The 144179-nt window shown below is 43.1% G+C and overlaps 1 protein-coding gene and 1 pseudogene across 2 annotated transcripts; both read left to right on the top strand.

Moving 5' to 3' along the window:
- Nucleotides 1–57334: 57334 nt before the first annotated feature.
- LOC144326245 (proteasome subunit beta type-7-like) lies at nt 57335–95003 on the top strand. 2 transcript variants are annotated; one of them, XM_077922796.1, is made up of 8 exons: nt 57370–57529; nt 59243–59336; nt 59484–59581; nt 59930–60070; nt 70547–70662; nt 81712–81770; nt 89590–89741; nt 94774–95003. In XM_077922796.1, exons 1-8 carry the CDS (start codon nt 57456–57458, stop codon nt 94883–94885), a joined length of 846 nt encoding a protein of 281 aa, XP_077778922.1. In that variant the 5' UTR covers nt 57370–57455; the 3' UTR covers nt 94886–95003. The 2 variants fall into 2 exon arrangements, with proteins under 2 accessions (XP_077778923.1, XP_077778922.1); XM_077922797.1 differs by lacking the exons at nt 81712–81770; nt 89590–89741; nt 94774–95003 and adding an exon at nt 75746–78547 and having other exon boundaries at nt 57335–57529.
- Nucleotides 95004–106795: 11792 nt separating this feature from the next.
- LOC144326358 (uncharacterized) lies at nt 106796–115603 on the top strand (annotated as a pseudogene).
- The last annotated feature ends 28576 nt before the right edge of the window (nt 115604–144179 follow it).

The following is a 144179-nucleotide window of genomic DNA, read 5'->3' on the forward strand; positions in this document are numbered from 1 at the left end:
GACTGATAATAAGGGAATGATTTAAAGTTATAATATATTTAAGATTAAAGATTAGGATAAAAATAAAGAGGGAAAGGATTTGCTGAACCAACCAATTGAACTGGATACAAAAAAGGGAGGTGTGAGGAGGTCTGGGAAACAAGCGAATGAAAGATAAGACATGAAAAGATTGAATTGTTTTTAACTGTTTTTATTTTGTATTTTTTCTTTTTCTTTTTTCTTTTTGTAATACTTTGAAAATCTTAATAAAAATCTTTTTTTAAAAAAATGTTTTGCTGGACACGAAGGCAAGCAGTCATGTTTTCCTTTGTTCCTGAACTATGCTGAATAAATGCTGTAAATATGCTTGCACATCTCTCTCTACCCGCCTCTTCCGTTGTGGAGATTTACACACTCTGCTGACAGAGCGTGCACGAGTCTCTAAACGTATCTGAGGCTTGTGTCACTGGCTGACTGATGCTGTTCCATGGGAGAAGTCTGAGCCAAGTAATTAGGCCAGAGAGAAGCAGGCCTCTTAATTTACGACCTGCCTACTGTTTCCTGGCTTGAGTAAAGAGCTGGAATGGATCTTTTACAAGCCTCAGATGGGGTTCCATGCGCAAAGCTTAATGGCCACAATTATCAGACCTGGGCAAGGTACTGCAAGGGCCAGATGAGAAGGCTTGGTGTGTGGAATACTATTTCTGAGAACCCCCCAGCGCCTCTGACGGATGCATAAGTTTCAAGAGCCATGGGAATAATTTTGCTCTCAGTAGCACCAGAAGAGTTAATTACCCTGGCTGGCAAGACCAGCTCCCGTGAGATGTGGGAGGGGCTCCAGGCCTGTCATCTCCGACAAGAGGCTGGGTCTGTGTTGCTTTACTTCAGAAAGCTGCACAGGAAACCTTAGAGCCCATGTCTTGCATTTGCAGCATCTCAGACAGGAATTGACTCAAAGAGGTTTTAATATGCCTGAGTCTCTGTTTGCCATCATTATCTTGAATAATAATAATAATAATAATAATAATAATAATAATTTATTTATATCCCCGCCCATCTGGCTGTGTCCCCCCAGCCACTCTGGGCAGCTTCCAACAAAACACTAAAATACAACAACCTATTAAACATTAAAAGCTTCCCTAAACAGGGCTGCCTTTAGATGTCTTCTGAAAGCTTGGTAGTTATTTTTCTCTTTGACATCTGGTGGGAGGGCATTCCACAGGGCGGGCGCCACTACTGAGAAGGCCCTCTGCCTGGTTCCCTGTACCTTTTTTTTTATTTTATTTTATTAAATTTCCAATTAACAAAGATGCTCTTCCTGTTTCAAGCCCTCCCAATTATAGATAATGTGAAATGCTTTAAAGAATGGCATAAAGCACTCTCTAGATTTATCTGGCAGGGGAGGAAACCCAGAATTAAATATAAATTACTTACGGATTCTAAAGAAAGAGGGGGATTCTCCCTGCCAGATTTAAAAATCTGTTTTGAAGCTGCTGCACTTTGTTGGATTAAAGAATGGGTGCAATTAGAAGATACAGATTTATTAGATTTGGAGGGATTTGATAACGAGTTTGGTTGGCATGTATATTTATGGTATGACAAGGTAAAAGCCCATAAAGCATTTAAAAACCATGTAATTAGGAAATTGTTGTATAATGTTTGGATAAAATACAAATATCTTTTAGAAAGAAAGATGCCCAGATGGCTCTCACCAATGGAGGCAAAGGCCCAGAAAAAATTAAATATGGATACCAAATGGTTGAGATATTATTATTTATCAATAGAGGAAGAGGAAGGTTACAAATTAAAACCATTTGAGCAAGTTAAAGATAAGCTAAATTGGCTACATTACCACCAAATTAACGAATTGTATAAATTGGATAAGAAAAATGGTTTTGCTTTTGAAAAATCCAAGTTGGAGACGGAGTTGTTGGATACTAAAAGTAAAAAATTATCTAAAATGTACAAGCTTTTGTTGGAGTGGCATACAAAAGATGAACAAGTTAAATCTGTGGTGATAGATTGGGCAAGAGACGTAGGACATAATATAATGTTAGCTTTTCTAAAAAAAAAAATTATTAAAAGTTTAAGATTACAGAAAGAAGTAAAAAAGAAAGAGAAAAAGTAAACAATACAAATCAATACATATATAAAAAAACAAAAGACACAATACATCAAAACAAAAACAAAAGCAAAAACAATTAAAAACACATCCAATATTTCCATATCTTTGTCTTTCATTAACTTATTTCATCGACCTCCTCACACCTCCCTTTTTTGTATTCTAGTTATTAATTATTTCAGCAAATCCTTTCCATCTTTCACTGTTTTCTGTCATTTAATTGTCTTAATTTATTTTAACCTTATCTTACCATAAAAAACCCTAAAACTTATTTATACTTAACTCCTTATAACATTTCTACTAAAGCCGTATAATTTCATTCCAACATTTTTCTAACACTCATTAATTTTACAATATTTCTCTAAATAAATTTTTTATTTTTTTAACTTTCTTCCAATCTTCATCCACCGTCTCTTCTCCCTGGTCTCGGATTCTGTCAGTCCTTTCTATCAATTCCATATGGTCCATCAACCTGGTGATCTTCTGTCCGAGGCTCTTAACTCTTTTCCATGTCCCTTCTGCAGATCTTCTTCATATTTGTACCTGCACTTTACTTTATCTTCTGCTGATCTTGTTCTCATAATATAATGTTTGAAGACTGGGAAAGATTGTGGAAGAAAGGGGTCAAGTTCACCGCATGTACTTTGTTAAAGGAAAATATAACGAAGATGATGTATAGATGGTATTTGACTCCTGTAAAATTAGCAAAGATATATCATAATTGTGACAATATATGTTGGAAATGTAAAGAAAAGGAAAGAACATTTTATCATATGTGGTGGACCTGTCCCAAGGTGAAAGACTTCTGGGAAAAGATTTATAATGAATTGAAAAAAATGTTGAAATATACATTTATAAAGAAACCAGAGGCCTTTCTTCTTGGAATAACAGGCTTGGAATTGCCAAAGAAAGATGTTAAATTATTTTTGTATGCCACAACTGCTGCTCGTATTTTGTTAGCTAAAAAGTGGAAAACCCAAGAATTACCAACAGTAGAAGAATGGCAGATGAAGATGATGGATTTTTCGGAGCTAGCCGACCTAACTGGAAGAGTCCGCGACCAGAAGGTGGAGGAATATCAGGAAGAATGGAATAAATTTAATGATTATTTAGTTAAATTTGTTAAGTTAAACTAACTGGAAATAGCTTGCAGATACTTAATGGGTTTAGGATTTTATTTATGTTAAGTGATAAATTAATATGTTTAACTCTATAAGGAGAAGATTTAAGGATGTTAATGTTTAAGTTAAATTTCAAAAAAATTGGGATTTGGAAAACCGTTACAAGGACATGCAATGAAATTCAACCAAGGGGAAGCGAGGAAGTCATTTAACAAAGTTAATAACTGTAATTTTCAATAAGGCTATGATTTATGTTTGTTATTTTTGTTTGTCTTGTGTGCTTGTTTGTTTGTTTGTTTGTTTATAATATTGTAAAAACCAATAATTTTTTTGGGGGGGGGATTCCAATTAACAAACCAATCATATCACATTAATTCCAAATTATACCAATACACAATAAATTCCAAATATTTAGCCGAATTTTTAATTTTTGTTGGGGGTACCCATGCTTTGAGTTCAGAAAGGGTCCAATCATCTCATATTTCTGCTGCTTTGGTGTTCACAAGTCCCATCTTCCCATCTCTTTGTTGTTATCCTTTTTCTTCTTAATAACTCCGAGTATTTCCACAGGCAAGTTGAATCAAACATTATTTATGTTTCTGTGTGAACTTTGTAATGCTCTCCCATAATTCATCCACGCTGATCCAAAAGTCCTGTTCCAGCAGCCGGCGCCATTTTCGACAATTCCAATGAAATACAGTCTACCCGTCTGCTACTTAATTTTCCCAGATCAGTTGCACCATAAATCAGTCTTTTCAGGGGAGTTTTTGCCCATTCAAATCTATAATCCACACATGAAAGCAAAACGGTGGCTCACCTCCCCCTTTAACTGTTAATCTCGCAACAAAGTCTGTCTCATAATGGCGGATCCCAGTAATAACTGCGTAGCTGGAAAGCCTTTCTCTTTCCAGGTCTTCCACAAAACAAAGCCTTTAGTTAATATTTTTGTTTCCACACAGTTTATTTTCCAATCTCACTTGCTATCAATCAATCATGTGACGGTTCTTCTAGGGGAGGAGTTGTTAGGTAAAACATATTGAAAAAGAAAGAAGTTTTTCCCCCTCCCCCTTCCGTTCCGTTTCAACATACCGACATAGCTGTGATTCTTTGCTGTAGTCTTCTGTTCAATCCATCCCATCACTCTTGACTTCTCAGAGGTAGATTTGATTAGCAGATAAAACACCCTTCCTTCGCTCGAAACATGTGCATTTACTTCTTAATCCAATTATTTTATCTTAAGCAATGCAACTAGGTCGCACTTAGAAGTAGTGTGCGGGAGATCCAGAATCTCACTCGAGGGCTTTCCACCCAGTGCCCTCACCCCCTCCTTCTTTCGAACTCGGGGGTGATTTATTGGCAACTGCGGACGAGGCAGCGTCTCCCCATCCCCTGGGGAGATCCAGGGAGGCTGATTTACTCCCATCGTCAGCCTCTTAAGTACCTCGTGTGAGCCGGAGAGATGGTATTGTCGGCCATCTTCCAAGGCGCCCCTAGCGGCCCCCTGGTTGGTTCCCTGTAACTTGGCTGCTCGCAGCGAGGGAACCGCCAGAAGGCGCTCGGCGCTGGACCTCAGTGTCCGGGCAGAACGATGGAGGTGGAGATGCTCCTTCAGGTATACTGGACTGAGGCCGTTGAGGGCTTTAAAGGTCAGCACCAACACTTTGAATTGTGCTCGGAAACATACTGGGAGCCAGTGTAGGTCTTTCAAGACCGGTGTTATATGGTCTCGGCGGCCACTCCCAGTCACCAGTCTAGCTGCCGCATTCTGGATTAATTGCAGTTTCCGGGTCACCTTCAAAGGTAGCCCCACATAGAGCGCATTGCAGTAGTCCAAGCGAGAGATAACCAGAGCATGCACCACTCCGGCGAGACAGTCCGCGGGCAGGTAGGGTCTCAGCCTGCGTACCAGATGGAGCTGGTAAACAGCTGCCCTGGACACAGAATTGACCTGCGCCTCCATGGACAGCTGTGAGTCCAGAATGACTCCCAGGCTGTGCACCTGGTCCTTCAGGGGCACAGTTACCCCATTCAGGACCAGGGAGTCCTCCACACCTGCCCGTCTCCTGTCCCCCCAAAACAGTACTTCTGTTTTCTCAGGATTCAACCTCAATCTGTTTGCCGCCATCCATCCTCCAACTGCCTCCAGACACTCACAAAGGACCTTCACCACCTTCACTGGTTCCGATTCGAAAGAGAGGTAGAGCTGGGTATCATCCGCATACTGATGAACACCCAGCCCAAACCCCCTGATGATCTCTCCCAGCGGCTGCATGTAGATGTTGAAAAGCATGGGGGAGAGGACAGAACCCTCAGGCACCCCACGAGTGAGAGCCCAGGGGTCTGAACACTCATCCCCCCCCACCACTTTCTGAACACGGCCCAGGAGGAAGGAGCAGAACCACTGTATAACAGTGCCCCCAGCTCCCAGCCCCTCTAGATGGTCCAGAAGGATGTTATGGTCGATGGTATCAAACACCGCTGAGAGATCCAGCAGAACTAGGAAACAGCTCTCACCTTTGTCCCTAGCCCGCTGGAGATCATCGACCAGTGCGACCAAGGCAGTTTCAGTCCCATGATGAGGCCTGAATCCCGGCATGGAAGGGATCCAAATGGTCCACTTCTTCCAGGCGTGCCTGGAGTTGTTCAGCAACCACGCGCTCAATCACCTTGCCGAAGAATGGAAGATTTGAGACTGGGCGATAGTTGGCCATATTGGCAGCATCTAAAGATGTTTTTTTAAGAAGCGGTTTGATAACCGCCTCTTTCAGTGGGTCTGGGAAGGCTCCCTCACAGAGAGAAGCATTCACCACCCCGTGAAGCCCATCGCCCAGCCCTTCCCCCCAAAAAACATTTAAAAAAACTTTTAAAAAAACACCACAATAAAACAATACAAACAAAAAACTGTAAAAATTACAAACCCATCAAAATCAAAACAAATTCCCGAACCCAACCAAACATCCACCCCCCACCCCCACCCCACACAAAAAAACCAAAAGGGGAAAAAAGAGAATTTTAAAACATTTTTAAAAGAACACTGCCCTGCTCCGAGTCCTCCTGGCCAGCAACAGCAGCAGCAGCAACCATCCTTATGAGGCCTGTTAGGCCCCACTCTGGGCCAGGTGGTGAGTGGCAGGAGCGGGGCCCTCAGGCACTCACACAGGGGAGTCCTCCTGGGCAGCAGCAGCAACTGTCCTTATGAGGCCTGTCAGGCCCCGCCCAGAAATGAGACTGGTTGGCAGCAAATGGGTCTTTAAGGCCAAGATAGACCAGACTGGCAAGGTTGTCAGGAACAAAGCCAGATTGGTCGCCAGAGGTTTTTCACAGGTACCAGGACAGGATTGCCATGAGACATTGCTTTCTCTAGGTTTTCATGAAGGAAAAGCTGGTGCATGTGTGTTTGTCAAGGAGGAGGGGCAAAACAAACTGTATTGTTTATGTTTTCTTGATGATCTTCTTTTGTTTTGGAAGAATTAGGCTTTGCACGAAAGCACCCTAGCTCAACTGAAGGAGCACTTTGACATGAAGGATCTTGGTGAGGTATCCAACTATATTTCTCTGCAGGTGGAGAAGGACCAAGCAGGTAATTTTCTGGTACACCAAACACAGAAAATTGCTGATGTATTAACCAGACTGAATTTGGTTGATGCAAACCCATCAGACACACCGATGGTCACAGGTTACCAGGTAGATAGTGCTGCTGAAGCATTTTCTGACACCACACTGTACAGATGCATTCTAGGCAAGCTGAATTTCATTGTTAGATGTTAAAAACCTGACATAGCTGTAAGCACTAATGTCAGCTTCGTTCCGGACACTGGAATGCGGACTGGAATGTGAGAGGGAGGAGGGGCAGCCCAGTGGCAGAGTTTCAGAGAGCAGACAAGCAGAAGATAGCAAAGCCCTAAACACCAATCTTAGCTCAGAGACAGAAGGGGAGAGGCCAGGAATAGCTAGCCCAAAGACTTGAAGGAAGGAAAAGGTCAGTGAGAGGAGGGAAAAAGAACGGAAGCGAAAGGGTTTTTTCCACTGTTGGAAGAAGAGGAAGGGGCGGAGTTTAGACTCGGCAACTGCGAACTTGGAGTCAGACATGGAGTGAAGGAGCTCCGGAGTGATTTAGGTGTTTCAGCAATAAAGCTGAGATAATTACTGCCGGTGTCTCGCTTCTGTGGGAGAGCCAAGCCATTACAGATTCCCGAGTCTCATCTTACTTCCACGCCAGAGGACATCAAAGACCGTGATGGATGGGCAAGTACCGGACGTGGGAAGTGCGGCTGGGGGAGCAACGGAAGGGGCAGCAGAGCCCACAGACCCCATAATAGAATTAAGAAGCTACACGTGGCAGCTCAAAAGCCAACTAGATATTTTGGCAGGAGCGTTGCAGGAACAGAGGTTAACTTCAGAACAGAAAAGGAACCTCAGAGCCAGCAGGGGGCCTGGACTGAACCCTGCTAAATACAATGGAGATACAGGACGTTATGCAGCTTTTAGAACTGAAGCCAGATACATTTTGGAGTTGAGATCAGCTGAATTCAGCTCAGATAAGCAGCGTGTTGCATGTCTGATCAGTTGGCTGGAGGGAACAGCTAAGGACTGGGCTATCACTTTTATGGAGACCCAACACAATGCTCTAGGGAACCTGCAGGAGTTCTGGAGACTGATGGATGACATGTTGAAGAGCCCACTAGAGCACGCCTCTGCAGAGCAGCAACTACTGAACTTGCGACAAGGGGGTGACTCTGTGGCCTCTTACTGGACTACCTTCAATTCACTAGTGCACAAGGTTGGCTGGGGGCAGAACACAGGGCCCCTTGCAGCCATGTATCATGCAGGGCTGAGTCCTTCGATCCTGGATGAGATGGCAAAGATGCAACCCATGCAGTCATTGGAAGAGATAGTTCAAGCGTCCTTACAGCTAGGGCTACGCCAACAGCAGAGGAAGCTAGAGAATAGGGGGGCCCTTGGGGGTAAGGGCCTACACTCCCAAGCTTCCAGAACAGGCGGTTGGCAGCACACCTAGTAAGGGAGAAGCTGTTGAACTGATGCAGATTGGATCGGTGGAAGGGGAGAAAACCAGGAAGGCATGGAAGGAAGGGAGTCAGCGGCGTCGGGAGACACGCACTTGCTTCGTGTGTGCTAGGCAGGGGCATTTGGCTAAACAGTGTCCTGATAGGAAGACAGGGGGATCCCTTTCAGGGACCAGAGTGGAGGAAAAGCCCAAACCCCAAGCAGAACAGTCGGGAAACGGCCAATCCCAGCCCTTAAGAGAGGCCAGGGGCTGGGAGACAAGTCAGTAGAGGGGCCTCAAATTGAACCAGCCATTCCTGGGATAGCTCTGCCCTTGACTCTACAACTCCAAGATGGTTGCAGGATGCAAGGGCAAGCGTTGGTGGATTCGGGGGCGTCGCTAGACTTTGTAGATGCAGATTTCGCGAAGCAACACAACCTTGGGACACAGCAACTAGACTCCCCAATAGAGGTACAGACAATAGATGGTTGACCCTTAATAGGGGGGGAGGTGGTTCAAGCCACTCAACCATTAGGGGTGGAGGTGGTGGGGCACAAGGAGACAATGAGGTTCCATATCACTAAGTTAGTGACACACCCCACAGTCCTAGGAATGACATGGCTCACAAAACACAATCCTGTCATGGCCTGGGGTCAACGCTCCTTAACGTTTGCGTCAGCCTTCTGCCAAGCAAACTGCTTGAGGCTTGAAGTACCTAGAGAGGTGGGAGCAAAGGGGGCGGAGGTAGGAGGGAAACTCACGGGAGAAGCGAGTTCCATACCCCCACAGTATAAGGCCTTCAGAGACGTGTTCTGCGAGAAGGAGACAGACCAGTTACCCCCACACCGCCCTTATGACTGCAAAATAGAGTTGGTGCCAGGGGCCCAGATACCCACCAGTCGCCTCTATTCCATGTCAGAGACGGAGCTAGCCGAGCTGAGGGACTTCTTGCAAAAGAATTTGGCAAGGGGTTTTATCCAACCAACAAAGGCACCAGTGGGAGCCCCAGTTTTCTTCATAAGCAAGAGGGACACCCCGGAAAAAAGGCTCTTTGTGGACTGTAGGAGGACCAACAAGCTCATGATTCCCAGCCGATACCCCTTGCCATGTGTTGGGGATCTGCTGGAGAGGTTGAGATCAGCGAAAATTTTCACTAAGTTGGACCTGAGGGGGGCCTACAACCTGATACGGGTGGCACTTCCGGTCGGCGCCAGCGTTTAATGGCGGTCCTTGCCTCGAGCTCCGAGGGAGGACTGCTCCGCGAGTTCGGGTCTGACCCGCTACGGCGAGCGGGGGACCCCTAAAATCACAGGCGCTGAAGCCTGTGAACAAGGAAACTCGGCGGGCACCTTTCGCGCCCCTCGGTACTGCAAAAGAGCCTTTTTAAAGGCTCCGGAGCGGCATCGGGTGTGAGCGCGGTGCTGAGAGTCGTAACCCAGCCTGCGGAGTGAAGCCGCGTCGCCATTGAACGGAGAGCGCCGATTCCTTCCTGAAACTACAATTCGATCGTAAAACCCGTGAGTAAGATTGACAGACGGGAACGGGACATTTAAATTGAATTTTGAAAATTTGGCTGAAAACGGGAAAGGCATAAAGTAAGGAAGTCTGCCTCCCCGGACTGCATGGTAACTAAAGCAACGAAAGAGCAAGCTGCACTTAAATGAAAGTTAACTTTTTGGCTGTCAAAACCTGACATCTGACTTAAACTTCCCCCCAACAAGCAGGAGAAGGGGGGAAGGAAATTTGGACATTGCAAACCTGCTGGAAATAAATAGAGGAAAAAGATCTTCCACTGCCAAAACCCTGAGACGGGCTGCCGAAGTAAGGCACCGGGAAAGTGAACTGTCAATTTAAACTGGATACAAAGTTGGGGTTTTGGCTGAAACAAAGTTATGAGACTTTAATGGAGTTATTTTGTTGAACTTTTGAGGATACTGAAACTGTAATAAGAACTTTAACTGTGGACTTTTGGACTCTTTGTTTTGGTTTTTTTTTGGGCTCTTTGTTCTCTGCCTCATGTTTTTCTGACTTTTCTTAACTGGATACAATTAAATGCTCCCTCTAGAGGATTTAAAGAGAACCTGTCACAGTGAGAGAAAAAGAGTGGATTTTTCCACTTGTAAACTTTTCCTGTGAGAATTGACCTTGAGGATATGAGTGGCCAACCAGAAGAGATAACAACTAGAGCAAAAGCAAAACAAATTCAGCAAGCACAAAAGAAAAGGGGTTCGATGCAAGGCATACCACCAGCTGGACAGGAAAAGGTAGCAACTGCATCTATGGAGTCAATGACACAGGCATTGCTCAAAATAAATCAGTCTTTGGAAGCATTGACAAAGCAGTCAGCAGAGAATACAAAAAAATTGAATGATTTGACAACAAGATTGGACTTGAATACGGCAAGTGTAGCTTCTAATACAGAATCTATAAATAAATTGATCCAAGAAAATTCTGAAACAAGAAAAATTGCTCAAAGTGCAAAAGATACTGCAGATGAGACAAAGAGGGAGCTTGCACCGATTGCAAAAAAGGTGAATGAACATGATGCAACTTTAGCTTTGTGGGAACTTCAGAGAAAGGAGAAGAATTTGAAATTAAGATTGGTTCCAGAGAGCGAGAAAGACAATCTTGCGGAATTCCTCACAGAAAATATTTTGGAATTTTGGCAGGACGAGTTACAGGAGGAAGAACTTGAAATAACAACGGCCTTCCGGTTGGGCAGAAGGCAAGGCAAGAAGCCTAGGGATTGTCTGATTACACTGAGATCTAAAGAAGAAAGGGACAAAATACTGGATTTACATTACCATAAGGCTCTTGAAATTCAGAATTGTCAAGTTCAGATCTTTAAAGACATCCCTAAATATATCTTGGAGGTGAGGGCCTTCTACAAAGACTTGGTTTACCTGTTGAAGAAGAATAATATACTTTTCAGGTGGGAGTTCCCACAAGGATTATCTTTCAACTACACAGGAAAGAAGATCAAAATAAAAACAGTCCAAGATAAAGAGCTGTTTTTGGAAAGATACCAGGAGGGTCTGCAGAAAGGAGTAGTAGAAACAACAGGAGACAAAGAATCGACAGATATTGCAAATCTCTCATTTGGACTCCTACCACCATCGGAGGAGGAACAAAAACTTGGAGCAGTTGGAGGAATAGGCACATAGCAGTACAATGTCTCTGCAACTTCTTAGCTGGAATTGTAATGGTTTGAACCTTCCCAGAAAAAGACGCCAAGTTTTTCATATTTTGAAGAGAGAGCAATTGGATTTAATATGTCTACAGGAAACGCATGTGACCAGGATACACAGGAAATTACTTGTAAACAAGAGACTTGGACAAGAATTTATCTCATCAGACAAGGTCAAAAAAAGAGGCGTCGTGATTTATGCAAAAGAAAAATTGGCCCCTAAAATGATATTTAAAGATGAACAAGGAAGATATCTGGCAATAGAAATACAAGTTCAAGGAGAAAAAATTATGATATTGGGAATATATGCACCTAATGAAGGGAAGGCGGAATTTTTCAAGAAGTTGCATGAGACTTTAATGGACTATTTGGACTTTAAAATTATAATGATGGGAGACATGAATGGCGTTGTCTCCACTAATATGGACAAGGCACAGAGACAAATAATTTCAAAGGATGGAAGATTACCAAAGACTTTTTTTGAAATGACTGATACACTGGACTTGATTGATATTTGGAGAGTAAGGAACCCTCTGGAGAGAGAGGGAACTTTTTTCTCTGAAGCCAAAATGACATGGACAAGGATTGACCAAATCTGGGTAACTAGTAGTATGGCACCGAAGATAAAAAAAGTGGAAATCTGCCCAAAGACCTGCTCCGACCATAATGCTGTGAAGATGGAGATGAAACTAACAACAACGGGAACCTTTAGATGGAGGATGAATGACACCCTATTTAGAGATGAAGAGATTTATAAGAAGGCCCAAAAAACACTGAAAGACTATTTTGAGATAAATTTGAGAACTGAGGTGGAGAAAAGAATAGTTTGGGATGCTAGTAAGGCCGTGATGCGAGGTTTCCTAATACAACAAAATTCCATAAAGAGGAAAAAGCAGAATGAGAGGAAAGAAAAACTTTTGGAAAAGGTAAAGGAAGCTGAAAAGAAATTGAGGTCCAAACCAAAGTCCTATGAGATTTTGAGAGAAATAAAGTATTATCAGACGCAATATATGGAATTGATGAATCAAGAGATAGAATGGAAGATAAAGCAAATGAGACAAAGGACATTTGAATCAGCAGACAAATGTGGAAAACTTCTGTCATGGCAACTGAAAAAGAGACAAAAACTGAACACCGTGACAAGCTTGGAAATGGAAGGTAAAATTATCCACAAACCAAATGAGATAAATAATTGTTTTCAAAGTTTCTTCAGGAAACTATATGCACAAGGGCCAGTGAATGAGCAGGAAATAGAAGAATTTATTAAGAAATATGGATTACCAAAGATCTCAGATCAAAGTAAAACGATTTTGAATGAGAAAATAACAGGACAAGAAATAGAGGATGCCATTCAGAATATGAAACTGGGAAAATCCCCAGGACCAGATGGTTTGACTGCTAGATACTACAAGGCACTGAAGGAATGGATAATACAACCACTGAAGGAGGTCTGTAATGAAATTTTGGAAGGGAAAAAGGCACCCGAATCGTGGCAAGAAGCTTTTATTTCACTTATACCGAAAACAGAGACTGAAAAGAACCAGGTCAAAAACTACCGCCCTATATCATTACTTAATGTGGATTATAAAATATTTGCAGACATTTTAGCAAAAAGATTGAAGAGAGTTTTGGTAGAGGAGATTCATAAGGACCAAACAGGCTTTCTCCCAGGGAGACATATGTCGGACAATGTGAGGAACATTATAGACATTTTGGAGTTGTTGGAAGTGAACATTAATAGAAAGGCGGTGCTAATCTTTGTGGATGCGGAGAAAGCCTTTGATAACATTTGTTGGACCTTTATGAAGAAGAATCTCCAAGGGATGGGGGTAGGCCAAGGTTTTGAAAATGGTATAGGTGCTATATACTCTAAGCAAAAAGCAAAGTTGATTGTGAACAATGTGGTTACGGAAGAAATACCTATAGAAAAAGGTACACGACAGGGATGTCCAATATCCCCTTTACTTTTTATATCAGTCCTGGAGGTTTTGTTAAACATGATCAGAGGGGACCAGTTGGTTAAAGGAGTTCAGGTCGGAGCCAGAAACTACAAACTAAGGGCATTTGCAGATGACTTAGTACTGACTTTGCAACAGCCAGATACTAGTACTAAAAGAGTATTAGAATTAATTGAGATATTTGGTCAAGTAGCAGGATTTAAACTGAACAAGCAAAAAACTAAAGTGTTGGAGAAAAATCTAACAATGGCAGAAAAAGAGAAGTTTCAGAGTGAAACAGGTTTAGTAATAACAAAAAAGGTGAAGTACCTGGGTGTGAACTTGACTTCAAAAAATGTGAATTTATTTAAAGACAACTATGACAAATGTTGGACAGAGGTGAAGAAAGATCTAGAAATATGGTCAAGGTTGAGACTTTCCTTGTTAGGCCGAATTGCTGTTATAAAGATGAATGTATTGCCTAGAATGTTGTTTTTATTTCAGACACTCCAGATCCTGGACAAGATGGACTGTTTCAAGAGGTGGCAAAAAGACATATCAAAATTTGTCTGGCAGGGCAAAAAGCCCAGAATTAACTTTAAGATCTTAACTGATGCAAAAGACAGAGGGGGGTTTGCCCTGAGACTTTACTATGAATCGGCAGCGTTTTGCTGGTTGAAACAATAGCTGCTTCTTGAGAATACAGACATTTGGATCTGGAAGGGTATGACAATAGATTTGGTTGGCATGCATATATATGGTATGACAAGGTAAAAATGCATAAAGGTTTTAAAAACCATATTGTCAGGAAAGCATTGTACAATGTCTGGATAAGATATAAGGATTTACTCGAAAGTAAAACTCCCAGGTGGTTATCACCAATGGAGGCTAAAGAGACTAAAAAACTTAATATGGAGTCCAAATGGCCAAAATATTGTGAAATTTTAGAACAAGACGGTGAAAGAGTTAAATTACAAAGCTATGACAAATTAAAGTCTAAAGTACGAGATTGGTTGCATTACCTTCAGATAAACGAGGTATTCAAACAGGACAGGAAAATAGGTTTTCAGATGGAGAGGTCGAAATTAGAAACAGAATTGTTAGAACCCAATACTAAGAACTTGTCAAGAATGTACAATTTGCTGCTGAAATGGAATACACAAGATGAAACAGTAAAATCAGCTATGATCAAATGGGCACAAGACATAGGTCATGACATTATGTTTGATGATTGGGAACAGTTATGGAACACAGGTGTTAAGTTTACGGCTTGTAATGCTTTGAGAGAAAACATAATGAAAATGATCTATAGGTGGTACATGACCCCAGTCAAACTTGCAAAAATTTATCATTTGCCCAATAATAAATGTTGGAAATGTAATGAGACTGAAGGTACCTTCTACCACCTTTGGTGGACCTGCCCGAGGGTTAAGGCCTACTGGGAAATGATCTATAATGAAATTAAAAAGGTCCTTAAATGGACATTTTCTAAAAAACCAGAGGCTTTTCTCCTGGGCATGGTGGGCCAATTGGTGCCAAGGAAGGACAGAACTTTTTTTATGTATGCTACTACAGCGGCAAGAATTCTTCTGGCAAAGTATTGGAAGACGCAGCAGCTACCCACTCTGGAAGAATGGCAAGCGAAGGTGATTGACTATATGGGAATGGCAGAGATGACCGGCAGAATCCGTGATCAGGGGAGTGAGACAGTGGAAGAAGATTGGAAGAAATTTAAAATATATCTCAAAAACTGTTGTAAAATTGATGATTGCTGAGATGTTATGGTGTTAAGAAACAGAGAATTACAGCTGTAAATCATAAGTTTAAGGAAACTATAATGAAAATCAGTTAATTAATTGAATGGAGGGTTGCTGAGAAAGGGTAAATATAAGGATGCAGAAAAAGGGAGGTATGGGGAAGTCCGGGAAGTAAGGTGAAAGAAAACAAGTTTAAGATATTATTTATGTTTATCCGTGTGTATGTTTTGTTTTGTCATATTGTTTGTTTTTATTATATGTCTGGAAAATTAATAAAAATTATTAAAAAAAAATAAATACAACCTGATACAGGTGAGGCAAGGCGACGAGTGGAAGACGGCCTTTAATACAAGATATGGGACCTTTGAGTACCTAGTGATGCCGTTTGGGTTGCAATCGGGCACAGCCACCTTCCAGGCCTTCATCAATCATGTTTTCGGCTGACTTGCTAGACAGGAACGTGGTATCTTACCTTGATGATCTTTTGATATACTCAGAAAGTCCTGAAGAGCATGTGCGACATGTAAGGGAGGTGTTGCAATGGCTGCGGGCGCATAGACTCTACACCAAGTTGGAGAAGTGCCAGTTCCACGTGACAGAGGTGGAATTTTTGGGGTATTGCATGTCTCCTGAAGGGGTGCATATGGATTCGGCGAAGGTGAAGGTGGTGTTGGAGTGGCAGAAGCCTAAGTGTGCTGTTCCCAGGGGGAGGTTACCATGAAGCGTGGTCAGAGTCCGGTCCTGGGTCGAGGGTCTGGAGACTGTCCACCAAGGGCGAAGCGGGGTCCAAAGCGAGGAGCCAGGCAAGGTCGGGAACTCTGGAAGAACAGGTCTGGGTGCTGGCAGAAACAGGTTTCCAACGACGTTGCTCCCGCAACGTGGGACCGGGCTGACTGGCCTTTATCTTCTCTGAGGCCAGGGGTGGTCCCGGCCCACAGGTGACCCGCCTCTCCTGGCCTTAAGGCGAGCACTCCTCCTGAGAGAACCCAGTTCCCTCCGCCTCTCTGCCCTGAGCCTCTGCAGCTCAGGAGAGGCTGGAGGGTTACTGGACCCAGGGGGAGGCTCACCTTCCCCTGACAGGGCTGGGAGAGGCGCACCTGTAGGCAATGGGTCCTCAATCACCTCCGGAGCCAGAGTGGATTCATCTGGTGTCTGCTCCTGAGGATCCGGCACAGGTGAAGGCGCTTCAGATTCAAGGCCCTGCCCCGGCTCAGCCGACCCTGGAGGCGGGGACTCCTGTGCATGCTGGGATTCCTCCGGTTCAGCCTCTGAATCAGATACCCAGGCCATCACACTAAGACCAAGAAGGACTTGCAGAGGTTACTGGGCTTCACCAACTACTACAGGAAGCTCGTGCCTAACTACTCACAACTCACCACACCCCTCACTGACTGCTTGAGGGGCAAGAAGCCGTTCGTCTGGACGGAGGAGGTGCAGTGCACGTTTGAGAGGCTCAAGGAGATGTTTGCCACGGAGGAGTACCTGCACCACGGAGATCTGTACAGACCGATGGTAGTGGAGATGGATGCTTCTGAAAGGGCAGTAGGAGCAGTGCTGCTGCAGGAAGACAGCCACGAGGACTTACGGCCATGTGCATTCCAGTTGCAGAAGATTAACACCTCGGAACAGAGCTACACCATTTGGGAAAGGGAGCTGCTGGCTATAAAAGAGGCCTTGGAGACATGGAGGCATTTCCTAGAAGGTGCACGAAACCAAGTGGAAGTGCACACAGATCACAAGAACTTGGAATATTGGCAGACAACTGAACCAGAGACAGATCAGGTGGTCGCAGTTCTTTGCCCGCTTCAACTTCTGCATACAATATGTACCGGGGCGCCTGAACCAGAGGGTGGACGCCTTGTCCCGGAAACCGGAATACATGAGGGGAGAACAGAAGCAAGAATTGAAACACATTCTGAAGCCAGAACAGTTGCAACTAGCGGCAACGTCGATTGTAGGAGTAGAGGAGTTCAAGCGCCAAACACAAGGAGATGAATTTGCGCAGCAGAAACTGGCAGCGATACGTAGCAGGGAGAACAGGGCTGAAGGATTCACTGAAAGGGAAGGCCTCTTGTTTAAGGGTGAGGTGCTCTACGTGCCAGAAGGGGATTTGCAAGCACGAGTCATGCAGCAGTGCCATGACAACCCGACGGCGGGTCACTTTGGGCAGAACAAGACCGTAGATCAACTATTGATTGATTTTAATACATAGGAAATGTTTACTTTAATATACATCTACATCTATACCTTTAGATAGACATCTTATTAGAGGGCATTTGAAAGATAGATCTGATTGCTTCTAATATTAATGGTTGTTTGGTGATTTGTTGTTTTAATGGATTGTGTTTACTAAAATAAAAATCTGGGGCGGGGGGACAATAAGACATACCATTATAAAACAATTACAACCATAAAACAAGAAAAATGTAAAAGCAGTTCCACATATAAATCAATTCCATGTATCAAAGCAAAACAAACATTTAAAAATAAGTCCATATATAAAAGCAATTAAAAATATTTCCTAATAACAGGTGTGTTTTTTTCCTTTTTCAGGGAATAATAAGTTCTTTTGGCTCAGATCTCTTATAAACATTTGGACCTGATTAAAGGTGTAAGAACTAGAAAAGAAGGAATGAAAAGATATAGGAAGCATGTTTTCCAACAACTAATAACTGCAGTGCTGCAATTTTTAATTTTAAAAGATTTATTAACACCACAACACCACATTGCAAAAAGTCTAAGGCTGTGCCTGATCTTCTGATGCTACTCCTAGAAGTTTTTTGTAATTTATTTTTCTTACAGCTAAAGGATCCCCTCTCTTGTGCTCCACAGGAACGTAGGAAGCTCAGTGCATCTCATTCAGTGTTGCCTACATACTGATGGCAACACTTCCAGGATTTCAGAGTCTCCCAGTCTGAACCTGGGACCTTCCATGTGCAAAGTTTTGTGGTTTGTTTTTTTTTTTGGTCGTTTAGTCGTGTCCGACTCTTTGTGACCCCATGGACCAGAGCACGCCAGGCACTCCTGTCTTCCACTGCCTCCCGCAGTTTGGTCATACGCATGCTGGTAGCTTCGAGAACACTGTCCAACCATCTTGTTCTCTGTTGTCCCCTTCTCCTTGTGCCCTCCAGCTTTCCCAACATCAGGGTCTTTTCCAGGGAGTCTTCTCTTCTCATGAGGTGGCCAAAGTATTGGAGCCTCGGCTTCAGGATCTGTCCTTCCAGTGAGCACTCAGGGCTGATTTCCTTCAGAATGGATAGGTTTGATCCTCTTGCAGTCCATGGGACTCTCAAGAGTCTCCTCCAGCACCATAATTCAAAAGCATCAATTCTTCGGTGATCAGCCTTCTTTATGGTCCACCTCTCACTTCCATACATCACTGCTGGGAAAACCATAGCTTTAACTATACGGATCTTTGTCGGCAAGGTGGTGTCTCTGCTTTTTAAGATGCTGTCTAGGTTTTTCATTGCTTTTCTCCCAAGAAGCAGGGGTCTTTTAATTTTGTGACTGCTGTCACCATCTGCAGTGATCATGGCGCCCAAGGATGTGAAATCTCTCACTGCCTCCATTTCTTCCCCTTCTATTTGCCAGGAGGTGATGGGACCAGTGGCCATGATCTTCGTTTTTTTGATGTTGAGCTTCAGACCATATTTTGCACTCTCCACTTTCACCCTCATTAAGAGGTTCTTTAATTCCGCCTCACTTTCTGCCATCAAAGTTGTGTCATCTGCATATCTGAGGTTGTTGATATTTCTTCCGGCAATCTTAATTCAATCTATGTCAGAATCTTGGATCCCATTTTAAGACCACCTTTACCTCCAACAATTTGTCACTTTCCTCAAAGCAAAGGGGGGGGGGGATAAAAAAATAAAAATAAAGACCTGTACCTTTTAAACCTTTATTCTCAACTGTCTTCATCACAAATTGCCCCCTATCTTTTTCTCTACCTGTAAACTACATTATTCTACATTATTCTACATTATTCCTCTACATTATTCTCAACTGTCTTCATCACAAATTGCCCCCTATCTTTTTCTCTACCTGTATTCCAGTTGGGTTAAAGAATCCAGCTTCTCCCTTCTGGACCACCAACAGCACCTGAAATTCAGCAGATGGTGCACCGGATGAGCAATTGCAAATGTGCCAAAGTTAATTACTTAAAAGTCTCTAGGGCTGATCATAGCAAAAACCTTTTGCACTTGTGTAGCTCCTGAGAATGTGTGCAGCTGAACAGGTTTCAATTATAGCAACAGCGCAGGCTAAGAAATGAGCACAGATGGGAAGAGACAGAAGTAATAACAAAACAATACAAACCACGTGTGCAAGGAGTGTAACTAGGATGGGCCGTTGCCCCGGCACTTCTGTAACTTGTGTGAAAAGACAGAGGAGGGGGTAGTCAAAGGAGTATTGACCCAGACCCTTGGAAGCTGGCAATGACCTGTAATGGACATGACTTCCCACAGTCAAGACGAGCAGGATGTGGGGGGCAGTCAGTCAGAAGAGGAAGAAAGAGACTTGTCTTTTTCTCAGCTAGTAGAAGGCAATGGGCTAAACAAAACAGATCTGAGGTTAATTACTGTGTATAATAAATCTTCTTGAAAATACAACCACTGCTTGCTGATTACCTAATATGGCAGCCTGCCAATTCCTGACACTACCTGTTAAAGGAATTGAACTCCAAAGCGAAAGGATGGCCATCCTGCCTACGGGCAGTAGCAGCCACTGGTGAGGTTGGTGAGTTTAAGAAAGGATGAAAACATGTCCCTGTAAGATCACAGTGGAAGGAAAAGAAATAGATAATCCAAAAGAAATTAGGAAAGAATTTGTGAAATTTTATAGGCAACTATATAAAACAGCTGGGGAAAATGATGGAAAGAAGATAGAGGACTTCTTGAGACAGAAAGGGGTGCAACAAATTCCGACAGAAAAGAAAGACCGACTGAATGACCCAATTGAAACAGAGGAAATTAAAGCTGCCATAAAAGAATTGAAAAGCGGGAAAACACCGGGACCGGTTGGATTTACAGCAAAATACTATAAAGAAATGAAACAAACCCTACTTATACCGTTGAAAGAAGTTATGAATAATATATTAAGAAAAGGAGAATTACCAGAAACATGGAAAGAGGCATATATTACATTAATACCAAAACAAGATAATAATAATAATAATAATAATAATAATAATAATAATAATAATAATAATAATAATAATAATAATAATTTATTATTTATACCCCGCCCATCTGGCTGGGTTTCCCCAGCCACTCTGGGCGGCTTCCAAAAGAATATTAAAATACTGTGATACATCAAACATTAAAAGCTTCCCTAAACAGGGCTGCCTTCAGATGTCTTCTAAAAGTCTGGTAGTTGTTGTTCTCTTTGACATCTGGTGGGAGGGCGTTCCACAGGGAGGGCGCCACTACCGAGAAGGCCCTCTGCCTGGTTCCCTGTAACTTGGCTTCTCGCAGCGAGGGAACCGCCAGAAGGCCCTCGGTGCTGGACCTCAGTGTCCGGGTAGAACGATGGGGGTGGAGACGCTCCTTCAGGTATACTGGACCGAGGCCGTTTAGGGCTTTAAAGGTCAGCACCAACACTTTGAATTGTGCTCGGAAACGTACTGGGAGCCAATGTAGGTCTTTCAAGACCGGTGTTATATGGTCTCGGCGGCCGTTCCCAGTCACCAGTCTGGCTGCTGCATTCTGGATTAGTTGTAGTTTCCGGGTCACCTTCAAAGGTAGCCCCACGTAGAGCGCATTGCAGTAGTCCAAGCGGGAGATAACCAGAGCATGCACCACTCCGGCGAGGCAGTCCGCGGGCAGATAGGGTCTCAGCCTACGTACCAGATGGAGCTGGTACACAGCTGCCCTGGACACGGATTTAACCTGTGCCTCCATGGACAGCTGTGAGTCCAAAATGACTCCCAGGCTGCGCACCTGGTCCTTCAGGGGCACGGTTACCCCATTCAGGACCAGGGAATCCTCCACACCTGCCCGCCTCCTGTCCCCCAGAAACAGTACTTCTGTCTTGTCAGGATTCAATCTCAATCTGTTTGCCGCCATCCATCCTCCAACCGCCTCCAGACACTCACACAGGACCGTCACCGCCTTCACTGGTTCTGATTTGAAAGAAAGGTAGAGCTGGGTATCATCTGCATACTGATGAACACCCAGCCCAAACCCCCTGATGATCTCTCCCAGCGGCTGCATGTAGATGTTGAAAAGCATAGGGGAGAGGACAGAACCCTGAGGCACCCCACAAGTGAGAGCCCAGGGGTCTGAACACTCATCCCCCACCACCACTTTCTGAACACGGCCCAGGAGGAAGGAGCGGAACCACTGTATGACAGTACCCCCAGCTCCCAGCCCCTCAAGACGGTCCAGAAGGATGTTATGGTCGATGGTATCAAATGCCGCTGAGAGATCCAGCAGAACTAGGAAACAGCTCTCACCTTTGTCCCTAGCCCGCCGGAGATCATCAACCAGTGTGACCAAGGCAGTTTCAGTCCCGTGATGAGGCCTGAATCCCGATTGGAAGGGATCCAAATGGTCCGCTTCTTCCAGGCGTGCCTGGAGTTGTTCAGCAACCACTCGCTCAATCACCTTGCCCAAGAATGGAAGATTTGAGACTGGGCGATAGTTGGCCATCGTGGCCGCATCTAAAGATGGTTTTTTAAGAAGCGGTTTAATAACCGCCTCTTTCAACGGGTCTGGGAAGGTTCCCTCACGGAGGGAAGCATTCACCACCCCACGAAGCCCATCGCCCAGCCCTTCCCGGCTAGCTTTTATAAGCCAGGATGGGCAAGGATCCAGGAGACAGGTGGTTGGTTTCACTCGTCCAAGCAGCCTGTCCACATCCTCGGAGGTAACAGATTGGAATTGATCCCACGCAATTTGACTAGACAGGACTCTAGCACTCTCCCGCCCTGGCCCTGCTCCCACGGTGGCGTCTACCTCTTCCCGAATCTGAGCGACTTTATCTGCAAAAAACTTTGCGAAATCATTGCAGGAGATCATGTGGCCCGTACTGGGCCCCGATGTAGCAGGTGGTTCCGCTAAATTGCGGACCACCTGAAAAAGTCTCCTGCTGCTGTTTTCTGTAGATGCAATAGAGGCGGCGAAGAAGGCCTTCTTCGCCGTCGCTACCGCCACTTGGTAGGCTCGACACTGAGCTCTAACCTGTGTCCGGTCAGCTTCAGAATGGGTCATCCGCCACCGGCGCTCTAGCCGTCTCAACGATTGTTTCATTGCCCTCAGATCCGTGGAAAACCACGGGGCTGTCCGGGCTCCATGCAATCGGAGAGGGCGCTTCGGAGCCAAACAGTCAATAGCCCTGGTTAACTCCACATTCCAGCGGGCCACCAGGGAATCAGCTGAAAGGCCATCGACATGGGATAAAGCATCCCCTACCACTCTCTGGAAGCCATTTGGATCCATTAAGTGGCGGGGGCGGACCATCCGAATCGGTCCCACCTCCCTGCAGAGGGGAAGGGTCGCGGAGAAGTCAAGTTGCACCAGGAAGTGGTCTGACCATGGCACTTCTTTTGTTTCGCTTTTATTTAGTGTCAGAACACCAACATCCATGGAGGTAAACACCAGGTCCAAGGCATGTCCGCGGCTATGGGTTGGGCCAAAGTTATTCAGGGACAGCCCCATGGAGGCCATGCTTTCCACGAAGTCCCGAGCGGCCCCTTGTAAGGTCATGTCGGCATGGATATTAAAATCCCCTAGGACAACCAAACTAGGTGTCTCCAGGAGAACATCCGCCACGACCTGAAGCAGCTCGGGCAGGGAATCCTTGGTGCAGCGGGGAGGTCGGTACACCAAAAGGAATCCTGTACTGCCCCTATTGCCCAACTTCCAGAACATGCACTCAGAGAACTGGGTCTTCCTAACAGGACGCCTGGTGCAAACTAATGACTTCCTAAAAATCACTGCAACCCCCCCTCCCCGCCCACAAGGCCTGGGTTGCTGTGCGTAAGAGAAACCCGGTGGACAAGCAGCGGCAAGAACAGGCCCATCTGCTTCATCCAACCAAGTCTCTGTTACACAAGCCAGGTCAAATCCTCCATCCATGATCAAGTCATGGATGGCAGTGGTCTTATGAATCATTGACCTGGCATTGCACAGCAGCACCTTCAGGCTATGTGGGTATCCCTTGCTGATTCTAGTATCCGTCCGGACAGGACCAGACCCGGAGGCAGGGATAGTCCTCAGACAACAACTAAACCTGCCTCCTCTGTAATGACATGGTCTGGTCTTAGCGTAACTCCTCCTCCTACCCTTGATCACTGAGATCGGTTGTCCCAGCGCATCCCCCTCTGTGGAACATACCCCAGCCATTTTGTTGGCTGGGACCCACTCCCCGGCAGCCCTGACCCTTCCCCTTAAGAACAAAATAAGACCTTAAAACAATAAAAACAAAAACAAACAAACAAACAAACAAAATTCAGAAAACAAAAAGCAATACAAATGAAAAACTATAAAAATTACAAATCCATTAAAATCAAACAAATTCCCAACTAAACATCCATCCCACCCCCATCCCCGTCCCCACATATACAAAAAAATAAAAGGAAAAGGAAAAGGAAAATTTTAAAACATTTTAAAAGGAACTCTGCGCCCCACCGGATCCCCCTGGGCCGCAGCAGCAGTGACAGCAACCGTCCCTGTGAGTCCTGTCAGGCCCTGCCCTGGGCCAGATGGTGAGTGGCAGAAAGGAGCAGGGCCCTCAGACACTCACACAGGAGAGTCCTCCTGGGCAGCAGAACGCAGCAGTCCCTGTGAGTCCTTCAGGCCCCGCCCTGGGCCAGATGGTGAGTGGCAGGAAGGAGCAGGGCCCTCAGACACTCACACAGGAGAGTCCTCCTGGGCAGCAGAACGCAGCAGTCCTTATGAGGCCTCAGGCCCCGCCCTGGGCCAGATGGTGAGTGGCAGGAAGGAGCAGGGCCCTCAGACACTCACACAGGAGAGTCCTCCTGGGCAGCAGAATGCAGCAGTCCCTGTGAGTCCTTCAGGCCCCGCCCTGGGCCAGATGGTGAGTGGCAGGAAGGAGCAGGGCCCTCAGACACTCACACAGGAGAGTCCTCCTGGGCAGCAGAACGCAGCAGTCCCTGTGAGTCCTTCAGGCCCCGCCCTGGGCCAGATGGTGAGTGGCAGGAAGGAGCAGGGCCCTCAGACACTCACACAGGAGAGTCCTCCTGGGCAGCAGAACGCAGCAGTCCCTGTGAGTCCTTCAGGCCCCGCCCTGGGCCAGATGGTGAGTGGCAGGAAGGAGCAGGGCCCTCAGACACTCACACAGGAGAGTCCTCCTGGGCAGCAGAACGCAGCAGTCCTTATGAGGCCTCAGGCCCCGCCCTGGGCCAGATGGTGAGTGGCAGGAAGGAGCAGGGCCCTCAGACACTCACACAGGAGAGTCCTCCTGGGCAGCAGAACGCAGCAGTCCCTGTGAGTCCTTCAGGCCCCGCCCTGGGCCAGATGGTGAGTGGCAGGAAGGAGCAGGGCCCTCAGACACTCACACAGGAGAGTCCTCCTGGGCAGCAGAACGCAGCAGTCCCTGTGAGTCCTTCAGGCCCCGCCCTGGGCCAGATGGTGAGTGGCAGGAAGGAGCAGGGCCCTCAGACACTCACACAGGAGAGTCCTCCTGGGCAGCAGAACGCAGCAGTCCCTGTGAGTCCTTCAGGCCCCGCCCTGGGCCAGATGGTGAGTGGCAGGAAGGAGCAGGGCCCTCAGACACTCACACAGGAGAGTCCTCCTGGGCAGCAGAACGCAGCAGTCCCTGTGAGTCCTTCAGGCCCCGCCCTGGGCCAGATGGTGAGTGGCAGGAAGGAGCAGGGCCCTCAGACACTCACACAGGAGAGTCCTCCTGGGCAGCAGAACGCAGCAGTCCCTGTGAGTCCTTCAGGCCCCGCCCTGGGCCAGATGGTGAGTGGCAGGAAGGAGCAGGGCCCTCAGACACTCACACAGGAGAGTCCTCCTGGGCAGCAGAACACAGTAGTCCTTATGAGGCCTCAGGCCCCGCCCTGGGCCAGATGGTGAGTGGCAGGAAGGAGCAGGGCCCTCAGACACTCACACAGGAGAGTCCTCCTGGGCAGCAGAACGCAGCAGTCCCTGTGAGTCCTTCAGGCCCCGCCCTGGGCCAAGATTCAGACTTAATGCAAGTAAAGAATTATAGACCGATTTCGCTGTTAAATCATAGAATCATAGAGTTGGAAGAGACCACAAGGGCCATCGAGTCCAACCCCCTGTCTATGATTCTATGATTCTATGTTGAAAATTTTAGAATTAATGAATACTGGACGATCCTTCTTAAAAGGAATTAAAGCTATATATTCAGAACAAAGAGCAAAATTGATTGTGAACAATATAGTAACAGAGAGTATTGAGATTACGAAAGGTACAAAACAAGGGTGTCAATTACCGCCACTGTTATTCATATCGGTACTGGAAGTTTTTCTAAGGACAATAAGGAAAAATGAGACAATAAAGGGAATTTCAGTTGGTCGGAATGAGTATAAAGTGAAAGCCTTTGCCAATGACTTGGTACTAACAATAGAAAATCCAGCTACAAGTGCTAAAGAAGTATTAGAAGAGATAGAACAGTTTGGGCAAGTGGCAGGTTTTAAATTGAACAAAAAGAAAACTAATATGATTGTTAAAATTATGAAACAGGACCTGGTGGAAGCGTTGCAGCAACAAATTGGTATAGAAGCGGTTAAAAAAAGTTAAATATTTAGGAATTTGGTTAACTACTAAAAACATTGATCTTTTCCAAAATAATTATATACCAGTTTGGAATGGAATTAAAAGAGATCTGGAAATATGGGGAAGGATGAAATTGTCATTTTGGGGAAGGATTTCTGCTATCAAAATGAATGTGCTACCAAAGATGTTATTTTTGTTTCAGTCAATTCCAATAATCAAAGGGGCAACAATTTTTAAAGAATGGCAAAAACCAATTTCAAGATATATCTGGCAGGGGAAGAAGCCGAGAATACAGTATAAGTTATTAACAGATGCTAAAGAAAGAGGAGGCTTTGCCCTGCCAGATTTGAAATTGTATTATGAAGCATCTTGTCTCTGTTGGTTAAAGGAATGGATGGTATTAGAAGATACAGACTTGTTAGACTTAGAAGGTTATGATAATAGATTTGGTTGGCACGCATATTTATGGCATAATAAAGCAAAAGTCCATAAAGGATTTGGAAACCACATATTTCGAAGATCTCTAATAGAAATATGGGATAGGTATAAAAACCTATTGGAACAAAAAACACCACACTGGTTATCTCCATTAGAAGCAATGAGTGTGAAAAAGATCAATATGCAGGGAAACTGGATAACTTATGGGAGATTAATACAAAAAGAAGGAAGTAAATGGAAGATGAAACCATATGAAGAAGTTAAAGAATATGTAAGAGATTGGCTACACTATCATCAGGTCAATGAAATGTTTAAACAGGATTTCAAAGAAAAGGGATTTGATGAAAGTCAAAGTTAGAAGTTGAGATATTAAGTAATAAGTATAAAATTTTGTCTAAAATGTATAAATTGCTGCTTGAATGGCATTTGAAGGATGAGGAGGTAAAGTTGGTTATGATTCATTGGGCTAAAGACTTTGGGTAAAATTATGGAAGGAAGGTTTAAAATTCACTGCATGCAATGCCTTAAAAGAAAATGTGATGAAAATGTTTTATAGATGGTATATTACACCTGTCAAACTGGCTAAAATGTACAGTGGTGCCCCGCAAGACGAAATTAATTCGTTCCGCAATTTTTGTCGTCTAGCGAATTTTTCGTCTTGCGAAGCACGAAATCCCATAGGAATGCATTGAAAATCAATTAATGCGTTCCTATGGTCAAAAAAAGTCCAAACAAAGCCAAATTTGGTACAACAACAGTTTATTAACTGCTCTTTAAAGTCACACATACTGTAAAGAGCAGTTCAAAAATTGAAGGGAAAATAAATTAACTTTATAAACATGACAGAAAAACATTTAAAAATCAACAAAGTGCACAGTAGTACATACATTTTCTAAGACTCTGGGGGACCACTCGAAGAAGGCTCCTCTTCCACTCTTTGCTTCTTGGTCAAGAACCTGTCCATAGTCTGCTGCTTTATCCGCCTTTTCAGCAGCTCCCTGAAAGACGACATGACCCTCGTATCATAAAAGTTCCCAGCGTCATGTGCCACGTGCTTCTCATGGTGGTGTAGATCTGCAAAAGTCTGCACCTCCTTCCACTTCTGGCAAATGTCCCTCAGTCTTTCGGAGGACAGCCGTTCCTCAGTTGCTTCCTCCTCTTCCAGTGAGGCCTGCTCCTGCGCAGCCTCTGCCTGCAGTTCGACCAGCTCCACGGTGGTCAGCTCGTCGTCGTGCCCCTCCACCAGCTCGCAGACGTCCTCCTCCGTGACCTCCAGGCCCATGGTCCTCCCCAAGGCAACAATGTCCTGCACCACTGTTGACTCTGGTGCTTCAGAGTCACTTGGTGCCACACAGTCCGGCCACAGGCTGCGCCAAGCGCAATTCAAATTTCTCTGGCTGATCCCTTTCCAGGCCGTGTTGACCATCTTCAAGCAGGTGACGATGTCGAAGTGGTCCTTCCAGAATTCCCGCAGGGTGATGGTGGTGCAGTCAGTCACCTCGAAGCATCGCCTGAAAAGCTCCTTGGTGTAGAGTTTTTTGAAATTGGCGATGACCTGCTGATCCATCGGCTGCAGCAGTGGTGTGGTGTTAGGCGGCAGGAACATGATGTTGATGAAGCTGAACTCCTCCAACAAGTCCACCTCAAGGCCTTTAGGATGGGCAGGAGCATTGTCCATCAGAAGCAAAGCCTTCAGCGGCAGGTCGTTGTCCAGCAGGTACTGCTTGACAGCAGGGCCAAAAGCAAGATTGACCCAGTCCACAAACAGCACACATGTGACCCAAGCCTTGCTGTTGGATCGCCACATGACACTCAGCCGCTCCTTGTCGATCTTGTGTCTCTTGAAGGCCCGTGGGTTCTCCGAGTGGTACACCAGCAGGGGCTTGATCTTCAGGTCGCCGCTTGCGTTGGCACAGAAGAGCAGGGTCAGACGGTCCTTCATGGGCTTGTGGCCAGGCAGCCTGGACTCCTCCTGAGTGATGAAAGTCCTTTTGGGCATCCTCTTCCAAAACAGCCCGGTCTCGTCGCAGTTGAAGACCTGCTGCGGAACGTAGCCCTCCGTCTTCACAAGCTCCAGGAACTCCGCTGCAAAGTCTTCAGCCGCAGGAACATCAGAACTGGCAGCCTCTCCATGCCTGACCACGCTGTGGATGCCAGATCTTGTCTTGAACCGGTCAAACCAACCTCTGCTAGCCTTGAAGACTTCTGGCTCGGCTGAGGTTCCTGGCTGTTCACGGATGAGGTCAGCGTGCAAGGCCTTGGCCTTCTCACAAATGACGGCCTCAGACACTGTGTCCCCTGCACGCTGCTTCTCTTCTATCCAGATGAGCAGCAACTTCTCGACCTCCTCCAGGACAGCTGGGCGGTTCTTCACGATCCTGGTGACTCCCTTGGCTGCATCAGTCGCCAGGATCTTCTCCCTCATCTTCAGGATGGTCCCAATGGTCGATGGGTTCCTGCCGTACTCCCTGGCGATGTCCGTCACACGCATTCCGCCGTCGTGCTTCCAGATGATCTCCTTCTTCATTTCCAGCGTCACCTTCTCCTTCTTCCTATCGCCGGCCACCGCAGCAGCAGTCTTCTTGGGTCCCATGGCAGCACAGCTCCTACCTTCGTAAACTCAGAAACAGAAAAAAAAATCAGTGATGTGCTTCAAACCCAAAAAATACAAAAGCAGCCAGCCACCCACCACACAGAAATTAAAACCCAGAACCAAGGCCTTGAATCCCAAGCACCCCAACCCCAAATCCAAAATCCAAAAACCCCCAAAAAAGTTTTAAAAGTTTAGCTTACCAAATGGATGAAAGAGAAGTTCTGGAAAAGCTTCAACAATCAACCACCGAAGTCCTCAGAAACCTCAAATGGCTGCAAAATAAGTTTAGGAAAAGCTTCAAAAATCACCAATGTCTTCAAAAACCTCAACTGCTCCCACAGACACGCACCAACCCACCCACAACACAGAAATTGCAAACCCCTCCCCAACTGCTCCCCCAGCCCCTCCCCAACTGCTGCAAACCCCTCCCCAACTGCTTCCCCACCCAGACAAAAAAAAATTTCAAAAAATAACAACATGGCCAGCACTCAGAAATTCAAACTCAGAAAAAAAAATTTGAAAAAAAACAACCATGCCTAGTGGTCACAGAAAATCATAAAAATTCCCCAAAAAGCCCCACATGGTCCCAGATTTCTGCAGAAACCTCTCCAACTGTTCCCCTAGCCAGCCAGCACTCAGAAATTCAAACTCAGAAAAAAAAATTTGAAAAAAAACAACCATGCCTAGTGGTCACAGAAAATCATAAAAATTCCCCAAAAAGCCCCACATGGTCCCAGATTTCTGCAGAAACCTCTCCAACTGTTCCCCTAGCCAGCCAGCACTCAGAAATTCAAACTCAGAAAAAAAAATTTGAAAAAAAACAACCATGCCTAGTGGTCACAGAAAATCATAAAAATTCCCCAAAAAGCCCCACATGGTCCCAGATTTCTGCAGAAACCTCTCCAACTGTTCCCCTAGCCAGCCAGCACTCAGAAATTCAAACTCAGAAAAAAAAATTGAAAAAAAAAACAACCATGCCTAGTGGTCACAGAAAATCATAAAAATTCCCCAAAAAGCCCCACATGGTCCCAGATTTCTGCAGAAACCTCCCCAACTGTTCCCCCAGCCAGCCAGCACTCAGAAATTCAAACTCAGAAAAATTTTCAAAAAAAAAAACAACCTGGCCCAATGGTCACAGAAATTCATAAAAATTCCCCAAAAAGCCCCACATGGTCCCAGATTTCTGCAGAAACCTCCCCAACTGTTCCCCCAGCCAGCCAGCACTCAGAAATTCAAACTCAGAAAAATTTTCAAAAAAAAACAACCTGGCCCAATGGTCACAGAAAATCATAAAAATTCCCCAAAAAACCCCACATGGTCCCAGATTTCTGCAGAGACCTCCCCAACTGTTCCCCTAGCCAGCCAGCACTCAGAAATTCAAACTCAGAAAAATTTTCAAAAAAAAACAACCTGGCCCAATGGTCACAGAAAATCATAAAAATTCCCCAAAAAACCCCACATGGTCCCAGATTTCTGCAGAGACCTCCCCAACTGTTCCCCTAGCCAGCCAGCACTCAGAAATTCAAACTCAGAAAAATTTTCCAAAAAAAACAACCTGGCCCAATGGTCACAGAAAATCATAAAAATTCCCCAAAAAACCCCACATGGTCCCAGATTTCTGCAGAAACCTCCCCAACAGTTCCCCTAGCCAGCCAGCACTCAGAAATTCAAACTCAGAAAAAATTTCAAAAAAAAACAACCTGGCCCAGTAGTCACAGAAAATCATAAAAATTCCCAAAAAAGGCCCACAAGCCCCCAGATTATCGCAAACCCCTTCCCAACACCAAGTCCTTGAATCCCAAACACCCCAACCCAAAATCCAAAACCCCCCAAAAAAGTTTTAAAAGTTTAACTTACCAAATGGATGAAAGAGAAGTTCTGGAAAAGTTCTGGAAAAGTTTTGGAAAATCTTCAAAAGTGAGCAAAGTCTGAGAAAAGGCTACCAAACCACGTGCTAACAGTTGCTCCTCGAAGTCAAGTCGCAACTGCAGCTGCTCAAGCTAAGCACCCTTGGTTTTAACGGTTTTTACACAAAGGAAACAAAGTCGCGAGACGTTTTCGTTTTGCGAAGCAAGCCCATAGGGGAATTCGTCTTGCGAGGCAAATCGCGGACGAAAAAACCTTTCGTCTAGCGAGTTTTTTGTCTTGCGAGGCATTCGTCTTGCGGGGCACTACTGTATAAGGTAAGCAATAAATGTTGGAAATGTAAAGAAAAAGAAGGAACTTTTTATCACATGTGGTGGGAATGTAAAAAGGTGAAAAACTTCTGGGAAATGATATATAATGAGATGAAAAAAAATGTTGAAATATACGTACATTAAAAAACCAGAAGCATTTTTACTAGGCGTTGTAGGGGATGATATAAATAGAAATGATTGTAAGCTGTTTTTGTATGTAATGACGGCAACAAGAATATTATTGGCACAAAAATGGAAGCAAGAAGAATTACCAACGAAAGAAGATTGGAGGATGAAATTGATGGACTATGCAGAATTAGACAAACTAACGGGAAGAATTCGAAACCGGCGGGACCAGAGATTCACAGAAGATTGGCGTAAATTTACGGACTAATTGAAAAGTAATTGTGGTGACCAGATTACATTTGTAGGTTTGCAGGAAGTTTTGTAAGGGGGATAATTTGAATTATTGCATTATTGAACGAAAAGGATGACGTTAGTTATGATAATTAAAGGCAATATGAATTTAAGAAATGCAGAAGAAATTATAAAAATGGGAGATCACCAGAGGTGCTGATGGAAGTCCAAAAAGATTGTATAAGAGGTAAAATTTTGTGGAGTGTATGATAATTATTATGTTTTAAAATTAATTAAAAAATTTTTTTTTAAAAAAAGAAAACATGTCCCTGTTATATACACCCATAACGTATTAAGGGAGATCAATGACACCAATTGCTGGGTGGGACAACACGCAGTGACACACACTGCTTAAGGACTTCTTTACATAGCACTCCTGCTAAGCCTAACTGAGCTCAACTCCACAAGAGTCCCATTATCTTGTCCCCAAATTACTTCCACATTTCCCAGCCAAAAGCACCTATAATTGGATTGCAGACAGAAATTAACTCACTGGGGAAAATGATCCTACAGCAACAAATGGCATTAGACCTCCCCTTGGCCCGGGAGGGAGGCCTCTGCACCCTATATTAACCAGTCCTGCATTTATTATGTAAACCAGAGTGGTAGCTGTAATCCTGATAATTGCTATTGTATTGGTAAAGGTAAAGGGACCCCTGACCGTTAGGTCCAGTCACGGACGACTCTGGGGTTGCAGCACTCATCTCGCTTTATTGGCCAAGGGAGCCGGCGTTCATCTCGCCGATAAAGCGAGATGAGCGCCACAACCCCAGAGTTGGTCACAACTGGACCTAATGGTCAGGGGTCCCTTTACCTTTACTTCCTTCCCTGATATATTCTTCCGGTCGGCGCCAGCGTTTAATGGCGGTCCTCTCTTCGAGCTCCGGAGGAGGACTGCTCCACGAGTTCGGGTCTGACCGCTACGGCAAGCGGGAGACCCCTAAAAATCACAGGCGCGGAAGCCTGTGAGCAAGGAGACTCGGTGGCCACCTTTGCGCCCCCCGTTACTGCGAAAGAGCCTTTTTAAAGGCTCCGGAGCGGCATCGGGAGTGAGCGTGGTGCTGAGAGTCGCTACCCAGCCCGTGGAGTGAAGCCGCGTCGCCATGAACGGAGAGCGCCGATTCCTTCCTGAAAACTGAAATTGGATCGCAACACCCGTGAGTAGGATTGAAAGATTGAACGGGACTTTTAAATTCTAAATTTGAGATTCGGCCGAAAACGGGAAAGGCATAAATTAAGGAAGTCTGCCTGATAACTAAAGCAACGAAAGCGCAAAGCTGCATTTGAAGGAAAAACAACTCTTAAACTGTTTAAGCCTGACATTGGACTTGAATTTCCCCCCCAGCAGGCAGGAGCAGGGGGGGAGAAAAGTGGACCTTTTTAACCTGCTTGAAAATAGTGAGGGAAAAGTTCTCCGCTGCCTCAATCTCCTGGGACGGACTGTCAGAACAAGGCACTGGGAAAGTGAACTGTCATTTGAAATTGGATACAAAGTGGGAACTTTATTTGATACAAAGTTTTGGGACTTTATTGAAACTATTTAGCTGAAGCTCTGGCAGTGGAATTATGTTGAAAAACTGTTGCAGTAATTTCTATTGAGGACTTTTGGCTTCTTTGTTCTTTGTTTCTTTCACCTGGATACTTTTGACTGCTCCCTCTAGAGGGTTGAAGGGTAACAGTTGCAGACTAAAAGAAGAAGACAGTGGGATTTTCCATTAGTAAGCTGTTCCTGTGGGAACGTCCTTGGGATATGAGTGGCCCAGCAGATGAGATAACAACCAGAGCTAAAGCAAAATTAGCACAAAAGAAAAGGGGCTCAATATCAAGTCCAACACCAGCACCAGCAGGAGCAGCTGCACAGGGAAAAGTGGCAACTGCATCTATGGAATCAATGACACAGGCACTATTTAAAATAAATGAATCTCTAGAAGCCTTGACAAAGCAGTCTACAGAAAATTCTAAAAAACTGACAGATCTGACAACAAGGCTGGACTTTAATACTAAAAGTGTAACGTCTAATACAGAATCTATAAATAAACTGATTGAGGAGAGCTCTGCAACTCGAAAAATTGCGGAAGATGCCAGAAATATTGCGGAAGAGACACAGGAAAAACTTGCACCGATTTCCAAAAAAGTGAATGAGCATGAAGCGGCCCTATCTTTGTTGGAACTACAGAGGAAGGAGAGGAATTTGAAATTGAGACTAGTCCCCGAGAGTGAAGGGGACAGTCTTGTGGACTTTCTCACACAGGAGTTTTCGGAATTTTGGCAAGAAAATTTGGAGGAAGAAGAATTTAAGATAACAACAGCTTTCCGACTGGGCAGGAGACAAAACAGAAAGCCAAGGGATTGCCTGATTACTCTAAGATCCAAAGAAGAAAGAGACAAAATATTAAATCTACATTACCAAAAAGCTTTGGAGATAGAAAATTCTCAAATACAAATCTTTAAGGACATCCCTAAATATATCCTGGAGGTGAGAGCCTTCTACAAGGACTTGGTCTACCTGCTGAAGAAGAACATCATACCTTTCAGGTGGGAGTTTCCACAAGGACTGTCCTTTAACTACAAATGAAAGAAGGTCAAAATAAAAACAATACAAGACAAAGAGCAGTTTCTGGAGAGAAACCAGGAGGATTTGCAGAAAGGAACAGTAGATCCAACCTCAGAAGAAAAAGCGACAGATATCTTGAACCTAACATTTGGACTTAAACCACCGACTGAAGTGGAACAACAGCTTGGAGCAGTTGGAGGAACAGATACCTAATAACAAAATGTCTCTGCAATTCTTAAGTTGGAATTGTAATGGTTTGAACCTTCCCAGGAAAAGAAGCCAGGTTTTTCATATTTTGAAAAAAGAACAATTGGACCTGATTTGTTTACAAGAAACCCACGTGACTAGGACACATAGAAAACTACTGTCAGGGAACTGCCATCGGAAGGACAGGAGGTGGAAGGGCTCACGGAGGTTGGGAGAGACTTAGCAGCTGAAGAGGGAACCAGCAGGGGGAGAGAAGGAGCTCCGAGGGAAAGTGAGTCGGAGGGATGGCTCAGAGACACTTCCAGCGAAAACAGTGGGGAGGTGTCAGGACCTCCTATAGGGACACCCACTCCTCGCCGGAAACTGTCGCGCCGAGAGTCCAGAAGACGCGTTTCCGTTAAGGAGCTTTTATGCTGGAAGAGATTCCGTAAGCGCCCACTGTCGAATTCTGCTAGCGACTGACGGAGCCATGCTTAAGGGGCTCCGTTATGGACAGAGGTTTGCGGACTTAACCAAACTCTGAGGGACTAGGATTTTACGCACAAGCAGCTAATCATCCCATCACAGCAATCCGACAGTCCCTGAAAGCAGCTTGTGCAGGGAGAGGCATCATGAGCAACCCAGCCGAAACCGGAGAAGCAGGAGGAGCTGGAGCGGGTCCAAGCCTGGAAGAAAGGTACAGGGTGTTGGAAGTCCAGCTAGCGCTGCAGACGGCGAGGCTCGAGGAGAGGAGGGCTCAGGATGCAGAAAAGGGAAAAACCACCCCGCTCGCAAGAAAGGTGCCAGGATTGGTGCAGAAGTTTGGGGGGGATCCCAGGAACTATCAAGCCTTTAGGACAGAGATGCAATATGCCCTCAATCTGCAGTTTGATGACTTTCCCGACGAGGAATCGCGAGTGGCTTTTGTGATTGGCCATCTCGAAGGGGGGGCGAAGGACTGGGTTAGGCCCCTGATGGCAGTGAATAATGACGTCCTAAAGGACACGAGGAAGTTTTTTCGCGCCATGGACCTGATGTTTTCCAGCGACATTGAGCAGGGAGTGGTGCGCAGACAGTTAATGGCTTGTAAACAGGGGAGCCGATCTGTCCGTGAGTACTGGACTGAGTTTACCATGTTGATCCATAAATTGGGGTGGGATCTATCAGCGGAACCCATACAAATGCTTTTCGAAGAAGGTCTTTCTTCAGCGGTGAAAGATGAACTTTCTCGGGCGCCCAGGGCGGAGTCTATGGATCAGCTGACCAAATCCGCGCTGACCATAGGAGCACGCCAGGAGGCGAGAGCTTTGGAGAGGCGGGAAGGGAAAGGGGAACGTTGGAGGGATTTCCGCATTCCAGAGATTCCAGAGCCACCTTTCCCGCCAGGAGAGCCGATGGAAATTGGAACAGCGCGCGCGCAGTTTCAAATCCCAGTGAAGGGCGGAAGAAGGAGGGGAAGAGCGCCAAGAAATGTTATCTCTGCCAACAGCCAGGTCACTTTGCCAGAGTCTGCCCACAAAGAAAGGAATGGCAAGGGATGGCGGGAGCTGTTGGGGGAAAGGAGGAGGATGGCAAGGAGCAAGTAAAAGCCAACGCCTGGCTGCCACCGTCGGGGCACAGCAGCCAGGCCAAAGAGCAGTGAAAGTGCCCACGCCGGAACCTCCAAGACCAGCCCTAGTGATAGAGGTGTTGCTAGAGCTGCCAAACGGACACCCACTAAAGATAAAGGCGCTATTGGACTCAGGCAGCTCCTGTAATTTCATGAGTAAGGAGTTTGCAGCTGAACACCAGATACAGACTATCCCTTTAAGTAACCCCTTGCAGGTGACCACGATTGACGGCAGAGAGCTGTTGGGAGGAGAAGTTAGCCAACAGACCGTCCCAATGATAATGAGGGTGGCAAGGCACACCGAACGGATAGCGTTTAATGTGGCTACCTTGGGAGGAGCTCCCATTATTTTGGGGATGAGCTGGCTAGTGCTACATGATCCGCTAGTGGGCTGGCATCAGAGAGTGGTCTCCTTTGGGTCAGCACATTGCCTAGAACACTGCAAAGAGGGGAAGGCTCCGGAAAGGGCCAGAGCCACTCTAGCAGGGACGGAAGTAACGGACAAAGGGAAGGTGGCCCGGCAATACGCCGATCTGAGCAACGTCTTCAGCGAAAGGGAAGCAGACAAACTGCCGCCGCATAGACCCTTTGACTGTCAAATCAATCTACTCCCTGGGGCCCAGCTCCCAGTGGGCAAGCTGTACGCCATGTCAGACAGGGAAATGCAGGAGTTAAGGGAGTTCATTGACAAAAACCTGAAGCGAGGTTTCATCAGAGAGTCCAGAGCGGTGGGGGGCAGCCCAGTGTTTTTACAGCTTCCAGGTCATGTGGCCAGCATGACTAAGCCGCTTCTGGCGAACCAGAGCAGCTGTGATGGCCTGGGATTCCGATTCGGAGGATGAAACAGAGGAATCCCAGCCTGCACAGGAGTCCCCGCCTCCAGGGCCGGCTGAACTGGGGCAAGGCCTAGATGCTGAAGAGCCTGCACCTGTGGCAGTGCATCAGGAGCTGGCCCCAGGTGAAGCCCTTCTGGCCCCAGAGGGGCTTGACGACTCAGTGGCCACAGGTGAGCCTCCTCCAGGGCCCAGTAACCCTTCGGCCTCTCCTGATCTGCAGAGGCTTAGGGCAGAGAGGCGAAGGGAACTGGTTGCCCCCAGGAGGAGTGCTCGCCTTAAGGCCAGAGGAGGCGGGGCTCCTGGGGGCCGGGACCGCCCCTGGCCTTAGAAGAGGATAAAAGCCCAGTCAGCCCAGCCCCAGGTTGCGGGAGCAACGTCGTTGTTGGCTTCGGACCTTCCTGTGTTCCTGATCCCTGCTCGGCCTCCTGTTCCTGACTATCCGGTACTCCTGTTTCCTGCTCGGCTTCCTGTTCCTGACTATCCGGTACTCCTGTTCCCTGCTCGGCCTCCTGTTCCCGACCATCCGGTGCTCCTGTTCCCTGCTCAGCCTCCTGTTCCAGCGTTCCTGTTCCCCGCCCGGCTCTCCGCCTCGGACCTCACCCCTCTTCGTGTGGACTCTGCTACACCCACGGTACCTTACCCCCGGGACCAGCACAGCAGCGCACGGAAACGCTGTTTACCTTCCCACCAGAGCGGTACCTATTTATCTACTTGCACTTTGACGTGCTTTTGAACTGCTAGGTTGGCAGGAGCAGGGACTGAGCAACGGGAGCTCACCCCGTCGCGGGGATTCAAATTGCCAACCTTCTGGTCGACAAGCCCTAGGCTCTGTGGTTTAACCCACAACACCACCCACGTCCCACAGCGCCACCCATGTCCCATTGTATTGGTACTTGGGGTGTATTTGCTTTCCTTTCCTGAATCAATGCTGTTCTAGGTTTGCTCCCCAGCCCCCTCAGCTGTCACCAGTGCCATTTATGTTTTAGAAGTGTGGTACCATCTGTTGAGCATAGGGGGCATATGCCATGATTTATTGGTCCATAGATGGTCTTTGTGGCTTTTAAGAAACTCTGTGCATCATGAGTGTCAGCTAAATGCTGGATCTCTTTTTATTATTTATTTAATTTCTATTAGTTTTCCAAATTTTAACAAATCAATCCAAATTATTTAAATTTTATTTTATTTTTTAAAGAAAAGGTTTCCCGCACCTGTTGCAAATATATGTCCAATTCTCCATGATGTTGCTAAATTCCTTATTCTTTTCACCACCTTCTCATCCTGCTAGTTTTAATCAGTTGTCATGGCTGGACTTGATTATTTCCATACAGTCAGCACCATTGTAATTTTCCAAACATGTAAAAATCCATTTTGCTTATGCAGCCCTTCTGGCATTCTGTCCTCAGACCTGGTGTGTGGGAGATTAACTGCCCTGGTTGTCTATCCATTTACAGTCCACTCCTTTGAAAACATTCCTTCCATTGTTCAAGGACATGCTGAGCTAAAAATAACGTCCCAACAAGACATCCATTCCGCCATTAAAACTCAAGGATCATTTTCCACAGCTCGCAGTCAAAGTTCAAAGTCACATGTATAAACTTCTGCTGAATGTAATTAGCAGTCCTTCATCTCAGCAAATCACTCTCTTCTCCACTCCCGGTCCACTAATTTTTTTTTTAATCCATTCGTTTGAGAGGGGAGGGTGTAAAAAAGCTTTATAAAACCCTTTGCAAAGCATAAATTGTTAGATCCCCTCTCTCCCTTGATATCAGATAACATCATAACACCTGCACATGGTTCATTCATTTCGCAGAGGAGGTCAAGAAGAGAAAAGACCATTTAAGAACCATAAAAACAAACACTGGCTTGCCTCCCCCTTCCTTTCTGGCTGCTGTAAGGTTTTTTACACTCGAGGCACACATTGCTACGCTGTCAGCCTGACTGGAGGAGAGGCGGGCACAGGATGGTCAGGTCAGAGCCACCCTGATCGGATGGAAGGTCCCAGGGCTAGTGAATAAGTTTGGAGGGAAGCCCCAAGATTACAACGCGTTCCGGACAGAGGTACAATACGCTTTGGAATTACAAGAAGGGGAATTTGCTAGCGGAGGAGAAGAAGGGAGAGAAGGCTCAGGTGCAAGGAAACGAAAAAGCCTGGCTGTAGACCAACAGGGGCAGCAGCCAGGCAGGCGACCAGTAGAAGAGCGCCAACCAGACCCTCCCAAGGCAGCCATAGCAGTTGAAGTGGTGTTAGAACTCCCTAATGGGCACCCAGTAGAAGTGAACGCTCTTCTGGATTCGGGGTCTTCTTGCAATTTTTTCAGCAGAGACTTCGCTCTGGAGCACCAACTACACCTGTTGCCACTAGATTTCCCCTTGCAAGTGACCACCATTGATGGCAGGGAGCTACTGGGGGGGAGGAGTGACACACCAAACACCCCCGATGAGGATGAGGGTTTCTAGGCACGCGGAAACCATTGCCTTTGCGGAAACCATTGCCTTTGCGGAAACCAAACCATTGCGGAAACATGGCCACACTGGCGGGACCCCCCATTATACTGGGAATGAGTTGGTTGGCACTCCATGACCCAGTGGTGTCATGGCATCAGTGTTCCCTCACCTTTGGGTCGGCACACTGCTTGGAACACTGCCTGGGGGGGGGGGGAGGAACCAAGAATGACTATGGCCAGGGTTGCGGGGGTGACTCTGGAGGAGAAGGGGTGCGTGCCACCGCAATATGCAGATTTGAAGGAGGTGTTCAGCAAGAGAGAGGCTGACAAGCTGCCCCCCCCCCTCACAGACCCCATGACTGCCAAATCAACCTGCTTCCGGGGGCCAAGCTGTATTCCATGTCCAACCAGGAGATGCAAGAGTTGAGGCAGTTTACTGACAAGAAATTGAAGAGGGGTTTCATAAGGGAATCGAAGGCCGTAGGGGGGAGCCCAGTGTTCTTTGTGGACAAGAAAAAGATGAATCTGCATAGGCTTGTAGTGGACTACCGCTTCTTGAACAAGGTAACTGAACTCGTAGCCTTCCCCATGCCCAGAATTGACGATGTTTTGACGCGTGTGAGGCAGGGGAATTTTTTTACCAAACTGGACCTAAGAGGAGCGTACAATCTGATCAGAGTGAGAGGGATGAATGGAAGACAACCACGTTCACCCCCCCGGGGGGGGGGGCTTTTGAGCATCTCGTCATGCCGTTTGGATTGCAATCGGGATCCGCCTGCTTTCAAGCCTTTATGCACCACGTGTTGGGCCCCCTGCTGTACAAGAATTGTGTGGCTTTTTTGGATGACATTTTAATCTTCTCTGAAAATGAAGCACAGCACGTGAAAGACATCAGGCAGGTGCTAGAGAGATTGAAGAAGCATCAGTTGTGGGTTAAGCTGGAGAAATGCCAATTCCATGCTCGAGAGGTGAAGTTCCTGGGGTACCGACTGTCGGACAAGGGGCTGGCCATGGACCCAGAGAAGGTGAAAGCAGTGCTGGAATGGAAGAGCCCCCAAACAAAGAAGTATGTGCAGAGGTTCCTAGGGTTCAGCAACTTCTACAGGAAGTTCATCAAGAACTTTGCTCACTTGACAGCACCCATAACGGATTGTCTCAGCAGCAAGAAGAAGTTTGCGTGGACCAAGGAAGCGCAGCAGTCCTTTGAAAGGTTAAAGAAGGCTTTCGCCTCTGAGGAGCAGCTCCTGCACATGGATCCGGGGAAGCCACTTAGGGTGGAGACGGACGCTTCAGACCAGGCCATTGGAGCAGTACTGTTGCAACAAGGGTCAGGGAAGGACTGGAGACCTTGTGCGTTTTTCTCCAGGAAACTGAGCAAGTCAGAGCAAAAATACACTGTTTATGACAAAGAACTGCTGGCCTTTCAGCAGTGGAGACACTTTTTGATTGGGGCGCAGCACCAGATCCAGGTCCGAACGGACCACAAGAACCTGGAATACTGGCGGACAGCGCGCGTGCTCAACCAGAGACAGGTCCGATGGTCGCAGATGTTCTCACAGTATCACTTCGAGATACAATACGTACCTGGGGGGGGGGATGTGAGGGCGGATGCACTTTCCAGAAAACCTGAGTACATGGAAGGGGAAGAACCTCCTATAGCCAGGCACATGTTCCCAGAAGACCGATGGTCGTGTGGGGGAGCACTGGTAGGGGAGCAAGAACTGGTTGGGCTCACCAGACACGATGAGTTTGCTCAGACTAAAATCAGGGAGCTCAGATGGAAAGGGGGAAAATGGGGGGTTTGATGAAAAAGGAGGGCTCTTGTACTATAAAGGGGCACTGTATGCTCCGGGAGAGATATTGAGGGCCAAAATACTTAGGCAGCTCCATGACAACCCCACAGCCGGGCATTTTGGGCAGCATAAGACCATGCTACTAGTCACCAGACAGTTCTGGTGGCCCAAGGTAAGGGAGGGTGTACGAGAATATGTCCAGGGGTGCGACAGGTGCCAGAGGGCCAAAGGGGAAAGAACCGCACCAGCTGGAACTCTTACCGACACCGGAGAGGCCCTGGGAGGTGGTGTCCATTGGTTTTATGACAGATCTGCCCAAGTAAAGGGGGAAAACAGCGGTGATGTTGGTGGTCGATCTACTGACCAAAATGTGTCATTTTGTGGCCTGCTCTCATGCGGTGTCAGCAGAGGAGACAGCCAGGCTGTTTGTGGACCACATTTTTAGGCTGCATGGGACGCCACTGAGGGTTGTATCCGATCGAGGAAGACAATTTACCTCGCGGTTCTGGCGGAAACTTATGAGCTTGCTGCAGGTAGAGGTGAGCTTCTCGACGGCAAGGCACCCAGAAACCAATGACCAGGCCGAAAGAGCGAATGGAATATTGCAGCAGTACCTACGCTGCTATGTCAGTGAGAGGCAGAACGACTGGGTAGAGAAATTGGCGCTAGCTGAGTTTGCATATAATAATGCTGAACTTGTGTCCACGGGGATGAGCCCCTTCATGGCCAACTACGGGTGCCACCCCAGGGCCTTCCCAGGGCGCGGAGAGGAGGAATGGAGTGTGCCAGAGGCAGAGCAATTTGCAGAAGAGATGGAGGCTTTGCACCAACAACTCTGGCTAAATTTGGAAAGGGCTAAAGAAGTCTACAAAAGGCAGGCAGACAGGCACCGCAGGCCAGGGGGGGGTTATATGGTTGGGGGACAGGGTGTGATTGTCGCCCCAGGGTTTGCCCTTAAAGGGAGGTTGCAAAAAATTGCAGCCTAGACGGCTGGGGCCATTTGAGGTAATACAGCAGGTTAACCCAGTGACCTTCAGACTGAAATTGCCGGACAGCATGAGGATACATCTGGTGTTTCATAGGGCGTCAAGAAACTACTCTGCTGGGGAAGCTTTAAGGACTGCCCACTCTCAGATTCTGCCAGTGAATGAGCAAGCCACAGAAGAGTGGCGCTCTGCATGGTGAAGGTTTTTTTGGCACCAATAACAAGGCTTTACCAGCCAACCAGGGAGGAATTTGCCTGATTGCTCTTGAGCAACCCCCTGATACCATTACAAATGCATCCAATCTCTCTGTCATTCTCATCAAACCAGTCCTGGTGTTTCTTGGTTTAGTATCCAATCGTTTGTTCATAGGCTGCAGTAATGGATGTTTTTAGCTTGGTCCAGTGTTTTTAGCTTGATCCTCAATGTTATCAGGGAATTCCGAAAGCAGATGGTCCTTAACAGTCCCGCTTAATAGGGTCTTGAAGGGCTTGAGTGTTCATTTTGCACCTTGGTTTCCTTCCCTGAGGGACGTGGGTGGCGCTGTGGGTTAAACCACAGAGCCTAGGACTTGCCGATCAGAAGGTCGGCGGTTCGAATCCCCACGACGGGGTGAGCTCCCGTTGCTCGGTCCCAGCTCCTGCCCACCTAGCAGTTCAAAAGCACGTCAAAGTGCAAGTAGATAAATAGGTACCGCTCTGGCGGGAAGGTAAACAGCGTTTCCGTGCGCTGCTCTGGTTCACCAGAAGCGTCTTAGTCATGCTGGCCACATGACCCGGAAGCTGTACGCCAGCTCCCTTGGCCGATAAAGCGAGGTGAGCGCCGCAACCCCAGAGTTGGTCACGACTGGACCTAATGGTCAGGGGTCCCTTTACCTTTACTTCCTTCCCTGAAGCCTGCGTTGAGGTATAATATTGATAGCCATTGTGGAGTGTATTAATTGGTGATCTGTTGTCAGGATTGAAGAACCTACAACTCATAATCTACCACTGTCCGAAGAGCAAATTACAGCAGAAGTTGGAGACAGGAAGAGAATGGTATGCAGGTTGCTAGGAAAACAAGCAGCCAGGAATTAGGTGAAGATTCAAGTGACAGAGTGAGAGAAAACACAGTGACAGCCTGTCAGAGAGAGTGCCTGAACCAATAAGCTACAGACTTTGCCAGAGAGGTGGGTTAGGAAGAGGACGTACTTCCGTTGTTTTTTCTGTAGGAAGAGAAAGGGAAACCAGGCCCCAGGTGAGTCATCGTAGGCTGTGATGGAGGCTGCTCGGGAGCAAGCTGCTGGACTTTCTGTTTATTCTTGTCAATAAACCTTCCTTTTTAATTACCGTATTTTTCGCTCTATAATACGCACCTGACCATAACACGCACATTGTTTTTAGAGGAGGAAAACAAGGGAAAAAACATTCTGAATGAAACAGTGGATGTATCATTTTTGTGCTTCATGCTGTGGCCACAGACATGTGATCTGATGGTGAATTTGGGGTGACCCAATGCAAAAATCCTGAGAATTCCTGTGGATCCATGCTTTGTAACCACGTTTTTGCACCATTGCAGCCCCAGGCAACAGTGGGTGCATGATTTTTTTGGTGCAGGCTGTAGCCATGGATATGCTATGTGATCTGATGGTGAATTTGGGGTGACCCAATGCAAAGATCCTGAGAATCCCTGTGGATCCATGCTTTGTAACCACATTTTTGCACCATTGCAGCCCCAGGCAACAGTGGGTGCGTGATTTTTTTTGGTGCAGGCTGTAGCCATGGACATGCTATGTGATCTGATGGTGAATTTGGGGTGACCCAATGCAAAGATCCTGAGGATCCATGTGGATCCATGCTTTTTAACCACGTTTTTGCACCATTGCAGCCCCAGGCAACAGTGGGTGTGTGATTTGGGGGGGGGGCAGGCTGTAGCCATGGACATGCTATGTGATCTGATGGTGAATTTGGGGTGACCCAATGCAAAGATCCTGAGGATCCATGTGGATCTATGCTTTGTAACCACATTTTAAGTGGGGAGTGAAGGAAAAACAAAGAAGGGACATGAGAGGGGTGTGCAGAGAAGCAGCTGGCTAAGAATGCAGGAGAGGAATTTAACGGGAGGGAGGAAAGAAAGGCAAAAGTTTCCCGCCACCCAAGCCAGCCAGCTCTCTCTCTCTCTCTCTCTCTCTCTCTCTCTCTCTCTCTCTCTCTCTCTCAAACCTGCATGTTTTCAGCAGCACTGGAGCACAGAGAGGAAGGAACTACACTCTGCTTTCCCCTCTGCTTGCCTGGAGGGGAGGGGCTTTCCCTGCTCTTTGTTCCGTTTCAGCAAACACAGCAACGAAACAGAGAAGGGTGGGCAGTAAGACCCTTAGGCAGAATGCAGGAAAGCAGCCGCTTCCTCTTTTCAGGTTTCCCTTCTCCGTGACTCGCGATTTGATTTTTGCCTGATTTTTCGGCTCCAGGGACCACACATTCGCTCAATAACACGCAGAGACATTTCCCCTTCCTTTTTAGGAGAAAAAATCTGCGTGTTATAGAGGGAAAAATACGGTAGCTGGACTTGTGTGTTTTAAGTGCCTCTGACATCTGTCCAGCAGTTGTTGGCACTCGTCATAGCTCTGGTAAGGAGCACATCACAGCGATCTTCTGCTCAGACAATTACATAGTTTAAGAGGTTCCAGTGGTTTGACAGAGGGTGCCTTCAAGATGTTTTAAATTTATTTTTTTGTTGAAAGTGTGTGTTGGTTATAAGAAGGTTGTGCGCTGCACATATAGTCAAAAGTAAGATTCCATTCTGGTTGCTGTTGCCAATTTCTTCTTTCCCAATAGTCCCAGGTCACAGATCGAAATCTTGCCTAATTCTTGCATTAAAATCACCCAGGAGGATAATTTTACCCTGCTTAGGCATCTTTGGTAGGATGGTATCCAGCTGAGAGTAAAAAATTCCGGTCGAGTTGCGAGCCCAGCGCAAGCGGGAATTTTCCAGGAGGGAAATTCTGAGCTTTCGAGAGGAAAAAGGCGGTGCTACAGGGCGCCGTAGCCCCCCAAAACCCCTCTGGAGGGAAATCAGAGGGGCAGGTTCCCAGCAAAGCCAAATTGCAGACCACCCGGCCGTCAGGTAGCTCTGTAAAAGGAGTGAGGAGTACGGCGGAGTGAGGAAGCTGGCAACGGGAAGCCATTATCTCTCCTCCGAAAGCGCAGCCCCAGGCTTGCAGGGTGAGCGACCGATTCTCAAACAGCAAGAAATTCGATCTTAAAATGGATACAAATTGGCTTTAAAAGATTTGGATAAGATGAAGTAAAAGCGGAGGTCAGCTTCATCTGAAATTGAACTTAGACGCAAGAATATCGGCGGAACTGCGGAAAGTGGATTGTGAGTACTGCAAGCGGCTTTTGAATCTTTCTCATGCTAAACAACTTGCTAGGGAGTTAAATCGAAACAATAAAACTAAGGACAAAAGAGGAAGCAGAGGGTTACTATCTTGCAAATTTTGAAGGGTCTTTGAAGGAACGGCTGGAGTTTAAGGAAGGATTGGAAAGGCTCCCCTTTTAGTTTCACTTTTAAAAAAACTGCGTAACGAAAATAGAACTTTTGCGTCTCCATTTTTTGCTTTAAAGAAAGAAAAAAACCTTTTTAGCAGCAATCGAGGGAAGATTGGACGATCTGTCAAAATATATTTTGGCTGTTTTATATTGTTTTATGATCTTACCAGAATAGGTACTATTTGAAAGCTGCTGAGAATTTAAGTTATAGAACTGCAAGACTACCCCACCCACCTCCAGTTCAAAGCTCTTTGTGGAGGCAAAGGAAGTGTTTTACAGCTTTACAGCACTGCTTCTTTGTTGCGGTTGGGAAATATTTGGCTGCTTTTTAAGGGAGTATCTGGCTCGGATCTTTGGACATAACTACTTTTATTCATGATATAATTTGGCTAATTTTTTTTTATATACATATATATCTCCTTTACCTGTGGCTCAGTAGTTGGTTTTAAAAACTTAATATTTGGAGTTAAAAATACAATTTGATCATGGAATAAATTTATTTTATACATCTGTCGGAACGGTGGAGTAGCCTAATTGGTGGCAAGAAGATAATTTTTTATTTTTTATTTCTACATTGTCGAAAATTGGGAATCTTTAGCCATCCAAGAGGCAAGAAGATCTGCTCTTTGGTTATTTTTTTTCTATTCTGGTTTTGTGGGTTATAAGTGGAATATTATAAGTTATAAGTGGAATATATAATTCTAAAACTTTAAATATATAATTTTAAAGTCTGGGATATTGTTGGAATCGGAAGTCAGTGGCTACGAAAGTGTCAAGAAGAATATATCCACTGTTTTGAGAGGTGTTGGATCCTTCCTCTCTCTACGTGCTGGTGTAACTGTTTTCTTATTGTTGGTCATTTGGGAAGGATTAGGAAGGGTTTTGGGGAGTGCTTAATTAAAATGACACATTTACAGAAGAAAGTGAGCGAGGGGGGAACACCAATGGAAAGGAGAGGCTCTGTTGTGGTTTCTAAGGGGTTGCTCATGCACAAGCAGGCAACTATCTCCCTGGCTGGGTGCAAACACCTGGCTGGGCTGCCAAAGTAAACTTTATCTGTCCGGACGCCACTCGCCTGTGGCTGACTCAGTCGCTGGCAGAATCCGTGAGTGGGCGTTTCTTAAACTTCTTCCAGCAAAGAAGCTCTTTGACGCCTAGTCTCCTCCTACCCTCTCTGCACGAAAGCCTTCTGCGCAAGGAGGGCGTGGGCAACGGAGGACCCCTACTCTCCCTGCTGGTCCCAGGCAAGGAGTCATGGGACCGCCTCACCGCTTCCCCCATCTGCCCCCCTTCTCCACTGGTGCTAAGCTGATTCTCTTCCCCAGAAGATGGGCTGCTTCTCCCGATCCCTGGACGCTCTCTGGAATCCCTCTGGCTTTTGCTCTCTCCCTCCGGTACTGATGGCAGTTCCCTGACAGGCTCTAAACAGGAATCAGATTTTAAAGGGGAGATATTGAAAATGTTTGCAGAAATTAAAAATGATATAAAACAGAGTGAAAAGAATATAGAGACTAAATTAGAACAAGTAGATAAAAGGATTGGACAGATGGATAAAAAAGTCGATGTAGCAGTGAATGAACTGAAAGGACAGTTAAAGGAAGTTACTAAGAGAACACAAACTTTAGAAGAGGGGATGAAAAGGACAAAGTTGGAGATGAAAGAAGTGAGAAAAGAGGAGGAAAAAATTAAAACTGGGATGTCGGAAATTAACAAAGCACAGGAGGATGTATGGGATGCGATTGCCATGAACGAACTTAGGCAACGAGAAGTTAATTTAAGACTAAGATCTGTGCCGGAGACGCAAGGTGAAAATATTAAAGAGAAACTAATAGCAGAAATAGCACAATGGTTAGAGCTTCAGACAGAAGAGGTGGCAAAAACAGTGCAAAACGCATTCCGAATGAAAGTAAGAACAACTAAGGCAAGGAAATTTCCAGGTGATTGTCTAATTACATTCAAAGACAGAGAAATGAGAAATATGATACTACAAAAGAACAGAGAGAAGAGATTGAATATTGAAGGAAATTACATAAGTATCTTTAAAGACATCCCAATTAGGCTTTTGAAACGGAGAGACCCATATAAACCAATGGTGCAAATTCTTAAGAGAAACAAGATAGAATTCAAATGGGAATTTCCGGAAGGGATTTCCTTCTTTTACAAAAGTAAGAAACATAGACACACAAGCCCAGAGGAAACAAATAAATTTCTGAGAAGATATAAGGAGTTAAGAGCAGATGAAGAAGAAGCAAGAGGTGCAGAAGCAGTAGCAGAGGCCACAGGTGGCACGGAACTGGAGGAGGGAGAAGAAGAAGATAAGAGAAAGACGGATGAAGAAGAAGAAGAAGAAGAAGAAGAGGAACAAAGATTATTAAATTTGTAAATAAATTAAAATTTTAATAAGTTAAAATGGCGTTAAAATTATGGTCTTGGAATATTAATGGGATTAACGAGGAAAAAAACGGAATAAAATTGAACAATATTTAAAAAGGAAAAATTTGGACATTATATGTTTACAAGAAACTCATGTGGCAAGAAGACATAGAAAAGTGTTGATTAATAAAAGATTAGGAAATGAATTCATATCCTGGGACAAAAATAAAAAGAGAGGGGTGGTATTGTATATTAAAAATAAAATCGAAACTCAGCAGATTTTCAAAGATGAAGAAGGAAGAATCATTGCAGTCCAGATCAAATGGCAAGGCGAAAAACTAATAATAGTCGGGATCTATGCACCCAATGGTAATAAGACTGATATTTACAAAAATCTAGAAGAAAAATTGTTTGAATATATGGACCAAAAGATTATAATAATGGGAGACATGAATGGAGTTGTGTCAATGGAAATGGATAGGCTGAGAGCAACAGGGACGAGTAAGGATGGAAAATTACCTAAGACTTTTTTCTCAATGACAAAGAATTGTAATTTGATAGACATCTGGAGGCTTAGACATCCGTTAGGAAAAGAGTTCACATTCCATTCTGAACCAAATCAGTCAATGTCAAGAATAGTTCAAGTATGGGTCTCTAATGAATTGACTCCAAGAATATTAGATATAGAAATTCAACCAAGAGTCATTTCAGACCATAGTGCAATAAAATTTGAAATAAAAGGATATGAGAAAAAAACTTTTAGATGGAGAATTCAGGATTACCTTCTTGATGATCAAAAAATTATTGACAGAGCACAAAAATATTTGATGGACTATTTTGTTAATAACTGCAATAAGGGTACGAAAATGAATACAGTATGGGACGCCAGCAAAGCTGTGATGAGAGGATTTTTTATCCAGCAGAATTCATTGAAAAATAAAAGTAGAGAGAAAGGGAAAAAGGAAATTTTAAAGCAAATAATGGACAATGAGCAAAAATTAATAAAAAAAACTAACAATTTGAAAATAAGACAGAATATAAAAGTTTTGCAAACACAATTTGCAATGATAATAAATAAAGAAGTGGAATGGAATATAAAAAGGATGAGACAAAGGAACTTTGAATCTGCTAATAAATCAGGAAAATAGCTGGCATGGCAGATTAAGAAAAGGAAGGAAGAGAATACCATTAACAAAATCATCATTGAAAGTTCAGAAATAGAAGATCCGAAAGGGATTAGAAAGGGATTCTTGGATTTTTGCAGACATTTGTATAAAAGCAAAGAGAAGAATAATATGAGGAAAATAGAAAGATTTTTAAAAGAAAAAGAGGTGCAGAAGATCCCGACAGAAAGAAAAGACAGACTGAATGCCCCAATAGAAATTGAAGAGATAAAGAGGCAATAAAAGAATTGGAAAAAGGGAAGGCTCCAGGACCAGGTGGATTTACGGCAAATTACTATAAGGAAATGAGACACATCCTACTTGCACCACTAAAATAAGTTATGAACAATATTTTGAAAGAAAAAGAAATTCCAGAAACCTGGAAGGAAGCCTTCATCACATTTATCCCAAAACAAGACTCAGATTTAACACAAGTCAAAAACTATAGGCCTATTTCATTGCTAAATACGGATTATAAAATTTTTGCAAGCATATTAGCAAAGAGGATTAAAGAGTTACTACAAGAAATTATCAATAAAGATCAAGCGGATTTCCTTCCTGGCGGACAGATGAAAGATAATATAAGGAATATAATTAATATTTTGGAATATCTGACCGCCAGGAATGAGAAACAAGCTATGCTAATATTTGTGGATGCAGAAAAGGCCTTCGATAATATATCATGGCAATTTATGTTAAAGAACTTGGAATTGATGGATGTGGGAAAGGAATTTTTCAATGGAATAAAGGCTATATATACAGAACAGAGAGCAAAGTTGATAGTTAATAACATCACTACAGAATATATAAAAATAACTCCATTAGAAGTGATGAGTGTTAAAAAGATCAATATGAGGGGGAGATGGATAACATATGAGAGCTAATAATAAAAGAAGGAGGGAAGTGGAAAATGAAACCATATGAAGAGGTAAAAGAGTATGTGTATGATTGGTTGCATTACTATCAGGTTAATGAAATGTTTAAAAAGGATTTTAAAGAGTATGGCTATGTGGAAAGAGATTCAAAATTTCAAATAGAAATATTAAGTAATGATTACAAAATATTATCAAAAATGTATAAACTGCTGCTGGAATGGTATACAAAAGACGAAGAAGTTAAATCGGTGTTGGTGCATTGGGCTAGGGATTTTGGATATAATATACAATTTGAGGAGTGGACAAAATTATGGAATGATAGATTAAGATTTACGGCATGTACTGCGTTAAAGGAAAATGTTATGAAAATGGTTTATAGATGGTATATTACACCAGTAAAACTTGCAAAAATGTATAAAACATGTAATAAGTGTTGGAAGTGTAAAGAAAAGGAAGGGACATTCTATCACATGTGGTGGGAATGTAAGAAAGTGAAAGGATTCTAGGAAATGATTTATAATGAGTTGAAAAAAATGTTGAAATATACATTTATTAAAAAACCGGAAGCTTTTCTTTTAGGAATGGTAGGAAGTGAAGTAAATAAAAAAGACTGTAAACTTTTCCAATACGCAGTAACAGCGGCGAGAATACTTCTAGCCCAAAAATGGAAACAGGAAGAATTACCGACGATCGAGGAATGGAGACTGAAATTGACGGACTTTGCAGAATTGGATAAATTAACAGGGAAGATTCGATATTTGCGAGACCAGAAGTTCATCGAGGACTGGGGAAAATTTACATATTATCTGAAAAGTATATGTGATGAGCAGACAACGCTTGTAGGTTTTCAAAATGTTCTGTGAAAGTATAAGAAATATTGTAAAAAAGGGAATAAGATTAGGGAGGTTATAATTTAAAGGCAATAGAAAAATTAGAAATGTGTAAACAAAAGAAAAGATTAAAACGGAAGATTGGCAGAGAAACTGAGGGAAGTCAAAAAAGAAGACTATGTAATAAATTTCAAAAATGGTTGTATAAATTTGTATTTGAAAATGAATAAAAATATTTTTTTTAAAAAAAGAAAAGAAAGTGTGTGTTGGTTATAAGAAGGTTGTGCGCTGCACATATAGTCAAAAGTAAGATTCCGTTCTGGTTGCTGTTGCCAATAAAGAACTTATGTATGCTACAACAGCGGCAAGAGTCTTGATAGCACAAGGATGGAAGAATGAGGAAACCCGGAAAAAGGTAAAAGGCGGATCTAGACGGATCCTCGTGAATTCATATGATTTTTTCATTCAAATTAAATTAAACCACCATGATACTGTAGACCATGTCTTACTCTGTAGACAGGATCAAAAAAATCATGCATCCACTATTTCGTGGGGCCGCAGGGGCGCAAAAACATGGTTAAAAAACACGGATCCTCATGGATCCTCATGATTTTTGCACAAGACCAGCCCAAAATCACCATCAGATCAAACATCATGGCCAGGGGCACAGCATCCACCACAAAAATCACGGATCCACGGCTTCCTGGCCATACCGTGGCCCAAAAACGTGGTTTTGAAGCACGGATCCTCATGGATCCTCACGCTTTTTGCATTGGGCCAACCCAAACCCACTGTCAAATCACATATCATAGCCAGGGGCACAGCCTACACCACAAAAAAATCGGATCCACGCCTGCCTGGCCATACCGTGGCCCAAAAACGTGGTTCCAAAGCATGGATCCTCATGATTTTTGCACAAGACCAGCCCAAAGTCACCATCAGATCAAACATCATGGCCAGGGGCACAGCATCCACCACAAAAATCACGGATCCACGGCTTCCTGGCCATACCGTGGCCCAAAAACGTGGTTCCGAACCACGGATCCTCATGGATCCTCATGATTTTTGCACAAGACCAGCCCAAAGTCATCATCAGATCAAACATCATGGCCAGGGGCACAGCATCCACCACAAAAATCACGGATCCACGGCTTCCTGGCCATACCGTGGCCCAAAAACGTGGTTTTGAAGCATGGATCCTCATGGATCATCACACTTTTTGCGTTGGGGAACCCCAAATTCACCCTTTATTCACATATCTTGTACATAACCACAGATCTGACCACAAACATCATGGATCTACTGCTTCATGGCCCTGGCCAGATGCTACCCTGGATATATTGGCCAATTTTTAGGTGGGTGTGCTAGGATGGAGGAAACGGAGTCGGCTGAATCTCTATCCTTTAAGGATGGGCGTCCAATGGCTGGGCCAGAATAATTTCAGTTTGGTTTGCCAGCTCCCAGCTCTTCATGGGGCGCAATAGTCACCTGTAGCTGCCATCAGGAGTCCTGGTGTGATCCTGGATGCTTCTGTCTCTATGGAGGCATTGGTCACAAATGTAGCCAAACTGGAATTTTTGAATCTATGTCAGGTTAGGCAATTGGCACTGTACCTGTCCCTTTCCAACCTAGCCATGGTGATCCATGCAGTAGTCACCTGCATACAATGGTACCTCGCAAGACGAATGCCTCGCAAGACGGAAAACTCGGAAGACGAAAGGGTTTTTGGTTTTTTGAGCTGCTTCGCAAGACGATTTTCCCTATGGGCTTGCTTCGCAAGACGGAAACGTCTTGCAAGTTTGTTTCCTTTTTCTTAACACCGTTAATACAGTTGCAACTTGACTTCGAGGAGCAACTCATAGCACGCGGTGTGGTAGCCTTTTTTGAGGTTTTTGAAGACTTTGGTGATTTTTGAAGCTTTCCCAAAACTTTTCCGACACCGTGCTTCGCAAGACGAAAAAAATCGCAAGACGACAAAACTCGCGGAACGAATTAATTTCGTCTTGCGAGGCACCACTGTACTAGACTACTTTAACTTGCTGTACACCTGAGCTGGGGAGTGCAGGGTATAAATGTGATAGAGAGAGAGTGAGAGAGAGTGAGAGAGAGAGATGCAGGGCTACCCTTGAGACTGCTCCAGAAACTCCAAATGGTCTAAAATGCAGATGCATGAGTTCTTACTTGGACTTTGTGGAGAGCCCACATTCAGTTGGTTGTTCATCAGCTGGATTGGCTCCAGGTGGAGTATCAAATCAGGTTCAATGTTTTGTGCTAATCTTTAAAGCCCTAAACAGTCTGTGACCTTTCTTATCTGTGGGAATTATCTTCCAATACACCCCCATGAGTGTGACGCTCATCTAACAGCAACCTACTGGTGGTCCCTGGCCCAAAACATATCCAGCTGTCCTCAACCAGAGCCAGAGCCATTTTGGTGGAACACTTTGTCTAATGAGACCAGGGCTCAGTGCAATCTATCTCAGTTCTCTCACTTGTCATGGTGAGTGGGCTTGCACATTCCTATGACCCTTGTGAGCGAAGCCGTTGGGAATCTCGTACTCCCAGCAGGGTCACCCAAGGTGGTAAGGTCAAAGAAAATTAAATATGCTCAGAGTCCTGTAGTGATTTCATGCTCTGTATTGCAGCTTGTAAAACAGTGACTGAATTTCCCCCAAAAACTAAGGCTTTTATATACATTATTTACACAATGAGTCCCGTCTGACTGGCTGATTCTGCTTCCCTCCTGGAGCCTGATTGGTCTTTTCCTGCAAGCCAATCAGTTCTTGCATTCTAGGATCCTACTTGCCTATTGTTCTAGGATCCAAGCTTAGTACATAACAGGGAAGGAGCTAGACAAAGAATGATCCAAGAAGTCCTTAACGGCAGAACAGGCGGGTGATAACAAACAGTGTGTTACAACGGCTGTGAAGGCAGATGAAGGCTGCAGCAGATAGGGTCCACCAGTTCGTCGTGACTACTCTTGCCATCAGAACAGAGCCCTACTGCGAAGACTGTGCGTTGGTCAGTGTGCACTGATCTACACACATAAAACAAATTCACGCACAGGCATCTTCCAAAAACCCAACCCAACCCCCCCCAAACCCTCCCCCCATGGCGATCACTAAATGGCTACGGGGGCAGGAATGTGAAGCCCCTAGTCATGAACCGACACATGGGCGTTCAGTCGTTCTGACTCAAGGAATGAGGCAGTTGAGCAGCTCAGCAGCTGTATCCATGACTGAGCAGCCCTTTTTAGGATCCACTATGCTCACCCCGAAAAGGGGAAGGGGCTGGAAACAGTGCCCTAAACATAGTATGCCTCCCTTTTTCCCTGACTGGATTACCATGCCCAGGTGGAATCTCTTTTCCCATAGTTTGAATCCATTATTCTGCATCCTAGTCTCTAGAACAGCAGAAAACAAGCTTGCTCCCTCTTCAACATGACATCCCTTCAAATATTTAAACATGGCTATCATGTCACTCCTTAATCTTCTCTTCTCTAGATTAAACAAATCCAGCTCCCTAAGTCTCTCCTCATAGGGCTTGGATTCCAGACCTTTTACATTTTGGTCACTGTCAGGGAACTGACATCAGAGACACGGGAGAAGGAGAGGGTCTCAGATTCTGCAGGTGAAGGTCCCAGCACAAGGGGGAGACTCAGCTTGGTGGAAGGGGAAGGAAATACGCGTGACACCAAGAGTCCAGGAGAGCAATGGGAAGAGGAGGTGGAAGGGCTCCGGGATTCTTCCCTGGAAGTCAGTGAAGAGAGCCCAGGCACTCCGCTACCCACGCCCACCCTGCGCAGGAGACTCCCGCGCAATGAGAGGCGGAGACGATTAGGTGTCAAACAGCTTTTATGCTGGCAGAGGTTTAAGAAACGCCCACAGACAGATTCTGCCAGTGACTGAGGCAGTCAAGCGGAGATGGGCTGTGCAGTCCGAAGGGTTTAACCAGGCAACCAAGCACCCAAACGGGGTCGGCTTACGCACAAGTAACTCCAAACCACTACACCTGCCCATCTGGCTGGGTTTCCCCAGCCACTCTGGGCGGCTTCCAAAAAAAATATGAAATAAAAATACATTAAAAAGTCACACATTAAAAACGTCCCTAAACAGGGCTGCCGTCAGATGTCTTCTAAATGTCAGGTAGTTGTTTATCTCTTTGACATCTAATGGGAGGACATTCCACAGGGCGGGTGCCACTACCAAGAAGGCCCTCTGCCTGGTTCCTTGTCGCTTTGCTTCTCACAGTGAGGGAACCACCAAAAGGCCCTTGGTGCTGGACATCAGTGTCTGGGCAGAACAATGGGCGTGGAGATGCTCCAAAAAGCATGAGGATCCATGAGGATCCGTTCTTCAAAACCATGTTTTTGGGCTATGGAGTTGCCAGGAAGCCGTGGATCCGAGTTTTTTGTGGTGCACGGTGTGCCCCTGGCCATGATGTGTGATTTGACGATGAGTTTGGCCTGGCCCAATGCGAAAAGCGTGAGGATCCATGAGGATCCGTGCTTCAAAACCACGTTTTTGGGCCACGGTATGGCCAGGAAGCCGTGGATCTCAGTTTTTTGTGGTCCGGGCTGTGCCCCTGGCCATGATGTTTGATCTGATAGTGACTTTGGGCTGGTCTTGTGCAAAAATCATGAGGATCCATGAGGATCCATGCTTCGGAACCACGTTTTTGGGCCACGGTATGGCCAGGCAGGCGTGGATACGAGTTTTTTGTGGTGTAGGCTGTGCCCCTGGCTATGATATGTGATTTGACAGTGAGTTTGGGTTGGCCCAATGCAAAAAGCGTGAGGATCCATGAAGATCCGTGCTTTAAAACCACGTTTTTGGGCCACGGTATGGCCAGGAAGCCGTGGATCCATGATTTTTGTGGTGCAGGCTGTGCCCCTGGACATGATGTGTGATTTGACAGTGAGTTTGGGTTGGCCCAATGCAAAAAGCGTGAGGATCCATGAGGATCCGTGCTTTAAAACCACGTTTTTGGGCCATGGAGTGGCCAGGAAGCCATGGATCCGAGTTTTTTGTGGTGCAGGCAGTGCCCCTGGACATGATGTGTGATTTGACAGTGAGTTTGGGTTGGCCCAATGCAAAAAGCGTGAGGATCCATGAGGATCCGTGCTTCAAAACCACGTTTCTGGGCCATGGAGTGGCCAGGAAGCCGTGGATCCGAGTTTTTTGTGGTGTAAGCTGTGCCCCTGGACATGATGTGTGATTTGACAGTGAGTTTGGGTTGGCCCAATGCAAAAAGCGTGAGGATCCATGAGGATCCGTGCTTCGAAACCACGTTTTTGGGCCTTGGAGTGGCCAGGAAGCCGTGGATCTGAGTTTTTTGTGGTGCAGGCTGTGCCCCTGGACATGATGTTTGATCTGATGATGACTTTCGGCTGATCTAGTGCAAAAATCATGAGGATCCATTAGGATCTGTGCTTCGGAACCACGTTTTTGGGCCACAGTATGGCAAGGCAGGAGTGGATCCGAGTTTTCTGTGGTGTAGGCTGTGCCCCTGGCTATGATGTGTGATTTGACAGTGAGTTTGGGGTGGCCCAATGCAAAAAGTGTGAGGATCCATGAGGATCCGTTCTTGAAAACCACGTTTCTGGGCCATGGAGTGGCCAGGAAGCCGTGGATCCGTGATTTCTGTTGTGGATGCTGTGCCCCTGGACATGATGTGTAATTTGACAGTGAGTTTGGGCTGATCTAGTGCAAAAATCATGAGGATTCATGAGGATCCGTGTTTTTTAACCATGTTTTTGCGCCATTGCGGCACCACGAAACAGTGGATGCGTGATTTTTTTGGTTCCTCCTACCGACTAAGATGTGGTCTACAGTAGCATGGTGTTTTTATTTTGTTTCAATATAAAAATCATATGAATTCATGAGGATCCGTGCCTCGGATCCATGTTTTTGTGGTGCTGTAGCGCGGCAAAGTGTTGGATCCACGTTTTTTATAGTCCAGTTTGTAGGCGTGCCTTCTAGGTGTGATTTGACACTGCATTTGTTGGAGTTATTTTTTAAAAAGTGGAGGATCCATGAGGATCCGTCTAGATCCGCCTTTTATGCAGACCCGGGTACCCCAACAAAAGAACAGTGGCAAGAAAAATTGATGAACTATGCAGAACTGGCTAAACTGACATACAAACTGCGAGACAAGGACAACTGTGCCTTCAAAGAAGAATGGAAACTTTTTACAAATTACTTAAAATACAACAAAATGAATTGGACTCCTTGGCAGGTTTTGAATAAACATACACAAATTTATTGACTGTTAACATAGTAGACAGATAATATAAAGAATTGTACAATTTTACAGTATGCAGAGAATATGTGGTGAGAAATCAGAGAGAGGAGCTCAGGGAAGTCTGGAGGGGGTGAGGAAGGGAGGGTTTGATGGGGAGATGGGGGGAATAATGAATACATGTTTTGATATTTTCTTATGTTGAAATTGTTAATAAAAAAATCCTTTTTTTATTAAAAAAAGGAAACCTTTGCTCCTCTTTAACCAATCAATGAAAACAAAACGGAATGAAGGATCATCGAAAGCCCCGCGCAGAGTTTTAAATGAGAAAGAGAGACCTTTTTATTTGGACGGGTGGGTGGTTTAAACGCGACGAATGAAGCAGGGCCTTAAGTCCCTTTTCAGCAGCACAGAGAGGAAGGCGAGCGCAGAGGCTCCTCCGCCTCCCTCAGGTTTTGGCGGGAAAGCTGGCGGGGCCCTCCGCGTGACTCATCGACAGAAGCGGCGGGGGCGGCGACCTCCCCCCTTCTCTCTCCTCGCCTCCTCCCTCAATCCCGCCGAGGCCGCTTCCGCCGCCGCCTGAGGGGAAACCCATCAAGCCCGAGCAAGATGGCGACGCTCTCCGTCTTGCAGGCTTCGCTGGCCGACGCTGCCGGAGGATTCAGCTTCCACAACTGCGCCCGGTCAGTGGCGGCCGCGGGGGGAGAGCGGGGGAAGCGGCGTGGGGGCCCGGCGGGGCGGCTCCGAGGCCTAGCGAGGCCCTCACGCGGGTGGGAGAGAAAGGGCTCTTCTGAAACAACAACGGTAATAAGTAACGCGCGCGCCGGTGCTGCTGCGGTTTCCCCATGGATCTTCCTTAGCGGCCTTCTTATTCGCCTGATCGCTTAAGCCGCCTTGGGATCCGCGGATGCTTCGTTCTTTCCCGGGAGGGGGGGTCGGGGCCGAAGGGGGGAGGAGGAGCCCCCCCTCGGAAGTGGCTGAGCCAGACCCCCAAGGGCCGCCCATGGGGTGAGCGGGCTGGGGGGGACCTTGCCTCTCCCCGCCCTTTATCTCAAAGAGAGAAGGAAGGGCTGTCGCTTCGTCACTATCCACCTCTTGGAAAGCTTAAACCTGCGGGTTTCTTAACCTCGAATGGATTTCTTTCCTCCTCAGTAACTAGGTTAGTAACTAGCTGCCAGAGGGTGAAAATAGCGCTCAGGTTCTTTGCTTGGGGGGCGGGGGGCGGGGAAACGGGAATAATAAAAATAAAAATAATTTTTATTTAAACCCCACCCTCTCCAGCCAAAACTGGGCTCAGAGCAGCCAACATCAACATAAAATCAATCAATTAAAATACATCCTCAAATCAGATCAAGATCAGAATAAAATCCAATCAGATGGCAACCCGCAGATTAGGGTTGGGGACCTTAAATGCTCACCAGGCCCAACTATTTGTGCTGTTTGTGTTTGTATGGGCCTGTGAGAAAAATTGGGAAGCCGCTTTCATGCAAGTGCTTATGATAGGGGAGGGGGAGTCAGGCTGAACCCTGACCAAAGGCCTGGCTGAACAGCTCCATCTTACGGGCCCTGCGGAAATATGTCAGATCCACCTTTTTATCCTGCTGGGCGGCTCAGTTGCTTAGAGCCTGATGTTGATAATCCCACGTTTGCCCAGTTGCAGGTTCGATCCCTGCATGGGACGGCTTCGTATTCCTGCCTTGCAGGGAGCTGGACTAGGACTAGGTGATTCTTCGGGTCCCTTCCAACACTGCAGTGCTATGAATCCCATTTTTGCCAAATCGTAGCTCCTCCCATAGGAGCAAACGGTTGCTAGTTCCCCCACCCCCAATTATAGCGGGGTGGTGGTGGTGGTAGAAGAGAATTGCAGGGGTGGGGGGTGCGTGAGGGTTGTTGTTTTTGCTCCAAACTGCTTGTGTGTGCGCTGAAATGCCAAGGGAAAACACACTTGCCTGCTCCCCAATAGGGCGGGTGGAGCATGCAAAAGCGATCCACTGTTGTAGCCAACAGCCCTTGGGCAGGCTTACTGAGAAGGTAAGTAAGGTTGGATTTCATTCTAGCGGGATCTACTTATAACCTTCAATTTCTAAGAGTTAAATTTTAAATGCATGACCAGCTTCCGGGGTGTGTGTGTCCTATAATGAACTAGTCAGGGGGCCAGATTCAGGGAGCGATGGGGGTAGGTTGTTACCTTCCTGACAGGGCTGTCTTTCTTTCATTAAATCTGGAGGAGTGGGGTGTTGGTGGGCTTGGTGCTTGCATTGGTTCCTTTTGCTGTATTCACTTCTTTCTCATCCTCTGGCAGTTAGAGTAGTCAGGATCTCCTTACACTATTTATGGAGCAGACTTTTTAATTTTTAGCACCAGTGCCTCGTTTTCATGATTACCTCCTGTTGTAGGAATTCTCAGCTTGAGGCGGAGGGGACCAAGAAGGGCCTGCGTCTTCCCACAGCCCACAAGACTGGCACCACCATTGCTGGGGTAGTGTTTAAGGTGAGGCCCCAATGCTTGTGGCAGTAAAATCAGCTCTTTCAGTGTTCGTCCTATGCATGTCTACTCAGAAGTAAGTCCCACTAAGCTTAGTGACACTTGCTTCCAGGAAAGTGGGCATAGGATTGCCATCTCCCTTTCTCTCTCTAGGATGGGGTAGTACTTGGAGCAGATACAAGAGCCACTGAAGGGATGGTTGTTGCTGACAAGAACTGTTCAAAAATACACTATATATCTCCAAACATTTAGTAAGTATATATATTACTAACCTTTTTCTAGGCCTGCTTATGACCACAGATTTTCTGGAAGTGGAAAGTTGCAAAGTATTTGTTTCTAATGGAGGGAACGAGGGAAAAGTAGGAAGAAAAAGCATGGGTATTTAATTGTTCATGTTTCACAAAGGGATTTCTCTGTCCTCTCCTGAAAATGACCAGCTGCTTTAATGGACTAAGACTGTCTAGTTAGCTCTTGATTCCTATAGAGTGGCAAATGTGTTCCAGGGGTTTGTGGGGCGGCTGCCAACCAAGTGTGGCCATGGCTTCTAGATAATTATTCAGAAGCTGCTTGTTTACTAAATGAAGTAAATATGTTTGCAGTTGTTGCGGGGCTGGAACGGCTGCAGACACAGAAATGACAACTCAGTTGATCTCTTCTAACATCGAACTCCACTCGCTCTCAACTGGACGGCTTCCAAGGGTGGTCACAGCCAACCGGATGCTCAAGCAGATGCTCTTCAGGTAACTGGCTTGTGGACTGAGCAGTGCTGTTGCCACTGTTTGCCTCCTCCCCTTTCTCTCTTCATTCGGTTAAGCAGTATACAGACACATGTAGTTGGGAAAGTTCAGCAGCTGAGTGGCATGTTCTAAAATATGTGTGTGTTTAAACAATTTTACAAGCAGAAGCTTCCATTTTTTTATAAGATATTTATTGGCATTTTCACAAATTTATATAACATAAAAATCACAAAAAACAAAAAATACAAAAATACATACAAAAAACAAAAAACCACATGTATAACTTCATTCCCTTATGCTCATGAAACTTACTTTCCCGACCTCCTCATACCTCCCCTTACTGCATTCCAATCTCTAATTAATTCTCTTCAACAAATCCTTCCCCTAATTTCTATTAAAATTTTAACTTTTCTTTTCATATTCACATGATGGTTACAGCTAACAACCACTTAATTTCAGAATCAACATCGTCTTAACATTCAGCAATTTTGCAATATTTCTTAAGATAGTCTTTAAATTTCTTCCAATCTTCTTCCGCCGTCTCTTTTCCCTGGTCTCGGATTCTGCCGGTCATCTCTGCCAGTCCCATATAGTCTATAACTTTCATCTGCCATTCTTCCACGGTGGGTAGTTCTTCTGTCTTCCAATACTTTGCGATGAGTATTCTTGCTGCTGTTGTAGCATACATAAAAAATGTTCTATCCTTCTTTGACACCAATTGGCCGACAATACCCAGGAGGAAGGCCTCTGGTTTCTTCAGGAAGGTATATTTAAATACCTTTTTCATTTCATTATAAATCATCTCCCAGAAAGCCTTAATCCTTGGGCACGTCCACCAAAGGTGAAAGAATGTACCTTCAGTCTCTTTACATTTCCAACACTTATTATCAGACAAGTGGTAAATTTTTGCAAGCTTGACTGGGGTCATGTACCACCTATAAATCATTTTCATAATATTTTCTTTTAAGGCATTACATGCCGTAAATTTCATACCGGTGGTCCACAACCGTTCCCAGTCCTCAAACATGATGTTATGACCAATATCTTGTGCCCACTTGATCATAGCTGATTTAACTGTTTCATCCTGTGCATTCCATTCCAACAGCAAGTTATACATTTTTGACAAGTTCTTAGTTTTGGACTCTAACAGCTCTGTCTCCAATTTCGATTTTTCCACCTGGAAACCATTTTTCCTATCTGACTTAAAAACTTCCATTATTTGATAATAGTGAAGCCAGTCTCGCACTTTATCTTTCAATTTCTCATAACTCTGCAATTTCAATTTATCCCCCTCTTGTTCCACAATTTCCCAATATTTCGGCCATTTTGACTCCATATTAAGTTTTTTCACGGCCTTCGCCTCCATTGGGGATAACCACCTGGGAGTTTTATTTTCCAGCAAATCTTTATACCTAATCCAAACATTGTACAATGCTTTCCTGACAATATGATTTTTAAAAGCTTTGTGAGCTTTAACCTTGTCGTACCACAGATATGCATGCCACCCAAAAGTATTGTTAAATCCTTCTAAATCCAAGATATCTGTATTCTCAAGAAGTAACCAGTCTTTCAACCAACAGAAAGCTGCTGATTCATAGTAAAGTTTGAAGTCTGGCAGGGCAAATCCCCCCCTTTCTTTTGCATCTGTTAATATCTTAAATTTTATTCTGGGCTTTTTGCCCTGCCAAACAAATTTAGAAATGTCTTTTTGCCACTTCTTGAAACAGTCCATCTTGTCCACAATTTGCAATGTTTGAAACAAAAATAACATTCTAGGCAACACATTCATCTTTATAACTGCAATTCGACCCAACAAGGAAAGCTTCAACTTCGACCAAATTTCTAAATCTTTTTTCACTTCTATCCAACATTTTTCATAATTGTCTTTAAACAAATTCACATTCTTAGCTATTAATCTTAGCTATTAATCCCCAGGTATTTCACTTTCTTAACCACGGTTAACCCTGTCTCATTCTGAAACCTCTCCCTTTCCATAGGTGTTAAATTTTTCTCCAAAACCTTAGTTTTAGTTTTGTTCAGTTTAAATCCTGCTATTTGTCCAAACTCTTGAATTAGTTCTAAAGCCCTTTTTGTACTAGATTCTGGCTCTTGTAGAGTAAGTACCAGATCATCTGCAAATGCTCTCAGTTTGTATTGTTTAGCTCCGACCTGAACCCCTTTAACCAACTGGTCCCTTCTAATCATATTTAGCAAAACCTCCAGGACTGATATAAAAAGTAATGGAGAGATTGGGCACCCCTGACGTGTTCCTTTTTCTATCTTAAACTCTTCTGTAACCACATTATTCACAATTAGTTTTGCTTTCTGTTCTGAGTATATTGCACCAATACCATTTTCAAATCCTTGGCCTACCCCCATCCCCTGAAGATTCTTCTTCATAAAACTCCAAGAAATATTGTCAAATGCTTTCTCCGCATCAATAAATATCAAAGCTGCTTTAGTATTTATGTTCGCTTCCAACGTTTCCAAAATATCAATTATATTCCTTACATTGTCTGACATATGTCTTCTCGGGAGGAAGCCCGCTTGGTCCCCATGAATCTCCTCCATCAAAACTTTCTTCAGTCTCTTAGCCAAAATGTCAGCAAATATTTTGTAATCCACATTTAATAACGAGATAGGATGGTAGTTCTTAAGTTGAGTATTTTCTGTCTCTGTCTTCGGTATTAGTGTAATATAGGCCTCTTTCCACGAATCCGGTGCCTTTTTCCCCTCCGAAATTTCGTTGTAGACTTCCTTCATTGGTTGTACAATCCACTCCTTCAACATCTTATAATACTTGGAAGTAAGTCCATCTGGTCCCGGGGATTTGCCCAGTTGCATATTTTGAATGGCGCCTTCTATTTCCTGTTCAGTTATTTTCTGATTCAACATTATTTGATTTTCCTGAGAGATTTTTTGTAATCCATATGTCTTGAGAAATTGGTCTATATCCTTTTCTTTCTGCGACCCTTGTGAATATAATTGTTTAAAATATTTCTATATCCTTTTCTTTCTGCGGCCCTTGTGAATATAATTGTTTAAAATATTTCTGGAAGCAGTTTCTAATCTCATTTGGCTTATAAATGTTCTTTCCCTCCACTTCTAGGCTTGTAACCGTGTTTAGTTTTTGTCTTTTCCGCATTTGCCAAGCCAGAAGTTTACCGCATTTATCTGCTGATTCGAATGTCTTTTGTCTCATTTGTTTAATTTTCCATTCTATTTCCTGATTCATCAATTCCATGTATTGTGTTTGATATAGCTTGATTTCTCTCAAAATCTCTTGGGACTTTGGTTTTGATCTTAGTTTCCTTTCCCCGTCTTTTATCTTCTCCAAAACCTTGTCTTTTTTCTCATTTTGGGTTCTCTTTTTAATTGCATTTTGTTGTATCAAAAGTCCTCTCATAACGGCTTTACTTGCGTCCCAAATTACTCTTTTTTCAACATTAGTATTTATGTTTATTTCAAAATAGTCTCTCAAAGTTTTTTGGGCCTTTTTGTAAACTTCTTCATCTCTAAACAAAGTGTCATTCATCCTCCATCTGAAGGTGCCAGTAGTTGTTTGCTTCATCTCCATTTTTACTGGATTATGGTCGGAGCAGGTTTTGGGGCAGATTTCCACTTTTTTTATCTTTGATGCCATTCCTCTAGTAACCCAAATTTGTTCGATTCTGGTCCATGTCATTTTGGCTTCAGAAAAGAAGGTTCCCTCTCTTTCAAGAGGATTCTTTGTTCTCCATATATCAATCAGGTCCATATTGTCAGTCATTTCAAAAAAGGTTTTTGGAAGTCTTCCATCTTTAGTAAGTGTCTGTCGTTGTGCTTTGTCCATATTCATAGAAACTACTCCATTCATGTCTCCCATCAATATTAAATTGTAATCCAAATAGTCCAACAAAATCTCATGCAACTTCTTAAAAAATTCCGATTTCCCCTCATTAGGTGCATACACTCCAGCAATCAAGAATTTCTCTCCTTGGGTTTGAATTTCAATTGCCAAAATTCTTCCTTGTTCATCTTTAAACATAAATTTTGGTAGCAATTTTTCTTTTGCATATATCACAACTCCTCTTTTTTTAACTCTATCAGATGAGATGAATTCTTGTCCCAATCTTTTGTTCACCAATAATTTCCTGTGCAGCCTTGTCACATGTGTTTCTTGTAAACAAATCAAGTCCAATTGCTCTTTCTTCAATATATGGAAAACAGCTTTCCTCTTTCGGGGCATGTTCAAACCATTGCAGTTCCAACTTTGAAGTTGCAGAGCCATGGTGAGACTATTTAGTTCCTCCAACTGCTCCAAGACGTTGTTCTTCCTCTGTCGGTGGTAGCAACCCGAATGATAGGTTGGATATGTCCAGTGATCCTTTTCCTAGTGGTGCTGGTTCCCCTCCAGATTCCACCTCCTTTTGGAGATCTTCTTCGTGGTCTCTCAAGAATTTATCTTTATCACTCAGTGTTCTTACTCTTATCTTCTTTCCTTTATATCTAAAAGATAGGCCTTGTGGGAATTCCCACCTGAAGAATATCTTATTTTTTTTCAGTAAAATGACCAGGTCTTTGTAATCTGCTCTTACATCCAAGATGTGCTTCGGGATGTCTTTATAGATTTCCACATAAGAATTTTCAATCTCCAAGGTTCTTTGGTAGTGCAAATTCAGAATTTTATCTCTTTCTTCTTTTGTTCTTAATGTTATCAAACAATCTCTTACTTTGTTTTTCCTTTGTCTTGTACCGAGCCTAAATGCACTCACTATCTTAAATTCTTCCTCCTCCAAATCCTGTTGCCAGAAGTCCGAAAATTCTTTTGTTAGGAAGTCCACCAGATTATCTTTCTCACTTTCCGGGACTGACCTCAACCTTAAATTTCTCTCTTTCCTTTGAAGTTCGATCATAGACAAGGTCAGGTCATGGTCCTCCAATTTCTTGATGACCGGTGGTATCCTCTCCTGAGTGGCAACAGCAATTTCCTTCGCTTCCTTGGCAATCTTTTGGGTTGTAGCTGAATCTTCCAAAAGCCTTACAATAGTCTCTGTATTAGAATTCACCTTCCTTCCCAGGTCATCGATGCTTTTTGTATTCAAATCAAATTTTTTTTTAGACCTCAGCCACTTGTTTGTTAGTTTCCACAACTTGTTTCAGTACCCTGCTTTGTTAAATTTTCCAAAGATGCATTAATTTTACTAAGTGCCTGTGCCAGAGTATCTTCAGTAGACATTGCTCTTGCTTTTACTTGAGATGCAGCAGCTGTTCCTATGCCGCCGGACGTTGAGGCTCTACGCTGGTGGGAACTGTCAGTTTTGTATTGTCTACCGGATCTTAAACTTGTTTTTTCTTCAAATTTCCCCTTCTCTTTATCCATAACACTCTCATTCAGAGCCAAGGTCACGTCCCACACTTGCGCTTTTGTTTCCCAAAGGAAAATTCCACTAGGTCTTGTTACAGTGACTTAGTTATTTATGTTGCCACAAAGTCTCCACTAGGGGGGTGAAACACCAACCTCCTTTTAAAAAATCAGTATTTGTCTAATATCCCCCTTCCATTTAGCCACAGTATCAGGTTTAGCAGTGCTATTTTGTAGTAAAGTCCCTCCAGAAGCAATGTAACTTATACAGAGTTAATGCAACAATTGTTTCCAATGTGCTGACAGTTCACTGTTCACAGTTCAATTCCCTTATCCAGGCAGTCCAACTCCAGAGATCAAGGCAGCGGATATCTTTTTTCCCTTTCAAATCAAACCTTTCTTGCAGGCAAAGAAAGTTCAATTTCCACCCCCCTCCGCTCCTGCACAACGGGGGGAGCTACTCTTCAAACGATCGATTCTTAACTTTAAAAGTTTTTGTCTTTGGTTGCCGCTTACAGTCACTTTGTTTTAGACAACTGCAGCTCGGAAAGGCAGACTTCCTTTTTGTACCTTTCCCGTGATAGTTCAGATTCTTAAAAATTTTCCCCAAATTCAATCTGTTATTCCTACTCACGAGTAGTTGCTTTAAATCCGAATTCTTTAGAAGGAATCAGCGCTCTCTGATCATGGCGGTGCGGCTTCACTCCACAGGCTGTATACGACCCTCAGCACCGCGCCGCTCACCCGCTACCGCTCCGAAGCCTTTAAAAAAGCTCCTTTGCGGTTTAGGGGGGGCGCAAAAGGTGCCCACCGGATCTTCTTGTTCACAGGATTCTGCTCCTGTGATTTTTAAGGGTCCCCGCTTCGCCGTAGCGGCAGGACCCGAACCCGCAGAGCAGACTTCCCCCGGAGCTCCAAGGCAAGTCCACCATTAATCGCTGGCGCTGACCGGAAGCAGAAGCTTCCAGGGGCAGCATTTAAAAATGGAATTTTTTGTGTTTGTCATCAGTATTCAAAATTAACCAGTCTCCAATCTCTTTTTCGACTCAGTAGCACCACCTAGCAACCAAAATGAGATTTCCAGCTATGTGATTTGTGACCAAGATCTCTGGCTGCGCAGGAGAGCCAAGGGCAGTGTCCTAGGACTGAAGCGTTCCCTTTCTGCTTGCTCCCCAGGGAACTATTTGATGGGCTAAAGGAATGTCTCCCTGGGGCCCAAAGCAGCCTTAATTGTGGTTCTTTCTCACTGCTGTTTTTGTTACCACCCCAAAATACAAGTGTTGAAATACCTCCCATCTAGCCATCTATCTACTGCAGAGTAAAGGGCTGCTTCCTGCCTGCTGAATTTGCAAGGCCAGAGAGATGCAGCTCTGTGAGCCTGCCTCCACCCGCCAACACCATGTGTCTACGTCTCTCTGGCTGGGTCTCTCTGTCCTGCAAGCCAGAGACTTTGGGCAATGCACAGCTGACAGGTGGGCAGACAGGCAACACTTCCTCCCCACCCCTCTTTCTTTGGGAAAGCTTCAAGTCCCTGTGAATCAAACCAGTGGTGAAGGCTGCCTGGTGCGCGGCCACCATGTTTCTTCTTTGCTCAACTTCTGTTTGCGCAGCATAAGCTGGGCGGGGGGCGGGGAGTGCAGGTTTTGGGGCAGCTGCTTTTTACTCTCTGGGCAGCCCATCTGTTTTATGAGAGGAGTCTTGACGTTTCAACACTCTTAAGGAACCCCCTTGTTTTCCCGCTCCCTTTTATTGGTTTAAATAGTTTCTGCTAGGAAGGGTGAGGGGAGTGCCCCTGTCTTTAAACTGCCACCACCACTGGTGTTTGTGTGCATTTTGAGAGGGAGAGAAAACTGCACAGAACTGCATGGCTTGCCCTGCTCCTGCCCCTGCTTTGGCAAGTTGGCTGTGGTTGTGCTCTTTTGGTGCTGCGCTGCTTGCAGATCCCCCACAATCTTTTTTCCCAATGAAAAGGCACCTAGGCATTCTTGTAGTGCCTGGAATGCAGGTTTAAGATGTCATTAGGCTCTTAGCTTTTATACCCCAGTTTCTAACACTGGAATGCATTTCTGGTGTTCACACACTCTTATGCTAAACACAAGGATTACTCACCTCCGTCACTGGTGTTGTGCAATGCCAGGTCTATAGGCAACAAAACCGCCACCCTGCGAGATTTCTTCATCTCGCAGCGGGCCGACCTGGCTTGTGTGACGGAGACCTGGGTGCGCGAAGGGGATACTGTTACCTTACGAGAGATGGCGCCCCCGGGTTTCTCTGTCCTCCACCAGTCGCGGACTGTGGGCCGGGGGGGAGGGGTGGCATTATTAATCCGAGAAGACTGTTCTTTCAGGGCTCTACCATCGCCATCGATCCCCGGCATTGAATGTGTTGGCCTAGTGTGGGGCTCCGAGGTGAGCTTGGCTGTCTGGCTGGTGTACCGGCCACCTAGCACACCAGCAGCCACCCTGTCAGGCCTGCTGGAGGCGGTGGCCGGCTGGGCCTTGGAGTTCCCTAACCTATTGGTATTGGGGGACTTCAACATCCATGCTGATGCCATTCCCTCCTCACAGGCACTGGACCTGGTGTCTTCCATGGCGACACTAGGGCTCTCCCAGTTTGTGTCGGGCCCCACACATCAAGCAGGCCACACGCTGGATTTGATCTTTGGCGCCGGTATAGATGTGATCATGTCTCCTGCAATGAAGGTGCCATGGTCTGATCACTACGCACTGAAAGCCAGGATTGATTTTCCACCCCCACCCTGCTTAGGTGGTGAGCCAATTTGGGCTTGCCCGCAGAGGCTGATGGACCCTGATAGATTCCGTCAGGCCTTGCGGGACCTTGCTCCCCCTGGCGACTCATTTACTGAGCTTGTTGAGGGCTGGAATACCCAGCTCCTAGCAGCCATCGATGAGATCGCACCTAGGCGCCCTCTGCGACCCCGCAGAAACCGGGCTCCCTGGTTTACCGAGGAGCTTCGGAAAATGAAGCGGGACCTCAGACGGCTAGAGCGAGTATGGCGGGGTGCCCGTGACGGAGCCTCAAGAACATCTTACAGGGTTTTTATGAAAACCTACGAGATGGCAGTGAAGGCCGCTAAGAAGTCCTACTTCTCGGCCTCCATTGCCTCAACTAGCTCTCGCCCGGCGCAATTATTTAGTATAATTAGGTCTTTAACGTCCCTTGAAGGACAGCCAAACTTAAATAACAATTCGACACACAGCTGTGAGGCATTTGCGAGCTTTTTTGCGGAGAAGGTCCTGTTGCTCCGCCATGACCTCCCTGCCAATTTGGATACAATAAAGGAACTGGAGGCCCCTCGACTGTCCTCGGGTCCAGTATTGGACCACTTTGACCGGATATCCCCAGCCGATGTGGACAGACTCCTCCAAGCTGGAAAGCCCACCACCTGTCCTCTGGACCCGTGCCCGTCTTGGCTGATTAGAGCGTGTCCAGACGAGGTGCGGGCCCCCCTGGGTGATATCATCAATTTGTCCCTTGGCACCGGGATATTCCCAGGGGAACTGAAGGAGGCAGTGGTGCGTCCACTCTTAAAGAAAACATCATTAGATCCTCTAGATCTATCCAATTACCGCCCGGTTTCAAATCTTCCATTCCTGGGTAAGGTGATTGAGAGAGCGGTTGCTGAACAGCTTGGTAGGTTTCTGGATGAAACATCGGCTCTCAATCCATTCCAGTCCGGCTTCTGCGCTGGTCATGGGACCGAGACGGCTCTGGTCGCCCTAACAGATGATCTCCGTAGGCAGCTGGATCGAGGTGGGTTGGGGCTGCTGATTCTTCTAGACCTGTCAGCAGCCTTCGACATGGTCGATCACGAACTCCTGGACCACCGCCTTGCCGACGTGGGGATCCAGGGCACAGTCTTTCAATGGCTGTGCTCGTTTCTCTCTGGTCGGGGACAGAGGGTGGCGCTTGGGGGGGAATTGTCATCGCGCCACTCCTTGGTGTGTGGAGTGCCTCAGGGTGCGATTCTCTCCCCGATGCTTTTTAACATCTTTATGCGCCCCCTCGCCCAGCTTGTCTGGAGTTTGGGGCTGGGCTGCCATCAGTATGCCGATGACACCCAACTCTATCTGTTGATGGACGGCCACCCTGACTCGGCCCCAGATACACTGACCAGATGTCTGGAAGCTGTGGCTGGATGGTTACGTGGGAGCCGGTTGAAGTTAAATCCTTCGAAGACAGAGGTCCTTTGGCTGGGACGGAGCGATATGGGATTGAGGGGGCAACTCCCATCTCTTGCGGGGGTGCAATTAGTGCCAACATCATCCGTTAAGAGTTTGGGTGTAATCTTCGATACCTCCCTCTCTATGGAGGCGCAGATTACAGCTATAACAAAGGCGGCATTTTTTCATCTCCGCCAAGCTAAGCAGTTGGCTCCTTATCTCTCGCGCCCTGACCTAGCCACTGTGATTCACGCGACGGTCACCTCCAGACTGGATTATTGTAACTCGCTCTACATGGGGCTGCCCTTGAGACCGACCCAGAAAGTCCAGCGGGTACAGAATGCCGCGGCGAGACTCATTATGGGGTGTTCGCTGCGAGATCATATCCATCCGGTATTATACCAGCTGCACTGGCTCCCGGTGGAGTACAGGATCAGGTTTAAGGTGCTGGTTTTAACCTTTAAAGCCCTATACGGCCTAGGACCCTCGTACCTACGGGACCGCCTCTCCTGGTATGTCCCACAGAGAAATCTACGGTCTGCAAATAAAAACATCCTAAAGATCCCAGGCCACAAAGAGGTTAGGCTGGCCTCAACTAGAGCCAGGGCCTTCTCGGTCGCGGCTCCAATCTGGTGGAACACTCTGTCACAAGAGACTAGGGCCCTGCAGGACCTGACATCTTTCCGCAGGGCCTGCAAGACAGAGCTGTTCCACCAGGCCTTTGGTCAGGGCGCAGCCTGACTCCCTCCTCTGGCAATCGGCAATCTGCACAGAATTTGGCTTGATGGTTGCCATTAATTTGATTTTAATTTGATTTAATTAATTTTATAATGAATGTTTTAGAATGTCGGATTATTTTGATTGTTGTTAGCCGCCCTGAGCCCAGCTTCGGCTGGGGAGGGCGGGATATAAATAAAATTTATTATTATTATTATTATTTATGTCTTCCAGGTATCAAGGTTACATTGGTGCAGCCCTGGTTCTGGGTGGGGTAGATGTCACTGGAGCCCATCTTTACAGCATCTATCCTCATGGATCTACTGACAAATTGCCTTATGTCACAATGGGTGAGTCTTTCCCTGTTACAATTTAGGTAACTGCACTGCCCACTAGTGGAAATCTGTCGTAATTAGTTTTTCTTTCCTCATCTTTACTCGTGTGTGTGATTCTGAAATGTCATTAGCGTTGTAGAAAGTGAAAGTAAAACAGGGATCTCATACTCTGCGTGATCATATCTCTTGATGCCTAATAATAATAATTTAAATAATTGGCAAATTGTAAATGGCTTGGTGGGGAGATGGGAAATACAGCTTGTGCACATTTGCCAGAGAAGTGACTCCCAGAGTGTAGCTTCAATGCTGAATGACAAATGGTTTGCTAATTCAAATCCCAAGGTAGTGGTTCTTCATCAGAACATTAAAACAAACACACACAAAGTTTCTGAAATGCCATCAGAACCACTAGAGAAATTACACTGTAAGGGTGATTGCAGATTTTTTAAAGCAGCCCTGTAGCTTATATAGGGGCTGTCAGCAGCAAAAATAATGTTAGCTGACTGAAAATACAGGCGTGTAGCACTTGTCAGTGGAGAGTGTGAGAGCTTCTAATTTAATGTTTTGTTCTTGAAATGGATGCAGTAGTTAATAGGCAAATGCAAGACACAGAGCTGTTCCACCAGGCCTTTGGCCAGGGCACAGCCTGACTCCCTCCTTTGGCAATCTTCACAGAACTCTAGCCCAATGGTTGCCATTAATTTGATTTGAATTAATTTTATAATGAAATGATTTTAGAATGTTGTATTATTTTATTGTTGTTAGCCGCCCAGAGCCCAGCTTCGGCTGGGGAGGGTGGGATATAAATAAATTATTATTATTATTATTATTATTATTATTATTATTATTATTATTATTATTACTACTATGGATGTTTGATGGAGTTTGTTCACATAGATTCAGTTCATTCTGACCCCAATTTCACTTTGCTTTAATGCTTTGCCTGCCTATATGTACAAAAAAAAAAGAACATCTCTGTGTTTACTAGGGTCAAACATTTTTCTTAAATTACTTGAAGAGACACACACACACACACACACACACACACACAAATCATAGAAGCATCTCTATTACAGATAGCCCTAGTTAGATTATGGAAGAGGTGTACTCCAAAATTACTACATCTGTTTGGTTGATTTTGATGTTCTTTCATGCCAGTGTTAGGGAAAATTGGGCATAGTCCTGGGCATAGACAAGCAGAGTTGTACAAAATGCTTAGAACAGAGTGTAGCTTTTTTACACCAATAGATGGTGCCATGGTACCCTACAAAGTAGTAAATTATTTATTCTGTGCATGAAATCTATTTTTGAAAGAATGCTATTATAGGATTTATGGTGTATTATTCTATTCAGACCCTTATATGAATTAACATAAAATATGAAATTGGATTAATATTTACAAATGTGTCCTGAAACTTATAAATTATTAAACTGCTGAACAATAAACCTTGCTGCATTTGTATAGTGAATGATTAGTGACCCAAAACTACAGGATTCATGTCTGCCTTGCACCAGGAATCCTTTGACCCTGTTTTGTTTGAAGCTGTAGAGCATGGCTATCCTATGAATATTGTTCGCTGCACCCAGTGAAAGAAATCTGACTGGTAAGGACTGCTGTCATTAAATGGGAATAGGCTTCTAAGCCTATGAAGCCTGACAGTATTAATCTGTCTGTTTTATCTACCATGCTGCTATTCCTTTAAAAAGAGAAGAAGAAGAAGGCGGCTGCAATTCCAGCATGTTTAAAAGCAAACCACACTGAACTCCACAGCACTTGTTTCCAAGTAAACGTGCTTAGGGTTGGGCTATTGCATACCTGACAATGCTTCATTACAGGAATGACATGGGGTATATTGTGCAAAACTCTGGTCTGGTAAATATCAATAATAGTAGTAGTAGTAATAATAATAATAAATAATAAAAATAATTTATTATTTATACCCTGCCCATCTGGCTGAGTTTCCCCAGCCACTCTGGGCGGCTCCCAATCAAGTGTTAAAAACAGTACAGCATTAAATATTAAAAACTTCCCTAAACAGGGCTGCCTTCAGTATAGACAACTTCAATCTACTGTTTAAATAATTTGTCCAAATGTAGGGCCATGTTTTAAATGTGATATGGCAAACTGAGAGACTGAAGAATGAATTTCTTGCTGCAGTGTGCAGCATACCTAAGGCTTAGGGATTACAATCTTAAAATGATCATAAAACCAGACATCAAAATTCATGCCCTCAAGCTCTGTTCTTGGGATGGATAACTGGCACAGACATGAATGTCTTGCAGTGCCTCTACATTGACACAACCCAGTTTTGGCCTCTTCTGGAAAGAAAGGACCGTAACCTTTTGATGGGCAGATGTGATGCAATATGAACACAGTTTGTGTTTTTAGTACTCCTGTGAAGGCTGACTGATCTCTTATGTGCCAAAATATTAGCATGATTTTTAAACTCAACATTTTGACAAGCTCCACACTTAGGTTGGTGGCAGAGAATACATATTTAAGCCAGAAGGAATTAGCTATCACAGCAGAATAGTAAATACTCAGACCTGCTCATATTTGATCAGATGTTAGGCTCACACAAGGCAGCAGTATTGCTATTCCATGATTCCTCCATGTATCTACAAACTGAATACTAATTTCCCCATACCTTTCTCTTGTTGTTTTAAGCAATATTTTACATGTGTGTGCATGTAAGGCCTCTGTATTGTTGCTCAAAACAGGCAAAGAATAGAAATCCAGCATTTTGTTCCTAAATAAGAGACCAGTGTCGTTCCTTAGAAGGAATTTAAAACATACTCAGTGCTTACTCAGGAGTGAAAACATCAAATTAAAGTGTTTATGCTGACAAAGGACAAATGCGGATTTCAGCAAACGATGCAAGATTGTCAAATGCTGGCTTGTCTAGAAGAGCTTCTGGCCATGGCTATATAATGAAATGCATGCATACAATTAAAGGGCTTGAAGTCTGTACTTCAGACTTGGGAAGCAGCAAGATGCATTCTGGTGGTCTCTTGTGGCTAAGGCTGATCTCTTGGCACCAGTATTGTTTCATATTCATAAATCAGCTCTTCATGCATTGGCAATGTCTGTCTGCCGCACAGGCAATGCCACCAAGAGACCAGGCCTCTCAGCCAGGAACCAGAGTGAAAAATGATGCCGATCAATGGGTCTGTGGAGAGCACTGGATATCTACCTAGGAGGAGCAGCAAATTGAATAACAATGAGCATTTGTGAATAAGTGCGCTGTCAGAGACTGTTGACACTGATGGATTAGAGAAATCTAAATGTTACTCTCTTCACAGTGCATTTGTTTGCCAGTGTGGCAGCAGCAAACAGGAGTGCTGGAAGATGCAGAAAGCTATTTAGTAAAAGAAAGCACTCTTCACTGAATGTTTGACGTTCAAAAGGCTGCTAACTGCAGTGTGCAAATGGACAAGTCCAATATCTGTTAAATATGGGACAGCAAGGTCATTTTAAAACACAAAAAGTATCTCTAGGTCATCAGATGTATAAAAAGGAATGCTGTGACTCTGTAATGTAACTGTAAAGAGAACATCATTCAGATATTATTATTATTATTATTATTATTATTATTATTATTATTATTATTATTATTATCATTTTATTTTATTTATATATCGCCCTATACCCAGAGATCTCAGGGCGGTTTACAGAAAAGAGGGCAGTTCACAGAAAAGATTCCCTTTCTTGTTATTCTTTCTGGGTCTAATAAAAAAAATCACTTTTGAGATTGGTGTAGAACTTATTTCTAGGCTGTTTTTAATTTAAATGCAGGTAGTACTGAGAAACTTATGTGCCCTGATCAGTTTATTTTAAAATATTTTTAAAACCACCTGTTAGGTGCCGGCATGGTTGCTCGAGAGCAAAGAGGCAAGACTCCCACCGGTCTTTTCCAGGCTTTATTATCTGTACAAAAACATTTACAGTGCAGAGCGTCTCAAGTCCATGTCTGCTCAGTCGCTAGCAGAATCTGGGAGTGGGCAGTCCTTAAACTTTCCCCAGCATAACAGTCTTTTGACCCCCATCCTTCTCCTCCCCTCTCTGCGCGTAAACCGACTGCACAGAGAGGACGTCGGCAAAGGAGGACCTGCCTCCCCCCCCCCCCCCCACTTTCCTCAGGCTCGGTGTTGCATCTTCCGATCCCTGCATCCCTTCCCCACTGGAGGCATCCCTCCTCCCCGGAGGAAGAGCTGCTTCGCACGATCTTCGGAGGCTCCCTGTAACCCAAGTGCCCTTCCACCTCTCACCTCTGAGCTGATGGCAGTTCCCTGACATCCACCCACCCCCCTCAAGCCCCCCTCTCCATTGGTGGGGTCTCTAACAGCATCCCCCTCCTGGACTCTGGTAGAAGAGGGGGGGGACCCCCGAAAAGAATAGTCGTCCTCCGTGGATTCAAAAACTGCTTCCCATCCTCCCGTGTTCCTCCCTGCCGACGGGAAGTCCCAGTCAGATTCCTCCCCCTCAGACAGCTCCTCGACTTCGTTCCGTAGTCCGTCCTCTCCCCCTGAGGATGGAAAGCCTACGAAGTCCCCCTCGTCATCCGTGGGTCCAAACACTTCGTCAAAGAACCTCCCTTGGGGTTTTAGCTTGTGTGGGAACAGAGCATGGAATTCCTCCACCAGATATTCCGCTGTGATGGAGCCTGCGGGAACCTACGCATTTTCTGAGCTGGGTTCCCCCTCCCAGGCCACCAAGTACTCTATCTGGTGCCCTTTCCACCTGGAATCGAATATTTCCGTTACTTCATTATAGCGTTCCCTCTCCTCTACGTGTGGATGGGTGGACACCCCTTCCTCCCTTCCCGGGGAGCCGTGTCCCTCCCTATAAGGCGAAAGTAAGGACCTATGAAACACCGGAAGTATTCTCATGCTGTCCGGCAATTTCAGCCTGAATGTCACTGGGTTGACCTGATGGATTACCTCAAAGGGCCCCAGCTGTCTAGGCTGCAGTTTTTTGCAAACCCCCCTTAAGGGCAACCCCTGGGATGACAACCAACCTTTGTATGACCTGTATGACCTCTCCTGGCCTGCGATGGCTGTCTGCCTGCTTTTTATATACCTCTTTGGCCCTTTCCAGGTTCAGTTGGAGCTGCTGGTGCAAAGCTTCCATCTCTTCTGCAAACTGCTCTGCCGCCGGAACACTCCATTCCCCCTCGCCCGTCCTGGGAAGGCCCTGGGGTGAAACCCGTAGTTGGACATAAAGGGGCTCATCCCCGTGGACACATGTTCAGCATTGTTATATGCAAACTCAGCTAGTGCTAATTTCTCCACCCAATCGTTCTGCCTCTGGCTGACGTAGCAGCGTAGGTACTGCTGCAATATGGCATTGGCTCTTTCGGCTTCCCCGTTGGTTTCTGGGTGTCTTGCCGTCAAGAAGCTCACCTCTACCTGCAACATGAGTTTACGCCAGAACCGTGAGGTGAACTGTCTTCCGCGATCGGAGACGACCCTCAATGGGGTCTCATGCAGTCGAAAGACGTGATCCACGAACAGCTTGGCCGTTTCCTCAGCTGTCACTGCGTGGGAACATGCCACGAAGTGACACATTTTGGTCAGCAGGTTGACCGTCGCCGTCTTTCCTCGTGACCTGGGCAGATCTGTCATGAAATCTATGGACACCACCTCCCAGGATCTCCCCGGTGTTGGTAAGGGTTCCAGTAAACCCGCCGGTGCTGCCCTTGGCCCTTTGGCCCTCTGACACCTGTCACACCCTCTCGCCTCTGAGCTGATGGCAGTTCCCTGACACCACCCCTTATCAGTTAAGATATTTGCACAATAAGACCAAAAGTGGCCATATAACCACAAAAGCCCCCCGTATACAATACAGCCAAAACAACTTTACAAGGCAGCAAAATATAATAGGGGGACTACACACGCAAAGCAGCTCAAGCAAGCAGGAAAGTTTTGAATTGGCACTGTGAAAGATGACAAAGTTGGTGCCTATGAAATTATGTGGGGATGTTCCACAATTGAAATGCCACGTCAAGAGGCACGTTCCTCCTTTGCTTGTAGCATGCTCAATAAGAGCCTGGCCCACAGCAGGTTGTAAGATGGTTGTAGGCTGGTGTAGGGGCAGGTGCTGCATCAGGCATTTTAAGAGCATGCTCTCGCAGACGCAGACTGCCTTGTGACCAGTGTTGTGCAGTTCTCTTCAGTGTTGGGGGGCGCATGGCATCCAGAGAGCTACATGCAGCTCCTGTCCCCAGATGCAGGCCTGTTGACTGCGGGCTTCTGGCGTTGAAGAGCATGAGCTAGTTGCTGAAGCTGCCTTGAGTATTTTGTGGTGCTTTGGGAAAGCAAGGGTGGTCTGTTACCCAGGCTTGCCACCCAATGTTCTGGTTTAGTGCCTCTTACTTTATTAACACTTTTGTGTAGTTTTTGCCGAGCTATATGCCATGATATCCATCGTTTAAAATGCCAGCTCTGTATCTTGGTCACACACCAGCATGATCAAGAAATGGGAAACCAGGGGTGAAGCTGTGCAGAAAGAGGCTGCCTCCCATAGTTGAGAACATAGTTCCTGGACATTCCACCTCCTCTGCTCCCGGGAGTGAGCTGACGAGTGCTTGGGGTGAAAGATAGGGTGTGCGCCCCCCCCCCCCCCGCAGCAATATCCAGTCTTTGAATCCATTAAGGCTCTTCTTTGAAAGTCAAAATTGAGAGTGCTGCAGCTGCAAAGATGGGAATCAGAACCTGGTTGGGGAACGGGCTGGTGATAACTTGCTGTCTGTGTATATATCTTTACAGTATGTTCTCTATTCACGCCCTACTCATCCCCTGCCTTCCAAAATGTTGGGAATTTTGCTAGCATGTGAATGCAAAATGGGCTGTTTCAGAAGGAAGGCCTAGATATAAATTACATAAAAAACAGATTGTTGTAAAATATTTCTTCTGGCACATTGCAGCCCTTGTCTTGCCTGTTAAAACTCCAATGTGAGGCTCTTCCAGACACCTGTTTGCCTCTTATTCCACCTGATTCTGCTTATTCCTGTTGTGGGGAGCTTGACAATAAGGCTCGCCTCATAAACTGCATCCAGAGCAGCACTACAGGACTTCAATTTGACCTCCTTGTGGTTCAGCACAGTTCTTCTTCTTTGCTATTTTTGGCAGCTGGCATATTTTGTGCATGTTGCTCTCCTCTCCTGTTCGTCACTTGCAAAGAATTCCTTTTTGTTTCCCATCCCTACCTTTTTGAAAATGGAGCTGTACGTGGCTCCGAGGCAAAAACAAATAGCCATTGCCTGGAGTATAAGAAGATGCTTTGTAAACCCTGAAGGAGCGTCTCCACCCCCATCATTCTGCCTGGACGCTAAGGTCCAGCGCCGAGGGCCTTCTGGTGGTTCCCTCATTGCGAGAAGCAAAGCTACAGGGAACCAGGCAGAGGGCCTTCTCGGTAGTGGTGCCTGCCCTGTGGAATGCCCTCCTATCAGATGTTAAAGAGATAAACAACTACCTGACATTCAGAAGACATCTGAAGGCAGCCCTGTTCAGGGAAGTTTTTAATGTGTGACATTTTAATGTATTTTTAATCTTTGTTGGAAGCTGCCCAGAGTGGCTGGGGAAACCCAGCCAGATGGGTGGGGTACAAATAATAAATTATTATAAATGTGATGTATTTGGTACTGTAAAGGTAATGATCCTCAACCACAGCAATATTCCATAACAGGAGGAGTCTTTGTCACATTCGCTGGAATTACCATGTTCATTGATTTGTGTCTGTAAATCTGCCTCTACCCTTTAAATTTGATCTATAATAGGACCTCCTTAAATGGTTCAGATAAGATAGTCTGTATTTTCTCAGCAATGTCACTATCAGCATCTCCCTTTTCATTATACATTCAGCAGACTTAATAAAATCAGCAGGATACCTCATTTGAAACTCTTTAATCGCTGCCTTTTTCTTTACTAAACCATTGAGGTGGTCAAGTGATGTACACAAATCATTTTAAATGGAAAATATGGCTTTCTGGGTGACCCAGCTAAACAGATAGTGGTATGCAAAACAAGTTAAAAATTAATAAATGCCAAAAAATCTAATTGGCATAAAAAAATTGTCGCTAACTTTATTCAGTCTCCAAAAGCAGAGCATCCTGAAATACTGTCTGGGCTGCACTGAAACATGATGATGATGTCTATGCAGGGAAGATTCACATTCTCTTCTGAACAAAGCTTATTTAAGATTGCCAAATAGTTCATAGCCGCTCTTTGCATGGACTTGTAATGCCTGGAGCTGACATCGGAAAGGGGGTTCTTCTGTTAGTGTTTTTGTAGGACGGCTCTTGGAGTCGCCAAATGTGTGTGTTTAAACCTTTGTGTGTGATTCATGTTTGCCACTCTGGTGTGCTCTGCCTTACTGTTTTATAGTGCAAACTAGAAACAATCCAGAAACCAATAAAATAAATCACAATTGAACTGGGGTAGATGAGACTGAATGGCCACCCGGATTCCTATATCTTTCTGTGCATGTGCTAAACCAACCCACTGAAATAATCTGTTCCTTTCAGCTGATCCAAATGATTTTAAAGCCCTAGTCTGCCTCTTCTCAGAGCTTCTGGCTTGGTCATACATGGCTCAATATATATTTTTCTAGAAAATATCTCAGCTGTTCTAGAAATGCTGCCCTAATCTATAAAAAAAAAACAACTCCAGGATTTAGAGGGGTGCTTCTGGTGCTTCTAAAGGCTTGGTCATACCCAGTAGGATTTTTTTATTTGCCTTGAACAGCAGGACCACCCACCACCCTCTCTGCCATACGACACCACTATTCACTTTTGATATTGAGAATATTTTCAAAAGCATTTGGGATCGGGGCTGGGGTTCAAGAAATAAAAGCTGAACATGCTCCCACTAAACCCTGGTACAGCTTCCGCAGGGAGCTTAGTATGAGTTATCTATCTATATCTATATCTATAGCTATCTATCTACCTATCTATATATCTGTGTGTGTGTGTGTGTGTGTGTATATATATGATTTTCCAATTTAACAATCCAATCAAATCACATTAAATATTCCAAACTATACATATACATATCAAATAATCCAAATATTCTGCCAAATTATATATTTTTTATTATTGGGACTTCCCATGCTTTGGTGCCGGAGGAGACTCTTGAGAGTCCCATGGACTGCAAGAAAATCAAACCTATCCATTCTTAAGGAAATCAGCCCTGAGTGCTCACTGGAAGGACAGATTGTGAAGCTGAGGCTCCAATACTTTGGCCACCTCATGAGAATAGAAGACTCCCTGGAAAAGACCCTGATGTTGGGAAAGATGGAGGGCACAAGGAGAAGGGGACGACAGAGGACGAGTTGGTTGGTTGGACAGTGTTCTCGAAGCTACGAACATGAGTTTGACCAAACTGCGGGAAGCAGTGGAAGACAGGAGTGCCTGGCATGCTCTGGTCCATGGGGTCACGAAGAGTCGGACACGACTAAACAACAACAACAAATGCTTGAGTTCGGGGGGGGGGGGGGCTCTGAACATCTCATGTTTCTGCTGCTTTTGCCAGTCATTTCTAATAGTTCCTTTAAATCTTCCTGTTGTTTTCCTTCTTTCACTGTCTCCAAGTTGTTTCCACAGGTGAGTTGAAAAAAAATCGTATGTTTCTGTATGGATTTAATTGTGTGATACCCCTCTGTCCATGCAACATCTCCTCACCCACTGGTATTTCTGCCGAATCAATCCAAAAATCTTTTCGCTGCTGGCAGCCACTATCTTTTCTCAGTTCCAATGAAACAATTCTTGGTGTCTGCTCATTAATTTTCCCAGACCGGTTGCATCAAACATTAGCCTTTCCAGGGGAGATTTACCAAATCATGCTTGAAATACAAATATAATGACATATTAAGAGCTCACCTCCCCCTATGACTATTTATAACTCTGCAGCTCGGTCTTATTCCATCATGGCGGATTTCCAAATTAAAACTGTGTCATCACTCCTTCGACTCATTCTAGGAAACCGTCCAAAAAATTTTAACATCTCTCCAGCAGCTAATGAGATCCTGCTTCTGTCTAAGATCAACAATTGGGGAATCTTTTATCTTCTTCCAGACAATTCAAAGATCAAAAGCTTTAATTATATAATGTTATTTCCACACAGTTTATAGTTTAAAGCCATATTTATATCAACGAATATAAACTTTTCATTCTCGCTTGCTATAAATGATGTAAATGATTTTTCTGGGTTTTTTTTGCCAAGTATTATAATAAATCTGAGTCCTATAGTAGAAAAAGCTTTACCCCCCCCCCCCCATTTCCGTTCCGTTCCAACATACCAGCTTAGATGTTATCCTTCTTCCACTCCGTCTCTTTTGGCACCTCAGTGGCTGGCTTAATTGGCAGATTAATTTCCCCATCCTCGCTCAAAGCATGTCCAAAACATAAATCCAATTTTTCATCTTAAGAAATGGAACTTGGGCGCTCCTGGGGACAGCGTCCGGGAGATCCAGACTCCCTCGGGGGCTTTCCATCCAGTGCCCCCACCCCCTCCTTCTTTACGAACTTGGGGGTTGTTAGTGGGCATCTGCGGATGAGACTGCATCTTCCCATCTTGGTATGAGTTATCAACCTGCTTTTCCCCTTTCCCTTTCTTCAGAGTAAGGCTCTGTTTGTTATTGAGCTTGAATAAGAGATGCTGCTCTAAAGTAGCAAAACAAATGTACAGTCCTACCTCGGGTTGAATGTGCTTCAGGTTGAGCGTGTTCGGGTTGCGCTCCGTGGCAACCCAGAAGTAACAGAGTGCGTTACTTCCAGGTTTCGCCGCTTGCGCATGCGCAGATGCTCAAAATGATGTCACGAGCATGCGCGAAAGCGGCAAAGCGCGGCACGCGCCGTCGCGTCTTACGTTCTATTCAGGATGCAAACGGGGCTCCAGAACGGATCCCTTTCGCATCCTGAGGTACCACTGTATAGGAATGTAAATGAGTATTTGTAAAGTTCTTGTCTCATCATTGCCTTTTCTGTTCTGTCATTTGAAAACCATAATGGTGTATTGGACGTAACCCTAGTGAAAATTAAAATGAAAACTTCTTGCTCTTTTCAGGTTCAGGTTCATTGGCAGCTATGGCAGTTTTTGAAGACAAATTCAAGCCTGACATGGAGGTAAACATTCTCTCTGCCTCCTGTACTCCCACTGTTTATTTGTGTAATTGTGATAGTAGCATAGTGTGATTTGTAGGATGGGGTTGCTTATTAGTCTTTAATCCTTTGAATGATCTTTAATGGTTGGTGTTCAGTTACAGCAATGCCACAACAGTCTGAAGAGTCACTTTGTTGTCTTCTGTGGGGATTATCCAAAGTATTGTTTCTGTGCTAATAAATATGCACAAAACTTGAGTTAGACACAAAACTGTAAAATGTGTTTACCTATGTTCTCATGGAAAAATCAGTACAAGTCTGACACCTGTGCCTTGTGGATGTAATTGCAGGAATTCTGCAGGATGTGTTAAACACGTAACTGATGTTTCCTCAAATGCTGGTGTTTCCAGATATTTTGTGCCTGGCTCTTTAAGATATGAGTGCAAAAGTGAAACGTATGGGTGATTATTGGGTCTGTAATCTGAAAACAAAGATCATGGCCACTGGTCCCATCACCTCCTGGCAAATTGAAAGGCAAGAAATGGAGGCAGTGAGAGATTTTACTTCCTTGGGCTCCATGATCACTGCAGATGGTGACAGCAGTCACGAAATTAAAAGACCCCTGCTCCTTGGGAGAAAAGCAATGACAAACCTAGACAGCATCTTAAAAAGCAGAGACATCACCTTGCCAACAAAGGTCTGTATAGTTAAAGCTATGGTTTTCCCAGTAGTGATGTATGGAAGTGAGAGCTGGACCATAAAGAAGGCTGATTGCCGAAGAATGGATGCTTTTGAATTATGGTGCTGGAGGAGACTCTTGAGAGTCCCATGGACTGCAAGAAGATCAAACCTATCCATTCTGAAGGAAATCAGCCCTGAGTGCTCACTGGAAGGACAGATCCTGAAGCTGAGGCTCCAGTACTTTGGCCACCTCATGAGAAGAGAAGATTCCCTGGAAAAGACCCTGATGTTGGGAAAGAGAAGGGGACGGCAGAGGATGAGATGGTTGGACAGTGTTCTCGAAGCTACCAGCATGAGTTTGACCAAACTGCAGGAAGACAGGAGTGCCTGGCGTGCTCTGGTCCATGGGGTCACGAAGAGTCGGACACAACTAAACGACTAAAGAACAACAGTCTGTGCATGTTCTTCACAAAGCCACATTCTGTGCCCTTGAGGGTTTTTTTAAGTGGAGACTGGCATTGAAGTCACTTTTTGTGGCTTAGTGGTTCTCCCAGCTTGTCAAGGGTGAAATCCTCAGTACTCAGTGGTACCTCGGGTTACATACGCTTCAGGTTACAGACTCCGCTAACCCCGAAATAGTACCTCTGGTTAAGAACTTTGCTTCAGGATGAGAACAGAAATCATGCAGCAGCGGCGCGGCAGCAGCAGGAGGCCCCATTAGCTAAAGTGGTGCTTCATGTTAAGAACAGTTTCAGGTTAAGAACGGACCTCCAGAACGAATTAAGTACGTAACCAGAGGTACTACTGTACCATATTTGTGTGTTCAAACAGCAGAATGGCTAAAAATGGGAGCAGAAATAGTATGTTTCTAGTTCCTTAAAGGCCAACCTGATTTAAACAATTGTCGTGTACACAATCAAGCTGCATTTTTAATTGGCTGCTGAATTGAGCATAAACAGAAATCCATTAATTTTGGTTGGCCGTGGTAGCTGATGCTACTGCCTCTGAGTGTCTGAAAACAATGGACTTTGCTTTCTGAGTCCTTTGAAGGAAGCCCAGTACAAAGTAATGGAAGGAAGAGCCCCTACCTGTCCCTTGCCAGAGGTGTTCTCTCTTGGAGGTTCTATTTATCCTCACAGAGAAGAGCAAAATGTGACTCAGCACTCAGTTGAAGTCGACAGCTTGTCTTGGGAAAGGAATCACCTTCAACCCAACATTTTTACTTGATGGGTGATTGTATTAATGAGTTGGATCTTAACTGCTTCTATCCTGGTAATATCGCTACTTTAGTCACAGTGAACATCTAGATAGGCCAGGCTCCTGTGTCACCCTCGCAGAGTTCACAAGACTCAGATTAGCAGGCCAGTGCTAACCCAGCAATTCTTAGCTTTTATGGAGAAGACCAATACTTTGTGTGCCTGTGGTGTCACTTGTCAAGGTGCAGAAGCATCACAAAAGAGGGGCTGCCCCATTTGCCCCAGGGTCTTCACACCTGACTGTACTGCCTTGGCAGTCTTTTCATTTATTTATGATTTTACTGGTTTATTCATTTCCATACCACTCTTCATCCAAAAATCATCACCATTACTATATTAATAATGCTTTAGACAGAGCAGCTTGCTCTGTCATCTGACCAGAAGAAAGAAGCAAGTTTCCATTTTGAAACAGCTTATAACCACATTTATATGGAAGAATTGAAGTGAGGATCCCCAACAGTCTTGCCACATTCCTTCTCCTTCATCTTTCAGCCAGGGAACACGCCCCTCCCTAGTTGAAAAAAACAAATGTTTTATTGGCTAATCTGGTTTTATGGGAGGGAGAGAATTGTATCCTGCTCTGACTACTGTAGATAGCATGGGCTACCAAGTGCATGTGGGTTTGGATGGCAAAAAGGCTTTAATTCTGTTTGTGTGTGTGTTTTTCTAACTATGAAGGGAGGCTCTATCTTGGTCAGAGTGAAGTACCCCTTTTTAGATGTGTGTTCTCTAGCACAAATTCTTGGAAGGTTTAGTAGCATAACAGGTTGCATGATGACAGCTCCTCTGTGAAAAGACTGAACAATATTTGGTAAATATCTGTACCACTCAAATGTGTTAATGTTGAATTGGTCAACTGCTGATGCACATGCAGTGAAAATAACTTTAAAAATCTTGGTGCCATGGTCATTAAAATGTGTAGAAAATTAATATTTTTTCTGTCAAGATTAATGCAGCTCCTTTGTTTGCTAATTGTCAGAATATCTTGATAGAGCTTTTAAAGGGCAGTGGTGTTCTTCAAGACCATCACATCACAGATAAATTATTCAAAGGCAAACTGTCCTGCACCCTCTGGTATCAACTTGCAAATTAGCATCTGGAATCTAAACAAGCTTAATGAAATCAGCAGCTGAATATTCTGTGCTACTGAAGCTGTTCACCAAAAGCATTGATCATTTGATCAGCCCCACTAATGAAGCCAGCATTCATATGCAGCGTGTCACCGCTCCTGAGTGTCAGTCACTCATACAGGAAGCCTAAATGAGACTGATAAGGCGCCAGCACCTGATCAAGTTTGAAGTTTCGGCAGTTGTCAAAAAACAAACAAAAACTCCCAACTATCAGCATTGTTGTCAGCCATTATTCAGGCGCCTGGCCGCAAATAATTATGTCAGTAATTTCCTTCACTCTCCACAACACCCCCATCTGAGCCTTGTTATTTCACATCCATCCTGAACTACAGATCCTGAATCTTCCACCATTTAAGTCCAGAAAAGCAGTCTATTGGTCAGTCTACCCTTGCACTCTAGAGCTGTGGTTTCAAAATGCTCTGGGAGGCAGGAGGCTGGACTGTATCTTTCTACAGATTTCGTAGTGCATGTGAGATCTGCACACAGAACCCACCAGCCACCCTCATCCTATTAAAGCAGAGGGGTTTCACATTCCGCTGCAGTGGGAATGTGAAGAGAATTGCAGACAATGCATTTGTCATTTGTCATGATGCTAATTGGCAAGTTGATACCAGAGGGTGCAGGACAGTTTGCCTTTGAATAATTTATCTGTGACGTGATGGTCTTGAAGAACACCACTGCCCTTTAAAAGCTCTATCAAGATATTCTGACAATTAGCAAACAAAGGAGCTGCATTAATCTTGACAGAAAAAAATATTAATTTTCTACACATTTTAATGACCATGGCACCCAAGATTTTTAAAGTTATTTTCACTGCATGTGCATCAGCAGTTGACCAATTCAACATTAACACATTTGAGTGTTTGTTTACAATTTATTTTTAGATGTTTACAATGTGCAGAAGACAAATCATACAGCATGACATTTTTGCTAAATGCCCCAAAGACAAGGACTCTTATATTGAACCTTGGCCTGCTTCAGATCGAGTTTTGTAACATGGGGTGAAAGAATGCTACTTTTGACCTATGTGTCTTGTGATTCCATTTGGAGATTCAGCCTCTTTTCCCCACTTTATTGTTATGTCAGAAAAGGTGGGTTTGCATGGTGCGTGGCGTGGCTGAAGTAGTAATGTTTCCTTGCTTCTCTGAAAAGCTCCTACCTGCAGTAACCCGTTGCAGAGCACCTGTGTTCTTGTAAAATGTAGTTAACAGAACAGCCTGAAGGTTTGCTGTGCCAGAATGTGAGCCAAGGATAAGCTGCAGCAGCACACATGTTGATGGTCAAGGCCCAGCATTACTGCCAGGAAGTCTCATCCATGCATGCAGAGTTTATTGTTGTGCAAAGCGCACTTCAAATATCAGCACCCATACAAGGGGTGAATTCTCGTGATGAAACAACCTCTTGTTTATTTATTGTTGCCAAAGCTTGTGTGTCTATGGTGTCCGTCATAGTTATATAGGCAGCCTAGACCAGTGTTTCCCAACCTTGTGCCTCCAGCTGTTTTTGGACTACAATTCCCATCATCCCTTGCCACTGGTCTTGCTAGTCAGGGATGATGGGAGTTGTAGTTCAAAAACAGCTGGAGGCACAAGGTTGGGAAACACTGGCCTAGACAACAACACCCCCCCACTCCTAGATGTTTAAATTCTCAAACAGAGTGGGGGACCCATGACCTCATAATTTCTCTTGCCTTGAGATCTGGAAGATTACTGTGTGGTTACGTCACCTGTTTGATTTCCTGCCTCATTGAAGCAAACATTCACATGGCATTTGGTCTGTAACATGGAAAGCTACCACCTTTCAGTTCCCCGTGTGGAACTGGGAAGTTGTGAATCTTTTGTGTTCCTAATGCTTTTACTCCTTGCTGCTGAATGGTAACTAGAACAGCCTGGCTACTGCATTAGGAATATCACCAGTGAGGTAAAATGCTTTACAAATGTACACAGCTTGCTGTAGCATTGTATGCTGGAGGCCGGGTTAGGGTCACTTCATCCAGCTATTTCTGGATGCAAGGAAGAAATTGCTTAATTGGGTGAAGGTCAGTACAGGAGTAAATCTAGTCAGCTTGGCTAAAGTGGTGCCCATTTTGAAAATTATTTGTATGGCAGCATAAGCTTCTGTTCTGCATTATTTTTTATGGGTCCTTCAATGAATCAGTTCATGAACAAGTTTGACCTTTCATTATGTAACTCACTAAATTAATATGAGAGTGTATATCTTGTACTGAGATTTTTTTAATACCCATCACTGCTTTTAAATTAATACAGCTGAGGTACTGTGCGCAAAATAAGTTTTCAGTGCTATCCTATGAATGTTGATTTGGAAGTAAGTCCCACCAAGCTCACTTGGATTCCTGGGTAAATAAATGCACCTTGGACCACCTCCTTTCCATGGATGCTAGATGATTCCGTGTGTTGTGGGGTGGGGGAGGAAGGGAAACTTGTGGCCCTCCAGATGTTGTTGGACTTCCACCAGCCCCAGCCAGCATGGTGCAGTAGTTATGGATGATGGAAGCTTTAGTCCAACATCTAAAGGGCCCCTGCTGTAGGAAATTGTCTCTTTAATTTTAGCAACTGGAGACTTGGTGTATGTGGGGTGACCTCACATTGATTTCCTCTGCCCCTGGTCTCCTGCCTTTGTGATAGCAGACAGCAGTGTTCTCTAGTTACAAAACTTGTGTTTCTTAATGACTTAGGAACTTGTGTGAAAAGCATTGGATGGAGTGGAGAACTGGCACCACAAATTGGGTGCTCTATACTCTTCCATCTGCAAATCAGTGAAGTGACCAAGGCACTTACTTGTAAAACAAATGTGGAAATGTTGTGTGCTGGGGATGGGGAAGGGGAGAAACAGACCTGACTTTGGGACTCTTGCCACTGCTGTCGGAGAGGGAGGTAATCTATCAGTTTTGGAGCATCTACAAAATGCAACTCTCCTGATAACGGGTTTAAAGTAAAGATTTAATACCGTCCTCTCTCTACTATGATGTTGCAGTGACAGTTTAAAACTCATTCTCTAAATCTCAGCAGACTTTACAGCCAGCAGTGGGCCAATATAGAGTTTAATGGCATTACAACACATAAATCATCTTTTAAAGATGCTACCAGTAGCTCCAAAATTAAATGCAGACAATGTCCTCAGTTATAAATAATTTATCAAACACCATTTCGGATGAGCCTTCATACTGAGTTATTTATTTTAGCCTTTACTGTTCAATTCCTCAGATACATTTTGAGAGATCCATTACTGGTCAGTTTAATGAACTTGGGGGTCTGCTGTGCCCCCCTCCAGCAGTTTGGCACATCTGTGGTGACCATTATATGGCTGGTCCAGACCTCTTTGTGCCTTTTACAAGTGCTGCCCATTTGTCATGTGGCAGTAAATGGAGGAGCACATTGGAGCCTTGGGACCCATTGCGTGATGCAGCAACGGAGGCAAGCCGAGCGCTCCATAAAGGCTGCTTGTCACAGCTGACTTGTATTACAGTCCATCACTCTTACTGTAATCTCATTTAAGGAGCAGCCGTGGGCCCCAGAGAAGGATATTCACAGTTAGCTTGGGCTTTGTAACCATAAAGGAGGAAGTGCTCCTTTTATATACTCAGAACTTTTAGGGTACTTTTTTAGATTAATTATTGCCCTGCATTATTTGTGCTACCATCGTTAAGACTGCGACTGTCAGCACATTCAATATACACCTCTGTTTTGCAGCTTTAAGAACTTCATTCGGTGGTAGAAATTAGCATATGTGGCATGTATGCAGGGCCAGTTTTTCCTGAGCAATGTTTCACAATGCCATTCTTGAGCAAAAACAATATTCCACTCATATGCAACTGTTTCTTTAATTAATAGGATTTAATAAAATGGATGTTAAAAAAGTTACATGGGCCTGATGGTGGTAGGTGGTACTTGATTTGGTAAAGTGGAGTTTGGTTTTGTCAGTTTAAACGTGTAAAATGGCTTTGAAAGCATGCTAAAATAGTGTTGAATTTGGCGCAGACCAGGCAAGCAGCTGTATTTTCAGTCTGAGGAAGAATGCCTCTGTTTTTCTCATAGTATCAAGTATTATGTTTGCTTATTTCAGTACATCTTTTTTCTTTCTAAACTGAGGAATGTCGCTGAGATAGGGTCACATGAACATGTCTGAGGCTTGTCCAAGGACTCGTATTTGATGACAAAAATCCCGAAAGCCCATCTTTCACAGGGGGGTGGTTTCTGCTTTTAATTCTGAACCAGGACAAAACTTAGGTTGAGTGTGTTCTGAACAGTCATTTTGTTCAGTGGAAGCAAATGAGGCAAGCAGAATGCAGACCTCTCTGCCTGTGTCACAACTGAGCTGTGAGACTCTTGGGGGCCTCTGCAGAAAGCACCATATATGGATAATGATGCTGGACTGCAACTCCCAGCAGCTGTTGAACACATCCAAAAATATGTGAAGGACCACAAATTACTCATCCCTTAGATCAAAATTCCCTCCTTCCCCTGCTTGCTTTTCCAAGTGGATTTTGGTTTGGATGTTCTCTTCCTTGGAATAGTTACAGCATTTATGGATACACTTCATTGCTTATTTGAATTGAGCAATATTTCCAGTTGCACAGGTTCTACCAAAAGGATCTTGGGCCTTGCAAACAGATCCTGTCCTGCATTTGGTTTCTATGGAAGTTTTGCTTCAGGAGATGATTACTCCAATGGAGGCTGATAGCTGGCATTGTGCAATTGCTTGGAAATATGGGAAGGGGGGCAAATGTCTGATACACACTTTGATTTTTTTTCCTAGGAGGAAGAAGCCAAACAGCTTGTGAGAGACGCCATAGCAGCTGGCATATACAACGATCTGGGCTCTGGCAGTAACATTGATATTTGCATCCTCAGTAAGAACAAGCTGGACTTTCTCCGTCCCTACGATATGCCCAACAAAAAAGCGGAAAGGTGAGCGTGTCCCTGTTTAAATTGTTTCCACAGACAAGAGAGTTAAACCTTCAGGTACCAGGAACAGGCAGATTATGCCTTCAGAGTGCAAACACTTGTAATTGAAATGTTACAGGTAATCGTATCCCAATTGTTGAGGCTGCACATTGTTCTAGCTTAGATAATTAAAACGCACTCTTGAAAAATAAATGCAACAAGAATTGTTCTGCCTGAAGTAGTTGTCAGCCTAAGAGAAAGTCTGCTAGTTCCAAAAGTGGAGTGAGTTCATTTTAATAAACATTAGGAAGAACTTCCTGACAGTAAGAGCTGTTGGACAGTGGAATTTGCTGCCAAGGAGTGTGGTGGAGTCTCCTTCTTTGGAGGTCTTTAAGCAGAGGCTTGACAACCATATGTCAGGAGTGCTCTGGTGGTGTTTCCTGCTTGGCAGGGGGTTGGACTCGATGGCCCTTGTGGTCTATTCCAACTCTATGATTCTATGATTCTATAATAGGAACGAAGGGTATTTTCGAGAGACATGCACAAAGACTCCTGGATAAACTTAGCAGTTATGGAATATGAAGAGAGGCCCTCCTGCACATCAGAAATGGTTAGATAGCAGGAAGCCAAGAGAGTAGAAATACAGGTGGCTCCCCATTTATGTGGGAGTTCCATTCCGGGCCCCTGCACACATACGCAAAATTGCATAAAATGGGGAGCACCTGGTGGCTTGTGAGGAGACCAACCCCAGAGCCAAAAGACAACCTTTTCAGGAGGGTTTACTCATGAATGAGCCTGAAGGGTGGCAGCAGGGCTTTGTTCAGCTACTCAGCCTCCCTGCCTGGCAGCTGCAGGTGCCTCTTCCCAGCGCATCAGCTGAGCAAGCCCTGCCACCTCCTGGCTTGTGAGTAGAACCTCCCCAGAGCCCTGGGGTGGGTGTCCTTGTGAGCCAGGATTCACGCTGCTCCCCATTTCCAGATACCTCTTCTGGGTCCCTGCCACCACACGTGTGTGCAGTCATGCACAAATAGATTGCACATAAATGGGGACTTGCTTATAAATTGACAGTTCTCCATATGAAAAGAATGTGGGGCTGTAGAAAGCGGAGACCTCCAAGGATCAGTATTGAGACCTGTGCTTTTTAACTTGTTTATAAACTATCTTTGCTTCGGGGTGAGCAGTGAGGTGGCCAAATTTGCTGATGATACTAAATTGTTCAGGTTTGTTAAAACAATTTGAGACTGTGAAGAGCTCCAAAGGACCTCTCCAAACTGAGTGAAAGGGAGGCAAAGGAGCAAAGGCAGTTGAGTGTAAATAAGTGTAAAGTGAAGTATTTTGTGGCATTTTTTTTTTTTAATTTCACATATACACTCATAGGGTCTGAACTGGCAGTGACTGATCAGGAATGAGACCTTGGGTTTGTAGTCGATAGCTCAATGAAGATGTTGACTCTGTGTGTGGCAGCTGTGAAAAAGGCAAATTCCGTGCTAGGGATCAATTAGAAAAAGAATTTAAAATAAAACTGCCAACATCATTGTGTCATTATACCAATCTATGGTGGAACTGCCTTTGAAATACTATAAATGGCTCTGGTCCCCTCACCTTAAAAGGGTAGAGTTGGAAAAAGTTGAGAAACGTGCAACCAAAATGATCAAGGTTGATATCTTTGAGACTTTTAAGTTCACAGGAAAGGCAAGCAAGAGGTGACCTGATAGATGTTTATAAAATTATGCATGACATAAAGTGGCCAGGGAGGTTTTCTCCCTCAACAACAACAGAACTCATAGACATGCAATGAAGCTGAATGTTGGAAGAATCAGGATATATAAAGTACTTCATGCAGCACATAGTTAAACTATGGAACATGCTCCCACAGGAGGCAGTGATTATTTTAAGAGAGGTTAAGGCTACCAGGGGCTACTAACCAAGATGCCTGTGTTCTACCTTCACTGTCAGAAGCAGTATGCTTTGGAATACATGTTGCTGGTAATGGCAGGTGGGCAGAGTGCAGTTTTGCTCATGTTCTGCTTATGGGCTTCCTCCATGTATCTGGTTGGCCACTGTGAGAAAAGGATGCTAGACTGGGTGGGCAATTGGCCTGATCCAGGAGGCTGTTCTTATGTTCTTAAAGTGCAATTGTCCAGCGCAAATAGTATGGTGTGAAAAGGCAGTAGCTGGGATTGTGACCCTTTAGGGAGACCAGTATTCCCTGTACATCTGCTGTGTCTTTGCCAAGGACATGGCTGTTTCAAAGTAGGGAAGAGTAAGAACTTTCAATTTTTGTTTGCAAGGGAATAGCCACTTTGCTGTGCAGTTTTCCATTCTGTTCCATGCACCAGGTTATTCTTGGAGTTGCACTAGGATGTAGGCAATAACAAGAACTGCATCATTTTGCATGGCAGCAGCTATTTACTTCTTTCAAAGACTATAAAGGACCATTTGGGAACATACTACTTACCGACCTTGAAAAAGGATCCTGTCGACTTCCGGGTTAGCGCCAACGGCTAATGGCGGATTCTCTCCGAGCTCCGGAGAGAATCGGCTCCGTGGGAGACGGGTCCCGTCGCGACGGCGACGCGGGGGCCCTTAAAAACCACAGGCGCTGAAGCCTGTGGACGTGGTGGCTCAGTGGGCACCATTTGCGTCCCCCCAACCCGTGAAGAAGCCTTTTTAAAGGCTTTGGAGTGGGGGAAGGTGAGTGGCGCGGTGCTGGGAGCAGATCGCTACTTCTACGGAGTGAAGCCGCAAGCCATGGCCGGAGAGCGCTGACTTTTTTCCTTGAATTTGGGACTGCAAAACAACAACCCGTGAGTAATAAGAAATCTGGACTTAAAATTTTCTTCAATTTCTTGAATTTCGGTACGACCGGGGGAGGTCTCAAAAGGAAGTCCGCCCCCCCCCCATTCATGTAGATAATCTGAAGCAAGAATTAAACAACTAAGGTCGAGAGAACTTTGCGTCTCCTTGTGAAATTAATGTTATTAATTCCACGATTTTGAAAGAATCAAGAACAGCCTTTTTTTTTTTTAAGAAAAAGAAGAGAAACTGACTGGTAATCCCCCCCCCCCCCAAAACCCGGGAGGTGATCCGTGAAAGAGCTGGCACTGGAGACATAATAAATTTGACAGCTGTCAAACGAGCTGTCAAATAAGAAAAAGTTGCTTATTGATATTTTGGCTGGTTATTTGTGTCGAATTTGGCTCTGGGTTGTTGGAAATAAAGAAGAAGCAAAACTAAACAAAGTAACTTGACTGTTGGAGGAAAAATACTAAGTAACTAAATCCCTCTAGAGGGGAATTAGAGACATTACAATGGCAGCAGATGGAAAAATACAGGCAGAGCTTGAGAGAATGATTTTTCTTGTGGGAAAATTACAAGATCAACAAAAAGCTTTTGCAACAGATGTTATGGCCTTGAGTCTCAAAGCAGATAAATTTGCTGACCGTACAAAGGAACTGATTCAAAATACTCTGGCAGTCGAACAAGAAGATAAAGTTATTGTTTCAGAGGAGGAAGAAGGAGGTGTTGGAAAATTGACAGAGAAAGAGAATAACCAGAAGCCTTTAAAAATGTATTATAAGGGAAACAAGTATTGGATGACAGAAACCTGGTTGGCAATTGAGAAGGAGGATCGCAGAGATTTCTTTATGGGAAGATTGGAAGACCTTGGGATTATAAATTCGTACAAGGTGAAAGATGGAGCCTTTGGACTACTTGGGACTTTTGGACTTAAAAGGAATATGAAACATCACCTGGGCTCCACTTTCGAGTATGGAGGTTTGGCTGGAAGAAATGCAGATCCTATTGGGATAGAGATTCTCCGAGACATGAAGTTTAAGATAAAGGACTGTCAACAAAACCGGCTGAGAGGGACTGAGAGAGAATTAAGGGCCTCGGATGTGAGGGATCCAGGCTGAGAACTGATAGGACAATGGATATTCTTTGGGGATCAAAACCGGGAACGGGGGGAGGAAAGCTGGGATTGTAAAGGGTGTATAACTAGAATTTAATGTCTTTGTTACTTGGTATTTCTATGAAAGTTGGGAAATCGTGGGAAGGGAACTTGGGTCGACCTTAGAAAAGGATGTACTGATGGGTGTTTAAATCAATTATATGGGTAAAATGTATAAGGTTAAAAACTAAGTATATATAATTTTGAAAGTTAAGCATACAAGCTAATTTAATAAGAACTTGCTGAACTAGATATTGGAATTGGGATACAAGAATGGGAGAGGAGGGGAAGTCTGCAAAAAGGGTTAAGAAGTTAAGGATCTGAAATTATACATGTTTGTGTTTGTGTTTGTTTGTCTATGTTGTGTATTGTGTGTCTTTAAATTGGGTAAAACTTAATAAAAAATTTATATATAAAAAAAAGAAAGAAAAAGGATCCTGTCTTTGCAGGAGCCACTTTCCCTGTGCTTGTAACCTTCTGTAAAAAGAAAAGGCTTATTGTAATCAGCTTTCTGGGTCACTGTCCTAATGCATTCCACAACTCCCAGAAAGGTCACCTGGGGTTTCCACTCATAGCCTCCAACTGGGCTAACTGGCGGCACTGACATTTTCTCTGTCCAGGAGAGGTTCTTCAAAAGCCATAGTGCAAGAGGGATATGGATTACAAATACAGAATGAGGTCTCTTGGCAGGGGTCGAAGCTCTAACTTGACTTTCTGCTCTAAAATGGAGTCTTCCTTTCCAATAACTTTGTCTTAGAATGTATTCACATGCAGCATTAAACAGTTGTGTTTTACTCTATGTGTCCAGATGCCTCCCTCTTGGCCCATGTCTAACTGCCCTGCAGCAGAGGAAATAAGCTGGAGTCTGGCTTGTTGTGACTTGTAACTCAGGGCCTTGTGGTTTGTTTCCTCTGTGTGGTAGTCAGAAGTGGGTGATTAACTTGCTGTGTTCTATTTGGGAAAAGGGCAACTTTACGCAGTACAGCAACTAGATCTAAGTATATATCTCAATCTCCATCTGCCCCCCTTGTTAGTGGGATTTCTGGCAGACACACATTATTCTCTATAATTCCTTCTCTATTCTCCCCCTCCACCCTCAAACAGGCAAGGGCGATACAGCTGTGAGAGGGGAACTACAGGTGTGCTCTATACGAAAGTTACACCCTTGGATCTTGAAGTGGCAGATGAGACAGTGCAAACAATGGATACATCTTGACTTACTGGGAACTTCTGGGCAGTGGAAGAGGATTGAGAATTTTCATACCTGAATTCTGCATCTGTATGCTGACATTAATGTTCTGTATGCAGATTTAATAAAAACCAATATGAATTGACCGGTTGACTTGTGTAATAACTGGGGCAGGAAAAAATAATTTTCTAAAATGATTATTTGCTTCAGTAGGTCAACCCAGTTGTACATCCAGACTATTATGTGACCCCAGCCACTTCACAAGTAGAGCAGCAGTCATTCTTAGATGCGAAAGTTAACAGATCTTATCCCCTGTGTGCTAATGGTGTATTTATGCTGAAGCTGTCTGGTGACCAATAAGCAATAGCCTAAGATTGTGTGGACTAAAAGCCTGCTTCATTCGATAAATCTGCTGAAGCAAGTTTTAGGTCATGAAAACTTGTGATGTAAATTTGTTGGTCTTTAAGGTACTTAGCAGATTCCTTGGTTTTGTATGCAATATCCTTTTATATTGCTTTTATATTTAATCATTTCCCATATTTTTCATAACTCAAGAGGAATAAATAAAGTGTGGTCACAGCATTTTTTGCTGAACACTTTCACGTACCTTAAGCAGGTATGGCAGAGGCAGGGGGTTACGGATCATTTAGTAAAGCAACAAAGCAAAAGTAACAGGCATAAGGTGGAAGTTATTTGACGCTGGAAACAGTGTTGCGCTGGATTTTACACCAATCAACCCCAAGTGGCTTTACCTCACCCCACACCTAAGGTTTTTTTGGGGGATATAGTACAGGTAAATGAGGTGACAAGTATTTTTCCAAGGAAGAGGAAGGGCAGAAAGTCGGTATCAAGCTCAGTACTATTCAAACTAACTTTGATAAATGGCTATTATCTTACCTTTTACCCTTGAAACTTACATTTCCCCTAAGCGGTGTCTTGGTACCTGCTCTCTCAAGCCCCCCATCTGCTCTACATGGGATGGAATTAAATAGATATGAAAGAGAGAGAAAAGTTGGTGTTAAAGAGTTGAGTTGCACTCTGTCTCCTTCTGTGTGTGATATATACAGATGCAGAAATGAGCTTATATTTAGTCAGCATGAGTTGCTTATTCCTCCGGTTTAATAGGAATACCCTTTCTGACTGTCATCAGATGTTTTCTTATAAGAAAATTCAGCCATACAGCAGGTAGCACTTAACTTATTGTTGTACCATAATTATAACTGAACCACTGTCCCAAGTCAATTAAGTACATGAATATGTATATCAAGATTAAATCATTTGCAGATAAATAATAGATAATAATAGGGAAAACTGGGAAGGACTGTCCTACAGTTTATTCAAAAGGTCAATCAACTTCCAAATGCAGCCCAACAAAGCCCCCTTTCACAGTGAATATTCTGCAGAAAGAATTTAAAACAGAAGCATATCTTATTTTTTTGTTTTTTTTAATGATATTTATTAGAAATTTAAAGATTACAGAAAAAAGAAAAAAGAAAACAACAAAAAGATTTAACAAAACATACATTACAATACATAAAAAAGGGGGAAAGGTACATAAAAACCAATACAACAATACAGCAAAAAAAACACACATCCAATATTCCATATCTTTATCTTTCATTTGCTTGTTTCATCGACCTCCTCACACCTCCCTTTTTGTGTTCTAGTTTAATTAATTGTTTCAGCAAATTCTTTCCATCTTTCTCAATTTTTGTTGGGTAATTTATCTTAACAGTCTAACCTATTAATTAACTCAGCAAATCCTATCCATCTTTCACTATATTCTGTCATTCAATTTGCCTTAATTTATTTTAACCTTATCTTACCATAAAATACCTTAAAGCTTAAAACTTAATACTTATTTATACATAACTCCTTATATCATTTCTACTAAAGCCAGATAGTTTCATTCCAACATTTCCCCTAATATTCATTAATTTTACACTAATTCCCAAAATAATTTTTTTTATAAACTTTCTTCCAATCTTCATCCAACATCTCTTTTTCCTGGTCTCGGGTTATGTCAGTCCTTACTGTCCATTCCATCTAGTCCATCAACCTGGTAATCTTATGTCCGAGGCTCTTAAGTCTCTTCCATGCCCCTTCTGCAGATCTTCTTCTTGTTTATACCTGCACTTTTCCTTGTCTTTTGTTGATCTCTTTCTTAATTTCTTTCCTTTCTCATTGAGGAGTAGGTCTCAGGGAGACTCCAACCCAAAATTATCTCCATCTCCCCTCATCAGATCAGCCCACTCCCCACAGTCAGCAGTGTAATCCAGAAAATATTTAAAAGCATGTTTCAAAGTCCCTCCGAGATTCAGAGCCCCCACAGCTCCAGAGTCCCCCTGGCCCACTCCGAATTCAATCTTCAAGAATGACGGCTTATGCTCATGCAGGGCCTCAGGTCTCTCCATTTGTATTACTTGAGGTTCAACAGCAACCTCCTCCATTATCTTCTGCACTTGCACTTGCCCTGTCAAAACAGGTTCCTGAGTTGGTTCCTGAATGGTTTCTATATGAGTATTCACCGTTTGTCCAAAGTTTTTGACTGCAACAGTCATCAAATCCATCTTCTCATGCATCTGCTCCAACAAAGCACTTGTCTTGCAAAAAGCAAGCACCAAAGCTTCTTCTAAACACATTTTTTATTCAAGGTCAGAGACTGGTCCCACGATCCTAATCTCCCAACTGTGAAATTCCCAAATCGACTGCAGCAACAATTTAACAAGCTCCCTCTAGAGGAGACAATTTCTATTTGTATCCATCTTTTAAAAGCAAGTCCAACAAAGGAAAATTACTTTCATTTTTCAAATATTTTGTTTCGTTTGAATGCAAAAGGCAACATTGGAATCAATTTGTTTCTCTCTTTTTTTTAGCTATCTGTCAAAGACGTTCCCTTCACAGTCAATGAACATCCCCAAAAGTTTCTGTCTCTGACACCCCGTTCCCAGGTTTGAGACGGTGGAAATTTATCTTTCTTTACTCTCTCTCCTGCAGGCTTGAACAGTCAAAGCCCCCCCCCCCTTTCTCCTGCTTCCAAGGGGGGTTTTGGTGGTTATAAATGAAGGAAATTTAGACCTTTATATACGACTTTCCAGACTTTAGCTTGCAAGGTTTTTGCTTCAGTCTATTTACAAAAGCGGAAGGCGGACTTCCTGTTTTGAACCTTCCCGCTTCGGTGCCAAATTAAAATGTTTCTTAATCCAATTTTCCATTTCTACTCACGGGTACTTGTTTAGAGTCCAATTGTCCACAGGAAAAAGTCAGCGCTCTCCGGCAACGGCTGTGCGGCTTCACTCCGTAAAAGTAGCGGTTGATTCAAAACACGGCGCTGCTCACCCCACGTCGCTTCGGATCCCCGAAAAAGGGTTTCCCTGCGAGTAGGGGAGGTGCTCCTGGTGTCAGCCGAATCCCACGTTCCCAGGCTTTGTCCGCCTGGGATTTTTGAGGGGTCTCCGCCTTCACCGCGGCGGCAAGACCCGATTTTTGCAGAGCGGGTTCCTCCCGGTCAGATGAACTCCACCATTGCCGATGGCGCTAACCCGGAAGTAAAAAACAGAAGCATATCTTAAGAGGCAAAGGTAGGGTAATCACGGTACTATGCTACCTTTCGAGAGGATCTCATTCTTTTGTGATTTAATCTCTGCTAGCAATTTGTGTGTATATGCAGTCATTTGTGATTTAATTTCTGCTAGCAATTTGTGTGTATATGCAGTCATTTGTGATTTAATCTGCTAGCAATTTGTGTGTATATGCAGTATATCTGCAATCATTTGCAGATAAATAATAGATAATAATAGGGAAAACTGGGAAGGACTGTCCTACAGTTTATTCAAAAGGTCAATCAACTTCCAAATGCAGCCCAACAAAGCCCCCTTTCACAGTGAATATTCTGCAGAAAGAATTTAAAACAGAAGCATATCTTAAGAGGCAAAGGTAGGATAATCACGGTAATATGCTACCTTTCGAGAGGATCTCATTCTTTTGTGATTTCATCTCTGCTAGCAATTTGTGTGTATATGCTACAATCCATTTAGCCCTGGAGGAGAGCCAGCATCTGGTACATATTTTTTTTTAATGTGTTTGTAAGCTTTCTGTTTGTGTGAATGATTTCAGATGCCAGATCATCACCTGTGTTACCTTGTTGTTAATGTACTTCATCTTTGTGTCAGTGTCAAAAAAAAAATTTTAAAAAATGCAATGCTTGCAAAATATGATGCGTAAAATGATGTCACGAATGATTCGGCCCCAGATTATAGCACTGACACGAGAATACCAGCCAGTGCCTTGGGACGAGCTGTAAGGCTGTCCAAAAGAAGAGGAGGGAATGAAGGAATGGGTTTCTGTGTAGTAAGTTTAAAAACTGACTCAACCCCCCCCCTTTGTTCTTTCAAAAGAGAGCACTTTTAAATGCATAAAACTTGAACTGTTGAGCAAAACCATAATAAGGACACAACTGCATAAACAGTTCTGTCCTTTATCAGGACAGGCAAGGGATGGCCTTGGCTTCCCAGGGGAACAACGAAAACATGTCAGAACTTTATTTTATGTGCTGACCACAAAATACGCACAAGACCAATGTCCGGGGAAAACGCCAAAAGCGTGTTTCCGGAGATTATGACGTCTTCCCAGATAAGAGTAGGAAGAGGAAGATCCTTTTATGGTCAGAAGTACAGGAAGGAAGATCCTTTTATGGTTGAGAGTACCAGAGCAGGAACATATGTGATGTCAACCTGCGTATACAAGTTGACGTGGCTGGGGAAGGGGGAGAGGATGCCTGGAGGGTATATATACTGCATGAAACTTGTCATTTCTTTGGACTTGCTGTGGACTCACCACGCAAGTGCCTTCTGCTATTCGGAGAGCAGAATAAACTCTTTCTTTGAACCAACCTCGGTGTCATTTTGACTTCCTCCTGTCCCGGAGCAACGCAGACCCAATCGGTGAACTCCAATAAGGCTACAATATATTTTTTTTAAAGACATCCAGTCTGGAGTTTTTGTACTTCTCTCCTTACAATAATAGGGTATGGTGAGTGAACATGTTTGAATATTTTTTTAAAGAAATTGAAACTTTGTGATTTATATTTTGCAATTCATTTTATTTGCCACTATGTATGCAATCAGTGAGGCCTCCACTGTAGACCTCAAACCAAAGCTCTCTTTTTTGTCAGTTTCTGTGCCGCTGCTGGCACAGATCTTGTGAGAATCTCAATAGCTGATATTACATAACCAGTGTTACTGCACACAGAATATGGGGTTGGGGGAAAAAGCTTTATAAAATCAGTGGTACTTTGGCCATCTACAACTACTTTGAAGCAGTGTTCAAAACATAATGTAAAAGGGTATTACATTGACCATGCAATAAGGTAAGTTAAAATAGAATTCATTCATTTAAACTCAAATGATCACCCACACTTCTAAACTGTGAAGACTCATTGAAGAATGTGAATATTTTAATCAAGCTGATTTGAAGGACGTATTAAGACTTTGCATTTACACATACTTTCAATCAATTAAATTACTTCATTGACTTGCTAATTCAGTTTCCATTGGCTCAAGAAAGGTTTTGCTCAGGAAGCCAGCTTTCTCTTGCATCTGTCTTTTTTTCCCTTTCCGAGTAATGGTGCTCCATCAGCTTCAGTACTGAAGGATGCTATTTAGAGAAGGATGTCCACATTTCATGGGTTGAAATGTGGCCTGGCCTCTGGGCTATTTTCAAAGCAGGTTATTTTGCTGGAAATAAAGAATGGAATATACATGCATCTTTTTCAGTGGATTTCTGTGTAGCTCAGTCTGCCTTAAATTGAGAAGGGCAATGCCAACTACTAAGCAGTTATGAAACAATCTACAAAGGGTAATAAGGCTAGTGTTTAATTGCTGTGAAAGATCCTAGCTGTGGAAAGCCACGGGGAAGTCCAGCCTATCAATCTTGGTGGAAAGTCAGAATATTTCAGCTTTATTGTGCAGCGGCAGCACATCTGCTTACAAACTTTCAGGTGCTGCTGCTGGTGGGTGTCTTTAAAAGCAACGTAATCTCTCCCTGGCACTGCAGGCTTCATTTGAATTTATATATAACCTGGTCTTGGGGTGCAACATGAAACTTCTGTCTGTTGGGCAATTCCATGTTACAGGTGTGTCTGCTAAAATCTGGTCTCATATACTTACTCCTTAAGATCTATTAGCGCTTAAGTGCATGTATTTCCAAAGAATTTTTTGTGAATGTGCATTTTTAGATAAGATTAAATGATTTACAAAATAAACAGTTTTCTTTGTAGAAAGAAAAAGGTGCCTGGTGTAAAAGCATATTATCTGAGCACATCTTTTTGCAATCATGAGAAAAAAAATTCCCCTGCTTACAGGCTGAAATGGTTGACCGCTAAACCAAGGACTAGGTAATTTTGTCCACTTCACCTCCTTTTCTTAGGTCCTTTCTAAATTCTTCAGTCCCAACATCATTATTATTTTTTTCCCCTTCTCATCCTCTCTCTCTCTCTCTCTCTCTCTCTCTCTCTCTCTCTCTCTCTTTTTTGACACTGACGCAAAGATGAAGTACCGTATTTTTCGCACCATAGGACGCACTTTTTCCCTCCTAAAAAGCAAGGGAAAATGTGTGTGCGTCCTATGGAGCGAATGCAGGGGGGAGGCAGGCGGCAAAAGCCCTCAAGAGCCGCACACAAGCTTCGTGCGCTCTTGCGGGCTTTTCTCCAGGAGGGAGAAGGGACTGACTGGCTGTAGCAGTCCCTTCTCCCTCCTGGGGGAAAAGCCCCCAAGAGCGGCGCCCTCTTTAAAGGCTGTGCGGCTCCAGCCGCACCGCCCCTTTAAAGAGCGTGCGGCTTCTGCGGGAGGTGGGGGAAGCTGCAGCAGATTCCCTCCTCCCGGGCTCCCTTTGAGGCGGCAATGTGGGAGGGGAGCAGCTTACACTCGTGTAAGCAGCTCCTCTCCCACTTTCCTCCTTCAAAGCAACTACGGAGGAGGGAAGGAAGAGGACCATGGATCCTCCGCTGCTGGAGGCTTCAGCAGATTCCCCCCTCCGTGATTGCTTTGAAGCAGGAAAGTGGGAGGGGGGCAGCTTACACTCGTGTAAGCAGCTCCTCTCCCACTTTCCTCCTTCAAAGCAACTACGGAGGAGGGAAAGAAGAGGACCATGGATCCTCCGCTGCTGGAGGCTTCAGCAGATTCCCCCCTCCGTGATTGCTTTGAAGCAGGAAAGTGGGAGGGGGGCAGCTTACACTCGTGTAAGCAGCTCCTCTCCCACTTTCCTCCTTCAAAGCAACTACGGAGGAGGGAAGGAAGAGGACCATGGATCCTCCGCTGCTGGAGGCTTCAGCAGATTCCCCCCTCCGTGATTGCTGGGAGCTTCTCTGGGCAGGAATTCCCTCAGCTTAAGTGGGGTGGGGGAAGTGTGGCAGGTAGGGGTGTACCTACCTAGACAGTGAAGCCACATGTCTCTCCAATGAAAATTGGGAGTGGGCATTGTGTGAAGTGGCTGTGGATCTCCTGCCGCAGAAGTGTAGGACTGTATAGAGTTGGGAGGGCCACCCGAGGGTCATCTAGCCCAGCCGCCTCACAATGTAGGAATCACAGCTAAAGAACGCCAGGCAGATGGTCCCCCAACCGCTGCTTAAAAGCCTCCAGTGGTGGAGACCCCAAACACCTTCCGAGGTCATAGAATTGCAGGGTTGGAAGGGAACCCCAGGAGTCATCTAGTCCAGCCCCGGTGGACAGCAGGCGCAATCCATCCCGTTGCGCAAGACTAAAGATGCTGCGCAAGGCTAAAGAAGAAGCCAAGGCAGCGAGCGGGATGGATCGCGCTTGCTGCCTTGTCTTCTTCTTTAGCTGCACTGGAGAGGTTTAGCTCCTGGCTGGAGAGGTTGTGCGGCTATGGACCCCGCGCGCTGTCTTGGCTTCTTTGCTCTTTGGGGCTGGGGGGGGGAACCCGGGCTTCCCCCGCAGCCCCAAGAAGCTCTGGGAGAAGTGGACAGGCTGCGTGCAGCCTGTCCGTTGCTCTTTGGGGCTGGGGGGGGGGAATAATATTTTTTTCCTTGATTTCCCCCTCTAAAAACTAGGTGCGTCCTGTGGTCCGGTGCGTCCAATAGAGCGAAAAATACGGTACATTAACAACAAGGTAACACAGGTGATGATCTGGCATCTGAAATCATTCACACAAACAGAAAGCTTAAAAACACATAAAAAAACATGTACCAGATGCTGGCTCTCCTCCAGGGCTAAATGTGATTGTAGCATATACACACAAATTGCTAGCAGAGATTAAATCACAAAAGAATGAGATCCTCTCGAAAGGTAGCATATTACCGTGATTATCCTACCTTTGCCTCTTAAGATATGCTTCTGTTTTAAATTCTTTCTGCAGAATATTCACTGTGAAAGGGGGCTTTGTTGGGCTGCATTTGGAAGTTGATTGACCTTTTGAATAAACTGTAGGACAGTCCTTCCCAGTTTTCCCTATTATTATCTATTATTTATCTGCAAATGATTTAATCTTGATATACATATTCACGTACTTAATTGACTTGGGACAGTGGTTCAGTTATAATTATGGTACAACAATAAGTTAAGTGCTACCTGCTGTATGGCTGAATTTTCTTATAAGAAAACATCTGATGACAGTCAGAAAGGGTATTCCTATTAAACCGGAGGAATAAGCAACTCATGCTGACTAAATATAAGCTCATTTCTGCATCTGTATATATCACACACAGAAGGAGACAGAGTGCAACTCAACTTTTTGCACATCTATTTAATTCAATCCTATGCAGAGCAGATGGGGGGGGGGGGGTTGAGAGAGCAGGTACCAAGACACCGCTTAGGGGAAAGGTTCCTGCTTGTTCCTTTTCATAATGTGAAACTAAATATCTGACCTAGAGCACTTAGGAACATTTTAGGGAACACCACCATGTCGTAGAAGGCTACGAAAGCATATGACATCAGCAGCCCTGATAAGAAGAAGTGCCTGATAACTTTCATATTTGAAACCACAAAGAAAGGCACACACCACAAACGAACGAATACAGGCAGTGGGGCCTTCACCTACTTCAAAATGTGGCATCTGATTCCTCCTGCATTTTGGGTCCTGCTTGCGTATGCTACAGAGGATGTAAACAAATCTTACACTAGAGAAAAGCTCTGTAGCTTTTGTGTATCACTGTAGCTTTGTGTACACTGTATCTTAAGTGTATTCGGCTGAAGGACAAACTTGCTTGGTGTTATTTGCTTTATGAATTAAGGTCCCAGTTTCCCAATACACACATTTGCTATTTCACCCCAACACTCTTCCTAAATGGATTCACACATTCATGCATTCAGTTGGGCCAGTGAGTGTTCACATCATCCTGTTTTACTTAGCATGTTGGTTTGAAAACCCAAGTTCCACTTTCTCTGCACTTCCTGCAAGATTGTATAGTTGAAGGAAAGAGCCTCTAATAGAGCTTTTGTTTGCTTTTGAAGCTGTAGACATTATTAACACACAAATATTGGGTCGGATCTACCCACTAGTCCTCTAGTGTGTGTGTGGGGGGGGGTAATTGTATCAATAAGCATTGAGGTATTTGTCTATCAACATCTTAATTCTGCTGTCACTAATGCATTTGACAACTTTGGAGGTTCAATCAACACAAAGAGCTTCAATATCTCCCTTTCTCATATAAGATGTTTGTTTTGGAATACTTTCCACAGCCTAATGTGAACAGGGAGATAAAAATTATTTTGCCTAAGACCTCTCCTGGCATGTACACTCAGAGCCATCTCAATTTTCAATTAATAGATGTCCAAGGAGTATCTTTCATGGGAGGGACATACTTAAAAAAAAGCACAAACAACATTCCAGGTCCCTATTCTTGCTGTTAATTTATGGATGGTTAGCTGTCCAGCCAGCCAAAAAGAGGGCTGTTCTATAATATATTACCGTATTTTTCGCTCTATAAGACGCACCAGACCACAAGACGCACCTAGTTTTTGGAGGAGGAAAAGAAGAAGAAAAAAATTCTGAATCTCAGAAGCCAGAACAGCAAAAGGGATCGCTACACAGTGAAAGCAGCAATCCCTCTTGATGTTCTGGCTTCTGGGATAGCTGCGCAGCCTGCATTCACTCCATAAGACGCACACACATTTCCCCTTACTTTTTAGGAGGGGAAAAGTGAGTCTTATAGAGCAAAAAATACGGTATATTCTTAATTCTTAATTCAGAATTCTTTAAAAGCTGGTTTTACTCATGAAAACCTCAACCAAGAATCTGATTGCATTTTAACAGCACATGCAAGACTTTGACACCAGTGTGTCACTGGTCACACACACCCTTTATGCAATTCAGCTTTTACTATATTTAGTAAACTCTCAATAATAGCATTTAAATAGCATTTAAATATATTAATTTCATTAATACTAAACAACATAAACAATCAACCGTCTTTACAACCCATTACCCAACTTTTCTCCTGTTCCAACATTCTCACTTCTTTCCTCTCACACCTTCTTTTCTACTTCCCTCTACCTTCTCCCGCCCAGACCACTACTTCACCTTCTGCATAACATTTGGGACACAATTGTTCATCCCTTTTACAAATAGAAATTATACACATCAGAAGAAAGTGCAAAAATCAATTTTGGTATCAAATAGTGTTACTCATCCTTATTTTAAACTGAGCTGAGATTTATAATAAAATCTAACTTGCACACCCCTTTAAGTTTTAAAAACTTACGGGGGGGGGGCGGTTGGCATGCTATGCAATATTTGGTTATTTGTCATTTTCCTGAGTGTTCTCTGGCCCCATTTTAACCTGGTTTCCAGACTCCACCAAGGGTTGCATAGCGTCTTTGTTTCTTTGTTAAACACAGACACTGAAAGGGGGATGATTTACTGCTTTGTCCCCCGTAACCCTCTCACTTCTCTTCGTCAGTGGCTCTGAGCACCAACGTCTCATCCACTCAAAACATTCACTGGAGTGTCCCCATACACAAATAAATACCATACATACAAACCCCATACACATACAAACCCCATGCACCTCCCCAATCCCCTTTACCCACAAACTTCCCAAAGCCAGTGGCAATTACTGCTCTTCTACCGGCAAACCAGCGGCACACTACTGCTCTCTACTGGCTAAACCCAGCGGCTTTCTTCCGTCTCTGCTGCGTCTCCACTCAGGTACGGGGTGGGGGGCTCCCCCTAGAAAATGTAGGGTGCGAGCTTGGAGCCACCGACGCCGACCGAGCTGTTCGCTGAGCAGTGACGCCCCGGTCCTTTGTCCTGTCCTCAGAGAACGCGGATTCCCGGCCAATGCACCAAGAAATGTAGCCTTATTGGAGTTCACCAATTGGGTCTGCATTGGTCCGGGACAGGAGGAAGGAAGTCAAAATGACACCGAGGTTGGTTCAAAGAAAGAGTTTATTCTGCTCTCCAGATAGCAGAAGGCACTTGCGTGGTGAGTCCACAGCAAGTCCAAAGAAATGACAAGTTTCATGCAGTATATATACCCTCCAGGCATCCTCTCCCCCTTCCCCAGCCACGTCAACTTGTATACGCAGGTTGACATCACATATATTCCTGCTCTGGTACTCTCAACCATAAAAGGATCTTCCTTCCTGTACTTCTGACCATAAAAGGATCTTCCTCTTCCTACTCTTATCTGGGAAGACGTCATAATCTCCGGGAACACGCTTTTGGCGTTTTTCCCGGACATTGGTCTTGTGCGTATTTTGTGGTCAGCACATAAGATAAAGTTCTGACATGTTTTCGTTGTTCCCCTGGGAAGCCAAGGCCATCCCTTGCCTGTCCTGATAAAGGACAGAACTGTTTATGCAGTTGTGTCCTTATGGTTTTGCTCAACAGTTCAAGTTTTATGCATTTAAAAGTGCTCTCTTTTGAAAGAACAAAGGGGGGGGGGGTTGAGTCAGTTTTTAAACTTACTACACAGAAACCCATTCCTTCAATATGAACTAAAAACTAAATTTGCTTGACGCGGTGCCCCGAAAAAACCTCATATCAAGCGTTCTGATGACCTGGTGTTCCAGTGGATGCCTTTTGGCGACTCCCCCACTCCCTGGTAAGCTCGTAAAGAGCCCCGAGAGCGAGTGAGTTTGGAGACGTGGCATAGCGGAAACGACTCACTTCCTTCACAGCGCGAAGCTCTGAGTTTGGCGATCGTGAGCGGCCAATTCCTCCAAAAAAAGGACAAAAAAAATTGGAACTGTGAGTAAAAGGAAAAGTTTAAATCAGGCTATTTTTGGGGACAAAAAGGGATTTAAAAATGGAGGTCGATCCCTTTTGCTGAACTAAAGGAGAATTGGTTATGAGGACCAAAGCCTTAAGTGGGAAAAAGACTGTTAGAAAGTTTGCAAGCAAACCTCAAAGCCCCTCTTCTGCGGGGGGGGGGGGGGATGTTTGGACTTTAAGAACCCTGCGAGACTGAGTATTAAATTAAAGAGGCTCCTTCATTCTGTAGCGGACCTCCCGGTACGAAAGGCTAAATTCCATTGTGACGTCACAATGAGAGAGGAAACATTCAACTTTCGTTTCAATTGAATTGCATCTTGCTGCCGTCTGGACTTGTTTTTAAGTAGCAAAAAGTATCTGTTACCTCCAGAATTGCCTTTTAAATATCAAAAGGGACTGAGAAAAAATTCTTTTGCAGCCTGCCTCTCAGTAATAAAGAACTGGGAGGCTGCTGGCTGCCTGCAACTGACTCCTGTGGGACTGTGGTGGGAACCTGTTTTTCTCCTCTCTCCCGCTTATTGTCAGATTGACCTTGAAATTCTTGAGCAACTATGAGTGTTGATAAAAACAGACAAGGGAGCGGTAAGGCGAAGCTCTAGAAGTGCAGCCTTTGAGGATAGTGTAATGCAACTGTTGTCTGAAATTAAAGATGATATAAAACGTAATTCTCAGGGCATTGAAAAACTGAATAAAAAATTTGAAGACTTGAGAGTGGAACTGAAAGGTGAAGACTGAGGTCACAAGTCATGAGACAAGGTTGACACAGCTTGAGACCGTTAGAGTGACTGATTTGGAAGGACTACATTATGAAAATGAAAATTCGATTGTATTTCTTCAGATGAGGGAACGGGAATCTCATTTAAGATTGAGATGTGTGCCTCAATTGGAAGAGGATCGACTCAGGGAGTGGATGATAGATCAATTCGTGGCATGGTGGGATTTGAAAAATGACGAAATTGACTCTTGGATAGAAAAGGCCTATAGATTTGGTCCCCAAAAAGATTCAAAAATTACCTATGACTGTATAGTGGTCTTTAAGACCAAAGAACAAAGAGATACTATTTTGGGACTGCACTACAAAATAGGGTTAAAAATTCAGGATAAAGCCATTGTCCTTTTTAAAGAGATTCCTAAACACTTTCTGAGCCTGAGATCCAATTACACAGATTTGACAACCATTCTGAGGAGGAAAAATATTTTCTTCAGGTGGGAATTCCCGGAGGGTCTCTCCTTCAAATTTGGAGGAAGAAAGCAAAGAATTAAGACTGTTGGATAGGGGCTTCCAGAGCAGCACGCTGACGAGACGGGTGGGAATCTGCGCTCCTGCAAACTCGAGGCAGACCCGGTGAGAGAGAAACGAGGGGCAAGGTCTAAGTCACCTCAACCTCAGGGGGGGATCCTGAGGGCTGAAGCCTAAGGCAGCGCGAATAGAGGTCTCCCAGTATTAAAAACTAAAGACGCAGGGAGGACCTCTGCGCAAAGAGGCTAAACCACTCTCCGGTGCTAATGCCCCAATACCCCGGCGTGGCAGCGCTGAACTCTTCAAAGAAAGGAGACTGTTAAAAGCAAAACGTCTCCCCTGAGTACAAGAACAGGAAAAAACTGAAACCAATAGCCCCCATAAGACAAAGTGGGGAAAGGGAAAGGGAGAGTTCGATTAAAAAGTGGACAGAAGGTTTTAAGAAAGACTGGCAATTGACCCAAATATAAATGACTCCAAAATAATGTAAAATAAGACTGCTGACAGCAAGAAAGTTTGGAGACTAAAATTAACACACCTGTGTCCGAGTGAGGAATGTTAAAAGTAACATGGAGGGCCACCACTGATGGAAACTAAAGGGAACACAGACAGGAAGAGACACCAAAGAGGAAACTTTGAAGTATTAGAGAGGAATATAGGAGAGGGAGGAATTGAAGGAGAAAACAGTGACACGTGTGGCTGACATAGGAACAGGCACAAGTGGAAAAAATACAAGTTGAGACAATAGCACCATCTATTGGACACAAATAAAAAAGACGAAAATAGACATTAAAAAGGAGACCAAATAAAGAACAGACAATCTGAAATAAAGATTTTAATGTTATTTGTGACAAAATTACAGCTCTCTTCTCTTCCCAACTAAATAACTTGGAGGAAAATACCAAACTATTTTTATAAATAAATGGACATATAAATATCTAAACTAAGGGAATTCCCTGAAACGAAAAATGCTGAGGGATCAGAAGGAAAAGAAAGGATTAAAGAAAGAATAGAAAGTACAACAGCTTGATGGGATCAAAGAAAACACCAACTCTAAGTGGTGCCAACACATTTCAAAATCACCCAAGGAGAATATCCATAGTAGAAAGGGAAAACAACATGGATATGAAAGAAATTCTAGCAGTGATGGAAAGAATGGAAAAAAACCCTAGGGGAAAAAATAACATCACTTGATTGGAATATAAAAACGCGAGATGAAAAGATGGAAAGGATGGGTGCTAAAATAGAAAAAAACTCAAAGGTAATAATGGACCTTTCAACTCAAGTAAATCAACTGACAGTCAAGCACCAAAATTTAGAAACAATAGTACAGGAGACTAAAATAAAGATACAGAAACAGGATGAAAGTATGAAAAAGAATCAACAAGATCAGAAAGAAATGAAACGGTATCAAGAAAGGAATAAAGAAGAAATAGACGAATTGAGAAAGATACAAGAAGACATTTGGGATTCTCTTGCCATCTTGGAGATGAAGCAACGAGAAATGGTTCTCCGTTTGCACGGCGTTAAAGAAAGCCAGGACGAATATATATCTACGAAATTGATAAAAGCAATGGCTGGGAGTTCAAGAACAGGAGATGATACTGGACATTGAAAAAATATTCAGAATAAGAGTGAACAAAACTAAGACAAGAAAAGGACCTGGAGATTGCTTGATATTCCTGATTTCAAGACTGCTTAGAGACAAACTTTTGCTGAAAGGCAGGACAGACCCACTTTGCATAGAGGGGAGCTACGTAGAGTTTATGAGAGAGATCCCAACACGTTTGTTGAGGAGCAGAGACAACTACAGTTTTATTACCTCAGTGTTAAAGAAAAACAAAATAAGGTTCAAATGGGAATTCCCAGAGGGATTGTCATTTACCTACAAAGACAGGAGAAGATATTTTAGATTGGTAGAAGATTGGGAGGAGTTTGGAGGAGAAAAGTTGATAGAGTGAAGAGAGAAAAATAATACTGAGATTTTTATCATAATTGATGTGATTGACGGACGTTGGATCTCTCCTGGCTGCAATCGTACAATATTAGTTAAAGAGTGACTATTTTATGTTAATAAAGGAATATGTTATTGAAATGTATTTCATGGAATGTAAATGATTTAAATTGCAAACTTAAAAGAAATAGAGTAGAATGTATATTAAAGAGGAAAAAATGGGATGTCATATGTTTGCAAGAAACACATATATCCAAAAACCATGTAAGGGTGTTAAAGAATACAAGATTAGGACAATAATTTATAGCGTCTGGAACAGAAAGAAAGAGGGGAGTGGTTCTGTATATAAATGCAATGTTGAAGTCTCAAGTGTTGTTTCAAGATGTGGAAGGTAGAATTTTAGGAGTAGAAATACAAACAAAAGAAGGGAAAATTATAGTGGTGGGTATATATGCTCCGAACAATAGAAAGGAGGAATTCTTTAAAAATTTAGAAGAGAGATTGTGGGATTATGTGGATGAAAACATAGTAATCATGGGGGATCTAAACAGGGTGACATCTATAGAAACGGACAGAACACAAAGAGACAGAATGTCAAATTCAGGTAGATTACCACTTCCTTTCTTTCACTTAACTGAAAATTTTAATTTATATGATGCTTGGAGAACAAAAAACCCAAGTGTTAAGGATATAACTCATTATTCAGAGGCCCAAAAATCTGGGGGACGAATTGATGCAATTTGGCTATCAACGAAATTGATGTTGAACCTGGATAAAGCAGAAATATTGAACAGATCAATATCACACCACAATCTGGTATCAGTCCATATGAAATTTAAGAGTCATACTATGGGAAGGTGGAGAATGAACGAGGAGATATGGAGAGATGAACAATGGGTAAAAAAAGCAAAGGAAACATTGAAAGAATTCTTTGAAATAAAAGAGAAACAAGATACGGATAAGAAAATAATTTGGGAGGCGAGTAAAGCTTATATGAGAGGATATGTAATACAGCAAATGGGGAAGATAAAGAGAAATAAAGAAAACAATATTATGGAAGTAAATAAACAAATAAGAGAGAAAGAAAAAGAATTAGTAAAGAACCCTAAGAACGAAGATACTCTCCAACATATAAAGAATTTACAAGCCCATTTATCTAACCAATCAAATAGAGAAGTTCAGAAAAAATCATTTGGACAAAGCAATGATATTTTGAACAGGCAAATAAACCGGGCAGAATGTTAGCATGGCTCATTAAAGAAAGACAGAAAGAGTAATAAATAGAATTATAGATGAGGAAAGAGAAATTACTGAACCAGAACAGATTAAAGATAGATTTATAAAATTTTATAAAAATCTATATAAAGCAGAATTGAAAGAAGAAAAGAAAATTCAAAAATATTTGTCAGAGAATGGTCTGCCAGAAATTAAAGAAGAGGAATATTGCAGCTTAAATTCAAATATTGAATTAGAAGAGATAAAAAAAGTGATTAAAAGCATGAAGGAAGGGAAATCACCAGGGCCGGATGGTATCTCAGTAACATACTATAAAAAACTAGAAGAAATAATAGCTCCCACATTACAATCAATTATGAATGAAATACTAGATAAAGGAGAAGTACCCAACTCCTGGCAGGAAGTATTAATAACTCTTCTCCCAAAACAAGGTGCAGATCTAAAACAAATAAAAAATTACAGGCCAATATCCTTACTAAATATAGACTACAAAATATTTACAGACTTCCTAGCAAGTAGAATGAAAATTATGCTAAAAAGAATAATAAAAAAAGATCAAGGGGGGGTTTTGCCAGAGAGGCAAATAAAGGACAATACTAGAGTTATTATAGACCTGCTGGAATATGATATGAGACTGAGCAAAAAAATAGCAATGCTGCTGGTAGACACCGAAAAGGCATTTGACAGCGTCTCATGGAATTATCTAATTAAAACTTGTGAGAATTTAAAAATAGGAAAGAGAATCATGAATGGTATCCAGGCAATCTATAAAAAACAAAAAGCTAAATTAATTCTAAATAATGAAATCACAGAAGAATTTGATATTGAAAGAGGGACACGACAGGGATGCACCCTGTCACCACTCCTATTTATAACAGTATTGGAAACTTTATTAATAGCTTTAAGGAAAGATGACAAAATAAAAGGCATAAACCTTGAAACACAATGTTACAAAGTAGAAGTGTTTGCGGACAACGTAATTATAACAACTGAAACACCAAGAGAAAGCATTCAGAAAGCACTTGTAGAAATGAAGGAATTCGGTGAGGTATCAGGATTTAAATTGAATAAGGATAAATCAAAATTACTAACAAAAAATATGGGTGAGAAAGATAAAAGGGATCTAGAAAAAATAACAGGATTAAAAATAGAAATCAAGGTAAATTATTTAGGTGTATGGATCACGAACAAAAATACAAATTTATTTAAGGACAATTACGTCAAAAAATGGAAAGAATTTAAAGGTAATAAAGAAAAATGGAATAAATTAAAACTATCACTAGGGGGGAGAATATCTATGATTAAAATGGTGATATTACAAAATATATATATATATTTCAAACGATCCTGATAATAATTGGAACAAAGTATTTTACAAGCTGGCAAAGACACCTCACCAATTTCATATGGCAGGGGAAGAAAGCCAGAATAAAATCAGAAGTAATGATGGGACCAAAAGAAAATGGAGGGTTTGCAGTCCCAGACTTAAGAAGATACTTTGAAGCAGTGTGTTGGAGTTGGTTGAAAAAGTGGATATTATTAAAAGATACTGATGTTCTGAAGTTAGAAGGCTGTGATAAGATATATGGTTGGCACGGATATTTATTTTACGGAAAGATACAACTACATAAAGTATTTACGAACCATTTAGTAAGAAAGGCCCTATTTGAGGTATGGGAGAGAACAAAAGAGAGAATTATAGGAAAAACACCATGGTGGACCTCCCCACTAGAGGCAACCTCAATATTAAAAAGTAATATAAAAACTATCTGGCCACCATATAGAGAGTTAGCAGAAGAAACAAACAGAAATCTTAAATTAAAAAATTATGGAGAACTCCAAACATTAGGAATAAAGTAGCTAGAATTTTTTCAATTGAAGGCAACGTATGAGAAAGATATAAAAACCAGGGGGTTTGAAAATAAAAATTTCAGAATTTGAAAGAGAAGTACTGCAAAGTAATCAAAAATACTCTCAAAAATGTACAGATTGTTAGGGAAAGCATCTTTAGAACAAGAGGTAAAAAGGGAGAATATGATAAAATAGGAACAAGATTTGGGCTATGCAATTGATCTGGAAGACTGAAAAATTTTTTGGGGAAAAAACATAAATTTTACTGCCTGCAATTTATTAAGGGAGAATTACATGAAGATCCATCACAGATGGTATTTGACCTCAGATAGATTATCAAAAATGAATAGAACAAATAGCAATAAATGCTGGAGATGTAACAAGATGAAGGGCACTCTGTACCATATGTGGTGGACATGTCCAAAGACTAAAGACTAAAACTTTCTGGGACATGATCCATGAAGAGGTGAAAAAATTGATAAAGGTCTCACACAGTAAGAGAGCAGAAGCTTACCTATTAGGAATTTTGGGAAAAGATATTCCTAAAGACAAAATCAATATAATTTTATACGCAACAACAGCAGCAAGAATATTGATAGCTACTGGAAAGGGAATAACATCCCAACAAAAAGAGAATGGCTGGGTTGGCCAAATTGACGGATTTAATAAGGCGAAAACCCAAAATTATGGTGCAGAAACAATGGGATTGTTTAAACGAGTATTTACGTAACCAGGGCTCAAATACCAAAATTTGGTTGTGTTTAGAATAACTTTGTGAAGAATATAAATGAACATAAAGTAATAGATTAGGGAACACCTTCAGGAAAGATATGAAGAACAGAGGTTAATGCGAACTAGGTATAAAAGACGTGTAGTGCAGGCGGTGGAAGTCTTTTAAACTATTTTAATCAAGATTTGTATTTTGTAACATGGAAATACACATTTGTGTGCAAGTACAGACTTAAAATGATTGTTTATGGTAAATAATTTTCTATTTTCTAATCTTTCTTTTTTCTTCTTTTCTTTTTTAAATATTGCTTGAAATATGCAAATAATTATATATATGCATATGATGGAAATCTGATTTTTTTCTTTTTTTCTCTTTTTCTTTTTTGACATTCTTGTGTTATTTAATAATAAAATAAAAAATATATAAGTCCGTTGGAGAGAAAGACAGATTTCTGCAAAAGCACTCGGTTGAACTTGGATTGGAAAGCCCACAGTGGCCAGGGGCAGGAGCATTGACCCCTTAATTCACCATTATGGCTTTGAGAATTTATTCTTCGAATGTAAATGGCTTAAATTCCCCTCAGAAAAGGAGGCAGGTTTATCATGTTTCGGCAAAGCAGAATTTGGATGTAATTTGTTTACAGGAAACACATATTACAAGATTACACAGAAAAATCTTATTGAATAAACAACTTGGTCAAGAATTTATTTCTTCAGACAAAGTGAAAAAAAGAGGAGTGGTTTTCTATGTTAAGGAAAAATGGAACCCAAAATTGATTTTTAAAGATGAGGAGGGAAGATACATCGCAGTGGAAATTACAACACAAGGCGAAAAATACTTGTTGTTTTTTTTAAATGAAAAATTATTAGATTTTTCACAATAATAACAAAAACCACAAAGCAGAATCTCACACACACACACACACACACACACACACACACACAGAAAAATACATCAATGAATGAAAGAAGAAAAAAGGAACAATAAACAGATAAACAATAACAACAAACCTAATTCTTTACTTCCTCTAGTCAATCCCTTCTGAGTTTCCTTGTAGTTGAAAGTCCTTTCTGGTCGCGGATTCTTCCAGTCAGGTCAGCTAGCTCCGAAAAGTCCATCATCTTCATCTGCCAATCTTCCACTGTTGGTAGTTCTTGTGTTTTCCAATTTTTAGCAAGTAATATTCGGGCGGCCGTTGTGGCCATACAAAAATAATTTGACATCTTTCTTGGGCAATTCCAAACCTATTATTCCAAGAAGAAAGACCTCTGGTTTCTTAATAAATGTATATTTCATTATTAATAAATGTATATTTCATTTTCAGCTGATTCCCTGGTGGCCCGCTGGAATGCGGAGTTAACCAGGGCTATTGACTGTCTGGCTCCGAAGCGCCCTCTCCGATTGCATGGAGCCCGGACAGCCCCGTGGTTTTCTTCGGAGCTGAGGGCGATGAAACAATCGCTGAGACGGCTAGAGCGTCGGTGGCAGAAAACTCACTCCGAATCTGACCGGACACAGGTTAGAGCTCAACGTCGAGCCTACCAAGTGGCGATAGCGACGGCGAAGAAGACTTTCTTCACCGCCTCTATTGCATCTGCAGAAAATAGTAGCAGGAGACTCTTTCAGGTGGTCCGCAATTTAACGGAACCACCTTTACCACCGGGGCCTTGTAAAGACCCCAAGATCTCCTGCAACGATTTTGCAAAGTTTTTTGCAGATAAAATCACTCATATTCGGAAGGAGCTAGACACCACCGTGGGAGCAGGGCTGGGGTGGAAGAGTGCTAGAGCCCTGTCTGGTCAAGTTGCATGGAATCAATTTCAATCCGTTACCCCCGAGGATGTGGACAGGCTGCTTGGACGCATGAAACCAACCACTTGTCTCCTTGATCCTTGCCCATCCTGGCTAATAAAAGCAAGCCGGGAAGGGCTGGGCGATGGGCTCTGCGGGGTGGTGAATGCTTCCCTCTGTGAGGGAACATTCCCAGATCCACTGAAAGAGGCGGTCATTAAACCGCTTCTTAAAAAACCATATTTAGACCCGGCCAGTATGGCCAACTATCGCCCAGTCTCAAATCTTCCATTCTTGGGCAAGGTGATTGAGCGTGTGGTTGCTGAACAACTCCAGGCACGCCTGGAGGATGCGGACCATTTGGATCCCTTCCAATCGGGGTTCAGGCCTCATCATGGGACTGAAACTGCCTTGGTCGCACTGGTTGATGATCTCCGGCGAGCTAGGGACAAAGGTGAGAGTTGTTTCCTAGTTCTGCTGGATCTCTCAGCGGGCCTTTCATACAATCGACCATAACATCCTTCTGGACCGTCTAGAGGGGCTGGGAGCTGGGGGCACTGTTATACAGTGGTTCCGCTCCTTCCTCCTGGGCTGTGTTCAGAAAGTGGTGGGGGGGATGAGTGTTCAGACCCTTGGGCCCTCACTTGTGGGGTGCCTCAGGGTTCCGTCCTCTCCCCCATGCTTTTTAACATCTATATGAAGCCGCTGGGAGAGATCATCAGGGGGTTTGGACTGGGTGTCCATCAATATGCAGATGATACCCAGCTCTACCTCTCTTTCAAATCAGAACCAGTGAAGGCGGTGAAGGTCCTGTGTGAGTGCCTGGAGGCGGTTGGAGGATGGATGGCGGCTAATGGATTGAAGTTGAATCCTGACAAGACAGAAGTACTGTTTTTGGGGGACAGTGGGCGGGCTGGTGTGGAGGACTCCCTGGTCCTGAATAGGGTAACTGTGCCCCTGAAGGACCAGGTGCGTAGCCTGGGAGTCATTTTGGACTCACAGCTGTCCATGGAGGCACAGGTCAATTCTGTATCCAGGGCAGCTGTCTACCAACTCCACCTGGTACGCAGGCTGAGACCCTACCTGTCCGCGGACTGTCTCGCCAGAGTGGTGCATGCTCTAGTTATCTCCCGCTTCGACTACTGCAATGCGCTCTACGTGGGGCTACCTTTGAAGGTGACTCGGAAACTACAGCTAATCCAGAATGCGGCAGCTAGACTGGTGACTGGGGGCGGCCGCCGAGACCACATAACACCGGTCTTGAAAGACCTACATTGGCTCCCAGTACGTTTCCGAGCACAATTCAAAGTGTTGGTGTTGACCTTTAAAGCCCTAAACGGCCTCGGTCCAGTATACCTGAAGGAGCGTCTCCACCCCCATCGTTCTGCCCGGACGCTGAGGTCCAGCGCCGAGGGCCTTCTGGCGGTTCCCTCATTGCGAGAAGCAAAGCTACAGGGAACCAGGCAGAGGGCCTTTTCAGTAGTGGCGCCCGCCCTGTGGAACGCCCTCCCATCAGATGTCAAAACGATAAACAACTACCTGACATTCAGAAGACATCTTAAGGGAAGTTTTTAATGTATGATATTTTAGTGTTTTTTGGTTTCTATGGAAGCCGCCCAGAGTGGCTGGGGAAACCCAGCCAGATGGGCGGGGTACAAATAATAAATTATTATTATTATTATTATTATTATTATTATTATTATTATTATTATTATTATTATTATTATTTTCAGTTCATTATAAATCTTCTCCCAGAAGTCTTTCACCTTGGGACAAGTCCACCACATATGGAAAAAAGTACCTTCTTTTTCTTTACATTTCCAACAAAGGTTATCACTATTGTGATAAATCTTTGCTAGTTTTACAGGGGTTAAATACCCTCTATACATCATCTTCATAATATTTTCCTTTAACATTGTACATGCAGTGAACTTAACCCCTTTCTTCCACAGCCTCTCCCAATCCTCCATCATTATATTATGTCCCACATCTCTTGCCCAATCAATCATAACTGATTTAATTTGTTCATCCTTTGTATTCCACTCCAACAACAAATTATACATTTTCGACATATTTTTAACTTTAGTATCTAACAACTCCGTTTCCAGTTTTGTTTTTTCTGTTGCAGAACCATTTCTCTTATCCATCTTATATAATTCATTAATTTGATAATATTGCAACCAATTCACTTTATCATTAATTTGTTCAAATTGTTTTAATTTAAAACCTTCCTCATCCTCTAACAACAAATCTGAGTACCTCAACCATTTATTTTCCATATTTAACTTTTTTGGGGCCTGTACTTCCATTGGCACAATCCGTTTTGGTGTTTTTCTTACTAAGAGATCTTTGTATCTAGTCCATACATTGTATAACGCCTTTCTAATTACATTATTCTTAAAGCCACTGTGGGCCTTTATCTGGTCATACCATAGATATGCATGCCATCCAAATCAATTATCCAGTCCCTCCAAGTCTGACACATCATCATTCTCTAATTGAATCCAATCCTTGAACCAGCAGAAGGCAGCAGCTTCAAAGTATATCTTCAGGTCTGGTAGTGAAAAACCCCCTTTTTCTTTTATATCTGCAAGTAATTTATATTTGATTCTAGTTTTTCCCCCCTGCCAGATAAATTTAGACAATGTCTTCTGCCATTCTTTAAAACATTTAACATTATCAATGATTGGTAGAGCTTGAAATAAAAACAACATATTTCGCAATACATTCATCTTAACCACCGATATTCGGCCCATCAATGAAAGTTTTAGATTTGACCATATCTCAAGATCTCTCTTGATTTCATTCCATAATTTTTCATAGTTATCTTTATACAGATTCAAATTCTTTACCGATAAATTCACACCCAAATATTTTAACTTTTTTCACAGGAACAAGGCCTGTCCTTTCAAAAAGGGGTTTTCTTTCCTCATTATCTATTTCCCCCCTAAAACTTTGGTATTGCTCTTGTTTAATTTAAATCCTGCTACCTGCCCAAATTCCTGAATCAAATCCAGTGCTTTTATTGCACTGGTTTCTGGATCCTGTAAAGTTAAAACCAAGTCATCAGCAAAGGCCTTTAATTTATATTGCTTGGATCCTACTACAATGCCTTTAACTTCCTCCTCTTTCCTCAACATATTTAACAAAACCTCCAGAACAGAAATAAATAGCAGAGGGGAAAGCGGGCACCCTTGCCTGGTTCCTTTCTCAATTCTGATTTCCTCTGAGACCACATTATTAACTATGATTTTTGCTTTTTGCTCAAAATAGATCGCATTAATACCATTTAGAAATTCCTGGCCAACCTCAATTCTTTCTAAATTTTTCATCATAAATAACCAAGAAATATTACACTGGTCAACAACAAATTTGTTGTCTGCGTTTTTTCAGTTGATTTAGGACGAATCTGATGCGCTGAATCCAAAAATCACATTGGTTTTGCTCAATCAGGTCAAGTTTTTGAGCTATGGCCACATGTCGTTTTTTAGGTTTTTGTTCACATGTACGCCTGTGTGGAGCATTTTAGAAGACGTTGGTGGGGGTAAAATGCCATGTCGAATAATTGTTTTGATTGGAAATGATTATTTTAATGACAAGAAGTATTCAGGTCCGATAGTTCTGGGTGACTATGTCGAAAAGGGATCAGTTTTAAGTCATAAAACCTCGAAATCTTCCATAAATTGGTGTGGCAAAGCATAAAGTTGGGGGATCAAAACTAAGTTAATGGGGCAGCCACCCCACGAAGTATCCTGATCTTCAATCAGCACGTCGTCCTGTAGCTCATTGTGATGAAATTCCAGTGCCTATCTTCGGAGAACTTCCTGACATTAGTGACTAAGATGCCTCCAGTGTTGAAGGACATGAAGAAGAAGAAGTGGTTCTTGAAGATGATGCTCCACATCCATTTTCCCAAAAGGAGTTGAATGATCTAGTTCGCGACCTCAGCTTGTCAAAGGACTCTGCCGAACTGTTGGCATCCAGATTGAAGGGGGAAAAACCTCCTCTCTGACAGTGCTCGCATCAGCTTCTTCTGCAACAGGCATCAAGAGTACCTCCGTTTTTTCTCAGAAGAGAAGGACTTAGTGTACTGTGCAGATATTTCACAGCTTCTGCTCAAGCTTGGTGTGCCACAGTACGAACCCAAAGATTGGAGACTGTTCATTGACAGCAGCAAGCAATCACTGAAATGTGTTCTGCTACACAACGGCAACCAGTTTGCCTCTATACCCCTGGCTCACTCGAGTACACTGAAGGAGAACTATGAAGTGGTGAAGTATGTGCTGGAGAAAATTGGTTATGATCAGCATAAGTGGTTTATTTGTGTTGACCTGAAGATGGTGAACTTTTTGTTGAAACAACAGTCTGGCTTCACCAAGTACCCATGTTTTCTGTGCATGTGGGATAGTAGGGACCGTGCTCAGCATTACACGAAGAAGGACTGGCCTGTGCGGAAGGAACTGGTGCCTTGCAAAGAAAGGAACGTCATCAGCGACCCTCTGGTGGACAGAAACAGAATACTCTTCCCACCGCTGCACATCAAGCTTGGCTTAATCAAGCAGTTCACCAAGGCTCTGGACAAGGATGGTGACTGCTTCACTTACTTGTGCCAGGCTTTTCCAGGATTGACCATGGAGAAGTTGAAAGCTGGCATCTTTGACGGTCCTCAGATCCGTCAGCTCATCAGAGATCCAGAGTTCGGAAACTCAATTAACGAAGTGGAACTGGAAGCGTGGAAGGCATTTGTTCTGGTAGTGAAGAACTTTCTTGGCAACAATAAGGCCAGAAACTACGCAGAACTTGTCAACAACATGCTGACTGCTTTCAGAAACCTGGGCTGCAACATGAGCGTCAAGATGCACTACCTATTTTCACATATGGACCGGTTTCCTGAGAACCTGGGTTCAATGAGTGACGAGCAGGGGGAGAGATTCCATCAGGACATGAAAGAGATGGAGACCAGGTATCAGGGTCGCTGGGATGCAGTCATGATGGCTGACTACTGTTGGACTCTGAAGAGAGACCTCCCTGCCGCTGAGCATTCCAGGAGTTCCAAGAAACGGAAGTTCAAGCCCTGAAGTTTGAAAAATGGTGAAGCAACATGCAATTTACGTGTACTTACCGTTATCAATGCCCACCATTCAGTTTACAGTAAACCTGACCTGATGGAGAGAAATGGATGCCATTTCCTGATTCAGCAGTGCAAAAATACCCTAAATCAGTTGTAGAAATTTAGACAACATTCAAAAAGTAAAAAATCGTTGCCCAGTGTTATTAAAGGCTTTTTCAGCATCAATAAACATTAACATTGCTTTACAGTTTTTTTTTCGCTTCCAGTCTTTCTAATATATCAATTATATTTCTAATGTTATCTTTCATATGTCTCCCAGGCAGAAATCCTGCCTGGTCCTTATGTATATAATCTGATAGAACCTTTTTCAATATGTTGGCCAAAATATTTGCAAAAGTTTTATAGTCCACATTAAGTAATGAGATTGGTCTATAGTTTTTTTACATCAGATCTATCCTGATCTGTTTTTGGAAACAGAGTAATAAATGCATCTTTCCATGTTTCGGGAGCTTTGTCCCCTCTTAGAATCTTATTGCACACATCTGCCAATGGTTGAATTAACCAATCTTTCAATATTTTATAGTATTTTGCAGAAAGACCATCTGGTCCCAGGGCTTTGCCTAACAGCATCTTATTTATTGCCATCTCAACCTCCTGTCTTGTAATCATGCCATTTAGTAGGAACCTTTTATCCTCGGGAATTTTCTGCATTTTGTTTGCCTCAAGAAATTGCTCAATTTTATCCTTCTCTTCTTTACCTTTTTTATACAGCTGTTTAAAGTATTTCTGAAAACATTTTCTTATATCTGCAGGGTTTTCCATATATTTTCCATCAGATACAATATTTGTAATAGTGCTTTGCTTCTGTCTCTTTTTTAATTGCCAGGCCAACAATTTCCCACATTTATTTGCAGATTCAAAATTTCTCTGTTTCATCATTTTAATTTTCCATTCTATTTCCTGGTTAATAATTTGAGAAAATTGAATATGCAATGCTTTCATTTGTTTTGGAATCTGTTGACTCTTTGGCATTAATCTTAAACTCTTCTCTTTGTCTTTTATTTGAGTCAGAATTTTCTATTTTTTCTCATTCTGTATCTTTTTCTTTATTGAATTCTGTTGTATGAGGAAGCCTCTCATTACTGCCTTACTTGCATCCCAAATGACTCTTGTTTCTTCCTCTGTATTCATATTTAGTTCAAAATAATCTTTTAGAGTCTTTTGGGCCTTACTAATCGGCTGTTCATTCCTCAACAACTCATCATTCATCCTCCATCTAAAGGAGCCCTGCAGGTATAATTTCATCTCCAAAAACACTGCATTATGATCTGGGCAAGTCTTAGGGCAAATTTCTGTTTTAGTGACCCTAGGAATCAAGTCTCTGGATATCCATAAATAAGTGGTTCTCAAGAAAGATTGATTTGAATTTGAGAAAAAAGTATAGTCTCTCTCCATTGGATTTCGTAGCCTCCATATGTCCGACAAATCGTATTTATCAGTCATATCAAAGAAAATCTTTGGTAATCTGCTGGAATTTGGATTTTTCTGTCCCTGTGTTTTATCCATTAATGTTGATGCTACTCCACTCAAATCTCCCATTAAAATCAATTTGTAATCCATGAGTTTTAAGTCCAGATTCTTAAAGAATTCCACTTTACCGTCATTTGGTGCATAAATTCCCAGCAAAAGAAATTTATCGCCTTGTGCCGTAATTTCACCTGCAATGTACCTCCCTTCCTCATCTTTAAACAGCAATTTGGGGTTCCATTTTTCTTTAACATAAAAAACCACACCTCTTTTTTTTTTTTTACTTTGTCGGATGAAATAAATTCCTGCTCAAGTTTCTTATTTTGGAGAATATGACGTCTTATAACATGTGCTTTTTGTAAACAGATTATATCCAAATTCTGCCTTGCCAATACATAAACTTAATTTCTTTTCCGACGTGAATTTAATCCATTTACATTCCAGGAGTAAAATTTCAAAAGCATCCTGATTTATTAGGGGCCGCCTGCCCCTGCCCCCAATGAAGGAGAACTTTCCAGTCCAAGCTCTTTTGCGTTTTTCTCCAGAAATCTTTCTGGGAATCTATGCACCCAATGATGGCAAAGCAGAATTCTTTAAGAACTTGGAAACAAGTCTTTTGGAACATTTGGATTATAAATTAATTTTAATGGGAGATTTTAATGGAGTGGCATCTACTTTAATGGATAGAACTCAGAGACAGAAAATATTGAATGCTTGCAGACTACCTAAGCCTTTTTAAAAAAATAATTGATAAATTCGATCTGTCAGACATATGGAGAGTCAGAAATCTGACTGAAAATGACTTTACATTCTATGCAGATGCAAACCCATTATTCTCGAGAATTGATTATTTATGGCTATCCAGAGACTTGGTTCTTAAAGTATCAAAAGTCGAAATTTGCCCTAAAACCTGTTCAGATCATAATGCCATTTTTATGGAAGTTAAAATGTCCTTACAGGGATCTTTCAGATGGAGAATGAATGATGATTTGTTGAGGAGTGAACAAATTGTAAATAAGGCCCCATAGCCCTAAAGGACTATTTTGTGATTAATATGAACCAGGAAATGGAAACAAGGGTTATTTGGGATGCTAGCAAAGCAGTAGTGAGAGGTTTTCTCATTCAACAAAATTCAATCAGGAGAAAGATATAGAATGAAAATAAGATAAAATTTTGGACCAACTAAAGGATAAAGAGAAGATCCTTAGAGGCAATCCAAATAATTTGCAGATACAAAAGGAAATCAAAGCTTTACAGACCCATTATTCACAGATTATCAACCAAGAAATAGAATGGAAATTAAGAATGATGAGACAAAGGAATTTTGAATCTGCAAATAAATGCGGGAAGCTTTTAGCTTGGCAATTAAAAAAGAGGCAAAAACAAAGTACTATCACAAATATTGTATCAGAAGGAAAGTCTGTAGAGAACCCTGTGGACATAAGAAGATGCTTTCAGAAATACTACAAATAACTGTATAAAAAGGGTAAAGAAGATAAAGCTAAAATTGAGCAATTTATTAGAACTAATGGTTTGCAGAAGATACCAGAAGGTAAAGGATCCTATTAAATGGACTAATTACAAGACAGGAGGCTGAAAACGCAATAAATTTAATGCAATTGGCAAGGCCCCGGGACCAGATGGTTTATCAGCAAAATATTATAAGACTTTGAAAGACTGGCTTATTCAGCCATTGTTAGAAGTTTGCAATAAGATTATAGGAGGGGACAAAGCACCCAAAACCTGGAAGGAAGCTTATATTACTCCGATTCCAAAACAAGATCAAGATAGATTGAATGTTAAAAATTATAGACCAATTTCACTACTTAACGTGGATTACAAAATTTTTGCCAATATATTGGCCAATAGGCTCAAGAAGGTCTTGTCACAATATATACATAAGGACCAGACAGGTTTTCTGCCTGGAAGACACATGAAGGATAATATCAGGAATATAGTAGATATTTTGGAAAAATTGGAGGCAAGAAAAAATTGTAAAGCAATGTTAATGTTTATTGATGTGGAGAAGGCCTTTGCTAATGTATCTTGGAATTTTATGACACAAAATTTAGAAAGTATTGGGGTTGGTCAGGAGTTCTTAAATGGTATCAATGTGATCTACTATGAACAAAAAGCTAAAATTATTGTAAATAATGTGGTGATGATTTGGTGTTGACACTTCAAGATCCAGACTCCAGTGCAATAAAAGCACTGGAGATGATACAGGAGTTCAGGCAGGTAACAGGATTTAAGTTAAATAAGAGCAAAACCAAAGTATTAGAGAAAAATCTGGACAATGAAGAAAGGAAATTATTACAAGAAATGACGGGCCTAGTCTTTGTGAAAAAGGTCAAATATCTGGGGGTTAATTTGTTGGTGAAAAATTTGAACTTATATAAAGATAATTATGAGAAATTATGGAATGAAATTAAAAGAGATCTGGAGATTTGGTCGAATTTAAAATTGTCATTAATGGGCGGGATTTCTGTGGTTAAGATGAATGTATTGCCAAAGATGTTTTTGTTTCAAGCCCTCCCAATTACTGACAATGTGAAATGTTTTAAAGAATGGCAGAAAATTTTATCTAGATTTATCTGGCAGGGGAAAAAACCCCAGAATTAAGTATAAACTACTAACGGACTCAAAAGAAAGAGGGGGATTCTCCCTGCCAGATTTTAAAATTTACTGTATTTTTCACTCCATAAGGCGCACCTGACCATAAGGCGCACCTAGTTTTTAGAGGAGGAAGACACGAAAAAAAAATATTCTGAATCAAATGTTGTACTAAACTATTTAAAGCAGCAAAGCGGGTGGCTCCTGTCCGCTTTGCTGCTTTAAAGCGAGCCTCAGAGGAGGGAAGGAAGGGAAACCATGGCTTATCTAAGTCCATTTAATAATGCTGAGCTTAAATCCACCGCTTAAAACCTGGGAACGGGCTGCCAATGGACAATAGGAATGCCGTACTGTGAAAAGCGCTGTTGGTAAATAGAGTACTTTTTGACAGCTAACTCTGCAAGAGAGATACAGTGTTTCTGGCTGGCTTCTCCTCGTTTTAAAGTAACTGGAAATTAAATGAAATTGAAATTGTCGTCTATTTTGAATTGGGGGATTAAAAAAGGTTATTTTTTTTAGGCAACAAGTTCTGACTGTTACTGTGTCCCCCTAGAGGAAGTTTGAAATTGTTACAATAACGGCTTCCGGGACGCCGCGGCCACGGGAGGGAGCGCGGGGCAACTCATCTGAGGAGCCTCGAACAGCGTGGGGGTCTTAGAGGGGTCACGAAGGCTCCGTGAACCCCAAAACCGCAGGTGGATATCCTGTTGGTCAAAACACCCAGCAAGGCTGCGTGTGCTCGCCTGTGTTGCCGGCGTTTAACAAGGCTGGAGCCGCAGCGAGAAGGGGAAGCATCAGACTCCATGCTGTGTAGCCTCAGGCTCCTAGTGAAAGCGGCGGACCTCCGACAACAGAGGAAAAGCTGGGAAGCAGTTCTAAAGCTTTGAAAAACAAAAGGAATGCTGAACGAAGTACCCAGCAGAGAAGTAATTAAAGACAAAAGAAGGAGGAATTCACTACTGGCGGCAAGATTGATAAAGGAGTAAAGCGAAAAGCTGGCAGACGTGAATGAAAGAGTAAGAAAGTAACCGCTAGCGAGGGGAAGGAATATCCTCAGTTACTAAGTACATTTTACAAAGCACAAAGTACAAAGAGTTGGAAGCAAGGTATTACCGAGCTTTCTTTTTCTTGATAGAGAGACTCTTTACTGGGCTTGAGAGGAGGAAAGGAGGTTTCTGGGGCATTTGGTTGATGCTTTAACCGGCAGGCTTTTTGAGGACGGTATCGTTAACATCAACTTTCTGGTTTGAATTGGGTGGAAGAAAGCCTGGGTCCCCCCCAGGCCTTAACGCTGGTTTTATGTCTGACTTCCCTATGGGGTTAAAAAAGGGAGGAGGAAGCCATTTCGAGACTTAACTTGGCTCTGTTATTCGCCGTTTCATCTTGTCCTTGATCTACTACGCCTCTGCATGTATTTGAGATTTAAAGGGACATGCACCAAAAGCCAAATAGGAGAATTTAAAACAGCATAAAGAACACTTCCTGAAGAACCTCCAAGTCTCCTGTAAAGGGCAATCTTTGGTGACGCCTAACTTCTATAATAGCACCCTCTAAGAGGGCAAAGAATATAAAAGGTAAAGACTGAAAAAAATTTTGTGTATAGTTTGACGCCTATTATCTGTTATTACACCCCAAAGCCAGACCCGGTAACTTATTTACCCATCAGAGACTATCTGTGATCCTGTGCCTCATCTCTTTTTGAAAGACATTAGTGTGGTGGACCCTAAGACCTTTTAAGCTTACAAAATGACAAACGGTGCAAAAAAGGGGGTGGCAACACCAGCGGAAAGGAGGCCGTCGAGACAAGAGGATGCTAAGGAAAGTAAAGAAATTAAAGACTATAGTAGCCTGATGGCCGAAATAAGGAAAGAATTTAAAAATAATGAACAGTATATTGAGAGAAAATTACTTGAGGTACAGGACAATTTGGACAAGAAATTTGAGGGAGTGGGGGGGGAATTGACAGGAAAGGTTAAAGATTTATCAGTAAGAACTAAGGTTTTGGATGATTCAATGAAAAAGGTGCAAAAAGATATGAAAACCAGTAAGAAGGAGGTGGATGGAATTAGAGTAGAAGTTAAAGAGATAGAAAGAGTTCAGGAAGAGTTGTTGGACAATATGGCTATGATGCAAATGAGGCAAAATCAAAATAACCTGAAACTGAGGGGTGTACCAGAGACCCCAAACGAGAATATTAGATCTAAAATGATAAAAGAACTGGCAACTTGGTTAAATAAGAGTCAGGAGGAGATAAATGGTTATTTAGTAAATATTTTTCGAATAAGACCAAAATCAGACAGAGCCAGAAAGAAAAAGCTGCCAGGTGATATAATTGTCATGTTCAACACTTTGGAAATAAGAAATGAAATACTACAACAGAATCATATAAAAAGGTTATATATTGAAGGAAACCCAATTATTATTTTTCGAGAAATTCCTTCGAGATTTCTTCGAAGGAGAGAGATATATAAAAAACTAACAAACCAACTGAAGAAGAACGGGATATTGTATAGATGGGAGTTCCCTGAAGGCATTTCATTCTACTTTAAGGAAAAAAGGTTTAAATTAAGCTCCAGTGTTGAACTCCAAAAATTTGCGAGGAGATATGAGAAGGACCTGGGAAAAATCGAAGGGGAGGCGGAAAGGGAGGAACGACAGAGAGACGAGGAGGGTGAAGGGAGTGAAGAAGAAGAAAAAGAGGAGAGCTTAATAGGAGAAGGGGAAGAACAGGAGGAGGAAAGTAAGGAACAGTAGTGTCTATTTAATCTAGTTAAATTAGTCAGAAGAGTTTAAATAGATGGCTTTAAAAACAATAAGCTGGAATGTGAACGGTTTGAACAATAAAAATAAGAGGAATCAGATTGCACATGTATTGCTGAAAAAGAATTGGGACCTAATTTGTCTTCAAGAAACGCATGTTATAGGAAAACATAAGAGGGTATTAAGCAATAAAAGGCTGGGATTGGACTTTGTGACTTCAGACAAGGTTAAGAAAAGAGGGGTAGTAATTTATATAAAGGAAAAATATGACCCGCAATTACTGTACAAAGATGAGCATGGGAGAGTAGTGGTGGTGCAGATGGTGTTTCATGGAGAAAAAATAGTTGTGGTTGGAATATATGCCCCGAATGAGAAAAAATCAGCTTTCTTTTTGGAATTAGATAATATATTAATGGAATGGACGGATCAGAAAATGATATTGATGGGAGACTTTAATGGGGTGGTGACGCCGAATATGGATAGATCAACAAAAAGACGAGATGGGAAAGAAGGTAAATTACCACGATCTTTCTTTGACATGGTAAATAATTTGGGATTGACGGATGCTTGGAGACTCAAAAACCCCACTGCAAAACAATTTACTTTTTTTTCAAATCCGAATCAGAGCTGGGGGAGGATAGACAGTATTTGGGTCTCGAGGGAACTGGTACAGAATTTAATCAAGTCTGAAATTTGGCCCCGAACTTTATCTGATCATAGTGCGGTTTCCATGGAGTTAAAAGGTAGAGAGGTTAAAACAGCCAGATGGAGAATGAATGAATATTTGTTTAATGATCAAAGGATAGTAAATAAGGCTATAGAAACAATTGAAGAATACTTTAGGTGGAATTTAAATGGAGAAACTTCCATAGACATGGTGTGGGATGCAGGAAAAGCGGTCATGAGGGGTTTTTTGATTCAGAAAAACAGCCAACTAAGAAAAGAAAAAGAAAAAAAGAAAGAGCAGATTTTAACACAGATTATGGAAAACGAGAAAAAATTAACTGTTAACTCTAGTGAAGAGAGTTTAAAACAGAACTTAAAAATATTACAAGCTAAATTTGCTACAATAATTAACCAAGAGATAGAGTGGAAAATTAAGAGGATGAACCAAAAGAACTTTGAATCCGCAAATAAGATAGGGAAATATCTAGCGTGGCAGCTGAGAGAAAGGAAGAAGTTGAGTATGATCAGTAAAATAAAAGAAGGAGATGTGATTATGGAAGAACCAAAAGAAATAAAAAGAATATTCCAAAGATATTATAAGGATTTGTATAAAAGAGGAGAGGAAACAGATCAAGAAACAGATAAATTTTTGCAAAAACACCATCTGGAACAAATTGTAGAAGATGAAAGAGCAGCACTGGATGAGATAATAACACAGGAAGAGATAAAAAAGGCTATCAAAAAGATGAAAGCTGGAAAGGCGCCGGGACCGGACGGCCTTCCGGCCAAATATTATAAAATATTAATTAACCAAATATCACCAGTGCTGGGAGAGGTTATGAACAATATACTGAGAAATGGAAAGATACCTAACACCTGGAAGGAAGCCTATGTTACATTGATTCCTAAGAAAGAGGTGGACACTATGGAAGTAAAGAACTATAGGCCAATTTCATTATTAAATAATGATTATAAGCTATTTGCGGATATAATGGCGGAAAGATTAAAGAAGGTCTTGACTAATAAAATTCATGGTGATCAGACAGGATTTCTCCCAGGGAGACAACTACGGGATAATGTAAGGAACCTGATTGACATTATTGAATACCTGGATATGAAAATAGACAGAAAAGCTGCATTGGTTTTCATAGATGCCGAAAAGGCATTTGACAATGTATCATGGAACTTCCTAAAGAAGGTTTTGGAGAGGATGGGAATTGGCGAAACATTTAGAAGAGGCCTAGAAGCAATATACAAAGAACAGAAAGCAAGGCTGGTGATAAATAATAATACAACAGAATACTTTAACATCTACAAAGGGACCAGACAAGGTTGCCCCCTATCCCCCCTATTATTCATTATAATTTTGGAAGTACTTAATAAGAGACTGAGAGAGGCAACAGAAGTGAAAGGAATTAGAGTAGGAAAGAGGGAATTTAAAATTAAAGCCTTTGCCGATGATATTGTTTTGACTTTGGAAGACCCACAAGATAGCGTAAAAGAAGCACTACAAATAATTGAGGAATTTGGAGAGGTGGCAGGTTTTAAGGTAAATAAGAATAAAACTAAAATGCTGGTTAAAAATCTAACTAAAGAAGAAACGAAAGATCTAGAACAAAAAGTGGAAATCATGGTGGTGAAAAAAGTCAAATATTTGGGAGTGTGGATCACGGCAAAAAACATAAATCTATATAAAGATAATTATGAAGTTACATGGCAAAAAATAAAGAAAGATTTGGAAATATGGGGGAGGATGAAATTTTCCTTTTTAGGGAGGATAGCAGTGGTTAAAATGAATGTTTTGCCGAGGATGCTGTTTTTATTTCAAACTCTTCCAGTTATTAAAGGTTTAAAACAATGTAAAGAATGGCAGAGAACCCTGATGAAATTCATCTGGCAGGGGAAAAGACCAAGGATTAAAATGAAAATATTAACTGATAAAAAGGAAAGAGGAGGTTTTGCTCTCCCAGATTTGAGTCTATATTATGAAGCAGCGTGTCTACTTTGGCTAAAAGATTGGATAAAATTGGAGAACAGAGACCTATTGGATTTAGAAGGTTTTAATAATTGCTATGGGTGGCACGCATATCTCTGGTATGAGAAGGTGAAAGTCCATCGGGCTTTCCTAAATCATATTTTCAGGGGTCCAATATATCAGGTCTGGGAAAGAAATAAGAATCTTCTTGAAAGAAAAACACCATGGTGGATCTCACCGGTAGAGGTTTTAACAATAAAAAAGACCAACATGGAAGGGAAGACAGCCACTTACGAAGATTTGGTAAGAAAATCAGAACAAGGGCTTAAACTTAAACCGTATGAGGAAATAAAGGATCAATTCACCGGTTGGCTACAATATCATCAGGTGAATGATATGTTAAAGCAAGATAAAAGAAAAATGGGTTTTGAGGACAAGAAATCAAAATTCAATATAGAAATAATAGAAGGTAAAAACAAAACATTGTCTAAATTATATGACATATTACTGGAATGGCATACAAAGGACGAGGAAGTCAAAGAGGCAATGATTAAATGGGCATCTGACTTCGGCTATAACATCGAGTTTGAAAAGTGGTTGAAATTGTGGAATAGAGATATTAAATTTACGGCCTGTACGAGCCTGAGAGAAAATGTTTGGAAAATGCTCTATAGATGGTACCTCACGCCGGCAAAACTGGCTAAAATGTATAGATCAGAAAATAAGATATGCTGGAAATGTGGTGAAGTGCAGGGAGATCTCTACCATATGTGGTGGCAATGCAACAAGGTGAAGGTTTTTTGGGAAGCAATTTATAATGAACTTAAAAAAGTTTTTAAATATACTTTCCCCAAAAGACCTGAGGCCTTTTTGCTGGGAATTATGGGTAAGGAAATAAAAAATGAAGATAAAAAAATATTTCTCTATGCCACCACAGCCGCAAGAATTATGCTGGCACAAAACTGGAAAATAGAAACTATACCTAATGTAAGTGACTGGCAGGTCAAAATGATTAACTATGCTGAGCTAGATAGATTAACAAGCAGAATACGAGACCAAGATGACCAGAAATTTCAAAAAAATTGGAGTAAATTTTGGAAATATATTGGAATGGATACATAGGAGGAACTGGCGGTATTAGAAAAACTCTATCAGCTAATAACTATAAACTTTAATAAACTAATTACGCTACCTGGGATTTATTTGATACTTACCAAAAGGGTGAAGGGAAGTCAAAGGCTAAGTAGAGCCCAAGGTTTATATTATTTGTTGGTATGATTGTACGTTTTTCTTTTTGTATAGCATGAAAATAGGATGAATAAGTCATGTTAAAATGTTTATTTTTGTATGTGTTTGTACTTTTTTCTTTTTTTTCTTCACAAATTTTGAATAAAAATTTACTTGCAAAAAAAAAAATGAAATTGTTACAATAACAACTGGGCCAGGGGAATTTTCCACTTTAAAACAAACTCTGGCCGTGGGATTGACCTTGGGCTTCAACTAGAGTGTTATGGCAGATGGAAAAGAAAAGATAGAGTTGCTTCAAGAAAAAACAACGAGGTCTGGTAGAGATCTTTCCGTACAGACACTGGGTTGCAGCGAAGAGCATCAACATCTGGCCCCTCTGTACCATCAGGGGCTGCACCTGTACAACCTAAACCAAAAGGAATGGCATCTGAAGATGTTTTAGCTTTGGCACTAGGCAAAATTAATGAATCCTTGGAAAAACTAAGTAAACAAGTAGCTGAAACAAGTAAACACATAGCTGAAGCATCAATTAAAATTGATCAAAACACTATAAGTATTAATAATTTGGGACAGAAGGTGAACACTAATACAGAAACTATCGAGAAACTGCTACAGGAATCTACTTTGACCCGAAAGACAGCTGAAGAAGCAAAGGAAATAGCAGCTGCTGCTGAAGAGAAGATACCACCGATATATAGGCAACTTGAGGACCACAGGTCGATGCTGTCTATGATTGAATTGAAGGAGAAACAAACAAATTTGAGGATCAGGGCCGTACCTGAACTTGAGAAAGACAATTTGATTGACTTTCTTATGCAGGAATTTGCAGACTTTTGGAAACCAGATTTGGAGAAGGAAGAATTTAAGATAGTGAGTGCATTTAGGCTTGGAAGAGGGGGGAAGAAGAACAAGGTGAGAGACTGTTTGATTACCCTCCGAACAAAAGAGGAGAGAGACAAAATCTTGAGTCTGCATTTCCAGAAGACCTTGGAAATACATCAGTCAAGAGTGGAGATATTTAAAGACATTCCGAAATATCTTTTGGATCTTAGGTCCAACTACGGAGATTTGGTCGCCCTGTTGAGAAGTAACAGAATTATCTTGAGGTGGGAATTTCCCCAAGGCCTATCTTTTAGCTTCAAAGGAAGAAAGATAAAAATAAGATCAGTGGACGACAAAGACAGATTTTTGAAAGATCACGGAGAAGATTTGCAGAAAGAATCTGGAGAAGAGCTAAGAGCACTGGAAAGAGGAATACTAGACATAGCAAAATTACCTTTTGGACTGCATAGCTCAGAGAAAGTGATACCACCGACAGAACAAGAACAAACACTTGGTGCAGTTGGAGGAAAAGCAAAGTAACTACATCATGGCTCTGCAACTATTAAGCCGGAATACTAATGGTCTTAACTCCCCCCAGAAAAGGAAAAGAATTTTTCATTTATTAAAAAAGGAACAATTGGACTTGATTTGTCTACAGGAAACACATGTGATAAGGCTACATAGAAAAGTATTGATTAATAAAAGACTGGGTCAGGAGTTTATCTCATCGGATAAAGCTTAAAAAAAAGAGGAGTAGTGATTTATGTAAAGGAGAGTTTATCACCGAAATTTATCTTTAAAGATGACCAAGGAAGATTTGTGGCAATTGAAATTCAAATAGAAGGAGAGAAATTTCTGATAGTAGGAGTTTATGCACCAAATGAGGGAAAATCTGAATTCTTTAAAAAGTTGCGTGAGACCTTGATGGACTATTTGGACTATAATCTGATTTTGATGGGGGATATGAACGGAGTGGTATCTACAAATATGGACAAGGCACAAAGACAGGTAGTCACTAAGGATGGTAGACTACCGAAAACATTTTTTGAGATGACAGACAACTTGGACTTAGTTGATATCTGGAGAATAAAGAATCCCTTGGGTAGAGAGGGAACTTTCTTTTCTGAAACCAAAATGACATGGACAAGAATTGACCAAATATGGGTAACTAGAGGAATGGCACCAAAGACAAGAAAAGTGGAAATTTGTCCAAAAACCTGCTCCGACCATAATGCTGTGAAGATGGAGATGAAACTAACACCAACTGGCTCTTTCAGATGGAGGTTGAATGACACCTTATTTAGAGACGAAGAAGTGACTAAGAAGGCCCAAAAAACCCTGAGAGACTATTTTGAGATAAACATGAATACCAATGTTGAAAAAAGAGTAATCTGGGACGCAAGCAAAGCGGTTATGAGAGGGTTCTTGATACAACAGAATGCAATAAAGAAGAGAATCCAAAATGAGAAGAAAGATAAAATTTTGGAGAAAATAAAGGAAAGTGAGAAGAAATTGAGAGCAAAACCAAAGTCGCAAGAGATCTTGAGAGAAATAAAGTTATATCAAGTACAATATATGAAAATGATGAATCAGGAAATAGAATGGAAAATTAAACAAATGAGACAAAAGACATTTGAGTCAGCTAACAAATGTGGGAAATTGTTGGCCTGGCAAATGAAAAAAAGACAAAAACTAAACACTATCATAAATTTAGAACAAAAAAAAATCCTTCCAGTAGCACCTTAAAGACCAACTAAGTTAGTTCTTGGTATGAGCTGTGTATCTGAAGAAGTGTGCATGCACACGAAAGCTCATACCAAGAACTAACTTAGTTGGTCTTTAAGGTGCTACTGGAAGGATTTTTTTTGTTTTGACTATGGCAGACCAACACGGCTACCTATCTGTAACATAAATTTAGAAGTGGAAGGAAAGAACATACAGAACCCAGCCGATATTAAAAACTGTTTCCAGAGGTACTTTAAACAATTATATACACAAGGGCCACAGAAAGAAATTGATATAGATCGATTTTTGAAGATAAATGGATTACAAAAAATCTCCCAAGAAAACAAATTAATGTTGAATTATAAAATAACTGAACAGGAGGTAGAAGGTGCCATTCAGAATATGCAATTAGGCAAATCTCCAGGACCAGATGGACTGACTTCTAGATATAACAGATCTTTAAAAGAATGGTTAGTACAACCTTTAAAGAAAGTCTGTAATGAAATATTGGAAGGGAAAAGGGCACCAGGGTCGTGGAAGGAAGCGTATATCACACTTATACCGAAAACAGAGACTGAAAAGACTCAGCTTAAGAACTACCGCCCCATATCACTGTTTAATGTGGATTACAAAATTTTTGCAGATATTTTGGCCAAAAGACTAAAAAAAGTGCTGGTGGAGGAGATTCATAAAGACCAAGCAGGCTTTCTCCCGGGTAGACACTTGTCTGATAATTTGAGAAATATAATTAATATTTTAGAAAAACTACAAGTGAATATTAATACCAAGGCAGTTTTGATATTTGTGGACGCGGAGAAAGCTTTTGACAATATTTCTTGGAGTTTTATGAAGAAGAACTTACAGGGGATGGGGGTAGGTCAAGGTTTTGGAAATGGTATAAGTGCAATTTACTCTGAACAAAAGGCCAAATTAATTGTTAACAATGTGGTGACGGAGGAATTTAAGATAGAAAAAGGGACACGACAAGGTTGCCCAATCTCCCCATTGCTTTTTATATCGGTCCTGGAGGTTCTGTTGAATATGATTAGAAGGGACCAGTTGGTTAAAGGTATACAAGTCGAAGCTAAACAGTAGAAACTGAGAGCATTTGCAGATGACTTAGTATTGACATTACAGGAGCCAGAATCTAGTACTAAAAGAGTTTTGGAACTGATTCAAGAATTTGGTCAGGTTGCAGGATTTAAACTGAATAAGTTAAAAACAAAGGTTTTAGAGAAAAATTTAACAGCGATTGAGAGAGAGAGGTTTCAGAATGAGATAGGCTTAACAGTGGTTAAGAAAGTGAAATACCTGGGGATTAACATGACAGCTAAAAATGGGAACTTATTTAAAGACAATTATGAAAAATGCTGGACGGAAGTAAAGAAACTGAAGGTACATTCTTTCACCTTTGGTGGACATGCCCAAGGATTAAGGCTTTCTGGGATATGATATATAATGAAATGAAAAAGGTATTTAAATATACCTTCTTGAAGAAACCAGAGGCCTTTCTCCTGGGCATGGTCGGCCAATTGGTGCCAAAGAAGGATAGAACTTTCTTTATGTATGCCACAACAGCAGCAAGAATACTTATTGCAAAGTATTGGAAGACACAAGATCTACACACCCTGGAAGAATGGCAGATGAAGGTGATGGACTGTATGGAACTGGCAGAAATGACCGGCAGAATCCGAGACCAGGGAGAAGAGTCGGTGGAAGAAGATTGGAAGAAATTTAAATACTATCTACAGAAATACTGCAAAATTAATGAATGTTAGAATGATGTTGGATTGAAGTTAAGTGGTTTTTAGCAGTAATGACATAAAGGAATGTGTAAAAATGGATTGTTAACAGGTGATAATCTAAAGTTATAATATATTAAGATTAAAGATTAGGATAAAAACAAAGAGGGAAAGGATTTGCTGAACCAACTAATTGAACTGGAATACAAAAAAGGGAGGTGTGAGGAGGTCTGGGGAACAAGCAAATGAAAGATAAGATACGGAAAGATTGAATTGTTTTTAACTGTTTTTACTTTGTATTTTCTCATTTTCTTTTTTCTTTTTGTAACATTTTGAAAACTTCAATAAATATCTTTTTTAAAAATAATAATAATAATGCTGAGCCTGACTTTATATGCAACTGAAAGCCCTTGACTAATAATAATAATAATAATAATAATAATAATAATAATAATAATAATAATTTATTATTTGTACCCCACCCATCTGGCTGGGTTTCCCCAGCCACTCTGGGCGGCTTCCATAGAAACCAAAAAACACTAAAATATCATACATTAAAAACTTCCCTGATCTTCCTTAAGATGTCTTCTGAATGTCAGGTAGTTGTTTATCGTTTTGACATCTGATGGGAGGGCGTTCCACAGGGCGTTCCACAGGGCGGGCGCCTCTGCCGAAAAGGCCCTCTGCCTGGTTCCCTGTAGCTTTGCTTCTCGCAATGAGGGAACCACCAGAAGGCCCTCGGCGCTGGACCTCAGCGTCCGGGCAGAACAATGGGGGTGGAGACGCTCCTTCAGGTATACTGGGCCGAGGCCGTTTAGGGCTTTAAAGGTCAACACCAGCCCCTAGTCACCAGTCTAGCTGCCGTATTCTGCATTAGCTGTAGTTTCCGAGTCACCTTCAAAGGTAGCCCCACGTAGAGCGCATTGCAGTAGTCCAAGCGGGAGATAACTAGAGCATGCACCACTCTGGCGAGACAGTCCGCGGGCAGGTAGGGTCTCAGCCTGCGTACCAGGTGGAGTTGGTAGACAGCTGCCCTGGATACAGAATTGACCTGCGCCTCCATGGACAGCTGTGAGTCCAAAATGACTCCCAGGCTACGCACCTGGTCCTTCAGGGGCACAGTTACCCTATTCAGGACCAGGGAGTCCTCCACACCAGCCTGCCCCCTGTCCCCCAAAACAGTACTTCTGTCTTGTCAGGATTCAACTTCAATCCATTAGCCGCCATCCATCCTCCAACATTTATACGATCTGAAGAGAAACCAGAGTATTTTTCTTTTCAGATGGGGCTTTCCATATTCCATCAGTGTTAAAAGTTTTCAAGGCAAAGGTGATTGCAACAATAGCATATGCAATCCCAATATGGGGGTCCTTTGTTAATCTAACCCATTTGGAGGTAATCCAAAACCAGCTTCTAAGAAGGTTGCTAAAATTACCCAGGTGTGTAAGCAATACTGCTATACGACTGGAACTAAATGTTACATCTCTAGAAACCACATTATGGAAATGCATCCTCTGTTACTGGTTGGCATTATGGCATAAACTTCCAAATCTCCACTTGATACAGTGTCTCTGGAGAGATGACTTCCCTAGCCCCTGGGCAAAAATAATACATGGGAAACTTGTGTCCCTAGGACTATCTCCATCTGAACTATTAAAATTGGATTTAATTTCTGCCAAGAGAATTATAACTCACAAATTAGAGGAGATGGATTTACAATTTAATATTGCGACAGGTGGTGGCACCTGTTCGCCGATAAACCTTGGCTTAAACACCACCAACGAAACTTCCATCTTATTTAACTACCTTATCTGTGGTGACGCACAGGTATGCCTTTATAAAGGCTAGATTCAATGTTTTCCCATCAAATGTGTTGGGTAACAGACTCTCCAACGGACAGATCTCACTCCTCTGTGACTGTAAAAGTGGATCTATAGAATCGTTATATCATATAATCTTCTGTTGTCCATTACATTCGGCCTCACGGTCCAAGTTTCTGGCCCCATATTTATCGAGAATTGCTGACGGACCTCAGGAAGCCCAAATAATATACTTATTAAACGACGAAGATACAAGTAGATCCCTTGCAGTCGCTAGATACCTGATTAATGTTTTATTTCAAAAGAGGAGAAATGGATCACTGTATGACTCTGACAGCTTAGCTAAACTTAAGAACCATCAATAAGTGCCAGAACTAAGACGCATACCCCCCAAAATCTGATGGATTTGAATTGCGGTTTACATAGAGGGAGCTTATTGTGTATAGTGCTTACTTAACTGAAGTAAAATTGGTTTTATATGGGTGTTTTAACTTGGAACTGTCTAAATTGTATTGTTTATGGATAAATTCTGATGTATTGTTTTCGATATGGGCCAATGGCCGCAATAAAATCTCTCTCTATCTCATCCTCCAACATTATAATGACAATATATACATTATAATGACAAGCCGAGACAGGCCTCCTGCAGAGGAGGAGGGGAGGGAGCCATCATAGCTCAATGGGGAGAGCATGGAGAAGATCCCAAGTCCAGTCCTTGAAAGCTTCTCCAGGTAGGGCTGAGGGTGTGTCTCCTGAAACCCTGGTGAGCCTCTGCCCATCAGTGAAGACAAACTGAGCTCAGTGGGCTCAGGGGTCCTGACGTGGTACAGGGAAGGTCCCTCTGTTCCTGTTTAAATTAGCCATTTCTTCAGAACCATGAGGACTACAATCTTAGTTTGTTTTTAAAGGGAACAGCTATAACCTCAGTGGCTTTGCATGCAGAACACCACATGTTCAATCCCCGGCTTCTCCAGGCCTGAAACTCTGGCAAACTGCTGCCAGTCAGTGTAGACATTACTGAGCTAGATGGAGTAGTGGGTCCAACTCCGTATAAAGCAACTTCCTAGGTTCCCATTTATGCTTCAGATCTGGGTGTGAGGCTTGCTGTCACATTTAGTGTCGAGGGGGTGGTTCTTTGCACATCTGGAAGACGACTGTGTCACCTCCCATCACCCTATTGAAAGTGCTTTTACAGCTCAGGGAAAAGGGCAGGCAGCCACAGCATCTGTAGACTGTAGCATCCTGAATTAAGGGAGGGAGGGATTCCCCTTGCAGCCAAAGGATAGTTTGAGGCCACCACGAAAGAGCTGATCTTAAGCTGGAAACCAGGACTTGCTCTTTAACCATGCTGCTCCTCCAGTTGCCAATGCCATCCATGTAATCTGTGTAACCTGTGTGACTGTCAAGCGTGCGTTGTGTCCAGGAACCTGGGAGGATTTCTTTCACATGTGTGCATGTTTTTGTCTTTAAATAAACAGCCCATGCCTGGCTGTCTCAGTGGAAATCTGGGGAGGCTGAGGTGGACTTTCCAGTGGTCAAAGTCTTCCTGCCCGGCATCTATTTCCTGCCCTCTTTCCCCACTGAACCCCTGCACCCTGCTTCAAAGCAAGCCACGGAGGGGATTCCCTCCGCTTTGAAGCAGGAAAGTGGGAGAAGAGCTGCTTACACGAGTGTAAGCTGCTCCCCTCCCACTTTCCTGCTTCAAAGGGAGCCAGGGAGGAAGGAATCCATTGCAGCCTCGAGCAGAGGATCCATGGGTCCCCTTCCTTCCCTCCTCCGTAGTTGCTTTGAAGCAGGAAAGTGGGAGAGGAGCTGCTTACACGAGTGTAAGCTGCTCCCCTCCCACTTTGCTGCTTCAAAGGGAGCCCGGGAGGAGGGAATCCGCTGCAGCCTCGAGCAGTGAAGAGGATCCATGGGTCCTCTCCTTCCCTCCTCCGTGGTTGCTTTGAAGCAGGAAAGTGGGAGAGGAGCTGCTTACACGGGTGTAAGCGGCTCCCCTCCCACTTTGCTGCTTCAAAGCGAGCCACTGAGGAGGGAGGGACCAACAGAATCCCTTTCCCTCCCTCCTCCCCGGCTCAGCTCAGCAGCCACGGCTCTTACTGGCTTTACAATGAGCCTGAAGGAGGGACAGACGGCAGTCCCTCTTTCCGCCTCCTTGTAAAGCCAGCCAGAGCTGCAGACACGCTCTACGCAGCTCTTGCTTTAAAGGGAGAGCTGCGCAGAGCTTGTCGACAGCAGCGGCTCTTGCTGGCTTCGCTCCATAAGACGCACAGACATTTCCCCTTACTATTTAAGGGGGGGGGGGGAGTGCGAAAAATGGAGCGAAAAATACAGTATTTTGAAGCCGCAGCCCTTTGCTGGGTTAAGGAATGGATACTGAAGGAATGGGTTTCTGTGTAGTCAGTTTGAAACGGACCCCAAACCCCCCTTTTCTTCTTTCTCCAAGGGAGCATTTCTAAAATGCATTAACTTGAGCTGTTGAGCAAAATGCATAACAAGAACACAGCTGTATAAACCCATTCCTTCAATACAACTAGATAATGCGGATGTTTTAGATTTGGAGGGATTTGACAATGTGTTTGGTTGGCATGCATATCTATGGTATGACAAGGTAAAGGCCCATAACGGCTTTAAAAATCATGTAATTAGAAAATCCTTATATAATGTTTGGATAAAATACAAAGATCTCTTAGAAAGGAAAACACCCAGATGCCTTTCGCCAATGGAGGCAAAGGCCCAGAAAAAGTTAAATATGGAAACCAAATGGTTGAGATATTCAGATTTGTCTTCCGGGTTAGCGCCATCGCCTAATGGCGGATTCCCTCCGAGCTCCGGAGGGAATCAGCTCAGCAGGGGGCGGGTCCTGCAGCGCCGGCGACGCGGGGACCCTCAAAAACCACGGGCGCGGAAGCCTGTGGACGTGGCGACTCGGTGGGCACCATTTGCGCCCCCCCGACCCGTGAAAAAGCCTTTTTAAAGGCTACGGAACGGGGGACGGGGAGCGGTGCGGTGCTGAGAGTCCTCTGCTTCCCCTGTTGAGTGAAGCCGCATGCCATGGACGGAGAGCGCTGACTTCTTCCTTTGAACATTTGGATCAAAAGCAACAACCCGTGAGTAATATGGAAATTGGACTTAAAAAGGGAAATTTTCTTTTTGGATTTGGCACGATCGGGGAAGGCGCAAAGAGGAAGTCCGTCTCCCCGACTTGTAAACAACTTAAAACAAGGACTAGATAACTAAGGTTGAGAGAATATCCTTTTCCTTATTGGATAAAAGTTATTAATTTCACGATTGGAAAGTACAAGTAATTTTGCTGGAGGATAAGAGTTGATTTTGAGAGCTGAAGTGCAACCCCCCGGGAACCGGGAGTGATCCGCGAGAGAGCCTGGTGAAGAGATACAAAGATTTTGACAGCTGTCAAAGTAGCTGTCAAACTTGGGGAATAAAAAGAGAACTTTGTTTCTGATGCCTTTGCTGGCTAGATTTGTTACAATTTGGATATAAATTGTTGAAAACAAGGAAGAACAAGTTATTTTGACTTTTGGGTTGGAACTGGAAGGATACTAAGTAACCATAATCCCTCTAGAGGGGGTTTCGGGACATTACAAGAATGGCTGTAAGTGGAAAAATGCTCATTGAGCTGAACAGGACTTTTTATCTCCTGGGAAAGCTTCAAGAACAAAGCAATATTTTGACTACAAGGACCTCTACACTGAATGAGACAGTAAATAAATTTACTGAAACTGGAAGGGACTTGACTCAAGTTTTTGTTCCTGAACAAAAAATCCTTGTAGCGGAATCAAAAGTTTTTGCAGCTGAGCAGGAAAAGAAACCTGAGAAATGTGATAAAAGGGAACAAGAGATACATGATGATCTGGAAGGGAATGAAGGAGGAGTTACAACGCCGCAGAAGATCAAGGAAGGCCAGAGGCCTGTTAGGAAGGACATAAAGAAAAACAAGAATTGGATGATGAAAATTTGGTTTGAATTGGATAAGGAAGATTGGAGAGATCTCCTGATGTGGAGATCTGAAGACCTATGGATTATAAATTTGATCAAGATGGAAGTTGGAGCATTTGGGACATTCAGACTCAAAAGGATTAAGAAACAAGATTGAGCTCTACTTTTAGATACAGAGGTCTGGATGGAAGAAAAATGGACATTTTCGAGATAGAGCTTCTCCGAGATTTGGTGCTTGGTATAAAGGACTATCAAAAAAACCGGCAAAGAGGAACTGAGAGAGAATTAAGGGCCTCGGATGTGAGGTCTCCAGGCTGTTAGCAGAGAGACTGATGGACATTGGGGATCGAAACCGGGAAAGGGGGGTTGGAGCTTGGGAATCCAAAGGGTGTACAATTATATTTTGAATTTTTCTTATTTCTTTATTTTGTTTTGCTATGAGTATAAAAAAGGCGAATTCGTGGAAGGGAATTGGGGTCGACCTTAGAAAAAGATTTTAATGTATAAAGACTGTGGATTATAAGATGAAAGAGGCTATTTAAAAATGAACTAAATTGAATAATGAGCTAAATACAATAAGGTCAAAATTAGGGATAAGAACTTGTTGAACTAAATAAATGGAAATGGAATACAAGAAGGGGAGGTGTGGGGAAGTCTTGGAAAGATGTTATTGAAAATAAGGTTTAAATGGTAAATGTTTTCTTTTTTCTTTTTCTTTTTTCTGGTTTTTTTTTTGAAAATTTCAATAAATATGTTATTAAAAAAAAGAGATATTCAGATTTGCTATCGGAAGATAAAGAAGGATTCAAATTAAAACCATTTGATCAAATTAAAGATAAAATAAATTGGTTACATTACCATCAGATTAATGAACTGTATAAATTAGATAAGAAAAATGGAAATGGAGTTGTTGGATTCTAAAGTTAAAAATTTGTCTAAAATGTATAATCTATTGTTGGAATGGCATACAAAGGACAAACAAGTTATATCCGTGATGATAGATTGGGCAAGAGATGTGGGACATAATATAATGTTTGAAGACTGGGAAAGGTTGTGGAGGAAAGGGGTCACGTTCACTGCATGCACGGTGTTAAAGGAAAACATTATTAAGGAAATTATTAAGTTAAAGGAAAATGTTATGAAAATGATGTATAGATGGTACTTAACCCCTGTAAAACTAGCAAAGATATATTAGTGATAATCTATGCTGGAAATGTAAAGAAAAAGAGGGTACCTTTTATCATATGTGGTGGACCTCTGTCCGAAGGTGAAAGACGTCTGGGAGAAGATTTATAATGAATTGGAAAAAAATGTTGAAATATACATTTATTAAGAAACCAGAGGCCTTTCTTCTTGGAATAACAGGCTTGGAATTCCCAAAAAAAGATCTTAGATTGTTTTTGTATGCCACAACTGCAGCTAGAATTTTATTAGCTAAGAACTGGAAAACACAAGAAGTGCCGACAGTGGAGGAATGGCAGATGAAGATGATGGAGTTTTCAGAGCTAGCTGACCTGACTGGAAGAGTCTGCAACCAGAAGGAGGAGGAGCACTAGGAGGAATGGATGAAATGCAAAGACTATTTACTTAAATATGCTAAGATAATTTAAACAGAAATACTTGCAAATAACAGATAGGCTTAGGATTTAAACATGTGATGTTATAGAATAATATGTTTAAAGTAAAGATGAAAAGAAAGAAAGATGTTAAGCGAGTAAGTAAATTTTATGAGAAACTTGTTTTGGAAAACTGTTACAATTATATATACTGAAATTCAGCCAGGGGGATATGAGGAAGTCACTTAACAATGTTACTAAGAGTGGACTAAGTATAGTTAGGATTTATGTTTGTTTGTGTGTTTATAAAAATTGGAAAATCAATAAAAAAAATTGGGGGGAAAACAAAAAACTGAATTTGCTATTAACAGTTTGCAAAAGAGTCAGAAGTAGCAGTTATACAAATTACACAAAATCTACTGTAATTCTTACATTAGTATAAAGTGATTTCACCAAAGGAATTATTTCAATATTTCACATTAGTTAAGATACAAGGGGTGTGTCAAATACACAAATGAGAAACCCTTGCTATAATAACCTAACCTAGATTACACACAACAGTTTTAAGAAAGGATCTTGTAAGAGATCTATATCTGTAACGTGTTATTTTTTAAAGTAACACACTTGCAGCAGCATCTCACAGCCTTCACTTAGAGCGGATCCACTCTCTGAGCGCCCCTGCAAATGGCCAGCAGAAATCATGAAGCGTCTTCCTAGGAAGGCTCAACTCTCCCATTTAAGTCATAAGTCATGTCAGACTAACCTGATCTCGTTTTTTGACAGAATTACAAGCCTGGTAGATG

The sequence above is a fragment of the Podarcis muralis genome, chromosome W (assembly GCF_964188315.1).
Source record: "Podarcis muralis chromosome W, rPodMur119.hap1.1, whole genome shotgun sequence".
Taxonomy (NCBI): domain Eukaryota; kingdom Metazoa; phylum Chordata; class Lepidosauria; order Squamata; family Lacertidae; genus Podarcis; species Podarcis muralis.

Excerpts from the sequence above, each read along its gene's own strand:
- LOC144326245 (XM_077922796.1), top strand. The coding sequence starts at position 57,456 with ATGGCGACGCTCTCCGTCTTGCAGGCTTCGCTGGCCGACGCTGCCGGA. Across the intron at positions 59,582-59,929 it reads TATATATCTCCAAACATTTA|TTGTTGCGGGGCTGGAACGG; the intron begins GTAAGTATATAT and ends ATATGTTTGCAG. Across the intron at positions 60,071-70,546 it reads CTCAAGCAGATGCTCTTCAG|GTATCAAGGTTACATTGGTG; the intron begins GTAACTGGCTTG and ends TATGTCTTCCAG.